The sequence below is a fragment of the Sceloporus occidentalis genome, unplaced genomic scaffold, assembly GCF_023333645.1.
Source record: "Sceloporus occidentalis isolate IW3139 unplaced genomic scaffold, rSceOcc1.0.p SCAF_2, whole genome shotgun sequence".
Taxonomy (NCBI): Eukaryota; Metazoa; Chordata; class Lepidosauria; order Squamata; family Phrynosomatidae; genus Sceloporus; species Sceloporus occidentalis.
This window is the reverse complement of record NW_028316982.1, coordinates 112,030,098-112,173,792: the sequence shown is the minus strand read 5'-3', so window position 1 is coordinate 112,173,792 and position 143,695 is coordinate 112,030,098. Positions and strand designations below refer to the sequence as shown.

Sequence of the window (143,695 nt, the reverse complement as noted above, 5' to 3'; positions counted from 1 at the left end):
AGCCTTTTTATAGAAGTCACACAGCCTCCTACCAGACTGAGGAGACTGCAGGAGACCCTTTTCCGTTAATATGCTTAGGAAAAGGGGCACTGATGAAACAGTATTTAGAAGTATTATTCCTTTAAGAGAAGGAATATTAAAATTCAGGCAGGGCTTCCTCGGTAGTTAACTGAGATTTCATTCTGTACAATGTCTGAATTGTGATTTTTTTTTTTAATTTGGGAAGAGTATGAATGAATTTGAGAAAGGATGATATCATAAAAATGCCATTTCTGGTATAAATATGGGTGAAAGGAGTAGAGAAGAGTGAGGATGGAAACAACATTTGAAAATATTTGGAAAATGGTCAAAAACCATGTTTCTCAAGAGTCAACAGAACACTGGGAATGAGAATAATCCTGGACAGACAAGAAACTTCACATTTCAAGACTTTAGGGCTATTCAGATGGCGAAAATAATCCAGGATGAATCCAGGTTGAATCTTTGTTGTTCACATGCATCTCTAATGCATCCAATTCAGTTTGGGAGGGGCTGCAAACAAAACTACAGTTAACATGGGATAATTGTTACCTTTTTCTGAGTTTTTTCAAAAGATTTGCCTCGTCGGCAGTATTAATAACAATGTGAATAGACTCAGGACTGAACCTTCCACGCCCAGCTGCATCCTTCCCCTTCGATGTGGGGAGAGGAGTAATCTCCCTTTCTTGCCCCCTTCCCCAAGTTTTCGCTGTGTGACTGAAGAGAGCAGCAGGAGATTTTGCCTCCACTGCCACTGCCTCAAGACATCCATCTGGGGATAGTTTCTCCCAGCGGTTGCCAGCACCCTTGGAAGGGAGGTGCAGGCCTGGTGAGCATGTCTGAGCAACAGAACATGGGGAGACGTGAAGAGATACAGTTCTGATGAAATACCAGTGTGAATGACAAACCCAGAATCGGCTTATTCAAATCTTCACACTTAAAAAAAAAATAAAAAGACATCTGGATGACTCCTTATTCCAAGCATAAAATTGCAAATGTTTGTTTTGTACAGAAACTATGCGGAAAACAATATTTTCTACACAGAATGCACAAAACATGTGTGGAATTCACATGGAATAAGTCTCAAAACTACAAATGGTCTACAAATTGCATAGGTTTTTTTTAAAAGATATTCTCACAGGAAGAAGAATGTTAAAACTGCTAGTTTCTTCCTTTGAGAAGAAAAATAGTGAAGAATTACATGCCTAGATAAGATCCATGGAACGTTTAAAACTGGAAAGATAAATTGGGGGGGGGGGGAGGAGTGTTCATAGTTTGGCACTTAGTTTACTTTTATTTGTTACTATTTTGAATATGTCTATCCCACATTCTGAATGAAGGTCTCAAAGTGGATTACATCACAATCTAATATGAACATAGAAGAAAGTTCTTAGAGAAGGGCAAAGCTGCCTTATTCCCTACTCATCATAATTTCCAATAGCCACTGTTTGTGGATCATATGCCATGGCAGCTCTCAGAGGTTAAATGTATATTGTATTAAACGTGTGGCAAAAAGCATTGTCAGAATCTGGGGGAGGAGTTAAGCTACTATATAATATCCATGTGGCTTTTCTTAGCACTGCTGCACACACAGGAGGAAAAATTCCCATGAAGATCCAGAAACATCCCTACATGCCAATTACTTTAGTCAAGGGAAGTTGTCCCTGATCGGAAGTGCTATGTTCAAAGGGGGGACATTTATGTGGCAACAGTATATCACACCCTTTCAGCAATTGTTACAAACAGTCAGGCAAATATATTCTAACTGGTTGGATTACCCACTTTACTTCGACAGGAAGCATTGTCTTTCTTTTAATAGGTTTAACTTACCTTAAGAGACATCCATATCACTTAGTTTGATTGGTTAGACAACGCTACAATATCATCACCTCTAGGATGTAATCCCTGATGGCCTGGAACCACTTGAAGGACAGTAAAAAATGGAAACCAAACAGAAACAGAACAGACAGAGGTGAAGCCATACAGGCCGCCTATTATAGTAAGCTAACATTAAATTGAATCAGAAGCATTTGCTATATTTTAATGGCACTTTGCTTTAAGAACACTCTAATTGTTCCTGGAGAAATGCTGTGACTAGCCCCCACTCCTCCCATAATAATTTTCACTTGCAAGAAACATTTGTGTTTTGTTGTTTATGAGGATGATGATGCACAACAGAGAATTTAGAAGATGTCATATTGGGGACTGAAAACCAGCTTTTGTTGTATAAGCAAGACATTTGCAAATTAAAAACTCTGAAATCCCATTGGATCCATATGAGTGAAGGAGCTGCAACAGGCACCATGCTTCTGGCTGGTGCAACAGAGGTTACTCACAGGAGGGGGTAGGATCATCAGTCAGCTGCTTCCCAAATAACAGTGGAACAGAAACCTGTTGATCACAGCAGCTACTGCCAACTAAGCAGGCATTGGATGGATCAGGCAGGGAGATGCTCCATAGCTATGTAACTATGGTGATTGCACCTTCATAACTACCTTAGTGAATTCAAGCTGATGTATATATAACCTTAAATGGCATACTCTCCCAACAGCAAATCATGGGCATACTCTAACCTAGACTTTCTCGGTCTTTTTACCCTGGAAGAACCCTTGAAACAATTTCCAGATCTAGTCTTAGGGAACTCCTGCATAAACTTATTCTACACTACCTACTGCTCAAAATAAAAAAAATCATCAAATAGAATCATAGAGATGGAAGAGACCACAAGGGCCATCCAGTCAAACCCCCTGCCATGCAGGAAATCACAATCAAAGCATCCCCGACAGATGGCCATCCAGCTTCTGCTTAAAGACCTCTAAGGAAGGAGACTCCACTACACTCCGTGCAAGTTTGTTCCACTGTCAAACAGCCCTTACTGCCAGGAAGTTCCTCCTAATGTTGAGGTGGAATCTCTTTTCCTGTAGCTTGCATCTATTCTTCCGGGTCCTGTTCTGTGGAGCAGCAGAAAACAAGCTTCCTCCCTCCTCAGTATGACATCCCTTCAAATATTTAAACAGGGCTATCATATCACCTCTTAATCTTTTCTTCTCCAGGCTAAACATCCCAGCTCCCTAAGGTGTTCCTCATAGGACATTGTTTCCAGGCCCTTCACCATTTTAGTCACCCTCCTTTGGACATGCTCCAGTTTCTCAATATCCTTTTTGCATTGTAGTGCCGAGAACTGGACACAATATTCCAGCTTGGGTCTGATTATTACTTTTCAGTCAAGATTTCTCATAGAACCCTTGATGACCTCCCACAGAACCCTAGGGTTCCAGGAAACTTGGCTGAGAAACCCTGCTCTGACCCATTGGCATAATGCCAACACTTAAACCTATGCCAATATTTAACCCCAGCGTATCACATCAAACACATGGCACTAGAGAAACTCCACAACCTGGCCCTGAAAATATAATCATGTCAGGATGAGGTGAGACTTGCTGAGAAGAACAGTCCATAACCAAAGAGCCACAATTGAAAAGGCTCTCTTTCTTGATACCACCTTCCATGCCTCTCTTAGAGGAAGTCAGCAGACTTCTCTGTTAATTATCTATGGGCCTGGACAGACTGGCATTTTGTGCCAGCCTGGGCCCAAACTAGGGCTGTGGTAGGACATAGTGTTCACACACTCCCAAGCCCTACCGTGTGCCATGGATGATGCCCACCATGCGCAGTACCCAAACAGCATGGCGCATGAGGGGCATCATAACGCCGTGCCACGACAGTTATGGAGCCCATTCTGTGGTGCAAAAAGCAGCCCCTTTTGGGGGCTTCTTTCTGAGTGTGCGCAGGCTGCAGTGTGTGGTTGCTGCAGCCTGCTTCCAGGGCAAAAAGGGATGGCGTGTCACTGCCACTTTCTGCCAATCTGTCCAGCCCCTATATCTCTCAAGTGTGAAATCTATGAATGGCCCAGACTAGGTTGCTCTTGAGATACCATCATATACAGTTTGAAACTCTGTGAACGGACACCTATCTCTCCTAGATGACAATCTTGAAAATTAGAAATATCTGAGAACTAATGTCTATCATGACCATTTGTGATTTTTAATCCATTACAACTTTGTAACTGATGTTTTTAAAAGATAAGCCAGTTAGGTGGTTATCGGTGTTCTGATTTCCTCAGGAAACACAAGTTAACTTAATCCTCTTATACTCTTCACAGACACAACAAGCTACTATGGCTGCTGTTTGAAAATACCAACTAGTACTTTGGGATAGGTAGTGAAGAAGAGAAGTTTCTAATCTAAGTTTTCAAAGATGAGGGGTTGGGAGTGCACTTTCATTTGAGTTCCTGAACATTCATCATGGATACTGAGTGACATTTTAGTCAAGACCTTTAAAAGGAAATAAGGTGACTAATTTAAGGAGACAGCTTAATTTTATTATATTCTTACGGGCATTCCCAATAAGGCTGACTGAGTGACTCACCTGCAACATGGCCTTTCTAACCCTGCAAATCTCATCCTGTATGCATGACACAATTGTAGGCTGGGCTTCCCGTTTCCTTCCATCTTTCCAGAAATAAAACAAGAGGTAAGAGCCTTTGTTGAGAGGAGACAGGAGACAACAGAAAAAGGAGTTCTGAGCTGAAACTAGGGAGGGGACTGTTTTTTCCAACAAAGTCAACAATAAACAAAAATGCCCTTTTTCTGAGCCTCCCTCCACCCCCAAAAAATTGTTGCATAATGTGGTAAAGTAATTCTTATATTCATCCCTGATTGTTTTGAGTACCAACACCAAATATTTCACATCTCAGAATTCTACCAGCACATTCTGTTGCATGCCTAGGGACTATAATTTAATCCTCTCCTCAAAACAGCGTTTTTGGTAAGCTCTCAATCAGAACCAGGAAATGTGTGGTCCTTAGATGTTTTTGGACTGCATCTCCCAGCAGTACCTAGTCCAGGGTGAGGAATGCTGGGTGCTGCAGTTCAACACCACTTGAAGATCTGTATGATTCCCACTTCATTGCTCTAAAAAAAATTAGGTGTCTCAGGCCTGCAAAAGGCAACATGGAGATGCTCAAGATACACTTGCTATGAGCTCATTTCAAAGAACAGTTGAGAAGATATTACGACTCCACCAGATAGATGAATAGTGGAAATGTGTTACAGCAGACCACCCAACAACCCTGGAAAGCAGCTCAAATCCTGCACAAGAGCAGTTCACATGTCAACATTTTGTTGCAGGTCTCACTTTCTTTTGTGTCCCATTTTGTTGTAAAAGAACCAAGCTTCTTCAGTAACCATGCTTTTATAAACAAGCTTTCAAAAGAGGGTCATTTCTTCACTTCACCTTAAACCCGAAGTCAAATTGTGCCACCATTTTGGGAATGAGGCAACTTTCCTGGTCGGCAGAGCAGAGTACAGCTGCGCTGAAAACCCTGGTGAGCCTCAGTGACTTGGAGAAGCTCAATTTTCCTGACAATTGAATTGTCATGCATTTTACATAGACTGCTGCCTGGTTCTCTTTATTGAAATTGATTTGGGATGGGAGTCATGCCTCTTGAACATGAAATTAAATTTAATGCTCAGGAAAGCAGCTTATGTGTGCACTTTTAATCCAGCATACAGAGATGTTTTTCAAAAGTCTTCTCCTTTGAATAAAATTTTCCAATTAACTTAAAAAAAATAAAAGCTCTATTGGAAAATGTTCACAATTTATGACATGAACTTGGATCTAATTCTCAAGAGCAAGAATGCTTATGCTGGTTAGAAGATTCTGGTAGTCCAAAACAGTTACTTTTCTTCACACACCAGCAACCATTTTCTAGTGGGCTGAATTCTATCTCCACTCTAAGCCTACACAGGTTTGGACCTAGCCTTCAGAAGCAGTAAATAAGGATGTGCCATTGTCTGTTGACTGTCACATCATGTTGCAAGGAACGGTGTAGCAAATTTGCAGTTTCATAGAGTCTTGAGGTTAAAGAGTTGAGGCAATATCTCCGGACTGCACCAAAGGCCACCATTTTACAAAAGCTACAGGAAAGAATCCTCCTTACCAAGGAGCTCTGATCACTTTGGGAAGTATCTTTCTTTGAAATCTCCCACAGAGACTTTCTGTCTACCTCAGATTCACAACTGGACATGCTCCGCTCTGACTGCAAGGCTAGGAGAATTTACCTAAATTTTCCTCATTCTTTGCTGCCACACTTCCTGAAATATTCTGAATTTGTCCAAGTCACCACCCTCTTGGGTTGTGAGTATATATCTGTGTGTGTTCAACATGGCTCAAAAAGGCTCCAGCCCTTCCCTCTTAGAACTTGCTGGCCCAGCAATGTTATTTGCGGAAACGTCCTTCATGCCTTATGAGATGAATCAGTCTTCCCCATTTTGGAATCCTCTCCTCTCTCATTGTTGCTACCATCAGTGAACAAGAACAGTCAGCCCTCCACATTCGCTGGGATTAAGGGCACAGAATCCCAATGAAAATGGGAAAATAGGAATACCTCTATTCCCCCTGCCTAGGCGTCGTATTTAATACACACAAAAAAAGTGCAGTCAGATTCAAACCACTGTGGATTCCTTCAAGGTGGCAAAGTTCCTCTGCAAAACAGAAGTCAGTGGCTGGCAGGGCTTGTCGCCACCTCTCCTGCTTCCCTGCACCATTTTTAATAGGGACTTACAAGCCTCTCCACACATTTTCTTTCTCTCGGTCTTGCGGGGCCTGCAGTCCTATTAAAAATGGCTTCAGCAACAGCAGAAATTGCAGAAAATAATCCATGAATAATCAAATCCACAAAAGTCAAACCCACAAATATGGGGGGTCAAATTGTACTTCATTTGCTCTCCATTATTTGCTCTGCTATCCAATATCATTTTCTAGATCTCACTAAGAAAAGAAGGTGGAAGAAATAAACCTATACTTCTGCCAATGCAATAAAAAGTTAAGGGGGCAAAGATCCTACTCCATCCTGAAGCAACTGGCTAATCCAGCACTGAAGAGCAGGAGGTGGGGTGAGTAGTGCTGAGTTGGAAGATTGCAGCTGAGAAGACATGTTTCTACCCTTTATAACATGGGGACCATGTTGTTGGGCTGCACTGCCACTCACCAGGATGGCTAATAGTAAAGAATGCAGGGTGTTGTTCCCTATCAGGGTCAGATGGCATCTCTCAGAATTTGGAATCCGAAGCATGTCTGCTAGACAGAATGTCTTATTGATGTCACTGGAAACTACAGATGAGCAAATGGGTTTAGTGCTTCAGTGTGTGAGAGTGGCTGATATTATCCTAGGTCACCAGAACCAGGGAGGGATGACCCTAAGATTTGTTGTTGGTATCCACCCTCGTGTCGATCCCGACCCATGGCAACCCTGTAGATGAGACATCTTCAGGATTCCCTATCCTCCACTGCTCTGCTCAGTTCCCACAAATTCATACCCATGACCTCTTTTATAGAGTCCATCCATCTAGCATGCAGCCTTCCACTCTTTCATAGCTTTTCATGATCTATGCAGTCAAAGGCTTTGCTATAGTCTATAAAGCACATGCTGATTTTCTTTTGGAATTCCTTGGTGCGCTCCATTATGTTTGCAGTGTGGTCCCTAGTGCGGCTTCCTTTCCTGAACCCCACTTGAACCTCTAGGATTTCTCTCTATATATGGGTGGCATCCATGTTGCAGACCTTTGGGCATGATTTTGATTGCATGGGAGATTAGCGCTATGTTCCTATAGTTGCTGCAGTCTTTGGTGTCTCCTTTTTTGTGGATCACAATGTATATTGACTGTTATTGTCATGGCAGCTTGAACTGTCTAGTGGCTGTAAAGAGATGAAGCAGGTGGATTTCAGATCTAGTTCTGTATGGAAACTGGGCTTTCCCATCCTTTGCAGGGACAGCCAATTCATAATGGCTCCATTCTCCATCAGCTCAGCTACAGTCTCAGCCACCAGCCCAGACATGTTTGCATCTTTCAAAATTAGAAAGGAAAATTGCATGATCTACTTAAACAATTAGGCAGGAGAGGCCATGGATTTCTGGATGATTATCACCCCTCGCTCTCACCAAGGAGCTCTAATCACTCAGGGAGTGAGGTAATCTCTCTTAAATGCATAGCCTATTGTAACTTTATCAGGGTTATGAAACCCATGGATATGTTGTGGTTGAAGTGAGTTCAGTGAATAAGGCACACAACCTAATTATATGAACATGGAATTTCATACACTACTTGGTCAACATGCACATTCTGCAAGCAATACTGGAAAATGTTCATCTGTATTCTAATGCCAATTATATTGACTCGGGAAGTGTGTAAAATCATATGTGTTAGGTAAATAGATAGGTAGGTATAGAATAAAAATGAAGTGGATCATCCTAGCAACCTGCAAAATGTCTTTGATGGATTCAGATTCTCCATATAGAACTAGAAACCCATTTCCCACTTTAACCAAGTTTATATTCACCTCAGCAAAGATGTTTCTAGGTCAAACATCAATAGAGTTTTTCCCAGTGCAAAATGAGCAAGTAAGTTAATGTGATTATTTATCAGATTGTTATGGCTGCAATATTGTGCTCAGTTATCTAGAAGTAAGTTCCTTTGAACTCAGTGCGGTTTACTATTGAGCAGACATATGTAGGATTGTTATATAAAATGAATTCATAAAACATTCAGAATTTAAACAGTGTTTTGGATTAACCAGAGCAGTGCCCAGCTATTATTTAAATAATCCCAACAACAACCCTGCATGCTAGATTGGTTTTGTTTTCACCCACATGCAGTCATGAGTTTGGGCTGAGTTTATGTTTTATGAAGTAGGGGTTGAGAGTAAGATTTGAACCAGGAACTTTGGTGGAAATTGCCTGCGTTCTTAAATTGCAATCCAACACATGTGTGCTCAGAAGTAAACCCTGCTCAGTTCAATAGACTATGCTTCCAGGAGCATAGGGATTGCAACTTTATATGCCATAGCACACTAGATTTCAGCTTGTCCTGAAATTTGAAGTGAAGGGGTGGGAAAGCTGATTCTTCTGGCCTAGATAATCTGAATTAACAAACATCTGTGTTGTCTTGAGCATGGTTTTATCTGATCATCTTTCTCCAACTGGACTTTTTTAGCCCTTTATAATTCAGTTTGCACCAGCCGAAAAGATTTGTCTAAGGAAGAATAAAAGTAGGCAAAAATCAAGCATACTGCACTGCTCAAACTGCTGGCCATCAAATGAAAAATACATGTGCACCCCCTAATGGAGAAAAATCATACTGAAATAGCATCCATCTCACTCGATATATTAATATGCTTTATTGGCCAGGAGCTGTAATTCAGTTGTAGTGTCAAGTTTTGTCTCCACACGATTCATGTGTCTGCAGATATATGAGGAGTTTTACTAGGAATAACCAGTCTCTATTCAAGACCTGGTCTCATGTCATAGGCTCATCAATTAAGAGGCTGCCTAAATCAAATTAACATTTTGATGTATGGATGCATGACAAATTCTCCAAATGCTACTCGGTCTGGATATTTTGTTGCACCGAAATCAGCCCTCTGTACCAAACATTGTGGAATACAGTAAAGGGCTGCACAATTTTTAAAAAGCAATATTTCTGATAGGAGTGGCACTTTCTATAATTTCCCAATAGATTTATTGACCAATAATAGGTGCAACAAATTAATAATATGTAGAGGAGGAAAGAGAATATAAAGAGAAGTGTGTGTGTGTGTGTGTGTGTGTGTGTGTGTGTGTGTGTAGAGATAGATAGATATAGATATAGATAGATATATGCATGCAGGTATATGTACTTTTATGTATATGCTTGTGTGTATAGGTGTGTACACACATATATAATGCTGGAAAAGAAACATTTACAGAAGGATTTGAACTGCAAAAATGATAATAAGGAAAGAAAAAAGTGGTTACCGAAATTTGCAAATTTTATTGACGCTATTCTGTGAATTAATTAATGAGAGGAGGGGTCTTAATTTTAAAAGTAAAAAGAAATAGCCAAATTCTGTTGAAGTTGGGCAGAAAAGAAACGTCCACCTTAGGTAAAATAAGAAAACTGTAATGAACGTTTGAGAAGGGTACGGAAGAGTAAGTTTAGGGTAAGCATGTATTGTGTGTGTATTGTTGTGGATGTATAATGTAAGGACACTGTAGATGGAGGAATGTATGAATGTAGGTAAGGCTTTATTGATTGTGATGATGTTTTATTTGTGTTATAATAAATGTTTTATATATATATACACACACACACACACACACACACACACACACACATACACAGACACACACACAGTATTTAATAAAATGTAGGAGGATATAATAATAATATCATAATAATGATTTATTTATAGCCCACCTTTTCACAGGGAATCAAGACAGGTTACAACATCTAAAAACAGTGTATTACATATCAGATCTAGTTAAAATTATCTGAATGCCTTCATTGCTACAAGGCTCAGGAAGACTGTGAAAATCAGCTGGTATCTTTTAGGGATTACACTCTCCTTGTGCTGCATGATTCATATGAAAAGCAAATTGCAATTCAGCAAAATGGTCAGGAGCCAATCCAAGTCAAGCATCTTTAAAACCATTTCAGCAAGAAAAGCAATCCAAGTACATGTATAGAATTCAGGTTTTAATTGCAATGTAAGCCTCCAAGCATATGAACATACAAGTTTATATATTATTAAATAGTTTACTGAGCACAAGAGCCTGAAATGCACTTTTATATTTCCAGCACCAGGTGGTAGTATATTGCCACAGATAAGTCTGAGGTTTTTGTACAGTGCTGTCCACCATCCCTTGGTGCTGAATTGGTAAAGCATTGTGTTTAAGGAAAATTAAAAGTCCTCCTGAGTGTCTTTCACACACAATGGGGCAACAAGTACACATTTGCCATTTCATGTACATACGACAGATGTCTATAGCCATGGCTCTCTGGTGCATATAGTTATAGGAAAGATATCATTTCTCAAGTTCACCATATAATTATTAATGTATGCATAAAATGTTCTACACATCATAACAGTTAATGCATAATCTTGAAATAGATCTTAAAGATTGTTTGGTCACCTACCAGAGGATCTTCCCATGTAGATAATGGCATTGTCATTTATATGTCAAGTTAAGGGACAGTCCATTTTATGGGCTAAAGGAGGACTATATTTCCTCCATTCAGAAAGGAGAATGTTTCAAGAGGAATTAGTCTGAGGTCCAAAAACAGACTGCAAAAATAATGCAGTTTGAGACTGCTTTAACTACCCTGGCTTATTGCTAGGGGATCCTGGGAATTGTAGTTTATTGTGGCACCAGAGATTTCTGATAGAGAAGAATGAATGTCTTAAAAGTACGGATCCCAAAATTCTCTAGCATTGAACCAGGGCAGTTAAAGTGGTCTCAAACTGGATTATTTCTGTAGTCTGTTTTTGGACCTAAGACTGAGTCCTCTTTTCTGCAGTATGTTTTGGACCTTAGAAAATTATTCAGGCTGTGACATACAGTGAAAATAAAAGAGCTGCTTATTAAAGTTACTCATTATATTTTTTATTCTTTTTAAGAAAGAAAAATGCTTGCCTTCAGGAAGATGCCCTCTACCAGTTTATACAACTGGTCCATCTAGTAGTGCTAAATTTATGTAGGGCTAAATTTCTTTTCTTTGCAGAGGTAAAGTTCGGGGAGGCATTTTGATGGAACCCTAGTGTTGAAACAAAAGAGTAAGGCCAAAATGACTGGGGAGCTGGTGACATACAATACCAGAGTGGTGTCCGGACCGAATTGACCCATGTCAATGTGCTTCCAGGGTTCTCCACCATATCCCACTGAAAGTGCTGTTTACTTCCAGTGTTATCAGTTCATAGTCTGAAAAGGCTACATTTGCGGATACAGCTCCTAGAATCCTCCAGTCAGCAAGGATTAATAATATATTTTTAAAAATATCTTTTCCCACTGAAAGACAACTTTCTTTCTTTCTTTCTTTCTTTCTTTGAAGTTTGCAGCATTCTGGTCCTAAGAGAGAGGCCATGCTCTCCTTTTAGAAATTTGATAGGCAGAGAGGGCCATGTCAAGTCATCTTTAAATAATCATCTGGAGGCCTTGAAGGCTTATCATGGCAGGTGGGAACAGCAAGATCTCCACACCTCTGACAACCATCGTGGAGAAATCCCTGGGGGATAAGCAAACCTTCAGCAGGTGCTGGATGAGACAAGTGCTGCCTTCGTTCTTGACACACCACTTGTGTACTAAACATAACTCTGTCTCTTAAGGGGGAACGGTGGAGGTGAAGAGGTCCTTCAGCAAAACTTTCCCAAAGGGACCTCAGGAGGAAGGAAACAGCTGTGCTCAGTGGACACAATACAAAACTGTCATAAAGGATGACGGGAAAGAGTACATTTTGGACTTTGAAATTAAGAAGAGCTCTGCTTTGTCCAGTAGCTTGTTTCTAATGAGGAGACAGTCAGATGCATCCTTGAAGCCCATAAACAGGATTAGAAGGCAATAGTCCTCCTCCATTATTTATACAATGAATCTTATTTGCAGAAGTATATCATTTTGTATATGGAAATTGATAGCTAGCTGGCACCCATAAATTGCATTTATCAAATCTTTTTTAAAAACAGGGTGAGGGGGATTGGCCAGGGTGAGGTAGCTATGACCATCCAAATTCACATTAGCCTCATTGGGCTGGCTAATGATGAGGAATGGTAGTAGCTGGAAGTCCAGCAACCCCTGAAGCAAGTATGTGCTCCATCTTTGAGTTAGGCTGATGGTTAATACTATCCCCATATCTTGAGGATGATTGTTTGTCTATGTCTGAACTCTATCTATCTATCTATCTATCTATCTATCTATCTATCTATCTATCTATACCTATCTCTCTATCTCTCTCTCTCTCTCTCTCTCTCTCTCTCTCTCTCACTCACTCTCCTGATTCTTCTCCATCTCCAGTTCTGACTTTTCCAGCAATTCTTGTTGCCATTTAGATTATCCATATCACTGGAAATCTCCCATTGTCCTCTAAGTTAAAACCAAAGTAGTTAGACTTTGTCAAAAGAAAAAGAGAGAGAGTGAAGCATGCTTGGCCCATTAACTTCTATACACATTCGAAAGAATGGTACACCAGTCTAATGACAGGGGAAATGGGTACAAATAAATAAGGAGCCTTGGTCCACCAGAAATAAGGGGCCCTAGTCCACCCAGACATCTAGGACAGTGACATCGATCCTACTTAGTCTCACAGAGAAACTTTCAAATCAAATCATCTAGCAAATTTTGATTCAAATATCACTGACAGTCAAATGTTGACATGAAAATAATCAGCGGATCAAGGACGAACATTCAAGTATTCAGCAGACAGCTAAACTATGGAGAAAATAACAAAATCTAGAGGGTGCAAATTAATTTCACCCTTTATCTATAGTGTTGCTGGCATCCTGTCAAGATCATAGTTCATTGCTTGTACTTAGAGACATACTTCATTTTAGAGCAAAATACATTAATTCACATGCCAAAAATTATTCAATTTTTGCAGCCAAATAGCCTTTGAAAGCTAAGAGACCACTGTCAGATATCTCTGGAACGATTTTCCCCCAAACTGTTTTGTATAGTTTCCTGCCATCTCCTCTTAGCACACTAATCAGAACATTAAGTGATACATCATATGGCCGCATTGACCTGCACTCCTCTGAGTTAATTCTTTTAATTGTCCCTACACATCATTTCCCATTACAGATACTGCTTAAGTACACACAATCTGATCACCCTGAAGATAAGTAGCAGGTTCTGGTCCATGAGCTATCCATAAATGACACAGAAAGAGATCCAATCATAGACATAAGCAAGGTGTGTCAGTTTTGGTTCTGAATCATGGGGGAAACTATCTGGAGAGAGAAAGAGAAAGAGAGACTTATTTTAATTATTTTAATTATTTATTCAATTGACGTTTTGCTTTTCTCTCAGCATGGGCTCCAAAGTGGCTTACAAAATTTAAAAGAAAAGTTCAGCCAAAAACATATTTTACAAAAGTTAAACAACAATTCAATCACAATTCTATTTTTAAAAGGCAGATTGTTAAAACAGTTTAAAATATCTCCTTTGCATACCTTAAAGTTCTTATACTCCATCTTTGTCCTGCATACTTACACATAGAAATAAGCTGTTCTTTGCATACCTGAAAACTCTTGTACTAGGATTTAGTCCTGCATACATATTTGTTGTTGTTGTCCTTGTTCTTATTCAAGTCATTTCTGACTTATGGTGACCCTAAGGTACATGAGGCTTTCTTGGCAACATTGTTCAGAGGAGGTTTGCCTTGGCCTTCTCCTGAGGCTGAGAGCATGTGACTTGCCCAAGATCACCCAGTGGGTTTCATGGCCAAGATGGGAATTGAACCCTTGTCTCCAGAGTCATGGTCCAACACTCCAACCACTAGAAACAAATGTGCTAGGCATGCCTGTATGCTATTGCATTCTAAGACTCACTCCTACCATGTCTGAGCTTCAGGTATGCATGGAGCATTCAATCATTCTCCTTTGAGCAACACTATTTCCACAAGATTTCAGCATCACAAATATTCTTTTCCCTGTCATGGTCTTCATTACCTTGGTTAAAACATGCTAGAGCCCACATGGATGGGACCAGAACCAAAATGAATGGGGCAGAAAGTGGGGAAAGGTAGAGTTACAAATGTGACTCTTACCTTTATTCAGAAGACAGTGCCCCACCCCTCCAAACAAAGGCATATTCATCCATCCGTTTCCTTCCCCAGTTGGATCAAGATTGTCTCCATCAGTTTGTCACTGGGGGACAAAGCAAGACAGAGGAGATAATGCCTATCAGCCAGAGCAAGATCAGTGATGGATTGTTTTCTGGGGAGAGCCTGGAAGTATGGATTAAGAGACCTGGAAGAGATCCATGTTTGAGCATAGGATGGAGCTTCCTAGCTCCTGGTGCGCATATTTATTTTGAAGTATCTACTGTAATCAAGGCAGGGCTTGGAAAACTTCCTTTGGGAGACTACAGCTCTCACAGTCTCCCAGCCATTATGGCCATTTTCCCCCAAGCTCTGTTTGAAGAAATAAATTCTCCAAGCTGTGGTTCAATGAGGCTGTCTCCCAGCAGAATTTCGTTTGGACTGCATTTACGTTTGGATGAGCATTTACTACAACCAATTACATTTATTCTCCAGCAAGTATGCATCAGACTATCAGTGTCCTGAGATATTTTTTTTAACCTACATATGATCAAGCTTTAGTTTGCGTATCTGAATACATCTCCCTTCCCATCTCCTGCCCCCACGGTTAGAAGAGCAATCTGTAAATTCACAATGACCTGTGCAATTTTAGATGGCAAATGTGATACAAGATGGGATCACTCAGAGATCAATTCATAAGCAGAAGCATCTAAATTTGTTGAGTGAGGTATTAATTATGAATTATGCACTCAGCTGTGTGCCCCCTCCAAATGTAAGATTGCTTTGATCCTTCTGAAGAAATCAGTATGCATGCCTGACCTTTCTGCACCTGCCAAGAGAACCTACAGACTCATCAAATTTAACTGCGAAATCAAACATGCCTTGAGAATAGTTTCTCTAGACAAATAAACACAGTTCAAGCTAGCAAGTTATTCTTGTAAAATCCCTTGCAATTGTTTACAAGAAAACTAAAAGGTGATCACATAAGAATAAACAAAACAATTTCTGAGTCTCCGTACTGTAAAGCTGTATGTAATTTTTTTTCAGCCACAAGGTGTCATGAAGCCTCAAGAGTGACTAACAGATCAGATAGACTGGAAGACCTGTATCACCTCCCCCAGCCATTTGGAAATGTAGGGCAAGGCGCATGGTTTGCATCTTTCTGGATTCTATTATAGTCTGTCCCACTCCCACAACTGTATAAATATGATTTATACCTGAGGCCTAAATACCACTTGTTACTCTATCTGAAGTGGGTTTATATCCATGAAAGCTCATACTAAAATAAAATAAAAACAATTAGTTTTAAAGGTGTTGCCACTTTTCATTTTTTCCTCCCCCTCCCTTCCTCCTTTTTTATACTGATAGATCAGAGTAACCTTTCACTTTCTTCCTTCTCCTGGAGGATATTACTGACCAACTTCCAAGGATGTTACTTCCTTCTCCTGAAGGAAGATCCTCAGAAACTACTGAAGTCAAATTGCTCTTGTTGTTAATTGCCTTTAAGTTTCTCTTGGGGACCCATGAAAGAGAAACCTCCAAGACCCCCTGTCCTCAGCTTTACGTCTCAGATCCAGAGGCTTATGAAGTCAAATTACACGTGGCATTATTTTCACAATTAGCACCTGTGTAATTTAGTATTTAAAATGAAAAGAAGTGGGGGGGGGAGGTTGAAATCTGAAAGAAACTGAGTCCATAACATGGAAATCTGGTGGCTACCAAATTAGGAATGGAATCTTTGGCTTGAAGCAATTTTGGTTAAATATTTAGGTCAGAAATAAAATAAAAATAAGTTAGCATCAATAAGAAATCATATATATTTGAATGTTTGGGAAGTGATAAGTCAATTATAGTCTATGCTAGTTATGTTAGCTGTATTAACCGGGTTAACAGCTAAAGGTTTGTTATGTAGTAGAGAGATAAGAGGGACTGGTCAGTAATATCATTTAATTTAGATTAGGGTTACATTTGCAGATTAGTAAAGGGTTATGATTTTGGAAATGATATGTGTAACTGAGTGTTTGTTTTACTTGCATGTTTCATATTTTAATACCTAATTTTAAAAGATTTTTTTAAAGAAAATCAGGTGGTCACCATGGCCTCAATCACGAATTTGCATGGAGATGAAAGCTCCCATTGGTACCTTTCTCACTGGGAAACATCATCCCAATGGAACAAGGGTTTCTCCAAGAGTATATTCATGCACTCATTGATTCTCTTGGTACACAATGAATAGTACCTGAATAGTATGAACTGACACCATTGAAAAACAATCTATTGGAGGGATTACAAAAGGTTTTGTCTATGGCATTGCTTCCTGCTGATGCACTCATCTCTACAAATCAACCTGTATGGGCACTAAAAATTTACCAAGAACATAGTTTCATGATGTGCTTCTTATGCTATTCATTTGGTTCTCTGGACTATGTGCAAAGGTTGTGGAGAATTAAACCATAAAAAGTAGAAATACAAAACATGCACACATTACCAAAAATAAAATTCAGCACTGGGTGAAATAACTTATTTGCGTCTGTGCCTCTCTCTGTGAGGAAACTGAGTGTTTTCTCTTTTTCTTATCTCGTGTCCTAAATCACTGCTTTTTTGTAGAAATGGACTGGATGAGGCCAATAAACTACACCAATCCAGTCGAGGCAGATACATTTTCAGAGGGTGGTTTGCCCACATAAATGATTCTGGAAAGAGTTGAATTCCCCCTGGCAGCAAGGTTGGGGGATCTGCAAGTAGGTATTGGGTGACAACTCCCATAATCCCTGACTATTGCCCATGCTGTCTGGAGCTAATGGGAATTGGGCCCCAACCATACCTGGAAACCCACAGGTATTCCACCCCTGCCCAAAAGTATCAGGTTCGTAAATTGCGACTGCCCTTGCACTACCAGGGGCTATGGTGACATGATTAGCTTATCCTAAAGTTGTCAGGTGAAATAAGGGATAGGGCTCCTCCACTTTAAATGGCTGTGTTGAAGAGATACATTCAAGAAGTGTTGCTTGTTACCTGACTGCATGACAAGGAAAGGGTCATCCTTATGAAGGGTAATCCCTAGATTTCAAGGTTTGGCCCCTAAATTTCAGAGCCTGGAGTAGTCCTGACAATATGACTCAGTCCAGCCTCACTCGCCTTCTCTGAGGCTGGCTGGGCCAGAAGTTGTAATAACCCCCTCCTATTTTCTGGCAGCAAAGGTCATCCCATATGTGACTAAAGTACCAGGCCTGAGATGCAATTTAAATTGATCTCAAAAACCAATTGTATCTAAGCAAGAGTGTCTAGAGTGGACCAGGAATCATCTGCTTGAGCATCTAGCACAGGGACGAGATCTTAGCAAACTGGCCTGCTCCTGTTTACATCTCCTGGGCCTAAATCAGACTTCCCTAGGAGTGAACTTATTACCAGCTTAAGAAGGAATTTACAACTTCCTGGACACAGCCAGAATTCTTATCCCTGACAGATGTAGGTAGGAAGCCACGAAGGGCAAGAGTCAAACACACAATGAGTTGGCTGGCCTTGGCCATGCTCTGAATCTGCACCCTGAGGTCTTGTGATTTTATCAGTTTTAGTCTCATTTTATTGGTTTATTAATCTTGAGCCTTATTGCTTAAAGCTGGAATGATGTAACATAGAATATTGTTGTTCAGTATTCCTCCAGCTGCTCTGTTCTATTTCCTTCCCTGTCACCAGCTGGACAAGTATGGAAAAGTAGCAAACTACTGCAGCCTCTCCTAGTTTGTGTGTTCTTCCACATTATTACTTTTTGCTATATTGAACACACTCTGCTGTTCGCAACTTGGGGGTGCTCCTGTACTCGTCACTCCATCTTACATCTCAGGGGGACACGACAGTCAGGAGTACCTGTTATCAGCTTCGGTTGATACGCCAGCTGCGACCCTACCTGGGACGGGGGGACCTTGAAACAGTGGTACATGCTCTGGTAACCTCTCGGTTGGATTTCTGTAACACGCTTTACATAGGGCAACCCTTGTACCAAACCCGGAAGCTTCAATTAGTGCAGAACATGGCAGCCAGGCTGGTCACTGGATGTTCCAGGACCAGCCATATAACACCTGTTCTGCAAGATCTACATTGGCTGCCTATTTGCTTCCGGGCAAAATACAAGGTGTTGGTTATAACCTATAAAGCCCTAAATGGCTTGGGCCCAGGGTACTTGTAGGACCGCCTCTCTCCATATAATCCGCCCCTCACCCTCAGGTCAGCCGGGAAGCAACTTTTGAGGGTTCCAGTTACGAAATACTCTACGACTGCACAGAGGGCATTTTCTATCTCAGCCCCGCAGCTTTGGAACTCTCTTCCCAAAGAGCTCCGCTCGACCTGCTCCCTCGACCTTTTTAGGAAGAGATTAGAAACCTTTCTTTTTGAACAAGCTTTCCCCCAGTCGTTGTAATGCTTCCTCTCCCCCCCTCCTTTGCACTTGCACTTTTGCTAGTTTTTGTATGGCTTTTAATCTGTGTTTTTAATTTTTGCTTTTATTGTTTTTAAAATTGTTGTATATTCTATCGTTTGTAACCCGCCTTGATCTCCAGGAAAGGCGGGATATAAATAAACAATTTATTATTATTATTTATACATGGGCACACAATATGTGGCTTTCAGTTCATGACTATAGAGGCAATGGCACACGTGCCAGTGGTGCATGCACTACACTACACCACATGCACAAGCCCCATTGTTTGCAATGGGGCTCGAGCATACATGGTATTTGCCTTACACGGGGGGGTCCAGAACGGATCCCCCACATAAGGAAAGGGTGCGCTGTATGTAAGAGAAACAATCATGATAAAAGGAGGAGAAAACAGAGAAAATAACAGCCATTTCCCCCTCAGATATACAGCACAGGAAAGTTCATTTCATAAGGACTAGGCAAACTATTAAGAATGGTATGGCCATTATCCAGCAACAGTTTTGGGGTATCATGGAAAAGTAGCAAATTATTAGTATTTTAGTTAGTTTTGATTGTACTGCTGTTCTCAGAGCTGGGAAGTGGTACTTGAGGGATTTTCGAATTCATGCATCAAAATAACTTGGCTGGCTCTCAGTGGTATGCACCTTGACTGGGATGGAATAGAGGTGCCCTTTGCTGCTCCACCTTAGGCAGCAAAATATCTTGGGTCATCCCTGCCAATTCACATAACCTTCCCCACTCCTGGGAAGAAATCATAAAAATAAGTATCTACAAAATGCATGACTATGGATGAATAAAGGGTATTGAAGCCACAGTCCCCTTGGCTATTGTAACTACATGGGTGTAGGTGGTAGTGACAGGCTAAGCAACAGGGACAGGATTAGAATGGCCACAGGAACCATTATGTCATGAGTAGGAAGCAGCAAAACCCATCTCTATCAGGAGAGAAAGCTACCCTTCCAGCCCCTAATCTGTGCAGGAGCTGTCAAAGCACACTGGGCTTATTTTCTCTGACATCCCCTCCCTACCACAATACACCGCTCCAAAAAGTATCTTATTCTGGTGTTATGGATCATTATGCCAGCCTAATGCACCAAAATAATTCTGGGCTGGATGCTCAAAATCCTTATAGAAAGGTGACTCTGTTGACACTATTATATCAGAGAATGCATGAGATGTCTCAGGTGTGTGTCTGTTCAGTCTCTTGCACATCACTTTGCTAGACCATGGCCCTCAGATGCCAGCCTGGGTCAGCAGCACACACCACTGGCACCTGTGCCTATGCTGCTATCATCAGACCACAGTCACAGCAGAGCATTCTGCAAGCAGTAAAAGGTCTGCATTCCTCCCCTTGACAGTTTAAATTCTTCTTTCCAAATATCAAAGCTGGTCATTTTGCTAACTGCTTAACACAAATTTCCAGATTATGTATTTACCCACACTCTTCCTGTGTACAAAGCATGATTGGAATCCCCACTTGGGTGGCTAGTTGGGAAACCTGATTGTCAGCATAAGGAGTTCAAGTCACTTGGGGGAAAAAACTGTTGGCATTTTTAGTGATGTTGTTAGGTAGAGAGATAACAGGTATGTGCCTATAAATACAGGTATATAGGCACAGATAATATGATTGGATACAGAATACTTATCTTCATTTCCTCTGTTTAAGAAAGCAGTTTGAGACAAACACAAGGAAGAACAGACAACATCTTAGCAAGAAAGGCTGTGATCCCATGGATAAGAAGAAACAGGGCCAAGACAGGTGAGTCTCAAATGGGAATGGGGTATGAATATAACTATGGTCCTTTTTAGAGCTTAGAAATGTTTGGAATGCAACTCCCCCAGCCAACACAGTCACTTGCCATGATGGTTGTGAACTGCTGTGTGTTGTAGTCCAAAAAGTAGTTTTCCTCAGCTCCATACAGAGCTTTTTGTTGGTTAGTTTGGCTCTGGAATTGCTAGTTACCATGACTAGCATCCTGTTGGTTAGTCCCAATTAGAGTAGACTCATTCAATCAGTTGTTGATGGTGAGTCAACACATAGATAAATCTAAGGGACCTACTCTAATCAGGATTAAAAGAGAATTTAGGCCTGTTTGTGTGACCAAACATAAGGCTAAACAATTAAGCAATGCTTGGCAAATGCGCCAATGCCTTTGGTGTCCCAAAGGAGGAAGTGATGTAACAATCCTCCCTCCACAGTGTACTGGATATCCTAGAGCATGGTCAGAGAGACCCAAACACTCTAGGCATCTTGGGGCATGTCAGAACTGCTCCAGATACCACAATCAGCTTTGGTGTTTCAACGGCCCAAAACACAATATAGCTAATTCCAATCTACTCCCCTTTGCCCAGCTATGTTGGAGTAAAGCTCCCATCATCCACAGGCAGCAGTGTGAGGGTGGTGGAAATTCTAATGGAATTCCCCCTCTGGGCCCCAGAATGGGGTAGGCTAATGGAGTGCATTCATCTCTCAAGCTACCAAAGCTTTCGAATGGACCATGTGTATTCATCATTGGCTTTTTACTGCAAGTAAGTCAAACAGAACTGACTCCTGTTCTGCCATTGCTGTCATGAATTATTTTAACCTTTTGTGTGATTGCACAAAAATTAGGAGTGATTAGGTACATACTGTGGAACAAGCTATAACATTAATTGTGATCCAGTGATTATTTTCTTGTGCTTCTACTGGCAGGCAAAAATATTTCCATTCAGGCAGGCTTTTGACTAGTTGTTAAAAATGGCCTTTTTACCAAGTTTGTGTTTTCCTTTGTGTGTTTTTCATTAGTACTTCTCTTTGGGTTGTGCTTTAATATATATATTCATTTAATGCTTCAATTGTAATTTTTTCAGTATTAATCTGAATTACCTTGAGACCCATTTTTGGATATAAATCCAATACACAAAGAAATAAACAATCAAATCGTGAATTGATTTGAACCGGTCTTTCTCCTGGTAACTTCCCAGTGCCTTCCTATCACTCTCCCTTCCTTTCTTCTCTCTCTCCTTCTCTCTTTCTCTTTCTCAACTGCCTAGTGGGATTCATTATGAATCTTTTAATAGCTGCTAAAATCACATGCCACCCAAGGTATGAGCATAGCTGCCACTGATCTAGCAGCTGTGGAAAGAGCAAGAGGTTTGTGTGGAAGCCTATTGGTTTATGGGAGAGTCAGCCTTTGCATGAATGACCCCAGCTGGACTGGGAATGGAGCAACATGCTGGCCCACTAGGGATTTCCCAGCCTGACCCAGCAGAAACTGGGGCTTTCCAGGTGAAGAAAAGGAGGGGGATGCTTTCTGACTCATCAGATGTTCAGCAGGCCGAGTAAAGGACTGGATTTAGTATTTAGTAGGATGGGTGATGGGATTCCAACTTCTTCCCTTAGGCTACAAATGTCTAGTCCCAAATAGTGACTATATGCACAGTTTGTTGCCTTGGGGTTTCATTCCCATTGTATATATTAAAATGATCCTTTTTGATATTGGAACAAATCACCAATTCAGTAACTTCTTTTTGGACTACAGTATTTTGAAAGCTACACTTTGTCAGAATGTAATAGTGGGACTAGTAACCTCAATACTGATTTTTCTGCTGATATTCTGAAAGACGTGTAAGGAATTGTTTGGGGCTTGGGGGACTAACATTGCTAGTAGTATTAAGACTGTAGTCCTAAACATACATGCTGATGAGTAAGGCCAGTGGTTTTAATGGGCTTATTGAGTACATATTCTGCACTGCAAAATGCCAATAGACCAGACCACAACCTTTTACGCCTTTGCTGTTGCTATTGTTCTTTGTAGATACACATACATCTTCAAATATATACACACATCTACTTGTGTGCAATACAGGTTGACTCTCCCTTGCTCAGAATTCCACAAACCAAAACATTCCAATAAACAAAATAATTTTCATGAGTGGCTGAGATGGTGACACAAGCTTTCTGATAGTTCAGTGAACACAAACTATGTTTCGTGCACAATGTTATTTAAAAATCTTGTATAACATTACCTTTATGCTATGTGTAAAAGGCATATATGAAACATAAATAAATGTTGTGTTTAGACTTGGGCCGCATCCCCAAGATTCACTACGGATGTATATACAAATATTCATTATGTATGTATATGCAAAATACAGGTATTCCAAAACCCCAAAAATCCAAAATCCAAAACACCTCTGGTTCCAAGCATTTCAGACAAGGAAGACTCAACCTGTGCTTGTCACTTGATGCCTTCATCTGAAATATTCTCCAAGTCTACATAGAATAAATATGTAAGTTTATTGCGAGAATCAAAGGGGAAAGCAAGTATTAAATTCAGGACTATACTGTATTTCAGGTGGCTCATGCATGCCAGCCACTCTCTTTTTCATATCTTAATGCATCTGTGTCTAAGCGGCTGAACGTCTGAAGCAATCACTTGAAAAGGATGGCATTTTGAGGTCACTTCAAGTGATGTGAGAACTTGATCCGTGCTGTTAGATTATGATCTCTCTCATAGTGATGGTGGATGGAGTCATCAAGGGAGGAATATGCATGTGTGAAGTTGGCCGTCAGGATGATTTTGCCTCAATATGGCACAGATGAGGTGAGATAGGTTGAAGGGACTGAGGTCGGTGATGCCAGCACTTGAGGAAAGTGAGAACCTGGTCTAGTATATTGGCTAGACTACTAGACTGGAATATGGGAGCTCTCTGTTTATGCCTAAATCTTCTCCTGGTTTGCAGATTTATATTGCTCCTCTGTGGTTGTATTTTATGAAATTGTGTTTCATCAGTGTGATAGGGTTTGGGTTTTTTTGTGTTTTCTAAACTACCATGAGATTATTTAATTTTTTAAAAAAATAGTGGGAGTTGGAGTTGACAGACAGACAGACAGAGGTATAGAGAGATAGACATATAGATTAAATCCTTTCCTTAGGCATGAAACTCACTGGGTAACCTTAGATATGTCACTCTGCTTATATATGGATATATTTTACATATGTATATAGTAATGATTACATCAAAAACATGAGACTAGATGACTAAGCAGCTGTACAGACTGAAAATTATATTCCTCCTGGCAGTTTCAATTTAACCCAATCAATACATGTTTAATATATTTATTAAAAAGGAAATTTGACTGGGTTAAATTAAAACTATCCTTATAAATTCCTTATCCTTTATAAATGTTATATTTTTAAAAATTCTAATACATTAAATCACAGGTTTCTAGCTTTATGTTATCCATGTATTTTTTTATCATGGATGAGGAATGTGTGGCCCTCCGTACATTGCTGGACCACAACTTCCATCATGCTTCATCACTGTCTTTGTTGGGCAAGACATATGGGAATTACAGTCCAACAACATCTAAATGACAATACTTTCCACCACTCCAATTCTAGATGAATTCTGAAAAGCTGTCAGTTGAGATGTCACTATCTTTCTCACCCTGGCTGACCTCCCATGGGGGTTTTGAGAATAAAATAGAAGTGCTGATGTATGGCAACTTTAAAATTTCAAGAAAGAGAAAGATGCACATGTCATGATAAAAGAGCTTCACAGAAACAACTTGCATTTCATACTGCATTTTATAAATAACTGGAGATTTTTGGGAATGCTGCTGGCTGGGGGATTCTGGGAGTTGTAACCCAAATCACTAGGAGCACACCAGGTTGGAGAGCGTCTGTGAACCCAGTGCTTAATGGGATGCAGCTATCTGGAAGCCATTATTTTTTCCCTCTCTACTCTTGATCCTTAATCATAGATATGTGGGCAAAACTGTTGCTGCTGGATAATAAAGAGGTATTCTGCCCATGCTTCTCGATATTCTTTTTTTATTATTCAAGTGCTGAAAGCAGAAAATGAAATAAAAACATGTTCAGGGGAATAAAATCTTGAATGACTCCTAGTTCACATTAAGACCTTCTTATAACTGAGAGGTCAAGGGAAAATGACAGCCAAACCAATCATGCTGCCCACAGGGGGCAGAGAGGCAAAATCCACAGAGCAGGACACCTGAAAGGTGCCAGGTTGGGGATGGCCACAATGCACATTTTCTTGGGGACCAACAATGAATCCAAACTACACAATTAAAGTAGTTTGTTAACACTTTAATTGTTATGGTGCCACCCTATTGAGTTATGAAATGTGTAGTTTGCTGTGAAGGTGCTTGGAATTGTCTGCTTGAGAGTTCCTAGTTCAAGTGAGTATGAACTACCACCCTTTAAACAGAAAATCCCAAGGACCTCACAAAACCACAAATCCCAGGATTATGTAGAGCAAAGCTATGATATCTAAATGATATTAAATTGCTATAACTTAGCAGTGTGAATATATGGAAAATATGACCACAATGAGATTTACTTCTAAATAAGCATGCATTGTCACTCTGTGGAGTTATTCAGATGTTGCTTTTGTTAGTACAATTATGCAAATAATCTCACTCACACATCCCAGTTCACACTATTTTTGTTATCGGAACTGCATCTATGAGCATCTCTGCAAGTTCTGTTGTTCACATGTGTCAGCAATGCAAATAAAGATGGAGTCAATGATGCAGATGTACTTGAAACATGTTCAAAGCATGCAGAGTTTAATCCCGGTTTATCCCAGGTGTATTTGCATCAGTTATTCACATAGCTGACAATGCAAATCTTTTAGGAAAACTGGGTGGGGGGGGGGGGGATAAGATTGATTATCCTGGGCTAAGTGGGGGGTTTAGTAGCCCCCCCAAAAAAACCCTTAACTTAGGTGCATTTTAAATGCATGTGAACAACAAAGATTCAACCCACATTCTACCAGGATTATTTTCATTGCCTGAATTACCTCTCAGTCACTCAGATACATTTCATTTAAATCTTTGCTTCTGTTTTCTCACTCCTCTTTGTCCTAAGTCCCTTCTACTGCAACTGTTTTAAATAACGAAATGGGGATACAGACAGGCGGCTCCATGGTACCTATTTTTGCCCCTCGTTGGCACTGCGCCAACAGCACCGTGCTCCCTAAAAATAAGCCGCCTAGAGTGGCTTCCTTTTAGGAGTGCCTTGACAACGATGCTTCCGGTGAGCACTGTTTGGGCACACAAATGCCCACGTGTCATCATCGTGCAACCCGTGTGGGTGGGGCCATGGCAAGATGGCGCATGGGTGCTGCTAGTAGGGCTGGGCACATATGGACCCAGCCCTACCAAACCCTAAAATTGGTCCCCGCATGGCACTTTGCACCAGTCTGTATCGGGCCTGAGTTTCTTCTTCCTTGCCTTGCCTATCTTTTTTTCTTATGTGGAAGAAAAAGTTATTCAGTTCCAAGCAAGAAAGAACAAGCAAGTGCTGAGATGAATGCCAAAAAGCACTGCCAAGGGTGAAATCTTTATTAAAGATGTTAAGTGCATGAGCTATTAAGGAAATCAGCATTCTGAAGATAGCTACGACCTTATCCTGATGAATCACTAAATGTCCCCAACATCCAGATTTTTTTTACCTTACAGTGCAAGAAAGATCCTTAGCAAACTTCCTGGAAAAGCCAAACCCGCTCCTCCATTACCCATGGTAGGCCTCTCCAAGTCACAGAAGCCTGCTTAAATATACAGTGGGACCTCAGTATCCACTAGGGTTTGGTTCCAGGACCTCCTGTGGCTACCAAAATCTGTGGATGTCCAAATCCAATTATATACAACAATACAGTAAAATGGTGCCCCTTATATCAAGTGGCAAGATCAAGGTTGGCTTTTTGGACTACACACACACACGTGCGCGGCTGAGTGGGAATTTGAACCCTGCTTTCCCAGAGTCCTAGTCCAGCACTCAAACCACTACACTTCATCTGGCTAGTATTGATGTGGTGAACCACACTCCTGGGCATAAAGGGTGTGGAGAGGGGAATGGATAACAAGCTGCACAAACATGAACCGTCAAGCAAATGAAGGTGTGGGCCTTATGGATGGCTGGAATGCAGGGGGCTGGAAAAATCAGTAGACAGCCTGAGTCACTGAAGAGCCAAGGCAGCCTTCTTCAGTCAGGTGCCCTGTAGGTGTTTAGGTCCCAAATGCCTACAGTTCTTTACCACTGACCATGTTGTCTGAGGCTGACAAAAGCGGTACTCCAAAACACTGGAAGGGCAAGAGGTATGGGAAGCTTGATAAGTCATTTGGTGTAGTGTAACCATTACAGCATCACATGGACTGGAGAGACCAAGGTTCAAATCCACATTCTGCAAATGAAGTTCACTTGGTAACTTTGGGTCATTTGTTATAGCTCAGTCTCATGGGGTACTTGTGAATAAAGTGAGGAGAATAACTGTGTATGCTACCTGGAAGTCTTAGAAAGAAAAGTGAAATATAAATGTAATGCTGCCACCATCTCCTCCTCATCATCGCATCTCCCTATTTTTAGCTCCAGCACTGCCCTATTAGAATTGGGCCTATGTGTATGAATCTCATTCCAACCCTTTCTACCTCTACCCAAAGCTCAACCTTATAGCTTCATTGAACCATGGTTCAAGGATCCATCTGCACTTTCTATTATAGTTTTCCTTCCCTGTAGTAGCCATTTCAATATTTCTCTATTGCAGGATTTCAATTGCCTGTTTTGCACAGCTGCCTTCCTAGTTATCAAATACACTTGGCCCTCAGTATCCACAGATTCTTTACCCACAGATTCAATCATCCATGGCTTGAACATAGTCAGAAAAATATATAAATTCCAAAAAGATAACCTTGATTTTTTCCATTTTATATAAATACACCTTTGTATTTAATGGGACCTGAGCATCCATGGATGTTGGTATCCACAGGGGTCCTGAAACCAATCCCCAGTGGATACCAGGGGTGCACTGTATCTGTGGTGGAGGTACCACATGCTTCTTGTGATTCTTCTCTGTTCTACATGCCTTGGAGCAAAAAACCAAAAATCACCTTGTTCCCATTTCACACATGGGGAAACTTTTTCCTGTTAAGGTCTACCTTATCTCAATTAGGATCCACATTTCAACAGCAGGTGAAGCCAGTGCTCAAAGTAGGTGGAAATAAAAACATGTCTTACCATTGTTCACTATTTTATGAGATGTGAGAAGACAGAGTCTCATATCCAGATCTTAGCCTTCCACAACATGCACAAAGATCCTTACAGTGTAAAGGACAGAACAAAGTAAATATTATATACAGGCCCAAAATGGGCATGAGAGACATGGCCTGCTGCAAAGACTGAGAAGCCTGTAGGTCTATATTTGGCCTTCCCTGTCTCAAATCATTCTCCTTGGGAGGCAACCTATTCTTAGGGTGACCATATGTCCTTTTATTTTACAGGAATATCCTACATTTCAACCTTTTGTCCAGGGATCCAGGAGGAATTCCAAAATGTCCTCCATTTTGAGAAAAGCTAAAAAAAAAAAAAAACCATCAATTAACACTACTTGCTGCTTCCCTTCAAGAAATGTGTCTACTTGGCAAGCTGTCTTTGCTGCAAATAGGAGAATAGGATAGATCCTCCTAGAATTATTTTTTCCTAGAACCAACAGAAGATAAGATTTGCCCCTAGAGCTCGGTCATGTTTGTTTCTTGGAGGGGGGAAAGACTGCTTGGGCTGCTTGAGGCAGATAGATAATCCTTCTAAAACTAATTTTCCAGAAGCCTCCCATATGCAGTAGAGACCGACTGCAGAGTAAGCCTCAAAAGGTCTGTTGAGGAACACTATGTTTGCTGTTCCCCTTCAAGAAATGTCTCTGCAGTTGACCCTCCATTTTTGCCTGTACCTCTCTCACCCACCCAACACCATTTCCCTCCACTTCCCTCTGTTCTCAATCTGGTGTTAAAACCTTCTCTACCGCACCCCCTTTCTCCCCTCCAGACCTCTCCTGGCCAAGTTGTTGGTTGCAAGAGGTATATGTTTGCAATATGAGCAGATCCAGAGCTTTGAAACTATACTTTGTAGACTACAGCTCCCCAAATCGCTCAGTCTCTGAGCAGACTGAGCTCACTGGAGGTGTCTGTGTCAGTAAAGCAGTGAGCTATCCAAAGTGCTGAACTTTCCAACATGTTTTTAAGACTCAGAGGAGACTGATGCCACACTGATAAGAAAGTCACCAGCTGCCACACTGTTCATGCTCACTTTCCAACAGTCTCATGCACCACCAAGCAAGTGAGGGTTTCCTGGTGACTGCTAGGCATTGTGGGTCTTGTTCCTGTCTGGTTGTGTCTTGTTTGTGTGAGGTCATAGTGAAACCATACGTGGATTATGTCTTTGCACATTCATTTAATGTGGGGATGGCAATGCTGTCACATTCGGTGACTGGTGAAGATCAGCAGTTCTGTGATGGATGCAGTGGGAATGTTTGGTCACATGGCTACACTATTTGTTTCAGTGGGAGTACATATTTACTAAGGGGAGTACAGTGGATCTTGGCTATATTATTCCAATTATCACTACTAGGGGCTGGCATAGAGGAGTCACTTCTGATGCTTTTCTCTCTGTCCCACCACCCTCACAGATCCATCTGGTAGGAACACAGGTGAGGACCTTCTCAGTGACTGCCCCCAGGATTAGGAACGCTCTTCCCAGAGCAGTTTCTTCCTTTCTTCTTGACTTCTTACAGTTCCTGTTTACTTCTTTATTACACCACTCTGGGTCCATCTAATTTCAAATGATATTCAAATCCTCCTGTTTAAAAGCCTTATTTTTAATCCAAAATTAAGCAATTTTCTATTATCTATAGAAAATCAAGCACAGTATTCAATCCTATAGAAATTGAAATTTTCCTCTCAGAAAATAAAGCCTTGTACTAAATACAAAGGTTGCCTTCTTTCTCTCCTTTTTTCCCCTTTTAAGCAAGTCATTTTTAATGGCCCAAATTACCTCCAGAATAAATGGTTTACAGTAACAAGTAAACACTTTTTCAGTACACAAAAATTACAGTGGTAACACTGCTGTCAATATACTGTAATGCTTAAAAGTAATGGCATTTATTACTAAAAAGAAAAATGTAACAAGTAGCACATAATGGTCCTTTTCACTTATTACTCCACAAAGCTCCTGAGCCTTGAAAGCAAGTGGGCAACTAGAATAAGCAAGAGTTTAGGAGAGTCTTCCCCAACATGGAACTTTCCATATGTGTTAGACTACAACCTCTATCATCTCCAAGCAGCTTGGATGTGGTTGTGGTTTTATATGTCTGCAAAACACCATATGTGGCTTAAGCAGCAGATATTTATTATTTTGCATCCAATAGTTACATTTATATCATGCATTTCCTTCACTAGAAAAAAGTATATGTGGCTTGCTTCCTCCCATGTTATCCTCATAACAGCCCTGCAAGATAGGGTAGATGACGATGAGTTTCATGGCTCGAAGGTAATTAGAACCTGGGTCGGCCAAGTCCAAGTCAAATATTTTAACCACTGTCCCACTACACCATTCTACCATCCTTTTAGAAACACTTTTTGATTCCTCCATATACCTGGAATGATATCTGGTTCAGCTCCAGCCCAGGAAAAACTACAATCTACTGAGAGAACTGGATCAGCAACTACATACTTCCCTAGCCTCTTTTAAAAAGCAACAGGCAGAGGGTGTTTTTACACATTTCAGCTTCAGGCATAATTCTTCTCAAGGATATGCAAAATATTTATTTTATTAACTTTGGCCCGATACAGATGTGCAAAAAGTGCCGTGCTGAGGCTGATTTAAAGGCTCCATAGGGCTGGGCATCCATATGCACCCAGCCCTAATAGCAGTGCCCATGCGCCATCTTGCTGCAGCCCCACCCACACAGGGTGGGCGACGATGATGTGCAGGTGTCCACATGCCCAAACAGCGCTTGCCAGAAGTGGCGGTGCCAAGGGGCATGAGCACCATTTTGGCGCTCCTAAAAAGAAGCCACTCTAAGTGGCTTCTTTTTAGGGAGTGCATCGGTTCTGTGTGGTGCAGTTGGCATGGTGCTGACAAGGGGCAAAAACAGGCACCATGGAGCCACCCATCTGTATCCCCCCTTTATTTATTAAATTTGTATCCCACCTTTCTCCCAAAATGGTATTCAAGGTGGCTTACCAAACTTTTTAAAAGATGTGGCTGAAACAATAATTTATGAAAGTTTAAAAGGAATTAAATATCAGTATTATTTTTAAAAAACATGGTTAAAAACAGCTTAAAACACTTAAAACAAATTTAAACTATAATTACAATAACAGATTTTAAAATACAACATGCCACTTACATGCACCATAATTAAAATTTAAAATCCTGCCTAAATAAAAATGTTTTCACTTGCTGGTGGAATACACATTTCAAGCCAAAAAAGTAAAACATACAAATTTGTCTTAGCTCAAAATAAAACCACAGCTTACAAATAGCCATGGAGGGGAGGGGAGCTGTGTTTATTAGAGTAAGAAGTCAACTCCTGGTGGCCATGAAAAGAAATTTCACCAAAAAATAAAGGAGGGTGGCTGTCAGGTGTTGAAGTTTCTTTAGATCACAGACAATACATATGTGAACACCAGTTGTGAAAAATTCTGTTGGCCTGTAAGTGTATTTGCAAGGATGATGAAACATGAACAACCCAAGCATAGTCTCTGTCATCAAACCATGCAAGTTTACACTGGAAATACGTTTCATTTTTATGAAAATGAGAATTTTCATTTGCAAACCAACTTAATTAAGTTCACACCTAAATACTGGCAAGGGTACCTTCCAGGGTAGTCATATCCAGAACTCTGAACCATTGTTTTTGGGATCACAAATCCCCCAGCTCCCCAGCCAACACAGTGAGAAAATTTCCCAAGCTCTGCTCACAGAAAGACAACCCAGAGGTAGGAGTAGCAATTCATCCTTGGAGCTCCCAAAAGTAAGACCATCCTGGACATACCATGGGTTCCTGTCACAGTGCCCAACAGAGGACACAGATACAAAAGCATGCATACCCCTTATAAGGGGCAGCAAAAGGGACTCCTATATACTATCCATCATACAGGCTCCATAAACCCGCTGGGTCACATTGTAAAAGTTGTGCCCACTTGATGGAGCCCACATACCAATGACTCATCCCTCATCTCTAACCAAATCAGCAGATTTGATTTTGCAAGAAGGCTAAGTTTATTATGCACCTCTTAGCAAATATAACCCCAGCTTCTCTTTGCTAATAATAATAATAATAAATGGCACGTCGATCCCCTTGAGACGTGAGAAGCAGCCTCTGTGTTTTCCAGACACGACCCGTCCTCCTCCACTCCACCTCCCAGCTTCCATTTTCATGATGGAAAATGGCTTTATCTTTGATTAAAAGGGAAACTTTAATCAAATAGAGTGCATCGTCAAGCAGGGGCCAAGATTCCAACAGTCTTGGCTGCAACTCAGTAAGAAGACAACGTCAGTGTTTCTCCTCCCCCCATCCCACCCACCCTGTGCTCTATTGCAGCCACAGATCCATTACCACTTATTGCAAACATGACTTGCATCTCAAACAAAGATAGTGTCCTTTGTTAATGTTGGTTTTTAAAAGTCTAGCCTGCGATCCAGCACTGGAGAATGTACGTCTGGCATGTAGCTGTTTCTCCCCAGTACTGTATGTCCTCCCAATAAGTCTTTTAAGTGGCACGTCTTTTATGTGTGCTGGGGGGTTCAATGGAGATGTGTTCAGTGCTTTAGCTGGATGCACTACAACAGGCATCTGCAGAGACCTCTCAGGAGTCCTTCAAAGATCCCTGCAGATGATGTCCTTGCAGCATGTCCAACTACATTTGAGCCCCTGCCCTCCGTAGACATGGAATCAACTGTGTTGGAGGGACTACATCACTTTAAGGGTGGGTTTGGGAGGAGATTGTGGTTGTTACATAGTCATAAAGAATTCCAACATTTACAGCAACTATAAAAGTGGGTTACACTGGTAAAAGTTAGATATATCAACAGGGTGCTTCTTCCTCCATGGAACATTCAAAGCAAAACTGGGTCCCATTCAGACCCATTCTTTGGTTCTTTTTTTTTTAAAACTAACCAAGTTTGAAAAGTCTTTATAAATTTTATGAAAAGAACTTGAGTTTCTTTTTGTTTTGTTTTTAAGTACTGACTACAGAAAAAAAGTGAACCTGAAATTTGTCCATCTAGGTGGAGGGCCTGGAGTGTTCAAATCTTAACAGTCTGAGTTTGACTGTATATTTTACTATGTTTGCTGTCATTTCTTTTTTTTCTGAAAGGCTCCTCATTAACAGCTATATTGCAGGAAGGTACAACATTGTCCTTTCCCTAGTGGGAATAGCTTTATCTATTGAATTTGGCCAGTATAGATAATTAAGAATTTGTTTTGGTTCAAGAACATTCCAAAATTCTTAAATATTTTTTCATAAATGGGATGGAAACATGCGAATTTGAAAAAAATGAATACTGGAGCAAATGAAAACGATAGATTAACTTATTCCTATTATTCCTTTTTCTGTTTTTAAGTCCCAGTGTGATTTATTTAACTCTTTAGAACAGGGCTGGGAATTGTGTGCTCATCCAGATGTTCTTGGACTACAATTCCAAACCAGCATAACCAAGGTGAAAAATAGTGGTAGCTGAAGCACAACGAAATTTGGAAAGCCACATGATTCCCAATCCTGCTCTAGAACTGACAACTGTTGGGTTAAGTCATGGGTGAACAACTTGGGGGAGGGTGTGTAGAGGTCCCCACAGAGAAACTTGGAGGGTCATAAACCGCCATGCCACCCATATAATTTTTTAATTGGACCCCAACATCCTCCAGCAATGATTTGAAGTCAGGGGGCTATTTTTTAAAAAATATTTTGGGAGCTCTTGTGACCATTTTAAGGCCAAGAGTGGTCCTTTTCCAACTTCCAGATCCCTCCCTGTTGGTTCAGACTTCTAGACCTAAAATGGCTTGGGGGGCATAAATGTGGAAAAACTGGCCTCAAAATCTCCTATGGGAAGTTGAAGGGCATTATGGAGCAAAATATTCAAAAATTAATGGGCTGGGGGGGGGCACAAATCACACCTGAAGTCACATATTCTTCACCCCTGCTTTAAAGGAACAAGACGAATGGATGGTCAAAGCCCAACTCATAGAGAATAAACATGATGTGTCCATCCAACCTCTGTTTAAAGACCTCTGAAGACAGGGAGTCCGCTGCCCACTGAGACATCTATTCCACTATCAAATAGTTCTTACTATCATGAAGTCTTTCCTAATATTTAGTCAGAATCTCTTGCAATTTGAATCCACTGGTTCATGTTCTGGAGTAGAAAATAAGCTTGCCCCCATCTTTCAAATGACATCCCTTCAGTTATTTAAAGGAGGCTATCATGTCACCTCTCAGTCTTCTCTTCTCCATGCTAAACATCCTGAGCTCCATAGGGATTGGTTTCCAGACCTTTGACCATTCTTATCACCTTCTTCTGGCCCAGCTTGTCAGTATCTTTCTTGAACAATGGCACTCAGAATTGCAAACAGCATATAGTAGCCAAGGTCTACACTCCCCATGCCACCTTTACTCCCCCATCCAAAACAACAACAAAACACCCCAATATTGCCTTTTCTGAAAGCCTCTATAGCTGTCAGTTCATCTGTTACATCTGTTGCATGGCCACTCTGCAATATTTAATTTTTTAAAAAACTCAAAATGAAAAGTGGACTTCCAGCTACCTTTTGCTTTTGTTTCTCGGCTGTTTGAACAATCCCTGTAGACCATGGAAGATACCAGGGTCAGAAAATTGGCTTCTAGGCCTCCCACAATTCTGGACCAATGGCATGCAATTCAAATCAGGCTGGCCCAGCAATTTTATGCAGCCACAACAAGCTTTTCAAAATGCCAAAAGCTCACTCAAGGGTCTTTCTTTGGAAAAGCTTGGAAAAGTTACGTTTTTTGGACTACAAGTGCCCCTTCTCCCTTGAGTATTCTACGAACTGTAATCCAAATCAGCAATTTCCCCAAACACTGTCAAGTACAGGTGCTGAGACAAAGGAAGCTGAATTGCACAAAAGGAGGATCAGGATTCCTAGCAAAATGAACACCAAGCCCTTAAATTCCTACAATAGCCCACCCTAATGCCTATGACCATCCCTCTCTGAGAGAGATTTGTTCTATTACAGCAGAAGACAATACAAAGCTGCCAGATCCAATTACTTTCCTTTTGGCCTGCGCAGACTGCCAGAGCAAGCAAATGAAGATGGTCTGGTCTACATACTAATGAAAAGGAAAAGGCATCATTCAGTCGTTGAGCTAATTAGTTCCAACAAAATTTGTCAGTGTTTCCCCCTTGAATTAGCCTAATCACAACACTGTAATATCAATGCATCATCATTTATTGTTGCTATTATGTAGGCAGCACCTTCTATTACATTAACAGAGCCAGACCTACCATTAGGCAGAGCAAGATAACTGTCTAAGGTGTCAGTTGTGGGAAAGGAATATCAGTGGACCTAAGCCCCCCTGGTCATTTACTTCTGATGAAGTAGGATGGACCCCATAAACCAGTCTGCTCTTTCCCAATTGTGGATGAGGTTTCCTTTCCATTCCTAATAAAGTTCAGCTACCAATTCCAGTCAGCTGTTTTTACAGTGGACAAGTGCACCATCTCCTCCTTTGTGTCAGGCAGCAAAAAATCTTGGGCTGACACTATATTGACTACAGCTGAATGCATCTTTTCAACACAGAATCCACAGTCCTGTGCATTCATACCTAGGAATAACCCCCATTGCACACCATGGAACATACTGCTGACCGAGTATGTACAGGTTTGTGCTGTTAGCTTCTGTTCATGTCAGAGACACAAACTGTATTTTATAGTACAGTACTTCAAAACCCCACACAACTGCTTTGTCCAAAGACCGCTGTGGACACAAAAAATAAATGCTCTGGCAATAATGATAGTATCTTACTTCCTTCAGTTTTTTGGAAAACTGCAGAGCCCTGTTGTCAGCCCATGTTTGCTTTATTCTGGCTGATAATTAGTCAATGCCCATTCTTTGCTGTAAGCCACCTCAATCCTATGGAGAGGCAGGACAGAAATAAATTATTATTATTATTATTATTATTGTTGTTGTTGTTGTTGTTGCTGAAGGGTTTGTGTAAATTGAAAGCTTGTGCATTGTTGCACCAGCTGAAGCTGATGGAGCAAATGGTAGCAATAGTAGTATGGATTTCACATTCTCAGAGGTCAATATTGAAAAGTATTCACACTAAAAGCATTAATGTCAAAGACCAAACTTTCAGATTCTGTAGATTAAGGAATCTGTACTTTAAATATCTTGGTTATAATGAGTGGGGCCTGCTCTCTCATTTTAAAAAGCTAATGAGATTTTGCATTTGAAATCTGCCCAAGATCAAAGCATTCAGAAGATGCTATTTAAGTGTAAAGTGCTAAAATATCATGGCGAATACGTTATCTTGGAAGTCTGGACTCAAGTTTCTAGCCTCAACTTTCAAATGCAGTCTTTGAAAAGGTAAAACTTGGGACGCTGACAAACATTTACAGACATCATTTCAGCTCGTATGCCACTTTCTTAGTGAACTTAAATCAAAGAATTTCCATCTTATTGGCAGTTTGTTGGGATTGAGATGCCAGTCAAATGCCACTCATAGATAGGCAACTATCTGCTACTGTATTATGGTCATGTTTTCCATGAACAGACAAACAAAAAACAGGAAAGCCTGTTTCCTCCAAGGAAGAAAAGTAGTAGATTGGTGTCAAGAGGCGGAAAAAGGTAGATGGCTCAGGCAGCAGATTTAGGCTATCATGAAAGGACAGCAGACAGGTACTTATTTCACCATTGTGTTTTCACAGCCAGGAGTGGCGAGTGGAGCTTGAAAGATTTTCTGCTTCATGTACCAAAAACACCTTGGTTGATTTGGGGTACTGTGCTCTTTAACTTGCTGTTCCATCTCAGACAGGAAAATCATTTCCAGATGCACAAAAAATATCTTCAGACTATAAATCCAGGGAGCTCTTGGTTGCATCTGATTTGAGTCGTTGGTCTCTAATTTGGTTGCCAAAAGAATCACTTGTGCCTAAGGGTGTCCCTGAAGAAGGACTTATGAAACAAATGTGTTGGGCTTTCCTGCACTGCAAATATACTTGGTCTAAATCTCTCCTCTTGATGCCTGCTTGGAGTCAGTAATGGGCTGGATGAGGGAAAACAGACTCAGCTTGAATCCAGAGAAAACAGAAGTACTGGTGATAGGTTCTCCTGGTCCAGGTAAGAAAGTTTTTCCACCTGTCCTGAATGGGGTCACGCTCCCTGTGAAGGACTTGGTTCGCAGTTTGGGGGTGCTCCTTGACTCGTCGCTCCACCTTACATCTCAGGTGGATGCGACGGTTAGGAGCACCTGTTATCAGCTTCGGCTGATACGCCAACTGCAACCCTTCTTGGACCGGGGGCACCTTGAAACCGTTGTACATGCTCTGGTAACCTCTCGACTAGATTTCTGTAATGCGCTTTACATGGGGCAACCCTTGTACCAATCTCGGAAGCTTCAATTAGTGCAGAATATGGCAGCAAGGCTGGTCACTGGTTGCTCCAGGGCCAGCCATATAACACCTGTTCTGAAAGCTCTCCATTGGCTGCCTATTCGCTTCCAGGCCGAATACAAGGTGTTGATTATCACCTATAAAGCCCTATATGGCTTGGGCCTAGGGTACTTGGAGGACCGCCTCTCCCCATATAGTCTGCCCCGCACTCTTAGATCAGGAGAAAGACATCTGTTGACGGTTCCAGATGTCTGCTACGCTGTTACGAGGAGCGCTTATTCTGTCTCAGCCCCTAGACTCTGGAACGCACTCCCTAATGAGCTCCGCATGTCCACTTCCCTTGACGTTTTCAAGAAAAACTTGAAGACTTACCTTTTTCGTCAGGCATTCCCCCCATGAACGTTGGTGTTATTTTTCTCCCCCTGAATGTGACGTTTTTCCATTCTGTCAGCCTTGTAATTGTATTGTTGTTTTTATCTTGTTATTTTATTGTATATTGTGTTTTTAAATTGTTTTTACTATGCTGTAAACCGCTATGATCCATGGAATAGTGGTATATAAATAAATTTTATTATTTATTATTATTAAATGGAAGGCCATCTTCCTTTTTAAATGCATCAGGGGCTCCTCTAATAGCAATGGTGAGAGAGAGGGTCTCCCTGCTTCCTTGCCAACTGAGCCAGAGAAAAGGGTTGTGTTTATTTACCGGCTTTCTGATATAACTGCCAAAGTCTCAGCAGCCCAAACACAAGTCAGGAGGAAGCAAGAACCAAGGGAAAACAATTAAACACCAGGCACATGATTCATGTACCCTGAACTCCAGATTATGATCAAACAGGGAGTTATAGACCTCCAGATGTTACTGGATTGCCAGTACTATTACTGTTGCAGCTTCACCTCTTCCTCCTCCACATCTTTCTTCTTCTTTTTTCTGCAGGGTCTCCTACTACAGTTGGAAGTCCAGTTTGTTCCACATGGTTTTGATAGGTTATCCATCTCCTCTTAGGGCCCTGCCCAGCTCCAGAAGGGAAATAGGGCAGAAGACCAATTCAGGGCCCGAACAGACAGGCCAAAATAATACTGCTTTGTGACACTTTGGATGTAGGCTGTTTAAATTATGCATGAGTCCTAAGAGGACAGAAGCTATGTCAAAGCCACGCTCCAGTCCTAAAGACTGGAGCATAGCTTTGCTGCAGCTTCTGGCCTCTTAAGATGTATGTGTCATTTAAACAGCGTACCTCCAAAGTGACCTGAAGCAGCTTTATTTTGGCCTGTCTGTTCGGGCCCTCAGTCTGTATTCCCTATATTTAGGAACCCCAAGAAGGGGTCTGAAGCATGCTACTTGAGACATCAACAGCCAACTGAATCTCTCCATGGAACTTAGCTGGGTCCGGAAGCACTGGCTGAGCACTCTTTGGTCCCCACTCCCTTTCCTCTTATGGGGAAGGCAAGGGAGGACCCAAGCATACTGAGCCAGCACTGGATCAAAGCAAGCGGTCTGCCTTGCCTAGTATCCAGTCCCTAGCGATAACCAGGTAAAGTCTGAAGACAACTGCCTTCTCCCCTTCTGATTCTCCCAATTCTGAGCAATATGCTGTTCCTGAACATGGAGGTTCCATTTTCAGGGGCAGCAGTTGCCCCTTGTGGCCTAGACACCACAGACAGACAGAACCCTATTCTTTAGTCCTGACTAAAGTGTATCTAGTGAACCTATGAGATTTACCTACCTATTGGCTCTCCTTTCCATAAGTGATTCAAGGGGTCTGCTATAGTTGGGACTTTGCTGCTGCTGCTGTTGTTGTTATTATACCTTCAAGTCATTTCCAACTTATTGTGACTCTAAGCTGGCCCTGTCACAGGGTTCTGGTGACCCTATCATGGCAAGCTTCTTCAGAGGGGGTTTACCATTGCCTTCCTCTGAGGCTGAGAGAGTGTGACTCTCACCCAAAGTGGAGTGTCATGGCCCAGCAGGGACTGAAACCATGGTCACCAGAGTCATGGCCCAATGCTCAAACCACTCCACCACCCTGGCCTTTCAACAGGAACCAGGCCTTTGTAGGGAGAAGAGCAGAATGGGTTGCACTTGGTGAGGGTTCTCTCCTTCCTGACTCTCCCCCTCCATGGGGCAGAACAACAATCCTTGATCATAGGATCCTAGAGACTCAAGGGCCATCCAGTCCAACCCCATTCTGCCATGCAGGAACTCTCCATCAAAGCATCCCTGACAGATGGCCATCCAGCCTCTGCTTAAAGACCTCCAAGGAGGGAGCCTCCACTACACTCCGAGGGAGTTTGTTCCACTGTCGAACAGCCCTTACTGTCAGGAAGTACCTCCTAATGTTGAGGTGGAGAATCTCTTTTCCTGGAGCTTGCATCCATGGCTCCCAGTTTCTGGAGCAGCAAAAAAAAAAAGCTTGCTCCATCCTCAGTATGACATGGTTACAGGGCTATCATATCACCTCTTAACCATCTCTTCTCCAGGCTAAACATCCCCAGCTCCCTAAATCTCTCCTCATAAGGCACGGTTTCCAGACCCTTCACCATTTTGGTGGCCCTCCTCTGGACCATGCTCCAATTTCTCAGCATCCTTTTTGAATTGTGGTGCTCAGAACTGGACAGAATAGTATTCCAGATGAAGAATACTGACCAAGGCAGAATGGAGTGGCCCTATTCCTTCCCTTGATCTAGACACTATACATCTACTGAATGCAACCAAGTATCGCATTGGCTTTGTTAGCTGCCGCATCACACTACTATTGTGTGTGTGAGAGAGAGAGAAGGGGAGGCTGAGGGCGCCTGGCTGTGGCTCTGCTCCTCGGCGCTTGGCGACGCTTCCTCCCGGGGCGAGATGAGCAAAAAGAGACGCAGCTGGCCCAGGAGCCACTTGGGGAGCCGAGCTTGGCTGTGCGTCACAATTGGGAGGGAAGGAGGGAAGGGAGAGAAGAGGGAGGGAAAGAGAGAGAGAATGAGGGTGAGGATGAGGAGGGGAAGAGAAAAGTAAGAGCCCGCTGCCAACTCCTCTCCGCGCCCAGGGCTCCCAAAGCGCCAGGCAGCCCACGGGGAAGAGGAGGAAGGGGCTGGTTGCAGAGGCCTCGGAGGTCGACGGGGAGGAGAGGAAGGAAGGAAGGAAGGAAGGAAGGAAGGAAGAGGGAGGGAGGGAGGGAACGAGGGAGGGAGGGGGAGAAGAGAGAAAGGAGAAGTGAGGAAAGAAAGAAAGAAAAAAGAAAGAAAGAAAGAAAGAGGGAGGGAGGGAGGGAGGGAGGGAGGGAAACTTGTCCCTACCTCCTCCTCCTCCTCCTCCTTGGAGTAATGGCTGGGCAGGACCTCTGCTGCTGCTGCTGCTGCTGCTGAGGGGGCAGACGGGGAGGGTGGCAGCGGAGGACTGGCCCTGGGTGCCCTTCCTCCTTCCCAAGACCAGGACAAGGCAGCAGGAGGAGGAGGAGGAGGCGAGGAGGGCCGGCTGCCCAGCCCCAGCCCAGCCAAGGAGCAGCCACATCCCGAGCGCCTCCCAACCGGGGATGTGAATCGCCCACGAGCAAAGCGGAGCAGGAGGACACGACGGTGGGCAGCCCAGCTCCGAGGGCGCTGAGAAGGCAGGCAGGCAGGCAGGCAGGCAGGCAGGCGGCGATGATGGAGAGGCGCCGGGGCGGCCGAGGCGCCGGAGGAGCGGGAGACCTGCTGGAAGGAGCCCCGAGGAGAGCCTGAGGAGGAAGGAAGGCAGGGAGCCCCCGACGCCGAGACCCACGGTCTGCCTGCCTCCCTGCCTGGCTGCCTTCCTTCTTCTTAGACAACGGGAGGAAGAGGAGGAGAAGGAAGAAGAGAAAGAGAAGAAGCGATGGCCGGGCGAGTGGAGGAGGGCGGAGGCTGGTGAGGAAGGAAGGAAGCAAGGAAGGAAAGAAAGAGGGAAGGAAGGAAGGAAGGAAGGAAGGAAGGAAGGAAGGAAGGAAGGAAGCAAGGAAGGAAAGAAAGAAAGAGGGAAGGAAGGAAGGAAGCAAGGAAGGAAAGAAAGAGGGAAGGAAGGAAGGAAGGAAGGAAGGAAGGAAGGAAGGAAGGAAGGAAGGGTGAAAGGAAAGAAGGAAGCAAGCAAGGAAGGAAAGGAGAAAGGAAAGAAGGAGGGAAGGGAGGAAGGGTGAAAGGAAGGAAGCAAGCAAGCAACGAAAGGAGCAAGGAAGGAGGGAAGGAAGGGTGAAAGGGAGGAAGGAAAAGAGCAAGGAAGGAAAAGAGCAAGGAATAAGCAAGCAAGCAAGGAAAAGAGGAAGGAAGGAAGGAAAGAAGGAGGGAAGGGAGGAAGGGTGAAAGGAAGGAAGCAAGCAACGAAAGGAGCAAGGAAGGAAGGAAGGAAGGAAGGAAGGAAGGGTGAAGGGGAGGAAGGAAAGGAGCAAGGAAGGAATAAGCAAGCAAGCCAGAAAAAGAGAGAGGAAGGAAGGAAGGAAGGAAGGAAGGAAGGAAGGAGAGCAAGAGGAGCGCCAAGGAGGAGAAGCAGGGCTGGACGGGGCCGGTTGCATGGCCGCCCTGGGGAGAGAAGCTCCAGAGAGCCTCCAGTGAAAGGAAAGGAAAGGGGAGGGAGGAGGAGAAGGGACCAGCCCCCGCCTTAGACACTGCGTTCCCCTGATGCCCAGCTAGCACCGAGGGGGTCTGTGGGCGTGAGGGATGGAGACGGAGGGGTCCTTGTCCGGGGGCCCTGGCTCTCCTCCTCCTCCTCCTCCTCCTCCTCCTCCTCCTCCTTCGGGGGGCCCTCGGGGGGCTGTGGCCAAGCTCTCTGCCGCCGTCGGGGAGCGCAGGGAGGCTCTGCGGGAGGCTCTGCGGGAGTCTCACCGCCAGCGTCGCCTCCTGCTGGTCATCGTCTGCGTGGCCCTGCTGCTGGACAACATGCTCTACATGGTGATCGTGCCCATCATCCCGGACTACATCGCCGCCCTCGACGCCCGGGAGGTGGAGGCGGAGGCGGAGGAAGCGCGCCCCTCTCCGGGGTCTTTGGAGTCCTTGTCCTGGGTGGTCAATGGGAGTGGGTCCCTAACCCCTAACGCCACGTCCAGGCCCCCACCGGGGATGCTGCGCCCTCCGTACCCGGCGTCAGGCAACGAGGACCTGAAGATCGGGGTGCTCTTTGCCTCGAAGGCGCTGCTGCAGCTGGCGGTGAACCCTCTGAGCGGTCCCTTCATCGACCGGGTGGGCTATGTGCTGCCCCTCCTGATCGGGCTGGCCGTCATGTTCCTCTCGACGTTGACCTTCGCCTTGGCTGAGAACTACGGCACCCTCTTCGCCGCCCGGAGCCTCCAGGTAGTGTTGTGACAAACCAATTTTTTGTGAAGTCGAAGGCTTTCATGGCCGGCATCCATAGTTTTTTGTGGGTTTTTTCGGGCTACGTAGCCATGGTCTAGAAGAGTTTAGTCCTGATGTTTCACCACTGGCATCTTCAGAGAATGCTGGCCTAGAAGATATATGTATATATAATGTGTGACCCTGCATAGGGAGGAGGAAATTCCATGTTAATCTGTGTATTGTCCTGTTGCTGATGGCAGGGCCCCAGGGTGGGAGGATAGGTAAAGAGGATTAGTGTCTGGTAATTGGTGATCAATATCTAAGATTTTCTTGTCTTTGTCGAATTTAGACGAATGTTCGTTACATCACTCCAGGTTCCAGGGCTTGGAATTTCTTCTCTTTAAAAAAGAAAGCTTTCAAAATCTCCGAATAACAGAGATTTTTATCGTGTTTATCTAATTTTGACGAATATTCTTTACATCGCTCCCTCCAGGGTTTGGGCTCAGCCTTCGCGGACACGTCGGGCATCGCCCTGATCGCGGACAAGTTCCCCGAGGAATCGGAGCGGAACCGGGCACTGGGTCTGGCCCTGGCTTTCATCTCCTTTGGCAGCCTAGTGGCGCCCCCTTTCGGCGGGGTACTCTACCAGCTGGCCGGCAAGCGGACCCCGTTCCTAGTGCTGGCTGCCGTCTGCCTCCTGGATGGCCTCCTCCTCCTCTTGGCCGTCAAGCCATTCGGGGACCGGGCCCGAGAGAACCTCCCTGTCGGGACCCCCATCTATCGACTGATGGTGGACCCTTACATCGCTGTCGTGGCCGGGGCCCTCACCACCTGCAACATCCCGCTGGCCTTCCTGGAGCCCACCATCGCCACCTGGATGATGAAGACCATGCACGCCAGTGAGTGGCAGATGGGACTCACGTGGCTTCCCGCCTTCTTTCCTCACATCCTGGGTGTCTACCTCACCATCAAACTGGCCGACAGGTACCCTCACCTACAGTGGTTCTACGGGGCCCTGGGTATGGTCTTCATCGGGGCCAGCTCCTGCTTGGTCCCAGCTTGTCACACCTTTGGGCAGCTCATGGTCCCTCTCTGTGGCATCTGCTTCGGCATCGCCTTGGTCGACACTGCCCTCCTGCCCACCTTGGCTTTCCTGGTCGATATCCGCTACGTCTCAGTGTATGGCAGCGTCTATGCCATCGCTGACATCTCCTACTCTGTGGCTTATGCCCTGGGCCCCATCGTGGCAGGGGAGATTGTCCACTCTTTCGGCTTCGTCCAGCTCAACCTGGGCATGGGCCTGGCCAACGTCCTCTACGCCCCGCTCCTCTTGACCCTCAAGAACATCTGCCAGGTCAAGCCCTCCAGGTCAGAGAGGGATGTCCTCCTCCTGGATGAAGGGCCCAAGGGACTCTATGACACCATCAAGATGGAAGAACGTCGAGGCGGCAAGAGCAAGAAAGCCCTCCAGGCAGCTGAAGGGAACAACACTCTAGACTCTAGAGACTTCCGAGGAGCTTCGGAGGAGGACTCTTCCGACTATGACTATACTTAGAGGGCATAGCCAGAGAAGCATCTCACCTGGCCTCTTCTTTCATGTCCCGAAATGTGCCAATATGCTACTACACTTTACACTTTTTGTCTTGATGTGATGATGGCTTCCTCCTCCTTCCTCACTCTTCTCTCTCTCTCTCTCTCTCTCTTTGTGTCAAGGTATCACCTCAAAAGGAAAGGTGCACACACTATAGGTCAGTGGTTCCCCCAAACTGTGCTCTTTTAAGGGATTTACGACTTCAGCTCCCAGAATCCCAGACTCTTGGACCAAAATCTCTTAAAGGTCACCGATTGGGGTACTGTAATACTATATATATATATATATATATATATATATATATATATATATATAGTGATTCCCCAAACTATGTCCTTTTAAGGGATTGGGAATAGTTTGGGGTACTATAATACTATAGTACCCCAAACTATGCCCTTTAAGAGATGTTGGACTTCAGCTCCCAGAATCCCAAACTCTTGACCCAACATGACTGAGGCTTCTGGGAGCTGAAGTCCAACAGCTCTGAAAGGGCACAGTTTGGAGTACTATAATACTATGTATATTAGTGGTCCGCAAACTGTGTCCTTTTAAGGGGATTTGGGACTTGATCTCCCAGAATCCCATACTCTTGGCCAACCATGCTCAGGCTTCTAGGAGCAGAAGTCCAACAGCTCTTAAAGGGCACAGTTTGGGGTACTGTAATACTATTTATCAGTGCCCTTTTAGGGGATTTGGTACTCCAGCTCCCAGAATCCCAGACTCTTGGCCAACATGGCTGAGGCTTCTGGGAGATGAAGTCCAACAGATCTCAAAAGGCACAGTTTGGGGACCACTGATCTAGATGGTGCCCTTCTATAGATGGTTTTAAAGGGGGGGAAGGGGGGAATACCCAGACACTTTCCAGTTTCTCAACCCAGTCTGTTGTGCCAAGAGGTTTCCTGGCAGTGTTGTTATTATGTGTCCTTTTGGGTTGGTCCAAAACAGAAACAGGGGACATGTTTCCAAGCCAGCATTCCTGGGCTGGAAGGACATGAGGGGGATGCTTGGTTTTGTGATACCAGCCAGCCATGCTGCTTTTGGGAAGAAAGGCATTGCTAGCTAGCTTCTGTGCTTTGGAATGGGATCCTTGAGGGCTAGAGCTGTGAATGGACTCAATTGCAATATATATATATATATATATATATATATGGCTTCAGGCTTTGTCCTACTTCCATTGGCATCAATGGGACTTAGTGACTAACTGAAACTGTAAGTTTCAGTGTGTTTACTTGAAGCAAAGCCTAAGCCTGGATCCCATCCATCGTGTGTCTGAAATGATGGAAGAAAGTTCTGTGATATTAGGGCTGTGATTTGCATTTCCTCAGAAATATAAATCCTCAGCAGGTCTTACAGCTTTCAAGTGAAACACGTGTGAATCAGACTGTTGTGTATAAATCAATCTCTCTCTGTGTTTGTTTGTTTTTTAAAAAGCCAAAGCCAAAACACTATTATGTTTTAAAGAGCAAAAGAAGAAGAAGGAGGAGGGGGTGGGGGTAAGTTACAACAAATGCCAAAATCCAGGGACTTAACAAATATTGTGAGATAATATAGATAGGAACCTCTGTGGAAGTTTTCCATCCGTTCATATTTTTAACGCCGGGAAGTGAAGACACATCATAGGATTTCTCCTCCAATGGAAAGAAAAGAAATGAATGAATGAATGAAAGGAAAGGAAAAGTCTGTAACCCATTTCTTCTTCTTCTGTCGTGCTGCTATTCAGGTAATTGCAATATAGCCTACTATGTTTTAGTCTGACCTTGCTACACCGATGTGAGACTGAATAAATGGCATTTGGGGGACTGTGTTGCTTTGTTGTTTCGTTGTTTGCATGTCAGAAAGGAGGGCTGGGTCCTAAGCTGGGTTTTATACATCTCCTCAGAGGTACTTATGTCTGTGTGGAGCCTTACTTATGGGGTGAACCTTCTCATTCCCCAGAATCCAGGGCTACTAGATCCCTCACCCATTTCTCCTCCCCTCTCTCTCTGTAAGTATAGAGTAAGCCCTATAGGAAATCAGCACCTTCCTCCCATAGAAGTGAATGTAAACATATCATTCTGCAAAATGCCTCACTGATTGTGGGGCACCTGGAAGTAACAATCCTTATTGCTGGGTCAGTCAGATGAGAGCTTTTTCTCTCCCTCAATGGACAAGACTCACTCAGTGAATGTCTTAGAATTAAGAAAGGGATGGCTTGGAAAATATAGTTTACACACACACAGTTCAACTGGAATAACTGGCCCCCGTTTTTAAAAGGGACTCGATGGGATCAAAGCTATGCAACTTTAAAATAGTAGTGTTGCCTTCAACGTTTCAGTTTCTCCTGCTGAATTCCGGATTGAATTGTTTTCAGTGTAAGGTTGCTCCTTAGTCCTTCCATTTTGGCTGGAGAGGGAGGAGTGTGCTTTGGGGAAAGACTTGAAATCTATAGGGGCTGCCCAGCCAATGTGTCACTGTCTTAATGCATAGAGCAACATGGAAAGTGTCTCCCATCGCTGTCACAGTGCCCAACACAACGGGGAAAATGGACAACTGGTCTTGTGACTGTCAATAGGGATGGGAAAAGGGGGTGGTGACCGGTTCAAAGCCTTGGGAAATGCGTAAGATCTAAATAGTTTGAGCAAGGTGGACTCATCTGCCCAAAGGATCCCTTTCCTCCCAGGTTCAGGCTGCGATCCTAAACGATACAAAGAAGAAATAGCTCCCCACTGAACAGAGCTTTGCCTATTTCAGAGGAATGATTTGCTGGAAAAAATAAAATCCCACCCAAGTATTTCTGGATGAAACCTCCCTAGTCTGGCCCTGCAAAGTCCCCTGGGCCGCCAGCAGCGATCCTCAGGGATGGTTGAAGCTGGAGGTCTATTCTTACCTCCCGAGACCAAAACTTAAGGAACATCCCTGAGAGTAACTTAGGAGCAAAGGCTGTTTCGGGATCGCATGACGTTGCTCCGCATTTTTGCGGCAAGGAGCGCACCGTTAGCAATAGCTCCCTCCTTTTGCAGGGTGACTTCCGAAGTAGACCTGGTTGTTTTCAGTGGGATTTACTTTTAAGGGAGTGTGTAGGATCCGCGCCCAGACAGCCTCCCTTGGGTCTGGAAGCCTCCCTGAGCCCTTGCAGAAAACATTCAGGGACAGTTGTGTTGGCCATTTGACAAATCCCAAACAAACTTCTATCAGGGATGCCTTTATTGGCCGACCGAAATGCACAATCTACTTGTTGCAAGCTTCCGAAGCTTCATGGGCTTCTTCGTCAGGCAAGATGTTGCAAAGCATTGCATTTGCCTTTCAGCCTCGCCCTTTCTCCTCCTTTCTTTTCCATGCCACGCATGCATCTCCCTTTCGCATCCTCCAGAATCTAGGGCTACTAGATCCCCAGCCCCTTCTCACTCCGATTTCCTAACTGGAGATAGATAGATAGATAGATAGATAGATAGATAGAGAGAAAGAAAGAAAGAAAGAAAGAAAGAAAGAAAGAAAGAAGCCTTCCCAAAGGAAGAATATGAGGAATGGATGATTCCTTCCTTTCCGTTTTTCAGAGCAATTTATTGCAGGCTTCTTTTAGAAAAGGGGGTGGTCTTCTTGAGAATCTTTGCAAGACCCCTTTTGCTGTTTAAATCACTCCCAGACAACCTACAAACACGAAAAGAAAAGAAAAAGAGGTTAGTTAGAGGGAGTTCGGGATTTGGGAAAGAGCCACTATAAGACCGATCAAACTATGAAAACGTTCGCGTGAGGATTTCCTCGTTCCCGTTAACTTTAGACACTGTTGTTGTATGCCTTCAAGTCATTTCCGACGTATGCAAACCCTAAACATATCACTGGGTTCTCTTGGCCAGATTGGTACAGATGAGGTTTGCCATTGCCTCCCCCTGAGACTGAGCGAGTGTGACTTGCCCAAGGTCAGCCAGTGCGTTGACATTACAAACCCTGCTCTCCAGAGTCCAACACTCAACCCGCTGTGCCACGCCAGAGAGAAGCCATCCGAGGCATCCCTCTGCCGCCTCCAGAGGTAGTAGGACTACAACTCCCATCATCCCGACACGATCTATAGGGGATGATGGGTGTTGTGCAGCTCCCTCTGACACACCTGGAGGGTACCAAAGTGGACAAGGCTGCTCTGTGTGTACCCGGAAATAACCAAAAAAGGAAGAGCGGGCATCCAACAGTCCGCGCCGGCAAGTGTGATCCGGTGTGAAACCGATACAGGGCTTGCAGGGGTGTGTGTGTGTGTGTGTGTGTGTATCTCCCAATGTTGTCTGTTTGGAAGTAAAGCACTCCAGCTCCTCTCCAGCACCTAAACATGGGACAGAGGAAGGAGTGAGTTGAGTGGTTTTCCCAAAGAAAGTGGAGGAAAAGGGACCAACGAAATCTCCTCTCCGGTTGACTCATTTGATCCCCAAGAAAAAGTTTCATCCAACTGGGTTGATCCTTCAGTCCAAGGCTAGCTGACAGAAAGAAATTGGCAACACGAGCTTTCGTAGACTTCAGTCTACTTCCTCAGATGCATCTGAAGAAGTCGCTTGCAGTCTAGGAAAGCTCCTGCTGCCAACTTTCTTTCTTTCAGTCAGTCTCAAAGGTGCTACAAAATCTCTCTACATAGACTGATTCTACAGACTAACAGGGCTATGTCTTTGAATCCCTCCAAGTCTGTACTTACTCCGGAGTAAAAGTCCCAGGCAACTGAGAACATTTGACACACACTCCTAAATATACCCGACATCAATGGTTTTCGGAAACTAGGCAGAGTCGAGCCGGGATGGAAGAGCTCCAAGGCTGCATCCGCACCGCAGCGCTGATCCAGCTTGAGACCACTTCAGCTGCCATGGCTCAATGCTATGGAATCCTGGGAATGGTCGTTTGCTGTGTCTCTCTGACAGGGAAGTGTCTACAGTTCGGAAAATTCCTCAGCGCATTGAGCCAGGGCAATGAAAGTGGTGTCGACTTGTGTTATTCCTGGAGTGCAGGCGCAACCCAAGAAAGCACAATTTTGTTTGAAATCCCAGGAGCCGCTGCCAAGACTAGTCTAGAGAGAGTAAGGGTCCAACTCAATGCAAGACAGCTTCCTAATGCGAGTAAACAGGGAACAAGGGAGTGGGCTACAAAGGAGGAGGACCCTGGTATTGAGTGTCAGGGCTGGAGAAAGAGGATCTGGGCTTCTGGATGGGTTTGGAAAGGGCTGCCCTTCCTTGGTCTCCATAGATATGGTGCCCAGTTGGATGTTGGCACTGGGGGCCTTAGATGCACCATAGAAAAAGAAAAGTAGGAACAGTCGCAAATGGGCTCTTTCTCTCTGGAAGGGTTGAAAATAGACATCTTCCCTGCCAGTGTAAAGAGCCTTCCCTCCCCAGATCTTTTGGTTCACAGACAGCTCCCATCATCCCCATCATCCCACATGGGCCTGGAGGGTAGAGATGCTGGGAACTGTAGTCCTGCCCACTTTGTAGGTGCCACGTTGGGGAAAGTGTGGTTGCCCACCTTTCCAACCTCAGCTCCTTCATCTTCTCCGGGGAACACATCTTCATCCTTCCCCACTACGGAAATAATCCGGTTTGACACCGCTTGAACTGGAGCGGCACGATGCTATGGAAATGTCTGGGGGGGGGGGGATAGCAACTCTACTCTGGGGCCACGACTAACTACCATTCCTAGAATTAGCCACACAAGATGATCAAAGAGGTGTAGCTCTGCTCCTTGACTTATTGTCGGGTGTCTTCAGGTTCTTTCCGACTTCTGGCGTCCCTAAGGCCGATCCTGGGTTTTTCCTTGCCAGGGTTTGTCCAGAGGGGTTTTGTCATTGCCTTTTCCCCGGAGGCTGAGAGAGTGTGACTTGTCAACCAAGGTGCTGAAAATCCAAGGGTCCTAGTCCTGCACTGAAACCACTGCGATTTCCCCCTTGGTGGGATCAGTGTGAGTAGATGATGCCCTGGCTCAAAAGGAGGAGGGGGTGAATGGAGGACAGATCCGGGAAAAGGAGGACGCCTGGGTCAGCCCCGTCCCACAAAGAGGGAGGGAAGGAGAAGAGGAGGAGTTTGGAGGAGCCAAGCCTGAGAGGCGGGTCTGGGAGCGCTTGCCTTGGCCAGAAAGGAGGCGAAGGAGCATCAGGACCCCTTCCCTCCTTCCAACAAGCTCTTCTCTCTCCGACCCACTCCGCTTCGGACTCCAGAACCCCATCTCTGACAGGTAAGGGGGGGGCTGAGCTGGGAGACCCCAAAGGGAATCCCCCTTTCCCCCGAAGGAGAGATCTAGAGCAGGGAAGCCCTCCCTTCCCCCTTGGAGACCCAAGTCGGGGACTGCAAAGAGTTTCTGCTCAAAGAGACTGTTTGAGATGGCGCCCAGAGAGACCCTTCCCAGTCTCTCATAGCCTCAGGTAGACCTTGGATGGTGGTGGTGGGACTCTGAGAAAGCCTTCCCCTGAAGATCTGAGATCTCTAGCAGGTTCCTACGGGGAGATAAGTCTTTCATATACGCTACATGTATCTAAGAAAGTAGACTCCTTTCTTCCAGTTGGTCTCAAAGATGCTAAAAGATCTCTCCACATACAGAGTTACGATGGTGGTGGGACCCAGAGAAAGCCTTCCTCTGAAGATATGCGGGCTCTAGCAGGTTCCTATGGGGAGATACGATCTCTCAAATAGTCTATACATCAAATGTATCTGAGAAAGTAGTCGTGAATTTACCAAAGCCCATGCTGCCAGATCCTTTCTTTCAGTTAGTCTCAAAGGTGTTACAAGAGCTCAGTATATACGGAGTTACGATGATGGTGGGACCCAGGGAAATCCTTCCTCTGAAGATCTTAGGGTTATGGCAGGTTCCCATAGGGAGACAGGGTTTTCTCAAATCGGTGGTTTGAGATTATTTCCAGATAGACACTTCCCAATCTTCAATAGTCTCTGATGATGGTGGGACTCGGAGAAAGCCTTCCTCCGAAGATCTGAGGGCTCTAGCAGGTTATTATGGGGAGGTAAGTCTCTCAAATAGTCTATAGAGCTGGGATGGTGTGTGTGTGGTGGGACCCAGAGAAAGCCTTCTCCTGAAGATCTCAAGGCACTGGAAGGTTCCTATGATCTCCCAAACAGTCTACACACCAAATGCATCTGAGGAAGTAGACAGGTTTACCAAAGAAGCATTCAAGAGTAGTTGTGTTGGCCATAGCTCAGGCTAGCAACTTCTTGATTTCAGTTAGGTCCAAAACACACTGCAGAAATAATCCCGTTTGAGACTGCTTTAACTGCCCTGGCTCAGTGCTAAGGATATCCTGGGAATTGTAGTTTATTGTGGCACCAGAGCTCTCTGACAGGGAAGGCTCGATGTCTCACAAAACTACAGTTCCCAGAATTCCATAGCATTGAGCCAGGGCAAATAAAGTGGTCTCAAACTGTATTATTTCTGCAGTGTGTTTTGGACCGTAGTCTCCAAGGTGCTACAAGATCTCTCTCTACATACATACAGTCTATAGAGCTATGATGGTGGTGGGAGCCAGAGAAAGCCTTCCTCTCTGAAGATCTTAGGGTTCTGGCTGGAGAAGTGGTCTTCTCAAATCGACTGTCTGAGATTGTTCCCAGATAGACTCTCTTCCCAGTCTTCAGTAGTCTCAAATAGACCTGTGAAGATGGTGGGACTCAGAGAAAGCCTTGCTCCGAAGATCTCAGGGCTCTGGCAGGTTCCTATGGGGACTAGCAAAACAAAAAAGTATTTCCCCTAAAGACCTTTTTGTTTTGCTGGTCTGATCTTTTAGGGCAACACCTTTGCCAGGTTCCTATGGGGAGACAGGGGGTCTCAAATAGACCACTTGAGTGACCATCTCTCCCCATACCAACCTACCAGAGCCCTCAGATCTTTCGGGGAAGGCTTTTTCTGGGTCCCACCACCATCACAAGCTGGTTTGGAGAGGACAGGAGCCTTCTAGGTGGCTTCTCCCACCCTCTGAAACTCCCTTCCATGAGAGGCTAGATTGGCCCCTTCTCTGTCTTCTTCCCCTTCCTCAGAAGCAAAAATATTTTTATTCAGGCCAGCTTTAAATTCATAATCCTGGGAGTGGCTTTTATATATGGGGTGTGTGTTGTAGGGATGGTTTTAATTTCTTAAGGTATGTCGCTTCACACACACACACTTTGCTCCTTTCTTTCCTTTGAAAACCCATTCTGAACAAAAAGGAGCCCCTCCAGTCCCTTAAACAATGACGTGCATCTATTCAGAAGAGGTTTGTCGTTGCCTTCCCCTGAGGCTGAGAGAGTGTGACTTGCCTAAGGTCACCCAGTGGGTTTCCATGCGAGGATTCGATCCCTGGTCTCCAGAGTCCAAAGCTCAGGCACCACCACTCTTCCCTCCCTTGCTCCACTCCACTCCAGACACGAATGAGCAACCAGTGGGGGAGTGTAACGGGTAGATAACACCTTTAACTAGTTCTCTGAGTAACGTCCAAGTAACTAGATCTGAACCGCCCGGTGGAAGGGGGGGAAAAACTCGCTTGAGACCCGCTTTTGCCTTTCATTGGAGCCTTACAACTGGACTTACTCCAGAGTAAACACAGGTAATGTGACTCCTTTGCTGGGGACTTAGAAGGAGCCCCAAATCCTCAAGGTGGTGGAAACTATAGTCCCCTCTATCTCCCAAATTGTTTACCCCGGGGCAATAACTCCGGTAGCAATGGGATTAAAGGAATTTCGTGGCTGAACTCCCCACTCACCAACCCAGACATACAGCCATGTTCCCTAAAGGTAGACTTCCCTGGCAGCTCTTTCTTGGCTCTGCCCCCATCTTTCTCCTTTCGAGTATGGAAGGAGATCTTGTAGCCCCTTTGAGACTAACTGGAAGAAAGAAGATGGCAGCATGAGCTTTGGTAGGCTTCAGGCTACTTCCTCAGATGCTGATCCGCTCCACCAAATACATCTGAGGAAGCAGACTGAAGTCTATCAAGGCTCATGCTGCCAATTTTTTTTCTTTCAGTTAGTCTCAAAGGTGCTACAAGATCTTTCTTCATACTGAATCTACAGACTAACAAAGCTACATCTTTGAATTCTCCTTTCATCCCAGTCACCCAACAGGTTCCTCTTTCCAGAACTGGTTGCTATCAAGTCTTTCCAGGTTTCATGAAATGTTAGTTGCTTCAGCAAGGGACCAGGAGCTCTCCCTGTTGTTGTTGTTGTTGTTGTTGTTGTTGTCATTGTGTGCCTTCAAGTCGATTTTGATTTCTGGTGATCCTAAGGCAAAGCTATCATGGGGTTTTCTTGTCAAGTTTCTTCAGAGATGGTTTGCCATTGCCATCCTCTGAGGCTGAGAGAGTGTGATGTGCCCAAGGCCACCCAGTAGGTTTACATATAGGTTTAGGCGGCCCAACTGGGATTTGAACCTGGTCTCCAAAGCTGTAGTCAACCACTGCCCCACACTGGCTCTAGAATATTCTTCTATTCTTAGACATGTTCTTTGTCTTCTTTTACACCCATTCCTTCCTTCCTTCTGCCATCCTTAGTGGTAAGAAGTCTTCTCTTTCAGCATGTTCCACACTCTCCTCTAAGATTTTGAAAGGGGAAAGGGGCAGCTGGTTTCCCTGCCTGCAAAGAGATGACTAAAGTTTCAGGGAGCTGTCCCGGGTGCTGAAGCTATTTGGGGGTCCATTGACTTGGAAGCTGCAGCTGGCAGGGATACCTCCTCCTCCCACTGCCCTTCTTTCTTGCTGATGCTCCTTCCCAAAAGATACATGCTCACCCAGTGCCCCCCCCCAAACTGGGCAGGGGAAGATGGATAAGAAAAACTGTTACTGTTCATCAAAGGGATACTGGGTGGGCGTGTGGGTGATACAATAATCTCTTTCCTTCAGGATGGGCAGCCCTCTCACACCTGCAGAGAGAACTGAGCACCCTTGAACCTGTTTCCATGGACTGGGTCCCTTTGCTCTCAAAGAGACTTCCTTAGAAGAAAGAGCTCCCAGGAAATGGGAAAACTGGGACCATTGCAAGCAGCGATTTTCTCACTGCAAGCCTCACAGTGAACTTTGCATTTTATCTTTGTTACTGCCCCCATGCATTTTCAGGTTGGCTCCAACCTATGGCAACCCTACCCTAGTGTTTTCTTGGTGGGGTTTTCCTTCTTCAGAGGCTTCCATGACCAAACAGGAATTCGAACCCTGGTCTCCTGGAATCCAAGTCCAACCTTCAAACCACTGCACTATCTGGCTCTCAATTCCCACTTACAGATAGGAAAATATCTATTGTGTATTATTTATTTGTGTGCCTCTTTATTGATGTGGCACAGACAACTGTGCACATTGTTGGGTTCCTTTTTTCCAGAATATGAGAAAGGAAAGGAGGGAGGAAGTTAGATGGTGACAAAGAGATGGATAGGTAGATCCTGACAATAGCAGCATGTAGTTGTGGTCTGCAGAGGCCTCTACCAGGCAAAGGTCACACAGGAATTGTATAAAAGACAAAGGATTTCAGCACACGAGTCTAAGTAGTAGACACTCTCATTTAGGCTTATGTTGTATAATGGTTATTGCACACACCCTATGCCAGAGGCAGGCCCCTCTTGCCACTTTTGATGCACTTCTTGCAAATGACCCATTATCCTCACATGGAAGCTTTCCATCTACTTACAGGTAGCGCACAGTTCAAACCCTGCAGTTTATGTGGGATTGGAAGCCTCTCCAAACTCTGGTGGGTGGAAAGGGATGATTATCCATTGATGGAAATATACCCCCACATGGCCAAAGAACTTTGTTGTCGATTCCAACTTATATTTAGGACTTTCTTGGCAAGATTTATTCAAAGGAAGTTTGCTATTGCCTTCCTCTGAAGCTGAGAGGGTATGGCTTGCCCAAGGTCACTTATTGGGTCTTTGTGGCAGCAGGGACGTAGCCAAGGGGGGGGGGGGAATCTTGGGGTCCGGACCCCCCCTTCCATTAGAAAAATGAATGGTGTGTGCTGCTGCGCCGCGGCACCCAAGCCCCATTATAATGGTGGCACTTGATCTGGACCCCCCCCCCTTCCTAAAATCCTAGCTACGTCCCTGGTGGCAGGGATTGGGATCCTGGCTTCCCAGAGTCTTAGTCCAACACTCAAACTACTATGCCCTGCTTGAGCCATCTGAAGGATTATGATCCTCTTTATTGGTGCTGCTATCCAAAAAATAAGGATTGAGCTTGTTTTGGTGAGCTCTGCCTCAAATCAGGTATTTTGTAACCACATTATGTGTCCACTATCAGATAACTGCTTGTACAGCACATCCTGCCTCCACATTGCAATAGAAATTCTCTTTTCTTTTTCATTATGTTTCAATTTCTACTTCCTGGTGAAGGAGAGGAACGAGGATGCTCAACTACTCATGGATCTGGCCAGTGTCCACAGGAACACCAAATGCAGTCTGGGAACAAATCTTCCTTATTAACAAGGAACAGATATTATTTGGAAATGCCATGACAGGCATCCATCTTGCCATTGATGTGCAGTACGGAGAGCTGTCTTAGTCCAGCTGACACCTGTGGCCAAACAGGTTTCAAGGCATTTGAAGCAAATCATGTCAAAACCTATTTATGTCCAGACTTCCATTCATATATTGATTCAAAGTAAAGTTGTTCTCTGGCTGGTGTCAACTAAAGAAAACTGGTCCAGCCTTCAAAGGACTCAGCTTTGGGTAGCAAACTAGATGCGGAGAGGTAAAAGTCAGCTGCATTGGCTTTAGATATCATTTAAAACAGGTGTGGGCAGCTGTGTACCTCCAAATCTTGTTGGTCTGCAATTCCCATCATCCCTAACTAGTATTGGCATAGCCAGTGGTGTGGGACTATGGGAGTCAGAGATCACAGTAGCTCACCTCAAACCTAAAGACCTGTGCTGCGTTTATTGAAAATCATACAGTGCACTGTAACCACCCTTGCTGAGACTGTAGCTACATTTTGGTTGATCTGTCTCTCGCCTGTTGTAACAGTCTCTACCATCTGGATCCTGTTATTTGGTGTGCTTTTTAAAGTAGATATTCTAACTGCACATACACCCACCCATAGACTTTTAAAAAACAAACAAACAAATGCAAAGCCTGTTTTGTTCTTTGTTTACACCCTGTTTCAGTGTATGTTGCTCCACACAAATTAATAGCTTGTATCTACTGTGCAGCAGCCATTCATTTATTAATCTGCTTTAGTTAATCAATTAACATGACAACCTGGTGGCTCTTGCAGCAATGTCAATCCCAATTCAGGGATGCACCAATGCAAGACCCATTCCAGCAGCCTCACCAAATTCATACTGCCAAGACCTACCTCTCCAAAACTGAGCTTCTCCTGTTTTTGCCAAGATTACCTGTCATTTAAGTGCTTAAACACTTACTAGCTTCTCCTCCCATTTTTTCCAGTTGCATTTTATAGTCTGAATTCTATTGGTAATTTGCAATTAGAGTTGGCCCATTAAATCAATGGGACTTACGTAAGTGTTGATTTAGAATTCAAAAATGAATTCAATGGGTCTATTGTAGTTGGGGCTATCAATACAATTCAAACCTCTGTGTATAGAAACACGCTTTTTAAAAAAGCCCCCACAACCTGCTGTTATTTGTTTTGGATGGTATATGTTTGCATTTCTGTCATAGTCTATGACCAATATGAAAATAAAACTGAACTACTTATCTGTGATGACAGTGGGATTAGTGCTGTACACACCCCAGACAACAATTTCTCTTCTATACCATGCTTGACATACTGAAAAACAAATGCTCTCCTTCACCAGACACTGATTCCTGCTAAGGATATTTGACTCTCAAAAGTTTGTAAAGTTTGTCATCATAAACTACATTCCCCCAGAGCAGAAAGCTAAGGCAAGGGTGTGAAACATGAACCTTTGGGGTTACATGCAAACCTTGGCCACACCATATTCTCCCCAACTCAGATAAACAGTAGGAGGGAATAAAATGTGTCCTGAGATACAGAGGGAGAGTGTTCAGCTTGAAAAAGCTGCTTTTGGGACTACAACTCCCAGAATTCCACCAACCAGCATGGCCATATTAGCTGGGGGATTCCAAGAGTTATAGCAAAAGAAGTTACTCTTCCAAACTCTAGAGAAGAGTATGTGTGCTATGCAGAGTGTGTGCTTTGTAGGGCCAAACCCATTGTGCATCCAATGCTAGGGCTGTATTGCAAGACTCGGTTAAGTCTTGACAGTTGTGCTCCATAAAAAATCTCTCAAGGAAGGAGCCCTGAAAGTGAGATGCTTGGTTCATATATTAAGTTGACATGTTGCTGATCAAGAGACCATCTTATCGCTTGGTAAAATGGTCTTCTCTAATTAAGGTTTCGTCAATGAAAACTGATCTGTGGGGAGCCATTTTGCACATGGAGCCAAGTGGCCAAGAGACCACAGCTGCAGTTATCCTTAAATGAATGTGCAGTCAGTGCAAATGGGCCATTCTGTTTCATTGGCCAAAATCCTCTAGCATCATTCTGCCTTCTGATTCATGATTTCTACAGGGAGGCAGATAATAAGAAGAGGGGGAAGGGGGGTTTCCATGATAATATTCCCACATCATGTTGATGAGGTACAAAAAGTGCCTGCCATATGGATTACCCAGTGAATCACAAGGATATTTACTATGGCTTCTGTGGACATTTAATGCTGGTGTGGAAGAAGCCATGGGATCTGTAAAAGCTGTATGATTATTATTTATAAGTTTATGACCAGTCATGACATGTGAAAGAATCCTTTGTCCTATGGCTCCCATAGAACTAACCAATAAACTGCTCTCCCAAATACTGGGCAACAATATTGTAGTTAAGTCAAAGGCTTTCATGGCCGGCATCCATAGTTTTTGTGGTTTTTTCGGGCTTTTTAGATGATGGAGGGGTAAATACGTAGACAGACAAACATCTTAACACAACCCTTTAAAATTCCATCTATAGAAGCCTATTTTCCCCTTTCTCTTTAGTTTAAATTGATGTTATGCTTAGTTGTTTTATTTTTAATATTAATATGTTACTGATTTTTAAACATTAGTACTATCTTCTGTATGAGCTCCATTACCAACTTGTGTTTTTACTTAATATATTAAGTAACAAACAAAATGCCACCTAGAAAGTCTTGCAAGACAGTGTGGCTGATTTTTGAAGTGGCCTCACACAGTCTCTTCCACAAATAAGCATTATTCTCACCAACTAACCTTCCTAGCCCTTGTTGTTGTTGTTGCTACTATTCCTGCTGCTAGTGGTAGTGTTATGTGCCTTCATGTCAGTACCATTTTATAGCAACCCTATGAAAGGGTTTTCTTGGGAAGATTTATTCAGAGGAGATTTGTTGCCTTCTTCTTAATCTAACAGAATATAACTTGCCCATGGTCACCTGGTGGGTTTCCATGGCTGAGACTTTAAACCCCGGTCTCCCAGAGCTGTAGTCCAACACTTAAACCACTACACTGGCTCAACCAATCTTTAAGTTTAATTCAATATCTTCTTTTCCATCCACACCTTCAGTTACAGAATCGAGTCCCATAGAATGCCTGGTGTATTTCGGATGATACTGTAGATCCACAGTGCATACATACCTTGTGTCTACCTTTAGCATAATATACAGACAGATGGCAAGTACCCGAGGGTCAGTTTTGCTGGAAGAAAAGGAAATCATGTGCAAGCAACTGTGATATCAAGGGAATAACTCTACTGAGCTGTTCGTATTTACACACATACACACGTCATTTGGGGCAAATGAATGATGACTGACTAGAGATGCCAAGTTAAGAGAAATCCAACAATAGAGTTACAAAACAGAGATGTTACTAATGATATGCTCTCTCTCTCTCTCTCTCAGCAATACAGAAATATTCCCCATAAGATATTCTGAGCCATCTTCCAGGGTTGGCCAAATTTATTTTGCTATCTAAAATTGAGAAGCAAATGGTGTCTCTATCTGCACCCCTGAATCAGAGTACAGAATAATCCAAACTGGTCAGAATATATATATATACTTAATCCAAACTGGTCAGAATATATATATATATATATATACATATATAATATATATATGTAAGGATATGTAAGGATATACAGGTATCCTTCATGGGAATTTTTCAAGGGAAAAAATCAAACAGGAGAAAGAAAGAAAGAAAGAAAGAAAGAAAGAAAGAAAGAAAGAAAGATGATAGTAGTGGAGTCATTGGTCTACATTTTCTCAGGATGTTGTTATAGTTGTTTTCCGCTAAGATGGTATGAAGGGATATCCATAGAGGCAGAGAACATTCTGGGAGACAAAGGGTCCAAACAGACAGGCCCAAATAAAGCTGCTTCGAGTCACTTTGGAAGTATGCTGTTTAAATGATGCATGCGTCCTAAGAGGCCAGAAGCTGTGCCAAGGTCATTCTCTAGTCCTAAGGAATAGAGCGCAGCTTTGGTGCAACTTCTAGCCTCTTAAGATACATGTGTCATTTAAACAGCATGCCTCCAAAGTGACCCAAAGCATCTTTATTTGGCCCTATCTGTTCAGGCCGAAAGAGTTGTACATTCCAGAAAATAAAATTTTACTCCACAAGCAACACAAAAAGAAACCTCCTTTGAGATCAATGTCGTGTCTGTCCTGTGCAAGGGGATATTTGGGAGACATTGTGCTGCTCTGATGAGTGGCTCACCATCAGTGTCACATAAAAAGAGGGAGAGGCACTGAGTGCCCATAGATAGCTTCAGATGCACCACAAGTACTTCCCTCCCATGTCACTTTTCCCCAAAACTGCTTCACTGAAGTTGTAGGGTCCTCTCATGGGGGGTTTAAACCAGGAGGCATTTCCTCTGGGAGAAAAGTAGATGTGGAGGGGAGAGCAATAGGGAAGGAGTCTTTCCAGCTAATCCAGATCACTGTTCTTTAAAGCTGTCCCTCAATGTACACATACCCATGTGTGCATATATACACACACCACTTTATACAAACACAGCACATCCCCAGTTTAACATATTTTTTTTTCAGATGAGCTGGTCTACATCTTAACTTTAGAGAAGGGCTAATAATAAAAAAAAGTATGAATAAATTATTTATTTGATTTATTAATTTGAATTATATCCTGCCTTTCTCCCATTTGGAACTCAAAGCAACATCAACCAATTTTAATGAGATATTGTATTTTAGAGAGGCTCTACTATCCAAACCAGTCATTTTAACCCAGCTCTATATTTTAAGCCATAATTGAACCTGTAGGGATAGGGAATAATTGGGTCTAAAATCCTAATAGAGTCCAATTTATACTTCATATATTCACTTAATAATAAAAGGATTTCAATCCACCCATGTGCGTATCTGTGTATGTGGTTTTTTTTAGTTGCGTGGTTCATCAAAAAGGCAATGTGATCATTTAGATCATTAAGATCCTACTAGAAGCAAAAGGGGAGAAACACTGTACATTAGAGAAAACTGGGAGTCTAAACAGCTCCAACCTGATGGCCATTGTCTCCAATGCCATAAGAGCTACTTTAATCAATGCAACAGTTAAGACAAGGAGCTGTTAACCATCCAGTATTCTCCTTGTTGTTTTTGTTAATGCTACTTTTCAAACTAAATGGAAATGTGCCTATGTCTGACCTGATTTTGAAGTTAAGGGAAAGGTTATTAGGGACCTCTGAGAGTCTGTATGAATTAATATTGGGGGGGGGGGATTTCCCCACACTGTGCATACTACAAATAATCTCTAATGTTGTTCTGCACCTTCAAGTCAACTCCTACTTAAGGTGAGTCTATCCTATGATTTTCTTGGCAAGATTTCTTCTCAGGAGGTTTGCCAATCCCTCCTTGTAAAGCTGAAAGAGTATGATTTGTCCAAAAGTGCCCAGTTAGTTTCCATAGCTGAGTTGGGCTTCACACCCTGGTCAACCAGAGTCCTAGTGGCTCAGTCCCTCTGTCCGGGAAAGCAGCCAAAGAGCTGATAAGGCAGCTAGTTCCCAAACAAACAAACCCCCTCCCAGCACAGCAAAGTCAGTGTAAGCTACACAGTCCTGGAGATTCACAGTAGCTGTACCAAAAGGGATTACCAAGAGAATTGTCAGACGGTCCGAGGTTCAGGGCAACAGATAGGCAGGTCGATAAAGCAGTCCAAGGTCAAGGTTTCCGGGTAGTCAAGACAAGAAGCCAAAGGAGCCAGAGACAGAGTCTTTCCTCTAAAAGAGTCAGATATCCACTGGCAAAGAACCACACATGCTCTAGGTGCTTAAGAAGGCAAGGAACCGGCCTTCAGCTGTGTCTGATCACGAAGACGCTTCTGATAAAGCCTCCGAGATCTTCGAAGGCCCTCTCTTTCTGCTCAACGCTCATTGAAGGTAGGCACACTGCCCAGATCCTCCTTCGTGTCCACAGCCTCGGCACCAGGCAAACTTGACTGCTGAATCTCTGGAGGGGCCATAGACTCTGCTCCAGCAGAACTAGGGCCAGCCTCTGGCTCCTCCGTTACAGGTTCAAGCCCCAGGGGCTCTGGCTCCTCCATTACAGGTTCAGGTCCCAGGGGCTCTAGCTCATCCTCTGAGTCCTCCAAGCCATCCTCCAGGCTGGGCATGACACCCTAATACAGTTTCCCCTCACTTTCTTTCTGTACCTTAAATAGGAATCACTGTCAAATACAACTCTACACTCTTGCTCACTTACTTTCTTTCCAGCTCTCACTGTTTACGAACTATCAGCAACATCACACTACACTGTTATAGCACTATTATTCCACTTTAACTGCTATGGATCCTGGGATTTGCAATTTAGGGAAGGCATTTAGAATCTGCAGACAGAGAGCTCTTAGGCGTCACTAAACTATAAAACCCAGAATTCCACAGGAAGCACGCATAGCAGTTAAAGTGGAATAACAGTGCTATTTGTAGTGTAATTTTGTCCTATGACTAACAGTATCATCCTGCACAGTGGTGGCTGATGCCCACTGAGTCTAATGGAATGGAGAGTGGAACATAATAGCAAAATGAAGATTCCCAGAGATGGAGCCAATTCACCCCAATATCCTTCCTTGCAAAATCTCTTAAGTACACCTTGGATATCTTTGCTGGTTAGAAGGATGTGTTGGGAGCTAGGTGGGTAGTACTCCAGATGGTAGGACCACCACTGATTCTATGCATATTTACTCAGAAATACTTCCTGCTTACTTCTAGGTGAGTGTTCACAGGCCTGTGGCCCAAATCTGTTCAGCTCCAGTCTCAGGCTACTGAAGTGCTTTCTAAAACAGGCACTGGAGTATTACAGCATCTTCTCCGTAATGAAGGCAGTTAATTTGACTAAAACTATCATGTAAAATTTAGATCCATCTCTCCTGTCTATATTAGGAAGGGTCCTTCAATCCTCATCTCCTCAGCTGCAAATTGTGGCTCTTGCTTTGAAGCACACTGCAAGCCACAGGATTCCTCTCATGTCTTTTCCTCATCCGGAGGCAGACGGCAACAATGGTGTCCTGCACACATAGAGCCAGGCTCATCAAAGCAGCTGCTGTTCATTTGACTCTTAATGTCTTCCTACTCTACTAAATTATTTGGGGTCACTGACTATAAAACTATCTATTGAGTTGTGCTGATAGTCACCAGAATGACATCTCCCCTTTTCCAACATGAAGTATTTGAGAAAGATGGTGTTTGACATTTCGAATGAAGGCATCAGATGGAACAATTATTATTTGCTGTTGTTTGTTGTTGTCTGCCTTCAAGTTGTTTCTGATTTATGGCAGCCCTAAGAGAAATCTATCACAGGACTTTTAGGGCTGAGAGAGTGTGACTTGTTCAAAGTCACCCAGTGGGTTTCCATGGCTAAGTGGGGATTTGAACCCTGGTCTTCAAGGTCTTAGTCTAATGCTTAAATCATTATGCCACACTGGCTCCTGGAACATTTATACCAGGACTTATACATGCTGTCTTTTGCAGAAGGTTTGGAGGGACTCACCCATTTGTCTGCCTCTCATCCAACATGATGGTCCCTGCTTTCAGAGGATTACTCCTTCTCCTTGCTGTCCAATGTCCTATCCCACTTAGCCCAAGATAATCCTAAGCATCCCCAAATAATGTAAGGGGTCTGAGTGTTGTAATAATATTTTTCAAACAAAACAAAACCAAGCTATAATTCTTGCAATTCTCATTGCCCTACTCTTATTAAATAGGTCAGAAACAAGGAATGGACTGAACTGCAACAAATATTTATGTGATGTCTCCCAGCAGGTTCCAGATACTTACAGGCCTTAGAAAGGAGCCTGGTAGTGACTGGTGACTTCCACATCAACAGGGCAGTAAATCCACATTGGGTTGTAGTCCAAATTTTTAAAGAAACTAACCCATACATCCAAAACAGGTTAAACATCTTGGATCATGCCTTTAAAGTCTGAAATAAAATCTAGAGCAGATTCACTGCCCCCTCTGCCTCCTCCCCAAATGTGGAAGCTACTAAACACTGTTGAATGGTCCATTTCATGTCTGGAGACCCTTCAGACAGTCTAAGATGGATATGATAAAGTGTTGCAAATAAGAGAGGAATTGCAGTGAACGATGGGGAAAGGATGGTTAAGTCGAGTGTCAAACAAAAGAATCAGTAAAGTGACGCAAGAGGCGTTTTATTAATAGAATTGCAGTCGCATGCTGCCTAGCTTCCAGGGAGTGGAACATAAAATTCAAGCTCACTTTGTGCATTTTATGAATTTATGTTGGTCTAAAGGATAATGGATGTTTGGCAAAAACTATAAAGGGAGTGGATGGGAGCTGTTACTTGATGCATTAACCTTTCACCTTGTTATATCCATTTCCACATCCTGAGCAAATTGCTGATTAAAATGAGCTTGCCAGGGGTGCATTTGTCTGCTGTTGAATAACAAGCTCTATGACAAAAGTAACCACACATTATTCATTTGATAGCAATTAGGAAATTCTGAGCCCACCTTCCAGCACACTCATTACACAAGTGTACATTCTGTGGAATGCTGCTGTCTCACAGAAATCATGATGGATGCCTATTGAATGGTGCCTGTGAGATCACCAGTTACAATGTGCGGCACATGTTCTTCTCATTCCATTCATTCATTCATCCACTTATTCATTCAGCTTCTTTCTTCAGGTTCTGAAAACTCTGTTGTCACAATACCTAAAATACAGGAGCCTTATCGTCACCCTCAAAGCAATCAAAGAGAGATAACATCCATGTTTTCCCATTCCCCAAAGCAATGCGTGTCTCCCCTTAAATTGTGTGATCTTGGAACACACTTGGAGAAGTTATTTTTTTCACTACAGTCTGCAGAACACCCCAGTCAATATGGCCACTGGATATGCTGGTTGGAAGACTCTGGGAACCAGAGCCTTAAAAAAGAAATGTTTCGCAGCTTCAGGACTGGTTTCTTCCGTATCAGTTTTGTTCCCCATTATTTCTTGTGCACTCTTTTCTGTCAAAAGAGTGTACAACTGCCACCTTGCAGTAAGAGAGAGAGAGAGAGAGAAACAGGGAGGGATGTAGGAGGAAAAGGAGAGAGGATTGGGGAAAATACATACAAAAACAATCATTGACTGTCATTCATAATGATCCAGTTGCAAACCACCCCTTTTTCTATGTCATGGTGCAGACAGGGAAGCACAGGATGGCTCTATACTTTTATTGTATACACTGTCGCTATAGGCATACCAGTGTCCCTTTGGTGTTCCTACAGCAAACATATAAATTGCTATTGCAACTGCGTTATTGTTGCATGTCATCAGGCAACTTATTTTGAGCCTAAGGTGAGCCTATCACAGGATTTTCTTGGCAAGAGTTGTTTCAAGGAGAAGTTGCCATTGCCTTCCTCCAAGGATGAGAGAGTATGTTTTGTCTGAATCCATCTAGCAGGTTTCCAAGGCTCAGTGGGGATTTCAACCCTGGTCTCCTAAAGTCCTAGTCCAGCCTTCAGACCACTACACCATGTTGACCCTCTGTTGTTGCACATGTAATCACTTGTGTATGTGTTAGGAGAACTTCAGCTCAAGCAAGGTTTGCATTAAGACTTGCCTGCAATACTACTGCCAGAATGGAGGCTGCTGCCAAAATGGATCTTTGCTTCCACATGAAGACATCTTCCAGATCTGCTGTAGCAGGTCCTGAATTCCTAACAGACCACATGGGGAAACTCAGGAATGAATGGCGGGGGTGCAGGAGCGCACAGTCCATTGTGCAAATGGAGGCTCACTCAACTGACATTTGGTTGCAGCTCAGACCAGGGGTGGGAATTGTAGTTCCCATCAGCCCTAGCCAGCATAGCTAATGACAAAAAATGCAGTTTAGCAGCAGGTGGTAGAATGTACAATTCCTGTGCCTGCCCTAAAGATTTAGGTATGTTGTGCATGCTCATAAGTGTAGGAGACTGGTCTAACACCAGCATACTCACAGTAATAATGGCTGCTGCATTAAGTGTAAAGCAGCACCCAGGGACCATGAGGTATAGCATTGGTTGGTGGGATTATCAGAGAGGAGTCAGCTAAAAAACCTTAAAGCTCCAGGGTAGACATGTGAAATGCTATTTGTGCACCTGTGGATTCAATGATGTCCTTCAGCAGATGGAAACAGTTTCATGAATAGAACCAGGACAAGGATAATTTCCTCTCCCATATCTTGCACCCTTACAGTTTGCCCTGGAAAGGTTGGGAAACCCACAGAAAAAGATGAAGACCTGTAGGAGGGATGTAGGAAAGAAAAGTCCGGTTACACTATAAAAAGTACACTCATGCATTGACACATCATGCCCTATGTGTTAAAACTAAAAATCATGTCATTTTCTTCTTTTCCTTCCTCCTCCTCATCAGTAATAGTAGCAGTAGTAAAATAATACTCTTACACCTTAAAGAGCTGATCCCATAAACATATGTGGAAGAGAAAACACATAGAAAAATAGGAGGGGAAAATGTAGCCAAATGCAATATTCTTCAAACATACATTAATTCTGATCTTATTTTCCACCAAGATGAAGGTTCTTATACTAGAAAGCTACAAATAACAACTATTTTACTCATCAGTCCCATTCTTTCTATTGCTCCAAGTTCACATGTGAACATAATGTGGCAGATTTTCCAAGGCTACATTTCAACATGGTTTATTTCTGTGTCTGTCCCAACTATTCTTTTCTCTAGATCCGAAGTGTATGACTCTGCAATCAAAAGTGTTGCCCATTTTTACTCTCCATCAGACAGAACAAAAGTGACACAAAGATGCCAATTCTAGAGGAAGTCAAGGAGAAGAAAGAGAAAGATGTCCACAGCCAAGATGAGATAGTGAGTGACTGTTTCTCAAAAAAAGGGGGGAGGGAATCAGAGTCAGTGAGGAATACTTTTTATGGAGAGTATCACATGGCAGAAAGGACTTCACCCCTCTTTGTGGTGATTCCATTATTGTAAAGCTGTATGAGTTTGCACTCAAAAACATGCCACATGGGAAGGGATAAAACCACAATTGTGTCAAGTATCTATATTTCACAAGCAATCCTGAGCATGTTTACTCTAAGGCACATTCTAAGGAATGAAATTAGCTTTACTCTCCAGAAAGTATCTTCAAGATTGCTATCTCCATCAACAAACCAACATTACCTTTTAATTACAATCAACATTACCTTTGAAATGAAATTTAAAATACAGCTGTGCCCTTTCATGTGAAATAATTTGATATTTATTAAGCAAATGCCATCACTCATCATGGGGAGGGGGGCATCTCTAATATTTTCTGGCCCAAATCTGAAAGTAGATTTAGCAATAAATTGTGAAAATCAGCTGCAATAATTGAAAGTGAACCCACACATTAATCAACTAAAGCTTTTGTTTGATAACCTCCTATGGAATGGGTAACTATGCTGGGTGTGGTGGGGATGCTTGTCATCTCTATGCTTCCCTTAGGATGTGAGCAATATGCAGCAATCTGGAACCATTTGCAGAAATAAATCACAACCAGGAGTGACTTTTGGTTGCATTTCCAGGAATCTACACCTGCTATATGTAGGATGGGCAGTCAATCCATCACCCCTGGAGGCCTCCAGGGTTGGTGATTCAGCATTTGGGGATATAAATGCCTCCAGAATTCTCATTGTGGGAGTCTCTGAGTCTAGGGAAAACATCAGATCACTAGAAATCTTTGGTGGAGAATATACATCTTGAAGGCCTTCTGATACTCACTCCTACCACATGATCTACCACATGTACTACCTGTAGCTTGCAATCCAGTTCAGAATCTTCTGAATCCACTCTGTGGAGATTATCACATCGGCCTTGTCCATCCTTTCCTCCTGAGCTATGTGTGGGATATAAACTTTAATATGCAGATTTTATTGCACACCTCCATGCCCAGGTAGAAGGCATCCTGTACCCAATCATGGCATCCTGTATCTGATCCGGACTTCTCCCACAGTTTTAGAAAGAACGGGAAATTCCTGTTCTTCACAAGGTACAGGAGAAGTCCGGATCAGGTATAGGATGCCATGATCGGGTATGGGATGCCTCCTGCCTGAGCATGGAGTTGTGCCATAAAATCTGCATATTAAAGTTTACATCTCATGCCTAGCTTGTGAGGAAAGAATGTGAAAGGGCAGTGCAACCATCTCCTTAGTTTTTCAGTCCCTTTCAGCATGTCTTTGGGTACCTGTAATGATATCTGGCCAATGGCTGAATGGTCCTCAGTGAATGGTATGGCTTCACCTTCCACCTGTGAATCCATACTGAATGGTATGGATTCACCTTCCACCTGTGTGCCTCCGAAGTCTGTTCTGAATACTTGAGGGTCACAGGAAAGGAAAGGACAGGAAGAAGAGAGGATGGTCCATTTGCTGAGCGTAATCCTGATCATGTGAAGTTGATTGCATCGCTTTCAGTGCACAGATCAAACAATGCTTCCTCACTCTTTTGGAATGCATATTATTAACTGAGCACTGAGCCATTTTGCAATGGTGGGGATTATGCCACAGTTATTAAATGTGAAGATTTGAGTTAGAATATCCAACATAATTTTTTTTAAATGTTAGTGACAGATGCAATTAATGATTGCCTGATTACTTTTTCATCCTAATTAGGTACTTCCCAAACTTCCAGTCCCACCATTGCAACAGACCTTACACATGTACCTTCAATGCATGAAACATTTGGTGCCAGAAGAACAATACAAGAAGACAAAGGTCATAGTAGAACGGTTTGGAGCAGCAGGAGGCCCAGGAGAAGTCCTTCAGCAAAAGCTTCTAGAAAGACGGGAGAAAATGAACAACTGGGTAAGCCCAATGCTACCTAGTTACAAACAGTTTCATCATATACTATAGGAAACAGGCTACATTACTTTTCCCTGCTTGTGCATGAATATTGAGAAAAAATTTAATTACAAATAAAATAAGGATAAAAAGCATTGAATGGTGTTGGTAGAAAAAGGCAAAGCAACTCTTGGTGAGGAAAAAAAGAGGGAAATTACGAATTAGGAAGGAGAGTGGGCAGACAGTCCAATTGCATGGTGGCTGGATGAAGGAGAACATGATAGACAGTAGGCTGAGAAAAAACAGTGCAGTGCGGAAAGGGCAACTGGAGGAGGAGAAGAGACAGGAGAACTTAAAAGCCATGAATTTTGAGAAAGGGAGAGCCTGGGAGAAAGTGGAGTATGGGACTAGCTCAGATGGGGTGAAGAGAGATTGTGTGCTTTTGCTGAGAAGGAAGCAATAGGAAAAGCAATTTTGAAAGGGAAATTGTGGACAGGATAGGTGGATGGGCAGAAAGTGATGAAATAAGGTTATAGTGAATTTCATTTACTGGTTTAAATGAAGCTGTCAAATCTTTGACATTGGGGCCTCTAGCTATACTGAATTGTGGTTATTTTCTTGGTGAATGTCAACAAATAAGTGAGTTCTGTGATAGGATTCCACCAAATCCAGACTGAGAAATAAAATGTTTTAGGTTTCAGCCCCAGTCCTCAAAATGTTGATAGTTTTAAAAGGGATTTCCAGCTAAACAATTAACAGCATCCTTTAGCTGAATCTATAGGTATACTTCCCATATGCTGTTTTCATATGTGTGGTACATTTCCCATCACATGTATTAAGTGATGCATCACTTCCAGAACTCAACTATTGCTGGAAAACAACCACAGGCACTGACCACCCATCATTTAAGTTGGGAAGATCTCACCCCACAAATTCTGGATAAAGCTTTCCCAGCCATTCATTCATACTGAGAGTCCACCTTGCAATAGTCTTCTTTGCATTACAGGGAAATTCTGTAGCTTCCTTGCTTCTTTGTGCATCTGTATGAATAGTGAGAATCATCTGTGTGAGTAAACTTTATGATACTACTTTGTGAATGTACTCACACATGAACATCTGGTAGGTACATATTACTTTAACATCCTGGGTTAAAGTAACATTACAAGATTGCATATAATGAAGCAAGATGAGTTAGAGCAGTATGCCATCTTATTCATTGCCAGTGTTTTAGGGCTGAAGATTGGTAAAGATATTTAAATGGAAATGATTTTGAAAGTCAAGTACTTACGACAGTGCACACATCCATGTTCATGACTGCAGCACCTTTATACCATGTGTGGGAATCACAAGCCAAAGGCTAAAGGCAGAATTTTGGGTTCACCTCACATCAGTTCTTATTACCTCTCACACATTCAGTTAGTCATTACACTTAGATATTTTAAATAGATACTCGAATCTTAAAGTCTGGTTTATAGTTTACAACAAAAATAGAACAAACACAGCTTTCTGCACCAACACATTACTCGCCTCAGCAGCCACAGCTCTCAGGAAATAAATCCACCTCTCCAAGAGCTTGCATGACCAACACCAACCAACCTTATACAATAAAGGGACAATATTCACCTGCTCTTTCAACCATTCTAAATTGTAACTGGAAGCCATGCATTTGGAGCATGGTCGAAAGAGCAGACCACACGTCAAATATAGGGGTTCTGTGTGTGTGTGTGTGTGTGTGTGTGTGTGTGTGTACCCAACTTTGTGTATGATTTTCTAATTATTGAAACTCAACCCCACACACACCCCACCATCACCACCATCACTGACACCACCACCTTTTTTCTGTTAACATTGGCTTGAAACAGACAGGCAAAAAAGGGCATCTTCCATGTGATTTGGGGATATGGCAATTATATGCATGCCATCTAACTGCTCTGAGGCTGCACTGGGGCTGCACCGGGGCTGCCTAAGGAGGCCCAAACCCAGCCACAACAAAAGCTGATTTTATCCACCCTTTGCCATGGCCCATTCAGGACTGTAGCAGCAGCCAGTCTTGGGACCATGGTGTCTGGTCACCGGAGTCTCACAGCAAGCAGGGCAGGAGCAGCCTCTGGACGCTCTTTTTGTCCCATCTGCTTGAGGCCACTGGCTCACAATCATGAAACTTGACTTGGGACTTGACTTGAAAGTGACTTGCAAGGACTTGCATTTCAACCTGAGACTTGAAGGTGAGACTTGACTTGAGACTTTGGGTAAAAGACTTGAATACATCACTGAGCATCAGCCTAGCAAAGTAGCCTAAAACATATTGCTACCTAAGGTGAAGAGCAAAATGACATTTCCCAGGCAACATACAAAAGCAAACAAACTAGTGGTTGAATCTTAATTAGTTGTGGTGAGACTGCATTATTAATTTATTTATACCCCACCTTTTTTCAATACTTGGACTCAAAACTACTTAAAGATCCATCATATTACCAGCTTGGCTAGCTTTAAAAAGGCTGTCAAGATGAATCTCTTCTAGCAGGCCTTACCTGAATAGCAAACCCAGCCACCAATTCAATCCACCATTTCACTGGGTACTCTGTAGCCCCATTCACCCATCTCTGATTATTTTAATGTATTGTTTTAATGGTTAATGTGTTTAATTGATGTTTTATGGGAGGGAGGGAATAATTGGGATATTGGGTATTGTATGCTTTCTTTTAATTGTAAGCCACCAAGATTGTCTTCTGACAGAGAGGTGGGGTAAAAAATAAAGCTATTATGATTATTATTATTATTATTATTATTATTAAAAATATCAAAAATACAGATTAAACTATTTACAGAGACATAAGTAAAAATATATAAAATATTTTTAAAAAAAAATACAGTTAAACAATCTATACAATTAAAATCCATTAAAAGAAGACAAAAATCAACGAGACATCATTAAAAGCCCATTGCATCCAGTTTCTAAAAGACTGTCAGAATAGAAAAGTTTTCACTTCCCAGTGGAAGGACAGCAAGGTGGAAGCCATCCTAGCCTCTATAGGGAGGACGTTCTAAAACCTGGGAGCAGCAACCAGGAAGGCCCTCTCATCTGTCGCTACTAAACAGCATCCACTATTGCACTTGAGAGCAGCAGGCTAGTTTAAGGTGAGCAGAGCAGGTAGTGCTACATATGCAGCTTTCACTCTGGAGGCCTACCTAGGAGTTTAAGAGCAAAGAGATCCATCATCCCCATCTTCCATCGGCCGACTCCGCCTAATGATAAGGCTAGTGCTGAATCATGGTATGCCAACTGGAATGTTAATAAACTCCTTGACAGCTTTAGAAATTCTTCTCATTACAAAATGAATGAAATGTCACTATATTTTGACCTGTGAGGAATTTAAATGAACCCAATTAGGGGTGGATGGATCAGTCTGCTTCCAGCCCATGTCCACTTTGTACGTGCTCATTCATATGTCTGGTCCATCCCATTTCTACTGTATCCGTGAATAAATAAACCTGCCTCCAAATTTGTGCAGTATAGAAATATGTATTTTGGAATGTATTTGCTCACAAAAATGCATGTATAAAGCTCCCCTCCCAGTGTCTGCATTTCCAAACGTATTTTATTCTAAAATAAACATTTGCATATGGAATGTGGTACTTTTTTGAGAAGAGAATTCAGAAAAGTGCTTGAAGGCTGAAGAATAACTAAATTCGGAACTACACATTAGGCTAAGAAGGGTTTGTCAGCTTGATTTGCTTTGAAATGCAGACCAATGAAAACCCTGAGAATCCCCACAATCAAAATCTTAGGTAGACATGTTGTTGTTGTTGTTGTTTGCTATGAAATCAAATTCAGCTTATGATGACTCTATGAATGAGAGATCCCCAAGAACCCAGTCATCAACTGCCTGGCTCAGGTCATGCAAACTCAGGGCAAATGTGGCTTCCTTGACTGAATCGATCCACCTGTAATGCAGTATCCCTCATTTCCTGCTGTGCTCCACTTTACTAAGCATTATTACCTTTTCCAATGAGTCATCTCATCATATGTATAAAATACGACAGCCTCAGTTTAGTTACTTCTAATGGGAGGTTAGGCTTGATTTGCTCCTGGACTGATTCATCTGTATTTTTAGCAGTCCATGATATCAATTGAACTCTGCTCCAGCACCACACTTCAAATTAGTGTATTTTCATCCTATCAGCCTTCTTCAATGTCAAGTTTTCACAACCATACACAGAGACTACAAATACTACTAGCCACCCAGTAAATCAGGACACCTATGTTGGCTGGCATTAGGACTTGGATTTGGTGTTTGTTGTTGTTGTCATTGTTGTCGTCATCCAGCCAAATTCTGGATGTAAAGTAGTAAAATAACTAATGTAGAACTGGATACAAGTAAAGCAATTCCTGATCATTCTGGTTGGTGTTTCCCATGAATCAGAAAATCCAGGACCTTCTCTCTGAAGAAAATTGAAGATGTGCCCGAAAAAATAGATTCAATTTTAAAAGATTAAGAATGACCACTCCTTTCTAGGAGTGATGTATATCAAAACAGGAGTAACTGCTAAGCAATGCCATTACAAGAGCAAACCATATCCTCTCTGCCAAAAGTCTAGGCATGAGGAGATTGTCAAGTTCAGTTTTGTTAAGGGTCACCATTTTCCACTTCTAATCTTCTTCATTATGAGATTGCAAGACTTTCTTTTTCCCCTACATGGCAATTAATGAGTGTTTCCATGTGAACATTCCAAAAAGGTATGGATTTCTGTGTACATTTTTCAGATGTATGCCTTTTGGGCATTCTCCTAAACCTGTGTCTGTGTATACATAATCTCCCCAGGCTCATTTTTCAAATCTATGGAATATTTCTTCATTTATTTTGGTGAATTGCATTGCCAGCTTGAAAATGTAAAGATTTCTGACTATCATTTGTGATCACTTCTGAGTGGTAACTAAGCTCACCTTAAAATGCAAACCCAACCAATTTCTTATGCATCTCTAATTATGGCAGGAGTCTTGCTGGCTTGTCCCAACTATGGAATACCTATTCAATCAATTACTGAATGGTGAGGTGCACATAAGTAGATCCAGTCTGGTTTAATTCCTCTACTCCAGTGAATACTAACATGATTTAGATGTATGAGATGGGATGTACAGTATATCTTGAACTATTTCATCCAGCATTCTCTCTTTATTCAAACATCCATGCATGTCCCAGAAGAATTATTCTTCATAGCAAAACATGTGTTTTGTTTGGGTTTTGGCACAAAAACCTGTTTTCAGCATAGAAAGAAATAGGGAGAAAACTACTGTAATTATTCATCCATGTATGTGATGACGAAAGAGTTGAGGATTTTCTAGGCAGAACAATTCCTCTGCCACACATTGGGACTGTTTTTCAGTCTTGGAAGAAATACCTGTAACAACATATGTCATTTCCATCCCTGCCTACAAGAAAATTATTTGTCAACCATTTCAAATGAATATCATTCTATCAATCTGGCAAAATCCTAGGTAGATAGGGAAGGAAGGAAGGTTTATAGTAACTGGCAGTCGTTGTAGGACAGTGTTTCTTCTCCACCTTTAAAGAAGCTCTGGCTGCTTAAAGGAAGCTACCAAAAGGATAATATGTGCCTGCAGGATTCTAATTCAGGACTGAGTGCAGGTTTTGCCTGTAAGACTCTGGGGAATGCGTGGGTAAGTGTTATTATTGTAAGCGCCTGCTCCTACATTAATGAAAAATATCTCAAAGGAGATGCATTTCAGCAGATGCCTAATTTCAGAAAGGACCACACAAATAGAGAAGATATGTCTTATATTCTTTGTCTATGTGGTCATTTAAAAACCCCTTTTTTGTAGGTTTTAGACTACTGGCTAGAAGACATGTACCTCAACAACCGATCGGCTCTTCCAGTCAATTCCAGCCCAGCAATTATCTTTGCTCGCCAACAATTCCAAGATGCCAATGATCAACTAAGGTAAAGTATCTGCAGGTTGCACTAAAGAGGAAATTCTGTTGTGATCAAGAAGTAACCTTAGACAAGTGAATTTTCATAACCATTACACAGGGAAGTAAAATAAATATTGGGTGTAACCACACTGTACAACTGTAGCAATCAAAGCCCTCTTTAAACATCATGACTCCAGCCTATGGAAACCTGGGATTTGTAGTTTGGTGAGGAAGTTAGAATTTTTTTAGTGACTCTGCTGAGCTACAGTTTTGGAGATCTCTGGCAGAGAACTGTAAGTACCTCACAAAAATACAAATCCCAGGACTCCATGGGAATAAGCTATAGCAATTAAACTGTTATAATTATGTAGTGGTGATTTTCACATTGAGAGTAAAAAGGACATTCCAAACGTTTGAACATACATTTTTTCAAATCTGTATCTAGCTTTAGAATGTGTGCATTTTTAGTTCTGTCACCTGCATCTCTGAAATCCATGAGAATTCAAGGAACATTCATTATATTCAAATTATAATACTTGTTAAAATGTATTTAAAACATAGCCATGTTAGTCTAGATCAGTATGCAAAGGGATATTGCAGCATCTTTGAAACTAACTGTGAGACAGAAAGAAGTTGATAGCATAAGCTTTCATTGACCTCAGTCTACTTCATCTGAGGTATGGACTGAAGTGCCCAGGAACAGACCTTTATAAACAGGGTGTGTGAATAGCAATGTGTGTGTTGTATGCCTTGAAGTCATTTCTGACTTCGGTGAGCTTACCATAGGTTTTTCTTGGCAAGATTTGTTCAAAGGATTTTTGCTATTGCCTTCCTCTGAGGCTGAGAGAGTGTGACTTGCCCAAGGTCAACCAATAAGTTTCATGGCAGAGCTTGGAACTGAACCCTGGTCTCCAGAGTCGTAGTCCAACACTCAAACCACTATGAGATGCTGGCCCACATGAATAGCAATAGATATACAAAATTCGTGGGTATACTGATCGGGTGACAAGTTCAGCTCTAATGATAAATGCAGGATGTTGCCTAAAGCCAAGGTAAGTACATAACCATATAAATGTTGGTGAGTATTCCTGGAATGTATTGTGGTGGGGGCTGGGAATCAGAAATGAGATGTGATGAACTGACGAAAAGAGCTCTCATGAGACTTGAGGAGCTGAATCACCTCATTATGTGTGGTATGCCAGGAAACAATTGTCTGTGTTCAGCCCACTGTTGAAGAAATGGAGTTTATAGATATATTCCAGTTTTGCCTTTTCCCTTTCCAAACTTCCTTTGTAGTTTTGTTGTTGTTGTTGTTGTTGTTGTTGTTGTTGTTCAAGGACTGCTGCTCTGAGGTCTGAGATGAAATGCTCAGGGAGTCTGAAGTCTTCTCCAACTGGTTTTAGTGTATTCATATCCCTAATATCTGAAATATGTCCATTTATCCTCTGGCATACAACCTGTCCTGTTTGTCCAATGCAGTGTTGAAGGCATTGTTGACAGTGAATGGTATATATCACATTAGGGGATGAAGAAGTGAAAATACCTCTAATGGTGTCGGTGATGCAGTTAGGTCCTGTGATGGTATTTTATGAGTAGATGTGAGGGCAGAGTTGGCATCTGGATTTGTGGCAAGGTCTTGTACCCATCTTGCCATCCGTGTCCTTATGAAGGTAAGTAAGGCGGGTTACAGACCGCCCATTTGGGGCGGTCTGCACCCGCCCCTTTTCCCGGAGTATCGGGGCTTCAGCGGCTACACCAGCAGCCACTGAGGCCCCGATCCGCCGCTTTTCAGGCTGCGGGGAAGCGGCAAAAGGCCCCTTCCCCACAGCCTGAAAAGGGGTGTCCCTGGGGCTTCAAGCCCCAAGGACACCCCGCGGCGGCAGGAAGGAGGAGAAAGGGGCCATTTGGCCCCTTTCTCCTTTGGTCCGCTGGGCGCAGTCGTCTGAAGGCTGCGCCCAGTGGACCAAAGCAGGAAGGAGCTCTGTTTTGGAGCTCCTTCCTACTCCGTGCTCAGGGTGCACTATGCCCCCTGGCGCGGAGCGAGGACGTCACGTCCACGCTGCCCCGTATAGAGGCGGCGCGGCCGTGATGTCCTCATGGCGGCCCCCATGTAGATGGGGCGCCGCCATTTTGTACGGACTCAGTCCGTACTAGGGTTAGGAGGGTGCAGAAGCACCGCACCTTCCTAACCCTAGTACGGACTGACTCCGTACTTTAGTGCCCGTCTGTAACAGGCCTAAGTGTTTGAGGTTTGGAGGCTGTAGCCAAGTTTAGGCCTGCCACCAAGAGCCCTTGAGACTGGCAGCATTAATGTCCAGAACAGGTTGTACTTCATTGATGGTACATCTGAGCAGTCTCAGCTGGGAACAGTATAAGACCACTAGTGTTTTGTCATTTTCTGTCTCCAGCCTGTTCTGTAATAGATTAAGCCTGGGTACAAATCTTGCCTAATTTATCTGTATATGTGTTTTTACTTCATATGCTAAAGTTGATCAATTGCTTCTTTAAAAAATTAAAACATGAAAAGAAAATGGTTATAAGAACAGAGTTAAGCATAGGTTTAAACTTTACAATTTTGAATTGTTTTGGTGTGGTTAATAATTTACTTCTGTTTTAATGTTGATTTTTTAAAATTATATTGTAATCATCTTAATTTGCAACTACAGCAAATTAAATTACAGTCTATAATCTAGCAGCTTCCAATATTCAGATATTTTTAAGGTAACCAGAAAGTGAATCTTTAGTTACTTTTGAGGGAAAGGAAAGGGTTGATTTAAAAAACTGAAGCTATAAAAGTAGCAAATTAATTTTGAGACTAAATTTTCCAAATTGTAGGATTATCGTGGAATACTTGAAATATCATTGAAATCATTAAATAAATGTGCCTTTCTGGTACAAACATGCAAAACCAGAATATCTGTTAATGGTTTACTTACCCAATAGACTATATTCATTAATGGTGATGATTTGCGGGGCTTCAGGGTATTTCTCTGACTGTTTGTGGTTTTTAAGTATTATAATGTTGTAACAAACTTTTATCAATAAAACAAATGCTTAAAATCTGCTTGAGAGGAAGCACTTCGGTCCAAATGGGTTGTTGTGGATTAAAACTTGTGGGTAAGTGGTGTAAGGAAGAGTCTGTATTTTATCACAGGAAAGCCAGGGATCACGCATTTGCCATTCTACAGAGGCAAAAATTGACAATGTTCCTAGAAGAGGAGTATACGTGAAACTGCTCTTGCTCCTTCTGATATGATTTCCCTCCCCAAACAATCTTCAGGGAGATGGTGCTCAATGAGAGAACAGTTTCAGCTTTGCTGTAGTTGCAACTCATTGAACTGAAGCAAAGCCTGACATCATGTCACCAGATCTAGTAGGAGATGTTTGTGTTGCATAGGGAAATGCCCCTGCGCTTACTGTACAGCCTCAAGGGAACAGAGCAGAGAGCAAAAAGGGAAAGAAAGAGATATTCAGGAAAGCTGCCCAGTTTTCAAATCCCCTTTTAGCACACTGCCTATTCTGGTGCTGATTAGTGGAATAGGCCCAAAGAGCTCATGAAAACAATAATTCATTTTCTCACAAATGAGTTTTATGAATTTGTCACAGGCCCAGTATAGTATAGATTGGAATTCCCACTGATTTAGGGGTACTGGGTTGGATCCAGACTTTTCATGGTTAGAATGAACTTTCTGAAATCAGCAGCCATTATTAACTGAATTCTAATTTCAACTGATGTATAAATGTCTCAAGGGTCTGCATGAAAGAAACCAAAGACAGAGAAAAAATCTCTCTCTTTAAAGATGATGTTGCATAAATAGGGGGGGGCATGACTGACAAGCCCCTGGTTCATATCCTTGCCAAGTTAATCTTTCCTACTAGTGGCATTTGAACAGGGCTTGCATGTCTGATCTGAAGACCCAGTCAGGCTTATATGAGTAAAAGTGATCCATCAAACTACCTATCTCAATCTGAGGCGCGTTAATATGTTGGGCTATACAGTATCCCCCAGCCAGCTATGATCTGGAAGCTTTGGTCTGGAAGGAATCAGGCTGTGCAAGGCTAGGTTATAGTTTTGGTCAGTCAAAGGAGTTCTGGGTTTGAATCCCTACACAGCTAGAGCATCCACCAACTGGATACAAACAGCCAATTTTTATTAGCCATCAAGTTCATTGGTTGATTTTGGGCCAGTCTATAACTTTTCAGCCTGATTTACCTTGCAGGGTAACATACATTACACCAAGCCCTTTGAAAGAAGAGTAAGATAAAACAATGGTTGGAATTCATTTGGAGACTTATACGTATATAAGTGGATTTTTGGGGGGGAAATAGAACTGAGCAATTCTGCAAGGTCCATAGTTAGCAAGGGACTGCGGTTAGGCTACTATGTAAGGAAGCAAGGAAAGTGATTGTTGTTCATTGAGACCAATACACGACAGGATCAATGCATGATGGAACCCAATGCACAATGGGACCTGATACATATTGAGTCAGTAGAAAAGGGTTTTCTCGGTAGTGCCCATTTTTGCAATTCACTAACAAGGTTTTTAGCACCTTTGCTACATAGCTAAGTATGTAGACTGCAAGAGAGACTAATGTGATAAATAGAGATGGGCTACTTATCATGTAGTAAAGAGTCCACAGCAACACTTCTGCCTGCTTATGATGTGTACATGATGTAATCTATGTAAAAAGTCAAAAACAAAAAAGTAGAGCAGAACTTTGGAATCACAAGCAATTTGTGTTGCCTTTGTCTTTGGTTTTGCAGGTTTACGGCAAATCTCATTTCCGGAGTTCTTGACTATAAAGCTCTGCTGGACACGTAAGCAATTTGTTTCTTATGACCAGAACCAATGTTTTGTTAGGGGCACAGCAAGATGAAAATATGAAAATGTAATCTAGGGGTAGTTTATATCAATTAGTAATTTTAAAGTGATATTGAAGGTCACCAGAACAAGCCTGTTTTTAAGAGTAGTTTGCCCTCATGGAGGAAGTGTGTGGAATATCCTTCCTTGGAATCAGGGCTCTATATGGCTCAGTCCCATTTGCTGTGGGATACCCTCAGCTCAGAAACCTGTTTTTGATGCTGGAGTATGTGGAGCAAAGCAAGAGTGGCTCTGAAGATCTGTGTTCTGAGTTTCTTATCGAAGACACCTTGGCACCATTCTTTTTAGAAACTAACTACCAGACCAAGCTATCTCACCTGCAAATCTAGTTGTCTCAGAACTACAATCCCCACCATTTCTTGGAGGGAAAACCAAAACATGTAAACTGGTTGAAGTCACAGAGAAGACACGGGGTTGGATGTTGTGTGACTCATACTATGTATATACTCAATGGGATGTTTTGTGGTCATTGGACTCCCTGGGTACCCTGGACCTTCGCTTAAGCCCTGAATATTCTCCCCCCCCCCAAAAAAAAATGGCTAAAGAAAGCTTTTCTTTTTCAGTTGAAAATAGGCTTCAAGGAGTTCAGTTTGCTCCTTAAACACAGTTTCACTCCCAGTCCCTAACAGCCCACAAAACATCTACAAGCCACCCTAAATGTCACTTCTGGTCACCAACAGGCCTTCAGTTGAGGCCAACCAGGAGACTGGAGAAGCCGGAATTGGCCCTTACTGAACTGAAAATCAGTCAGGTTAGCCACGTAAATGGGTGAGGAAGCGATGTAACCATAAGTTTAAAAGACAAGATATGAACTAGATAGGCAGGCCAACAGATAGGTGACTTGGTGATTTTTTTTTATTGCTTTACCAAGTCCAGAATGTGTTACAAAAATGTCATGCCATCTGTTGTGCATGGCAGCATTTGTTATAGCCAGACTGCCAGCCCAACAAAAATGTATCAGCTCAGTCCTTTTGCATGCGATCTGCTTTTTATAATTCCTCCAGGTTATGTACCGAGTGACACTGTTGCATCCCCTCACACAACAATAGATGGTTTGTACATGGCTGCTTTAAATCCATCCAATTCATCTTCATCATTCCAGATCACTGGCCCAGCATCTTTTGCACTCCAGAAGTTCTTTTTCAAAAACAGATCTTTTGTGCAACCTAGTCATTCGATTGCTTCCCTTAAGAAACAGCTGTACGCATTAATTCTAAAGAGAGATCATTTTTCTTGCCAGCTGACTAGACAGGCAGCCATCATCTTTTTTTTCTCACCAAGAGACTAAACCTCTTTAAATAAATAAAGCTTTATATATAGCCCAGGTTAAATCCAAATGAATACCCAGTATTATTCAGGTAGAATGTTGTCCCACTATTTATATCTGGCATCCCACAGACCCACGTATTTTTGAAGATGAAGGGTGTTAAAATATGATTTGGCTAAAACATGTAGTGAAAAACCAAAGCTATGGGAAGTATAGTATTTTACACATTTCAGTTGTGTGGAAGTCTCTTTCAAGAAAAAACAAACATGGTGGTAAAAGTTAGATGTGGGTTATTCTGAAGATTGTTTTTCTTCTTTTTATGTAAGATTAATAGGAGGATGTTGTTTTTAATATCTCAAGCATTTTCCAGGCATTAAGAATCTGGACAGCACATTAGATCTATGAGTTTGCCGGCCAAAGTAGTTACATAATTACTTCAACACAAAACTTGGAATTCTATTTATATTTTAATTAGCATTATTGTTACATTTTTCTTTTAAAAAGTGACATATTGGCCATTACACATTAGTATTATTGTAAAAGTAATGTAAAGTACATTAACATCCAAAATCCACAAAACAGTGATACCTTTATTCAACCAACCAAAATGCACAAAATACATGTTGCAAGCTTTCAAACTCCACTTGCTTCTTCATCAAGCAAAGGTGTTAAAAATCATACAAAAGTAAGGGAAGTATGACAATGTTAGAGATAAGCTAAATGTTTCACAAAATTACAATTCCCAGAATCCCATAGTATTGAGCCATGCAGACCTGGAATTTACAATTCTTTGGCTTGTTACAGACAGCCAAAATAAAGCTGTTTCAAGTCACAGTGGAAGTATGGTGTTTCAATGATGCATGCGTCCTAAGAGTCCAGAAGTCGCACCAAAGCCACGCTTTAGCCCTAAAGACTGGAGCATGGCTTTGGTGTGGCTTCTGGACTCTTAGGACGCATGCATCATTGAAACACCATACCTCCACTGTGACTCGAAGCAGCTTTATTTTGGCTGTCTGTAACAGGCCCTTGTCTCCCAGAACTCATGTGAACAAAAGGAGGAGCTGCATGAATATCCATCCCTCTGTATCATTTTAACTGAGAACAACAACAACAAAATTCATTACAAAAAATGGCATTAATAGTATGTTTTTCACACACACCCAAAAGAATAACACCATGCCCTTGTCATACCAAAAGTTACCTTATAGGTAATGTTGTTACTTATAACTTGCTTGTTCTAAGATGTGCTTCCTCCTAACATCTTACTGCCCCCTCCAGCAAGAGGCCATGACCCTGCCTGGGAGTAGGACCTCTTCATTGTATGACAGTACACCTATTTTTTATTGCCGTGGAGTGGTAGTCAAAGGAGCAAGGGGGAAGAATAAATCATTCTTTAGTCCTTGTTTTGCATGCATTACTGTTTACTTTCCCATTGTCCATCCACTGAATGCAAATACTGTTGTGTAATAGGTTTATACAAAGCATGTCAAGAATAATGAATTTCAGCTTTGGAGTGGGAATCTTATACTGGAACCTTATTTTTGTATGATGCTCATATCTAATCTAATTGCAAACAGAACAAAGGATAGATTAGATTTCTTTTCCGTTCTGTCTACTTTCTCTCTTGCTTTGTCTCTCTTGTTCTGTCCCTCCAGCCATGCTATACCTGTTGATTTTGCTCGTGGACAGCTGTCCGGTCATCCTCTCTGTATGAAGCAATACTATGGACTCTTTTCTTCCTATCGTCTTCCAGGACATACCAAAGATACCCTCGTGGCCCAGAAAAGCAATATCATGCCTGAACCAGAACATATTATTGTTGCGTGTAATAATCAGGTGTGTGAAGCCTTTCAAGATTTGAATCTGAGAATGAATGAAAGTGCTGGTGTTTATTCTTAATGTCCTAAATCGAATGGATCTGTTTGTTTCCATGCATATTCATTTGTTGTTTGTTGCTGTGTGCCTTTAAGTCATTTCCAACTTATGGTGACCCTAAGGCAAGCCTATCATGTGGTTTTCTTGGCAAGTTTTTTCAGAGGGAGGTTGTCATTGCCATTCTCTAAGGCTGAGAGAGTGTGACCTGCTCAAGGTCACCCAGTGGGTTTACATGGCCAGACCAGAATTCAAACCCTAGTCATATGCAAGCATGGTGCAATGATTTGAGTGTTGGACTATGAGTCTGTATCATAGTCCAACACTGAAACCATTGCGCCATGCTTGCACATCCCCAAAATAAGTTCAAACATTTAGATAGCTGCTATAAAGTTCAGATTAACACCCAAAGAACATTGACCTGTCCACTGACATGGGACCCACCAGCTATCATTGCCGAAATGGTTTAGGTACCTCCAATAGTGTCTTCTCCAACATATTACCCAAAGCTGAAGCCTTCTGGGCTCTCCTCTTTTCTGAAATTTGTCAAGCTGTGAATGGAAAGAAGGCCTTTTCAACTCAAAAGTGCATTTTACATATGAAATGTCCCCTATGGAGGAAGCCTATTTGGTAGAAACCATTTTTTTAAAAAGTACATTTTTTTTAAAAAAAGTACCATAAATGGCCTAAATACACTCAAGCCACCAGATCCTATCTGATCGTGGAACTAATTAGGATCAGCTTCAGTTAGACCACCAATGAATACCAGGTAATATAGGCTATATTTCAGAGGATAAAAGTGACAAAAGCACCTCTGATATTCCTTGCCTAAGAAAACACTATGAAATTCCTGGGTTCACAATTCAACAGGTGACTCGAAGGCACACACACACATACATACATTCTAGAAACAGCTTTACGTCTTCTTTGGGTAGATAACAGGCCAGTAGCCTGTTAGTGATGTGTGTATGTGCTTTCAAGTTGCCTGTCAGTTTATGATTACTTGATACATTTCATAGAGTTTTCTTAGGAAAGTAATACTCAGAGATGGTTTTGCCAGTCCCTTCTTCTGAAATATAGCTTACAGCACCTGGTATTTATAGGAGGTCTCCCATTCAGCTACTGCCCAGGACTGATCCTGCTTAGTTTCCAAGATCAGCCACGATCTGGTACCTCAGCATAATTATCCCTTACACTTTCATTTTTTGGTTGGTTGGTTGGTTGGTTGGTTGGTTGGTTGGTTGGTTGGTTGACTGGTTGGCTGGTTTTTGCAGAAACTGATTTTCCCTTTTCCCTTTCACAAGGACTCAAGACCACTCCAGCATGGTGAATGTTGCTGTGATAACCTCATGCAATGATCATTCCATTGCTGGTGAAGAGTATTGGAGAGGCATCTGACTATGTTCCTATAGCCAGACCCAGGCTGATGGAATCATCTGCTGAGGATGCAGTGGATTTTTACAGAAATGTCCTCAGTCTGTGTCTAGCTAGGGGAACACAGCCAGATTCCTTTCCAGTCCCTTCTGCCTTCTACCAGCAATAGAATGGCCATGGAGAGGGAGCCTATTGGACATAGTAGCCTCCTAGAGCAACCCTCCCATGGACTGGGAGCTTGCTGTGATGGGTGGAACAATGGGCTTTCTTTGCTGTGAAACACCTGCCGCATCTATTGAACACAATGAATCTTCTTTCACACCAGTGGCTTCCTTTCATCTTGATCACCTTCAGTTCTCTTTTGTTCTGGTGGCCCTGAGCAAGACATATATAAATACACTCACAAGATAAGAAGTCAATTGACCTTTCTTTTTTCTTCTTCTTTTTTTCCTTTTCATTTTATACAGTGTATAGATTTTAAACTTTTGATCTGTCTTTTTTATTTCTCCACTTTCTCTGCAGTTTTTTGTTTTGGATGTTGTCATTAATTTCCGCCGTCTCAGCGAGGGGGATCTGTTTACCCAGTTGCGGAAAATAGTCAAAATGTCAGAGAATGAAGAGGAGCGACTGCCTCCAATTGGTCTCTTGACATCTGATGGAAGGACAGAGTGGGCGGAAGCCAGGGCAATCCTTGTGGAAGGTCAGAAAGAGCAAACCAAACCATCTCTATACTCTGCCTTTACCATGCTTCATGCCTCAAAACAATGCTTTCATTCTCAGTTTTAAAGTCCAGTTTAATTTATGAAGCCAATGGTTAACAAAGGCCATAAAATCTGGATCACAACATAAAAATTCAAGGCATTCCATTGTGAGCATACAAATGTAAGGTTTCATAACATCTTCATTTTGTATGAACAACACTCTTCACTCAGATGAAAAGATCCTCTAGATGAGAAATAACAGAACCATTTCTTATAAGCAGCAAATCATCTGGAAAGCCGTTTCTAGGCTGTACTACTTTCGTTTGCAGGAGGGAGGCTGGGGAGGGAACTCACCTAACTGAATCCTTCTTTGTTATAAAAAATGTCTTGCTCAAACAAAATAAAAGCTTAGGATGAAAGATTCAAGTCTAGTCTTAATTGTCATGGGTTTTATGTTTTTGTTTTGTTTTAAGCAAAGCAGTCATATTCATGATAAAGAACATATAACCATGTGGGCCTCCACTTGTTTTCCAAAGTGGAACACACCAATTGGAGCCTAAATACCCTAAAGGCACCTGATCCTATCTGACCTTGGGAAATAAGCAGGTTTGGATGGGAGACCAGCAATGGATACCAAGTGCTGTAGGAAGAAGATGGCAAAGCTACCTCTGAGTATTCCTTGCCTAAGAAAACCCTATGACATTCCTGGGGTCACCATGAGTCAACAAGTGACTTGAAGGCCCATACACACATATACTCTAGAACCAGCTTTACTTCTTTTGGGTAGATAAATGAGTCTAACTCTGTTCCATGGCCATTTTACTTTTGGTCTGTCCATCCTTTCTCATTTCTGTATCAATCTACAACTTAAAACAGAAAGAAATTCACATTCATTTTAAAATACAATTTACCCTGATCTATATATTTTGTGCAACTCTTCCGAGTGTACACATTTAAGATAAGCAACACTGATCTGAGAACTGCCAGATTTGAAGTATGCAATCCAAGCTCAATTCCATTGTGATCTACACCTTAGCTTCAAGCAAATTAGGCTTATTAGTTTTTAAAAATATGAATGAAATTAAATTCTCCCTCCCTCCCTCCCTCCCTCCCTTCTCATCAGCTGTTTGAGAAGTAGACCTTAGTGTGTTTGCTTGTTTGTTTTATCCAGAAGACTGAACATTTCTGTGCCATATATCTTACTAGTGAGTAGTAGTGAGAACCAGCATGGTGTAGTGGTTTATGTGTTGGACTATGATTCTAGAAAGCAGGGTTCATTCCCCACTCAGCCATGAAAACCCACTGGGTGAACTTGGGCAAGTCACACTCTTTCAGCGTCAGACAATGGCAATGGCAATCCCCCTCTGAAGAAGCTTGCCAAGAAAACCCTGCGATAGGGTCACCTTAGGGTCACCATAAGTCAGAAATAACTTGAGGGCACACAACACACAGAGATATTCTTCTTGCTATTCACTATGGCTCAAGTCAAAGTCATACAAAGTCAAAGTCATATAAATAAAGTAAAAAAGCACCATTTACTGCACCACTGTAAGGGCACCATCTATCACTGTAAGGGCACAACTGTAAGGGCGTCATTTACTACACCATTGTATATAATGGGATTCATGGACTTTGGTATCCACGGGGGTGGCGGTGGGGATCCTGGAACCAAACTCCAACAGATACCAAGGGCCCACTGTATATCTATATCACCTATTGCTCTCCTGCATGGGTTCAGAAAGATGATCAAGCTAAGTAAACACACTCCGTAGTGGAAATAACAAATAGATGCCATAGGTACTAGAGGCAGCTACATCATCAAAGAGGTGCCTGAGTTCCAAATATTGAAAGTCCAGGGCAAAGAAGACAAGGCACTGACAAACTGCTTAGACAGAAGCATGAAGCAGTTTATATAAGGCTGACTAGGCCCCTGTTCACCAGTTTGGCTAGTGCTGTTTGGATCCTGAGCAAATGCAGTAGTTCCCAAACTTTGGTCCATCAGAGGTTTTGGACTTCAGCTCCCAGAATTCCAGACTGATGGCCAAGCTGTGGGGCTTCTGGGATCTGAAATTCAAAACATCTGGAGGACTAAAGTTTGGGAACTAATGAGCCAGAGTATCCCTTTCTGATATAATCTCTATGGCTCACATTTGGAATGGTCCTGACTCTGATTCCAGAGCAAATCTCTGATTTAGCATGCCACATTAATGATGTTGGAATCACTTGACATTTAAGTGATTGTCTTGGATGGGATGAGGCCCTAGTTGTCCTGGCTGGGGCTTCTGGAAACTAGAGTCCAAAATGCCTGGGAGGATCAAAGATAGCCCATATCTCAGCTAGGGATTACGGTTCTCCTCATATTGTGTGCTCTCAGATACCTAGAAGGAATTACTTCTTTTAGTGAACAAGCAGCTGAAAATTGATAGTATTGTCTCCTGTGGCATGGAAATCTCCAATAGCCATCTTGCAATCATCATTGTTAGCTATGACTCAAAGCCCATTACAAGAACAAGGAATCTCTGCTTACTCCAGAGATCATAGGACCTATCATTTTTCTCCATAAAAGTGGCTCTTTGATACATCTGCTTTGTTTTTAGGGACATTATTGTTTATATTCAGAGATACCAAGGCCAAAGTCTACCATTGCTGAAAAAGTGCGAGAGTGCTTTTAATGTCAATGTAACAACATACTACAGTTTACCATGTATGGTAGGAAAGAAGGTGCATAAATGAATTTTGTGTTTAGACTTATTTATTTATTTTATTTATTTAGGTATTTATATCCCGCCCTTCGGCCCTAATGGCTCTCAGGGCAGCTTACAATAATATCTTTAATCAGACAGTTCCCTGCCCTCAGGCTTACAATCTAAAAGACATGAAACAAAAAGGAGAAGGGAATGATGGAGGGAAAGGGGATGAGTTCCAATGGTTCTCCTCTCCCTCTGAGGCCTGGACTAAGACAGATGGATTGGAGGGAGTTGGGTTTCATCGCCAAGATCTTTCATTATGCATATATATGCAAATACAAGTATTCCCAAATCCAAAAAGAAAAAAAATCTGGAATCCAAAAACACTTCTGGCCCCAAGCATTTTAAATAAGGGAGAGTCAACCTATAACACACAATGAGAGAAGATTCCCGTGAACTCATTCCACAGGAACAAAAGTTTGCAAAACGTTTGCATTGCTGAGTTGTTTTCTCTCAGAGAACTGGATTTAAGCCATAAATCTTATCTTGGAGGAGGAACTGACATAGAAATAATGAATTGCACCAAATCCATCTTTTTTCCTCCCCTCAGAGTCTACAAACCGAGATTCACTTGACATGATTGAACGAAGCTTATGCTTAGTTTGTCTTGATGGCCCAAGTGGTGAGGAACTCAATGATACCAACATGGCTTTGCAACTTCTACATGGAGGAGGTTACAATAAAAATGGTGCCAATCGTTGGTATGATAAGCCCATGCAGGTAAGATGAGGCCACTATTGTCCAATAGATTCATGTAATGCAAAGCTGGGTAATGTCAAAGCATTGTTACTAATACACATTTAGAAGCATACCATGCTTTCAGAGCAATAAAAGGGAAAGCAGCCAACAACTATACCAGTTGTCTGTGAAGAATTGGTGGTAGGTGCATGAGTAGATGGTTTGGGTGATGGAGGGAAGGATGGAGAGAGGGAGAAACAGAAACACACACACACACACACATAGGAGTTTATCCCACGGGAGGAATTTCTCTTAATTTCGAATTTACATGAATTCGAATTGCGTTCGAACTGACTTCCCATTGCCCGAAAATAGCTTGCCATTGCCTGAAATTGCATGCGGTAGTCTATCACGCAATAACGTGAAACCCCATGACTGCATTCAGACGGACTTCCCATTGCCCAAAATTGTGTGTGGTACTCTATCACGCAATAACATTAAACCCCATGATTGCGTTCGGATTGCCATTGGATTATACTTCCAATTTCCTTTGTCTGATAAACTCCATAGATACACAGACAGTATAAGTGGGAATTGTATCCTTCCAGATGTAATTAGAGGTGGCTGAACTAGGAATCTAAAGAATATGCAAAAATTCTCAATCAACAGTTAAAAGTGGGTTGCTTCCTGAACACCAAGAAAACCTGAATAGCACAATTCCCTCATGCTGAATATGAGCATGATTTTTCTGCACAGAAAACAAGATTCCTCGGCAAAAAAACAGATGCCACTTTCTGAACGGGAAAAAAAATCATGTGGGTTTTTGCATAGAAAAGTCCCAAACTGTGAATAATCTTTGAACGCTGCCGTTTTTAAGGCAGTGGGAAGAAAATAACTTGTTGCTTCCTTCAAGATCAAAATTAAAGAAGTTACACCCCCCCAAACTGAACTGCAACTCCCAGCACCCTTCACAAATTAAAGTCACAAACTCCATCCCCTTATGCTCCTAGTATCAGCCAAACCATAGCCCTCCTTGGCTTTCCCAAAATTGTCACTGAGGAGTAGTTACTAATGGTAAAGCGGACTCATTGTCATTCAAGCTGCTACCACATCACAGAAATAAAGCAGTTTGACACCATGGCAGTTTGACTGCCATGACTCAATGCTATGGAATTCTGAAATGTGTTGTTTTTTAGCCTTCTTTGTTGGAGAGCTCTGGTGGCCCACCAAACTACAAATCCAAAAATTCCATAGCATTGAACCACGACAGTTAAAGTAGTGTCAAACTGGATTATTTCTGCAGTGTGGAAGTACAGCTGGAAATGGAATGAAGACTGGATGAAATTCATTAATCCAGTCAACATAGACCTCACTGAAGAATACACAGTGTTAAAATGCAACAGTAGAGGAGTGTGCTGTAAGAGGCATGTGACCACTCTATTCCTAGCTAAGGTTAATATTTGATTCATGAACTGACATTGGGCAGATCTTCTCAGCAGACACACACACAGCCTAAAGTGGTCCATTCCTGACAACTTGGCTGTCAGGAAGAACTGCTTGCTCCAAGATTTGGTTAGAGAGCTCTCTCTCTCTCTTTGTGCATGTTTTTGAATCATCATACTCTGCACAGAGTGACCAAATGTCACCCATCTTCATATATAATTCCCTCGCCTGGGTATAATTTCTCCATACTCTGTGAGAGTGAGGCCTGTTACAGACTGCCAAAATAAAGCTGCTTCGGGTCTCTTTGGAGGTATGCTATTTAAATGATGCATGGGTCCTAAGAGTCCGGAGGTCACACCAAAGCCACACTCCATTCCTAAGGACTGGAGTGCAGCTTTGGTGCAGCTTCCGGATTCTTAGGATGCATGCATCATTTAAACAGCATACCTCCAAAGAGACCCAAAGCAGCTTTATTTTGGCAGTCTGTAACAGGCCTGAGCCTAATTTGCCTACTATGCACAATAGGCAGAAATACCTATACTCATAGCCAATTAAATCAAATGGAATGTGTTAAGAAATCCATTATAAGAAGGAGGCGATGGTGGGGAGGATCTATTTTTCCATATTATTTTTTGGTATTATATTAATGCTCGGTGGAGCATTTCTGCTATTTTAATTTCTATAGATTAACATAGACAATAACATTGACTTTCTGAGTGTGTCTCCCCAACTGCATGATTCTAGCACTTCCATACTACTATAACTGGCTATGTCTTCTAGAGTTTTGGAGTTGTGTTGTTTAGATACAGGAGGATACAGGAGTCTCTGCCAGAGGGACTCCTGTATCTACTCTTCCAAATTACAGTTCCCAAATTATTGTGAGTTCCTATCTACACTATGAAGAATTAAAGTGATATAGTTCTAAGCCCTTTTCCTTTCAGACCTGTTTGGTGCCTTCTAAATAGCTCACCAAACTACAAATCTCAGAATTCCATAGCATGGAACCATGGTAATTAAAGTGGTATGAAACTGGCATAATTGTACAGTGTGGATATACTCTGTGCATGGCTAGTTTTCTCAGATACAGGCTTTCAGTATCATTTTTGTTGTTATTACTTATTGCAGCTGATTTAGTAATCCATTTTGCTAGTATTTTACAGTTGAATGACATTTGATTCTCACCTCACTTCTGTGAATATATATTTCCATAGTTTGTTGTGGGAAGAGATGGAGTCTGTGGGACAGTGTGCGAACATTCCCCTTTTGAAGGGATCGTCCTGGTGCAGTGCATTGAACACCTGCTCAAACACATGTAAGTAACCCACCCCCCCACCCCAACTGCCTATAAGTAAAAGCAATATCACTTCCCTCTCTCTTCTAAGATGACCATATTGAACCTGCCTATTCCCTCAGCTGATTGAATTGGTTGGTACTTCAAGTGACATTTTGATTCTGAGTGATGCCTTGTGGTCAAAGGCCTAAAACTGGTTGATAAACCCAACTTGTGTAGACCCACTGATTAAAGTATGGATATGCTTTTCTGTTCTTCCTCATTAACAACTCTTGTCACCTTCCACATTCATGTTGCTATTTTAATTTAAAGAATGCTAGAGGGTATGTCATTTGCTCTAGCCTTCTGTTTTTTTGGTAGAACTTGACTCCTTGATCCACTTTCACTTTAGACAATATTTGCTCGAGCTACAAATAATAAACTCTATCACAAGGCTTGGAACAGTTACTTTTTGGAGTACAATTCTTAGAAGTATATAGCCAGAATGGTCAATGTACATAATTGACAGGGAGAGTCTGGCAGTTGTATTCTCAAAAAGTAACTCCAAGCTCTATGCTAACAGAGTTCTACAGAGATGTGACAAACTACAGTACAAAGGAAATGTGGAAGAGGCAGCTTTGAGAGTGCTTTTACTCATTTCTCTCATGTCGGCATTAAATAATTTCTTGAGATCTGCAGTGATTAATAACAAATAAATTGAAATTTTATAACCATGCTTTTTTTAAAAAAATAGGAAAGAAGGGGCAAAGAAACTGGTGAGAGCTGATTCAGTGAGTGAACTTCCTGCTCCAAGGAGACTAAGGTGGAAATGCTCTCCAGAAATTCAGGGACTCTTGGCATCATCAGCAGAAAAACTTCAAAGGTATATTAGATTTTCAACGTGACTTTTAATACAAAGATATTAGGGCTTCAAGCTTTTCTTAATTTAAATGATGGATTAATCATTTTAAACTTTAACTGATTAATGAGTAGTGATTGGTTTTAATCAGTGAGAGGAGAGATTAATTGTGAAGGCTTATTTTGTATTTTTTTAGGCTGCTTGGTTTCTGGAGTGTGACTGTGAAAAATAAGGTAGAAAATATGAATGATGATCTTTTCTTCTAACAATGTTAATTTTTGTTTATTCAAGTGTACCATACATCTGCTGTTATCTCAGAAAAATATCTGTGCTGAGATTTGATATTTTGTTGTTGTTAACCACCCTCTCAACTCATGATGGCCCTGTGGATAAGACATCTCCAAGACTCACTATCCCCCAGTACTCTTCCTAGTTTTTGCAGATTCATACCTGTGATCTCCTTGAGTCCACCATCTAACATGTGGTCTTCTTCTCTTCCTTTCACTTTTCCCAACATTATTTTCTTCTCTAATGAGTCATGTCTTCTCATGATGTGGCTAAAGTACAATAGCCTCAGTTTAGTCATTTTTGCCTCCAGGGAAATTTCAGGCTTGATCTGCTCTAGGACCCGCCTATTTGTTCTTTTTGCTCAGCACTCTTCTGCAGCATCACGTCTTATCTCTGAATACATTTTCTTTTTGTCCATTTTCCTAATTGTCCCTCTCTCGTATCCATACCTGGTAATGGAGAATACAATTGCTTGTACAATTCTGGCTTTCATCCTTAGTTGTATATCTTTACTCTTTAGGACCTTTTCTTGTTCTTTTCTAGCTCTCCTTCCAATTCTTAGTCTTCTGATTTCTTGACTGCAGTCCCCATTCTGATCTATGTTTGATCCCAGGTATAGGAACTCTTTTACTATTTCAATTTCCTCATTGTCTAGAATGACTTTGTGAAGATCCTCTGTAGTCATTATTTTTGTTTTCTTTATGTTCAGCAGTAAGCCTGCCTTTGCGCTTTCTTCTTTGAACTTTCTCAGTAGTTGCTCTAGGTCTCCAATGTTTCTGCTAATAGTATGATGTCGTCTGCATATCTTAGATTGGTGATGTTCCTTCTTCCCAATTACATTCCTCCTTCTTCTGTGACCAAGCCTGCTTTTCATATAATATGTTCTACATACAAGTTGAAAAGGTAGGGTGACAGAATGCATCCTTGTCTGACCCCTTTGCCAATTGGGAACCATTCTGTTTCTCTGTATTCTATTCGAACCATTGCCTCTTGTCCTGCGTACAGATTTCTCATCAGGATTATTAAATGTGTTGGCACTCTCATGTCTTTAAGGGCATTCCATAGCCTTTCATGATCTATGCAATCAAACGCTTTGCTATAGTCTACAAAACACATGCTGATTTTCTTTTGGAATTACTTGGTGCACTCCATTAGCCATTGTATGTTTGCAATGTGGTCCCTAGTGCCTCTTCCTTTCCTGAACCCTGCTTGGACCTCTGGGATTTCTCTCTCCATGTGTGCTTCGAGTCTGTGTTGCAGAATTTTGAGCATGATTTTGCTTGCATGGGAGATTAGCACTGCTGTCCTATAGTTGCTCCAGTCATTTGTGTCTCCTTTCTTGTGGATGGGGATGTAAATTAGTCATTTCCAATCCATTGGCCACTGCTTTGTTTTCCATATCTGTTGACATATATTGGTTAAGATTGGAGTTGACGCTGTCAGTGTGAATTGTAGTAGTTTGATTGAAATGTCATCTGTTCCTGGTGATTGGTTTTTCCCCATTTCTCTTACTGCAGCTTCTACCGTCTACCATCTTCATATAGCTGTTCATTCCATGTGTCCTTCATTTTTTTCCATTTCTTGTATAGTTTTTCTGTGTATCGCCTCCAATTTTTTTTTTTAATTCCATCCTGGTCTTGAATTATGTTGTTTGTGTCGTCATAGATCATCCCCATCCTTGGTTTGAATGTTTCTTTAATTTCCTGGATCTTGTGGGGAAAGTCTTTCATTCTTCCTTTATTATTATTCTCTTCTATTTCCTTGCTTTGATCATTGTAGTAATTGTCTTTGTCTTTTCTCACTAGTCTTTGTATTGTTGCATTCATGGTTCTGACTTTGTTCCTGTCTCCCTTTTGTTTTGCTTCTCTTCTTTCCTTTACTGCTTGAAGCATTTTATCTGTCACCCACTGTTTCTTCTCTTTCTTTTTGACTACTGTAAGTGTCTGCATTCATCCTTTATTGTATCCCTAGCTTCTGCCCGTAGTGTCTCTGGTTCTCGGTCAATTATGCTTAATAGTGCTAATCTGTTTCTTATATTTTCTATGAATTCTGTCAACAGGACAGGAAGTAATATTACATGATATTTGATATTGCATAAATTTATTTAAATATAATCAGTTAATTCAGAAGTTAATCTCTTACAGCCAAGGTTTTTTTGCAGCTAGAAGACACCCATTGCTAGTAGTTGAGGAAAAATAATTGGATATAAATGTTAAAAGACAGAGGGTGGATTTATTAATACATCTTTACATTTAAATCAAGCCTGATCAATCCAGTGGTTAGAGAGCTGAACTGGGATTTTAGGGCCATGGAATAAATTGCATCTTTTTCAGTCAGTCACTGTCACTCAGTCGCACACACATCACTGATTATTTGTGATGATTAAATGGACCGAAAGACAGCCATACACACTACCATGGGATAGTTCAAGGAAAGTCAGTATATAAATGTAGCAAAAATCCCAAATAAAATTGTTTGATAACCCTCCATGAAACAGAAACTGCTGGACATATTTTTTTCCAGCAGGGCCTTCAATTTACAAGAGACACATTGGTCTAAAACCTGTTATTAATCTTGACTAGAGTAGACCCATTGAATCATTGCAATTTATCTAGGTGTACATATTGTTATTATTAATAATAACTTTATTACGGCCATTTGGCCAGCACATATTGTTATTATTATGTTCGTCTCACCTACATAATGACTGTCAATAAGACAGGAAGTAAATTGTTAGATGAAAGTTAGTATATAAATGTAGCAAACAGAAACAGAAATAAAATTGTTTGATAACCCACAATGCAACAGAAACTTCTGGACATATATTTTTCCAACCAGGCCTTCAATTTACACGTTGGTCAAAATCCTGACTAGAGTAGACCCACTGAAACATTGCAATTTATCTGTGTGCTAACTCATTGTGCAACAAAGGAGTAAATAAGGCCCAAAACAGACAGGCCAAATAGATTGGTTTTCGGCTGCTTTGGGGGCATGGCATTTAGATGACGCATGCCTTCGACGTAGCCAGAAACCACTCTGAAGCTGTCTAACATGGTCCAAAGCCACCTGCAAAAGAAGTGAATTTAATCCTCATCTGTTGGCGATCCATTCAGGAGTGGGCCAGCCAGTCACCACAGTCCCAGGCCAACTGGGGCTGCAGTGGCCTTGGGCTGTTCATTTTGGCCCATCTGTTTTGACCTTAAGTCTACTCTAGTTGGAATTAACCAACTGAATTCCAGCCAATAGCCCAATATTAACTGATTTAATTACTCAATCTATTGTGTTTGAAGCTTGTGAACACTGGAAGTCTATATAGCTGTTTGTTTTTTATTGCCTGGGTGGTAACTGCTTTATTCTTAGGTAAGTAATGGCAGGTATGGATCTTACCATACCGCTACATAATAGGATTCATCAGTTTATAACACCAGCATAATTCCACCAGAATGATAACCAAACTAGAATCTAGAGCAAATCTTCCATGGATCTTGAAAGGTTTGGTGGCATTTTAGATTCATACTTCCTATTTTTGTCCCTATAACACACATACACATGCGCCACCCAACTGACAAGTGCCCTAAGGATGATTTATAACAACATAAATCCAAAATAACAACAGTAGCATGTGCAGTTGTGGTTCAGGAGATGTGCTGGATAAAGTCCTTGGCCTGAAACCACTCAACTGAAGTAACTTCAAAGACAGAACCAACAGGACTGAAATCCATTGCTTGAGAATCCGGAACCTACACACACACATATGCATAGACATCCTTTTAGATCACAGGCAGATATCCTGTTTCCAACATCTATAAATGTCTAATTAACAATTTGAAAGCTGCTCTGATAGCCTTTTGGCTGAAGAGCAGGGTATAAATAAATTATCATCATCATCATCATCATCATCATCACCATCATCATCTACTTTTCTAATTTCTTGTCAAAACCAAACCGAATGGTTCTCCCAATCTCTAACTGCAGTCACTTGTCCACATTACTTAATGAAAGAGCCCAGCTGGGGCTTGGTGATTAGCTTTAACCTTCTCCCCTTGCCATTTCCCCAGTTTCCTCCACAGCTGCCATTTGCAAGAAAAACACTGGGTACAATTCTAGAGGCTAACTGCACCTAATCTTTAACATAAATCTGTGGACAGAACAACTATGGCTATTCCAATGTATAAATATGTGGTGGGCAAAGTGTGGCCCATAAGCTGTATGTATCTCACAAGGTCCCCCCAAAAAGGGATGCTCCCCCTCCCTCACACACAAATCACTCAAAATGGATAACTCTCACAACTCTCACAACCCCCCATTAAAAAAACATGTCCCAATACCTTTTCTAAAATCAAAAATAAAATTAGCTGATCATGAAAGTGCCATTATTTGTGGTCACATTGGGTGTTACCATGTGGTCAACCAGGGCAGCCGATGGCAAAATGCATTTGCCCATCCCTGAACTGTCCTGTGAATGGAACAAAAACAAAACGAGGGGGAGATTGGAGTTCTCATAAGACTGGACCTCTACATTTGCCACGGCAATATAATGCATATTGTTATCAATATGTTCTTGTAACCTACATATTGACTGTCAACAGGGCAAGAAGTAAATTGGATCTAGCACTAAGCCTTTGCATTTTATGCAAAGAGAGGCTTATGTTGGTACACAGGGCATTTGGATTTTGAAGAGAACGTATAGAGGAGAGTGACAGTAAACAACTCATTTGAATAGGCCATTTGAGATGCAGGATCAAAGGTTTTTGCATATTCCCATACAGCTGTTACAAAGGTTGTTCCTCCTGCCTTGCATTTTTCCAACTCACAGAGGATTGTATTGGGGGGGGGGGGGGGGGATAGAGCTGAGATCAAAGTTTTGAAGTTGCAGCTAGAATCCAAGCAGCCAAAAACAACAACGTTTTGAAGTACACACCAAGAAGCTTAAAATAAATACATTAAAATTGTGCAAGAGCTTTGTGTTTTTACCTCTAGTGTTTCTGCTCATTTTCTAGGATGGTTAAGAATCTAGACTTCATGGTTTATAAATTTGAAAACTATGGGAAAGAATTCATCAAGAAACAGAAGATGAGCCCAGATGCATACATCCAAGTGGCACTCCAGCTGGCATTTTATAGGTATGCAAACCCAAAGCAAATTAGCTCTTGTCAGCCAGGGACTTCTGGGCAAAACTTAGGGGAGCCCAAGGCAAGAAAGTCACAGTGGAGACTTTTCTTCATTGCAAAAGGATTCCACTTTCATGTTCACCTTTAGAGGGACAGAGGACCAAATGAGATGTGATGTGATTTCGTAATTTAGCAATATGTGTAAATAGCAGCCAATTGGAGGTGGTCCAGGACATCCAATTCAGGACCCAGAAAAGGCTTTATGCTTGTCCTACTCCACTTCAGTCCTGCTCCAGATTCAGTCCTGCAAGAAAAAAATGAGATCCTGTTGAAAAATTAGCCACAGGTTGAAACCCTTAGTAAATTTTTCAGTACAAGATTTTAAGTCTTTATGTCATTAGTTTATGGATTTCCCAACCTCTAACCCACATTTCTGGTTTTTGTTTGGAGAAGTGAGTGAATAATCCAGTTACATCAGAATACCATGCAAATTGGACTAAATGTGACAGAGGAAAGATGTCAAATGGACCAGGAGCCTAATTCCTTCTATCCCTGCCCCCACTTGTTCCACCTTTATCATATTCTAGCCATGAAATCTCTCATTTAACTGCCTACTTTGGGGAGGCAGCCATTGTGGGTAGTGCTATGGGAGTGTGTGGTTTTTACTGTATTAAAGTCTATGAAGATTTCCATTTTGTCTTCACTGAAATTCTGTGAGATCAGCTTGGCTGATCCTAATGTCATTCAGTGATTTCATGTCTGAGTAGGGATTTGAACCCAGTCTTCTTCATGGGGTGTAACTAGATATATCATATATATGTTGTATCACAACATAATCAGTGTGCTGCTAATTTCTTTTAAGTGGTCATGTGAACTGCTCTCAGACATGTTATTGTTACTGTTGTTGTCATCTTTATTTATACTCCACGTTTTTCACAAAAGTGGAACTGAAGGCAGTTTACAAATTGAAATCAGAGCAATGCAGTGAAAAAACATACAAAAGATCAACATAAATTAAACTATTTGAATTATTGGGGAAAAAGTTATGACATAGAATTTACAGGTGTCCCCTGCTTATTTGACAGTTTAGGAACTAAAGCACTGCCAAAAACCAGAAATCATTGAAATGAAGAACCCAGTCTCTTTTTTTTTAGCTTGCAAATGCATTGTGACCATTGACAAACATAACTCCCTCCCTCTCTCTCTCCCTCTCTCTCTCCATATATATATATATATATATATATATATATATATATATTGTGAATGCATGCAAAAATGTGTGGAAAGTCATTGAAACATGATGAAATAGGTTGTGTAAAGGAGTGGGCCACATGTTAAATGTATGGGATCTGATTATAATTGAAAAGGGTTGAAAGAGTGGATCATTGAAAAGCGGACTGTTGAAAAGCAAGGGATGCTTGTAATATAATTTTAAAACTGTACAATTCAAACAATACAACACCCTCTTAAAAGCCTTTTCTTTAAAAAAAAGCTATCAGAATTGTTTTTAAAAATACATTTTGCCTCCTGATGAAAGGACAGCAAGGAGGGAGGCATTCTGCTTCTCTGGCAAGGGTGATCAAGGGCCTAAGGTCAGTCACCATAAAGGCCATATCTTTAGTCCCCATCAGCCATGCTTGGGAAGGTGGTGGGACTGAGAGAAAGACCTTTCCTGTTGATCTCTGGGCCCAGGCAGACTCATACTGTCACATAGCCTGGACCTAAGCTGTACATGGCTTTTTAAATAACTGGCATTTTGAATTGACCCCCCCCCCCCCCAAAAAAAAAAAAAAAACAGACTGGCAGCCAACAAAACTCTTGTAGGAGAGGAGTTATATAGTGTTGGCATGTATGTACAGAAAGAAAAATGGGTAGAATTCAGCAACATAGCCTTGTCAGTCTGAAATATCAGTATGCAAAAGGATCTTGTAACACTTTAGCGGAGTGAAAGAAGTTGTAGTATAAGCTTTCATTGACTTGGTCGACTTCCTCAGTTGCAACATCTCAGATGCATCTTAGGAAGTAGACCAAGTCTACAAAAGCTTATGCTACAACTTCTTTCACACAGTTAATCTCAAAGGTGCTACAAGATCCCTCTGCATTAAGAGAAAAGTATTTATGAGGAAATTACATATCTGATAGTATGGAGCCAGTTGACTACATTGACATGGCTATTGTCTCACACTATATAGTGACACTATAAAGTGGATCTCACTTTAATAAAATGCTTAAAGTAGAAGACTGCATATTTTTCACCTTCTCTCTACCCCCATTTCTATCGTCCTCCAATTGTGACTTTTTGAAAAGGGCAGCCTCCTCTGTCCATGGAGGTTCTTATACATGTTTGAGAATCCTCAGTGTTCCCATTGGTCTGGAAAGCCTTCGTGGGAAGAGAAGCCTTTCTGCTTGAGAAAGTGATCCTCTACATGTGAAGGGCAATAGAGATGAAAACATGGAGATAAGGCCAGTACGTCTCCACTCATGTTTAATGTTTCATCAGTACACAACTGTTAACATTTGAATAGGCCTAGAGAGAAGCCCTATGCACACTGCAGTTATAGCAGTTTGAGACCACTTTAAATTCCATGGCTCCATCCTAGGTAATCCTGGGATTTGTAATTATGTGAAATGTTCAGAATTCTCTTCTAAAGAGGTCCAGTGCCTTCCCCAGCTACAAATCCCAGGATTCCATAGGATGCAGCCATGGCAATTAAGGACCTCAAAAGGAGACAAGTAGCTTAGGAGAAAGGGGAAAGCAGACGTGAAGTCAGACCAGGCAGAAAGTATCAGTAGATTGATGGGAATGTAACAGAGGACACAGTTCAAAGGGGAAACACACAAGGGAATCCCAGCTATCTCTTTTTATCTCTGTCACCCCCTGTAGGTACATAGGTGGTGGTGCAAGTGTGGGGCTGACTTTTCCACCTCCAAGAGGTAGGATCATTCTCACCACTTCTGGCCTATTTGCAATTAACATCTGCAGGCCAGCAATGATTTAGATCAGGCAACGGAAAAAAACAGTACACCCACTATCAGTCATATAAACCCACTCGGCATTAACAAGCTGAAGAATAATAGGGCCTAATTAGCAGATGAATCCTGAGTACAGATGGAAGCAGCTTATCCTCGTTGCCATTAGATTCTGAATAGTAGCAAACTTTCATGCTTAAAGGATCATGAATATAATGGGCAAATTAAATGAGAGACCCTGGAGCCAAGTAAAAAATTAGCTTTATTAGATGGAAATCATTTGTCAGTGTAGTATTAAAAAGGTGCAGTGGGAGGGGGAATAGAATGGAAGATGGAGGTGAACAAAGGACATTCTTCAGAATGAAGGTGCTCCCCCACAACTTTGCTACATAATCCCGGTTCAGTAGCAGTTCTCACAAATGGCTTCAAAATCCTCTTTAATTGGCCTGAGGAAAACATCAGTGTTTAAAAGAAAAATGGCAAACATTTCCAAATGTTGTTCTACATGGAGGTTTTTCACCATGAGATGCATATGTGAAACTGCAACCTGTTCCACATGATGAAAGTATGATAACCTGGCCACATTTTAGCCTTTGTAGAAAATATTCCAGTAAGGCCAAACACCACCATAGTAATGTGATATCCAGAACAAGGGAGAGGGAACCTACACTTTTGAGACTATAACTCCCAGAATCCTCCAGGGAACCACACTGGGTGGATGATATGAGTGTTGTTGTCCAAAACAGTAACTTTTCCAAGCTCTGGTAGTGTTTAGATGCAATGGACAAACTGGGAAGTAGGATAACGATGCAATAGGTTATTTATATATGTTTCCTAGGGCTCATCTATACTGGGTAGAATACTTTGGGCTGTTGCTGGAAGATTCTGGGCCCATAGCTGTCCAGATTCCACCCATTACCTCCCTACTCCTTAGTGGCACCAGATGGCTATTTGCACATGCATCCCGTTGTGCCTGCTGGTGCTGGTACCATTGGCACAAGTTGCGCCCTCTGAGTTTGGAAACAATGCACCCAGCATCAATCGCATGGCTGGGTACCTCAGCGGGTGTGACAGTGGCACCAGGCGGCACAGTAGGATACATGTGTAAATGGCTGTCCACCACATCTATTAAGTGCTCCAGGTTTTACTGCAAAATCCTGAAGAAAAGGTGAGTTTTTAAAATGTGATTTAGAAAGGGACAAGGTGGATTCATTGTGGAACTGGCCTTCCCTCATGAAGACAGTCTACACTTGAATCAGGGATTTGGCCCTGTGCTGTGTAGACACTGCCAAGGCAGGAAAAGTGGGGCATCTAGGCAGTACTTCTTTTAGGATCTTTCTGACCTGTATTGACCCGTATGTAAGTTGATCCAAGATTTTAGGATCAATTTTGGTGTATAAATTTCTCGATTTATAGCTGCGTATATACAATACATTTATAGCCCCTGGGGATTTTTGCTGCTCTTTTTAAATAAAACCAGTTGTGATCCTGTTAGGAAATGTTCAATGGCACAATGATGTCATTACATGGCGCAAAACAAAACTTTCCTTGAGCGTATAGCAAACAACTGTTCTACTAATAGTAATGTCAGACTTAATGGATTAATTTGTTAGTTTTCTACAAATAAATTAAACTGTATGTGCACCAATCCCAAATGGTTTTAAGGGCCTGTCATTCCTACACTTCATATAGAAGTCTATTTGGTAAAAAGAAGAGGAATATTTATTACATTATATTAATATATTATATTAAATTATATTATATTAATTATACCAGAGCAGTGAAGCAAAAGAGAAACCGAGATGGGATATTTGTTTTATTTTCCAGAGAGGAAAAAATAATCACTACTCATTTTCCCCTGTAGATTGCATGGGAGACTTGTTCCTACCTATGAAAGTGCATCCATACGCCGGTTTGAAGAGGGAAGAGTAGACAACATTCGGTCTGCAACTCCAGAAGCATTAGCTTTTGCCAAAGGGATGATAGATAAAAAACCATCCCTACAGGTTTGTGGATGCCATTGTTGTCCCTATCATCATCAGCCATCCAAGTACCTGTCAGACTACTACCTGCCCTAGGTTTGGGGACAGTTGGAAAAGGAGGATCCTTCTCACCCCTGTCCATTCTCTATCTATCTGTTGTCTTTGTTTGGGCCCAGCCTAAATAGCTTTCTGGAGAGGGAAAGGATGGAATGAAGGCTGCTTCTTCTCTAGTTATTGCTTGATTATTCAGAAAGGAGAGGAAAACAGGAAGAAAAGGCAAGAACGGAAAGTAGCAGGTCCAGAGGCTACTGGAGTCCTCTAAAGAAATATGGGCCTCAGCAACAGTGCCAACCCCAATGACAGATCAGGGGCATAATGAATCCTTTTTCTACCTGCAGTTTTTTAGCGCCAAATTGCATTGCCCACGCATGCATGTGCTTCCTTGCCATCTCATTCTCTCTCTCATTCATACACATGCATGTGCGTTCATGCACGTATATAGATGCAAATGCAAGGATGCATCCAGGATCTGGCAGGAAAGAAACAGCTTAGTGCAGAAAAATGGAAGACAAACCAGCAAAAAGTTCAGTATGTGCACAGGTGCCCACCCATCATACTGTACAAAATTGCAGTCTTCCAAAGCTGCTTTGCTTCCCCAAAACATCCTCCCAGTGCATAGTTATGCACATTTATAATAAAGCATGCACTTTGTCCCTATGTAAAGCAATTCAGCACTACTCAATTTACAAATGAACTCAGCAGGGTGTTCTAATTGAGCTGGTTCTGTACCCACTCTCACTATTAATTTTTCTTTGGTAATTATCCCATGTCTCCTCCTAGCATTTGAAGTCATAAAACTATTCTAGCTTTTAAAAAAATCCTATAAGGTTCTCTTTAAACATTTCCACGTCTTTTACATGGAAGATAATTGTTTCTAAGAGACACAGTGGCATGAGAGAGGCACTGTTGTTCACACTTCTTTCAGCCAGGTGTTGTATGATTTAAAGCAGGAGCGAGGAAAGTGTGGCTTTTCTCCACTTTTACATCCTCACATCTCCTGGGAGTCTCACCAAAGCCCTCTAAATACCCTCCTAAAACCCCTGGTTATAATTGAGCTGATCTGGGGCAATTTTTCACCTGAAAAGAGTCTAAAATTAAAGAAAACCACCCATAAGTACAGTGTGCTGTTTTTTTCACCCACCCATAACCTCCCAAGTTAAACCCTGTCAGATTCCTATTTTTCAAAATGGCAAAATCCAAGATTTCCCATTCTGTTTTAGAAATATCACACTATCGTGCAAAACCTGAGAAGATAATGGAATGAACAGTGTACCATGACGATTTCTTTGTTATCCTGTCTGCCTCTAGCTTCATGCTGGATATTTGATACTCTATGATCAGTGGTTTTTTGTGAGTTTTTCGGGCTATGTGGCCATGTTCCAGAAAAGTTTCTTCCTGACGTTTCACCAGTATCTATGGCTGAAATTTGAAATTTTAGTTTTTATATTTTTGGGGCCTCTCCTTTCTCCTCCCACTAAGCTTCACCCCACTCTCACTATCTCTTAAAGCATTTTAAAGGGAAGCAGATGATTGCCACAGCCTGTTTCTGCCAAAAGGTAGATGTTTGAAGAGCAATGGTGTCACCTACCTCTTAGAGTGTCACCTGGTGTGGTCCACTTCCCTGCAGTCCCCTAGTGCACCACTGAGTAATGTTGAACTGGTTGTATTGCTACTGGTAACATGTTACCCTCACACCCTGCACATACTCTCTAATGTTCACAGATGAAAGCCAGGAGCCATGTAGTCAAACAACATCAGAAGGTGGCTTTGTCACCAGAATTGCAAACGTTAATGAGGAAGAACACACAAAGAGAGGCTGCAGCAGGTTTCTTTTGCTTGAGCCTACTCAGAAGGACAAGAGTCTTCCCTTCCTCTCCTCTCCTTCCCACTGAGTAAATTGAGTGCAAACTACTTTTGTACCTTATAGCAATAGCAGCAGTAGCAGCTTCATTTATATACCACTTCATACTGGACTAAGAAGTCTCTAAGCAGTTTACAACTGTAAGTTAATTGCCCCAACAAGCTGGGTACTCATTTTAGCAACCTCAGAAAGATGCAAGCCTGAGTCGAGCTAGTATTGCACTCGCAACCTTATGGTTTTGAGTGAGGGGCTGCAGTACAGTACTCAGTTTGCAGCAACTGAGGTAAGCTGAGGACAAAGGGGGAAAGTGGGAAGAGAACTAGGGACATTATAGAAGCACCTGAAATAGTGGGAAGTCAGAGGATTAATGAGGACTGTCCCTACCAAATTAGGACAGTTGGATTGTGGGTCCATACAGTCCACAAATTATTTTGGGAGGAGCAAATCAGATGAGTTAACAAAAATTAAAGCTTTCAAGAATTCCTATTGGGGAGCAAGCCCACTAAATATATTGGTTCCTTTTGAAGCATTAATCAGCTTGTGCTCATAAGTAGTCTAACCATACACAGTGTTGTGTTGCCGAAGTTTATCCCCATTAAATGGTGGAAGTATTTCTTTCAAAAGGTTCTATTTCTTTTCTGTTCACCTACAGGACTCTGAGAAAATGCAGAGATTTAAGGATGCTATAACAGCTCAGACCAATTACACTATTTTGGTAAGCAAAATATGAATCCCTCTTGATTTTTAGGAAAATATTCATTATAAATAAACAGTATAGTACAGTCATAAAATTAAATACCTTCCTTTTTACAGAGTCAGATGCTGGACTACCACATTCCTATATTTGCACAGCTACCGGCTTCATTCTATATATATATTTACACAAAACAAGAAATAAATACACACAAAAATCCTTGCCCAGTGTGGATTTTGTTAATGGCTTTATACATCCCAGAACTGCTATATAAGTATCACCTAGTATCCAGATTGTGATGTTTGTGTAAAATGGGCCCCAAAATCGTTGCATTTAAAGGTGTTCATTAGCAAGCATATAATTTGTGTTACGAAGGACACTGTAGACAACTCTAAGTATGAAATATGAAGATGCGTGAACAAAAAATAGTAACCATTTATTTTCATTTGACATCCCTAGGTCATCTGTAATAACCTTCTGAGGTTTCATCTCTGTTTTAAGATAAAATGACCATTTGCAGTACTAATAATTTAGAACCAAGCTACACACAAGCACCAGGATGGTGTGGTGCTGCTTAAATGTAATATGGCAATGAATGCTTTGTACTGAATTCTTTGTGGATGCTCACAAAATCATACTGATAGTGGAAGGTAGTGCATTTTGTGGAGCTAAATGTCAATTGTTGGGGTATTTAGAGATTTTTGTATGTTCAGTTTTAACTGATGACATTCCACAGGTATTTTATTCTTGAAATATAACATTTAAAAATAATTATGAACTGCATTGAATGTTTGTAGACTGAAGCCCCCAGCATTTCTTACCTGCATCTGTGCTGGCTAAGGCTGTTCAGACTTGCAGTCCAATAACATCTGGTAGCTGCATGACCCTTAATATGTACATTTTATGACCTAAAGAAGCTTCTAATTCCTCAGTCTGGAGGCATAAACAAACAATAATTTGGCAAAAGAATATAAGGGAATTACAGTAGGTGTTAAGTTAAGAACCAGCCAGGAATTATAACATTGGCTGGTTGTATAGCACCATCTTTAATTAATTAATTAATAATTGAATTCTGGAATTAAGTTAGCAGTGATTTTTTTTCACTTTGCTTAAAAAATAAATTTGTCCCCTTTTCAAACTGAATTGGTGGCTTCACTGATTTTAAGTCATTCGAGGTTACCTCTGAGTGCAACTATTTGGATGCAACCCGTATCCAGTGTGTCCCGAAGATCCTCTGTCTTGGAGCCTTTGGGAATTAAATCCAATGTAACTCAAATGGAGTGAAAATCCCAACTAGTGCAGCTGCACTGATTTGTGCTATTATGCAAACAATTGTGCAATTTGGTGGTAGCAAGCACTTGGTACAACCACTTGTCAGTCACTTCCCCAATCTCTGGTGCAATTACTTTTACCATCATTTTGCACAACTGATTTTGCAAACTATACTGTGCCACCCTTGCGCTAATACCACAAATTTACAACCACTAGTGCAAAATGTCTTGCATTAGCCCAATAACATCATTGGATACAGGCCTCTGAATCTATATACACTTAGCATCAATACTGTTGCTATCAGATCATTTACTTGGTCCTAAATTTAGTATGAAAATTAACAATGACAAATCCCTGTGCTTTGGAGTTAAGGGTCATTGCTAAAAGCAAATAATTAATGGTACTTTATTCAATAGACAGAGAAATGTAATTCTTTTAGACACCATAAATTCCATGTCAACTTTGATCATTTATATATATATATATATTTATAAATTTTATTAAGTAATTTAAAAAGTAGTTCCAAGAAATAAGAAAACATCATGTTACAGACTGCATTTAAAAATGTACACACTTTCAAACTTTGTTATACATTTTTTCTGGTTGTCTCTATTATACTTCCTTAACCACTGAGTTCCTCCGATCTATCTCTATATAATTATATTACTGAACTCTTAAAAATCCCACTTATTTTTACCATTAATTTCCTAATGTTAATTTCTAATTTCTAATTTTCCCTTAAATGTTTTACAGTTATTAGCTTAACTACAATATTCATTTACTTCTTTTCTATAAAACTCTTTATGTTGCTATACGGTACTAACAATTCTAATATTATTTAAACATACTTAGTTATTCATCCTATGTTATTATAGTTACATCTTAAGCACACACTATGTCACTTGTTTTCCAGGGCTAGATGAATTTCTCCAACTCTTTCATTTTTCATATAATCTTTCCACATTTCCCAGTTTCTATAAAAGTCTCTTAACAAGCCATTTTTTACTAAGCATGAAAGTTTCTCCATTTCGTAGAAATCCATCATTTTCAGTTGCCATTCCTCCAAAGAAAGACCTTCTTTTTTCCAATACCTGGCGAACACTGTCCTTGCTGCTACTATTGCATATGTTAAAGTTTTCCCTTCTTTTCTTCCCAATTTTAAGCTGTCCATCATGTTCAAGAGATAGATTTTTGGATTTGGCCTTTCTCCAATTTTATATATTTTCTTTAATTCTACATGTATACTTTTCCAAAATTTCTTGGCTTTACCACAATTCCACCACATATGCAAATAACTTCCTACTTCCTTTTGGCATTTCCAGCATGTGTTTTTATTTTTCATTTATATTTTTAATTAGTTTCAAAAGCTCACTTTTTAAAATGTTTATAGCTTGTCTGTTGGACGTGAATAATGACAAATTAAAGACAGAAAACAAATTAAAAACTCCTCCAAACAGGACAAACATCTTGGGAGGTAGTGGTTTTTGTTGTGGTGATTTTTGAGGTTTTTTTAAAAAATTAATTTAATTTAATTTTAAAAAAAACCAATTTGTACTGACCTGGTCAATTTTCTGGCAATTTGAGGTTCCTTTTTAATTCTAAAGTATATTGGAACAAAAAAAAGTATCCTTCTCTTCTCCCCTTTTCTTCCTTCTTGCTGAGAATCCATGAAATTGCAAGACCTTATATTGCAAGAGCTCATGCTTCTTTAAACCTGTGTTACACAGATCAGCGGTCCATGGACTGTTGCCAATCTATGAACCATTAGATGTCAGTTCCTGGAGGGTTTCCAGGAAATAAAAAAAGCAATTGTAGTCAATGGGCACAAGTATGGTACCAGTCCCAGGCCTTTTGGGCAAAGATTTATTGGTCTTCTATATCAGATAGTTTAAAAGGAAGTATTTGCACCAATCTAGACCAGCCTTTGAACTGGTCACTACAGCCAGGCCTTTGACAGCTATGGGACCTACAACAATTAGTAGGTCCTGATTATCTCCAGTTTCTAATTCTGAGGGATTCAACATCTGTTCAAAGCACAAGAACAGGCAAACTGACTTGGATTTTCTTTGGGGTCATTCAGAAATTCCTAAATCAAATAACCTTCAGCTGAAGAATAAAAAATAAAATAGCCATCTCTCTTTAAAAAACAAAAACAATGTTAAAACCACAGTTTAAGGTTATTTAATTATCCCTTTGTTAGTGAAACAGCACTGTTAGATTAAACTTGTAGCCTTAAAAACATTAATTTATTTTTCCCCTCCCCTACATTGACTCATCTCTTATTTCGTTAGCCATCTCAGTCTCTTTCTCTTCAGACATGACATTAATCTAGGTTGGAAAAATGTCATTGCTAAGAGCCTTATAAATCATGTTGGATAGCGAAATATTTCCATTGATCCTCCAGTCCGTTCTTCTTGATGGGGAAGGAAACCATGGTGACCACGTCTAGGTTTTATGATCCTTCCTCACAACTCATGGAATATATGCACCACTGGACATGCCAGCATTAGTCCCCAGGGTGCTGTGTTTTCCTAATGAGCCATGAAAGGTTATTTACTCCTTGCCCTCAACATCATTCCTCTGCTTAGAGATCAGCAGAGAAGAGTCATTTCCCTTGGGCCACCTTCAGTTCATCTCCCTTTCTAAACACTGTGAATCTGGAAGTTCAGATTTTGCCCCTATTATAGCTCAAACTTCATTGGACAACCTCTGCCTCTGCAATATGGAAGTAATCATTCTGAGGCCTACCTTGCAGGGATGTTGCAAAGATTACAGAGAGAACATGCCCCCCCATATACACACACCTCACACAATGAAGTGAAGAGTGAGGCCAAGCTCGGTGGTCATACCCCTTCTATCACATTTCTATTGCCAGCTTCATCACCACCAGAGAATGAGTTGCAAGACTTGCAATTCATCTATTTGGGGAATAACAAGCCCATAGAGGTGGATCTTTATACCAGACTGGAAGAGACATAATTGCAAATCGTTGTAATGCTTGGTTACACTCTTGTGGCCGGAGAACCCTCAGACCGCATTTTCCCAGCTGTCTGCTTCACACCTTAGTCAAAATTGGCCACTATTACCATGATCATAACTTCCCCTCTCAACCTACTTTACCAGCCTTCAGTCAGATTCATGGGAAGAGGGAGATCCACTCTGATAGTGATAGTAGCTTGAGTAAATGATGTTACTGTCAGGTGGAGGGGTGGGGAGGTCAGGCCAGGAGAGGTTACTTAGGCCCTATACCAGTGGTTTTCAATCTCTGGTCCTCCAGATGTTTTTGACTTCATTTCCCAGATTCCCTCATCATTGGCCATGCTGGCAAAGGCTTCTGGGTGCTGAAGTCCAAAACAGCTGAAGGATCAAAGGTTGAGAACCTCTGCCCTATACAGACCGGAACTTTGGGTCAGCATAGAGGCAGAGTCGGGGCATAGGGTTCTCACAATGCATGCCTCGACTCTGCCCCCAGAATGCCATGAGGCTGCACACTGCTCCACATGGTGCATGGCATGACTGTGTTCCTCCCACACTGCACCCATATGACACAGCACCAAAAGAGTGCTGCATAGCTATGCCGCCATGGCTATTACACCCTTTCCATGGCACAAAAATGAGCCGCTTTTTGCTGCTCCTTTTCACACCCTGGAAAGACCCGATCGGGACCATGGTGTGAGGTTGCCGTGCCCTGATCCGGCCATGAAAGGGGTAGCTGGAGGCCGCCCCTTTGGGGCTGTATGTACAGCCCCTTAGTTAAGTATGCTTTATTAAGTAGCTGATACAGAATACTAGTGTTTGTAAACTACAGATTCCAGTTTCTGGGAACTTATTTCAAATCCACACAATCAAAAGCAACAATTCTCTGTTACCAGAGCTGGAATCTTCTGAATTTTGGTGTGTGTACATTCTCCTTATGGCCCCAAATGGATTCTACACTGGGCAGCCATGATCTCTGAGGCAAGTGGTCACGTCCACACTATCCCATAAGCTCATCAAACAAAAGAGTTTGGGAGTTGCAAATGAGAAACTTTGGCCTGGTACAGACGGGCCTCGTCTTGATGACGTGCTAGAGTTGCCTTGGGGCATTGCTTACAGATGCACCACAACCCTAGCACATCTTCCGTATGTCAAAATGGCAGTGCCCTGTACAGCTGGGCGCTGCCATTTTGACGTGACGGACACCTAGTGTCCACATGTCGCAGCACCATAATGACGTCGCGAGTGTGCCATGAGTGCACTGCAGTGTCATTATGGTGCTGCAGAAAGAACCCACTTTTTGCAGGTTCTTTTTGCTCCGCAAGGAAGCCACACAGTTTGTCCGCTGCGGTTTCCTCTTGGAGCAAACCAGGGCACTGGCAGACTGCCCTTTTGGGGCGGTCTGTACCAGGCCAGTAACACCTTCAAAGGCAGGAAGATAGGTGATTTAGGCAAAATGTTCTGCCGGAGAAACCCAATAAGACTGATTTACAACTTCATTCTCACCCCAGACATTGCCAGACCAAGCAATCTTTTACAATGTAGATTTGATTTCCCTTAATGTATGACGATCACTTTTGCCTTCAGACTAGTTTTGGCCTATAAAAGATCTCCAAAATCCTTTGTTAGTGGGCTAGTTGGAAGGCACAGGGACACTCTATCACTGTGAATTCTGACTGGTCCTGATACATCCATTCCCCCTCCACTCACCAGAATGGTCATGTCCCACTCCGTCCCCATCAAAATTGGACCCAGAATCAAGCCTTGTCTTGTGTAAGTATCGCTGTTAGTTCAGCCTCCAACTATTCCAAAGCTAATCCTTGATTTTCTTAGTCCTTCTATGTATGTGGATTGTGGCGTAGTTTTATCCGTTAATAAAAGAAAAACTTCATTTAGAGAATTCTGCCTCTGCGAAATTCCTATTATCTCTTTTATCTCGGTATACAGGTGGGAAACGATTCTACAAAGGTTTGCTTGTAGCATGACCCAGTAATTAACTGAGCTAATTAAAAATCCCCCTAGAGAGATTCATTGCTACATCTCAAAGTGTTTCATCCTTAGCCATAATACAATCTTGCTTCTGAAAGGATCAGTCTTGGTAGCTATGCAGGCCACATGATGTGCAAATTTGCTGTGCTTCAATGGACAAGTCATGACAGAAGTCAAAATCAATGGAAAAGGACCAGCATGGTATAATAATCTGAGTGGTAAACTAGGACTCTGGGAGATCAGGCTTGAATCCCCACTCAACCATGGAAATCCAGTATCAATGCACACTCTCTCAGCAAAAGGGGATGCCATTGTCAAAATTCCTATTAATAAATCTTGCCACAAAAACCCTAGGATAGGGCCAGTACTGTATAAGTTAAAGTTGGCCTGAACACACATAGCAGCAGCAGCAACAACAAAATCAATGGAAGAAGGGTTTCCCTCCCTACATCTTGGCTTTGAGAATCGTATAAGTGGCCACATTCTGCTGTGAAAACTTTAAAAGACATTTCAAGTGGTAGGGGGGCTGTTCGTGTGCTATCCTCGGCATGAGTCCTGCTGAGTTCACAGAGGTTTGATCATTGATACAGGATTGACACCTGAAACTGGGAGAAACTGGCATGACTGTCCATTTCACTGTGCCTTCTCCATCTAGCAAAGCCTAGCAGCACCAACAAGAGTGGGACATATCTGCCAGTCTGTAAATGTTGATTGACACTCCATTCTATTCTATGGTTTCTAGGCTATTACAGGAATGGCGATAGACAATCACTTGCTGGGGCTGCGAGAGAAGGCCCGTGAACACTTTCAGGAACTGCCAGACATATTTACTGATGAAACGTATTTGACAAGCAATCGATTTATTCTCTCCACCAGCCAGGTGAGTAAAATTCATATTGGGATTAGTCATAAAAAAAAAAAAGAATCTCCATTATTCTCACCATGACAGACATTATGTATCAGTGACAACCTTTGGCGTAGCTTGTGAAGGCTTAGCCACTACAACAGTTGGCCAAATGCTTTGGGCTCTCATTCCTTATATTTTTGACAACATAAATTAATAGCCAGTGGCTGTTAAGTTTGGCTGGGGAGGGGGAGAATAAAGTCTGAAGGGTGGGCAAACACTGATCCACAGAGCAGACACAATCTTGAAATATAAAGAACTGTGTTCCCTAACTGAGAACATGTAAGCTCTTACAGATTGGTCTAAAGAAGCATGAATTCTTCCAACAAATTCTTTACCAATTGTTATTATCTCCACATCAACTGGTTCTATTCTTTTAGAGTACTAGCCAGAATCCTATTGGTACTCCCAACTAAAGCAGATTCAGAGAATCAATTGAATTCTATTATTATTATTATTATTATTATTATTATTATTATTATTTCCAGGTATGTCCCAGTAATGGATTCAAGGTGGTTAACAAACATATTTAAAAACAATGCAGAATAAAAACTATACAAAACTTTGAAAAAAGTATAAATATAAAAGTTATTTTAAAAGCTATTAAACAGTTTTTGAAATTAACCAATTCAGTTATGAATCAGAGGTCTAATATAAAATCAAACAAGGGCAAAACCAGCAGAGCTGTGGTATATGGTCAACAATATTTACAAATTTACAGTTGCATATTTTCTTTAAAATTTTACATAAATCATGCTGAGAAAGGCATACATTCATCATTATCAAATATGAAAGTCATAAGCGTTGGGCTTTTCATCTGATTACACTTAAAGCCAGTTTTGGGACTATATAGAGGGCATCAGTTACAAGCTGAATGTTGGGATCAAGGCCAACCTGTTCATCTTTCCTAGCTTTTTTACCTGAAGCAAGTCTGCCTTACCCTTGCAGAAAAAAGGAAATGATTAGTTCTTTGGTTACTTGCCCATGAAGACAGAGGCTTCATCCACACTGCAGAAATAATTCAGTTTGACATCACTTTAACTGCCATGGCTGAATGCTATGGAATTCTTGGAATTGTAGTTTTGTGAGACATTTAGCTTTCTCTGTCAGAAACCTCTAGAGCCACAACAAACTACAAATCCCAAGATTCCATAGGATGGAGCCATGACAGTTAAAGTAGGGTCAAAGGTTTTATTGATTTATTTAGACAAGAGCGGTTGGAGTCCCCCCGCCACCATGGCAGGATCTGTTAAATCAATGGGAAATGCTTTCTTAGCATATATCACTACAAGTAATTATTCAAAGGCATTTGAATAATAATAATTTGAATAATTTCTTGCCATTTCTTAACTTTGGACCACTGCTCCTCAACAGTAGGGATGGGAATATGTAGCCCTCCAGATGTTGCTGGGCTTCATCCTTGCATATCCCACTATTGGCTATGCTGGCTAGGAATGATGGGAATTGCAGCCCAACATGATTCCGTATCTTCCAGCAATAGTGTAGGATTTAGGAGGCTACAAGTAGAGTAGAATATACCTTGATCATATGCCAGAATTGAATTTGCCTTTATCTGATCAAAATGCAGCTCATAATGTTGTTGGATTGCAACTCCAGGTATTCCTCACATTTTGATCACCCTGTTTGACCGACTGACTGAGTGACTGACTAACTGCCTGACTTATTAAACATCCCATTAGTTAAGTGATGTACAGACAAATAGTTTAAAACAATTTCAAAACAAGCCTGGTAACACAGTTGAAAATACATATCAATCTGCTAAGTGCCTAGCTATATAAAAAGTGATTTTGCCTGAAACCTGAGTGATGGCAGAGTTGGTGCCAGGCAAACCTCCTTAAGTGAAGAGGATATATTTTAATGTACTAGGGACAACTGGGCTATAAATTTAGTTAATTCAATACCAGCTTGGCTTCTGTATTTTTAAAGCTCATTGCCCATTAGTCTGATTCCTATACACAATCCCCCTCCATTGATGCAATGGAGCTTATTTCACAATAATCATATAGGACTGCACTATCAATATACAAGAAAGATCAGATTTTGAAAATATCAGATTTTGAATGTCAGATTTTGAAACCTCTTATTTAGTGACCATGAACATTAAAACCAGTTGGCCCACATATTGTAAGTACCTATTCTTCTTTTGCCCTGTTTCTGTTGTCAAAATCTACAGCACTATATAAATAAAGCATAATAATAATAATAATAATAATAATAATAATAATGTCTCTTGCATTGGTATTTATTTTTGTTGCTGCTATTGTTGGCTAACAAAGCAATTTTAACTTTCAAGGTAGCTGACAGTCTCTTATCTTATTCATCTTCAAAACAACCTTATCACTTAAATAGGTCAGAATTCCTTATCTTTACAGATAAAGATTAAACAGAAAACCAAAGGCTGGCTACTTGAAGGCCACCCGCTAGCTGTATGACAAGTAGGGATTTAATCTTCGGCAAATGCTTTGACAGATATGTTGGGGACCAGAGAAACCAGTTTTCTTGGGCTCACAGTTCTGTCAAGTGAACTGCTGCTGTAACCCGTATATCCACTTCATCCTGTACTCCTACCTTCACCTTCTTCTACTGCTTGAAGCTCTGTATGAAAGAAGTCCCATATCTATTTTTGCTGAATTGTGTTCCTGCAGTCCTCAGGAACACAATTCGCCAAGTTTATTATTATTGTGGGCTGAACTGTGTGGCACACTGGAGGAAAGGAAGAACATGTCAGTCAAACCAGTGGCATCACTAAGGTTGACGTCACCCAGTGCGGTAACGCATGGTGTCACACACACACCCATTGACCTCCTCCTATACAGTATCATTAGTAATGTTGTTTGTATTAAGGTCACTCTTAAATGGTAATTCCCATATATGACTGGATGTAATGGCAATAAATTGGGACATAAACACCTAGAAAAATTAAAATTATAAATTTAAATTACAACACCTGATACAATTACCCTTTATTTCTCTTTATTTTTCAACATAACTTTTATTGAGTTGATGCAACTTACAAATAACTTCAAACAACACCATTTAGTAATCATATGTATGTGTATATATCAAGCAGCAATGGTTTAAAGAACTACGTTGTGTACTGAATGTTCAGTTAATTTTAGCAGTACAGGAGAAAGTCAGGAAGATTTCTTTCTTTAAAAAGTGGGCGAGGGAAAGCTTCCAATACAACACACAAACATAAAAAATCTAATAAGTAATTTGATCTTGTCATGATGTCTGTGGGTTTTCAGACATGACTGAGCGTAACCAGAATACCACTACATAAATTCTCCAAGAAACTATCCGTGGGCATAAAGTGCATCTGAATAGCTTTATGGCCTTCGGCTGTTGCACAGCAAATTTATCTGACAATTCTGTAACTCTATTAGTAGGACTAATGGCCTGTCCTATGCCATTGAAAAAGCCAAATGCCATTTTTGAAAGCTTGTGTACAACAAAAGAAGAAGGGGATATATGGATTTCTTAACAAGCAGTGTCTTTGCTTTATGGGAGGCAGCATTCTCTCCCTTTACAGTGTTATAAACATTGGAGCTTTGATTGAGGAATAAAGTGGGGGAGGCTCCATTAAAATAGATTGTATCAGAATATATTGATTCCTAGATCCTCTCCAAAAAAATTTCTGTGAGACTTGTGTAAGCCTTTCTTACAAAAAACTCAGTTAATTATTCAATATTAATACTGCAGAAAAAACTCAGTTAATTATTCAATATTAATACTGCAGAAATAAAGCAATAATTTTCAACTACCATGCAGTTCTCATAAACAAATTGTACACTTTAGAAGACTCTGATTCTTGTTCAAAATCTAAAATCTAAAAAAAAAATTCTTAGACTTCTGTACCTGTTCTTCGGTATTTGATAAGGATAAATAAATCCTGATTTGGGGTTGGAACTAGGCTTGGTTATACTTAGTATGCAACATTGATTTTGATGAATCTGTTGCAAGTTTGATTAAATCTGCATCAGTTTTTATTATCAACAGTATTAATTTTATTTATAATCCCCCTTTCCTTCAAAACTATACATTAAAATATGTAGAATAGATTTTAAAATATCAACATTAAAATGAAATGCAACCATTAACGATCTTAAACTCATTTAAAATACAATCAAATATAATAAAAAGCAGCTAAAACAGTAGAATTAAATTCAAACTCTTAAACCTTAAAACAGTTACATTTATGTAAAATAACTAAAATTAATAAAAACCATGCTGGAAACAAAAGGGCAAACATTAAAATAGTTCCAAATATTTAGGAAAAAAGAGAAAATTTGAAAATTAGGAATTGGGCAAGTGTTGGCTTGGTGGGTATGAGACTCTTACGTATCTTATTTTCCTGGATCAAGAAGGCACATTCTGAGAAACATCATACAGTAATGATTCTTTATGGTAAGTCATTTCAACAGCACTGCTGACCTTTCTCATGGCTCTGCTTCATTGCTTCCTGAATCAGGTTCCAACCACCATGGAAATGTTCTGCTGCTATGGCCCAGTGATCCCTAATGGTTATGGGGCTTGCTACAACCCACAGCCAGAGCATATCTTGTTCTGCATTTCAAGCTTTAAAGACTGTCAAGAGACCTCCTCCAGCAAATTTGCAAAAGCCATGGGAGAAAGCCTCATGGATATGAAGGAGCTGTGCAACAAATGCAACACAACTCCAGCCAGCAGCCCAGCTAAACAAGAAGCATCCTCAACATCTCAGCCGGGCCGTAAGCACTAATTTCTGTGCCCACTCAACCCTTTCCTTTTTGCCACTCTGCAGATACTTCTTTGGGTAGAATAATGCTGCTCTCCAAGAGCAAGCTATTAAACAGAACCACCTTCAGCCTTCTCTATTCTGCACATGTGCTAGGCTTCTGTCCGCATAATCCTCAACCAGGGGATGATGGAAGTGACATTCCAGCACATTTGGAGGATGCCAATTTAGGGAAAGCTGACCTGCTTATTACAAGGTGGAGACTCCCATTTCTCTTTGGCTCAGATTCCTGCCAGTACAGTACTTACCAAGATGATGGCTTAAATTACTTAAAGAGGCAATGTTTCAGTTCAGCACAAAATTAATGTGTTAATTATCGATCTCAGAAATGGAGCCATGTACAATTCATTTTAATGTGTGTTTAGAAATATCCAGTTAGCAAGAAGTCATATTTTATGAATGGTTGTGGCTAAAGTGCACTATACTTGCCAAAGCACGCTCCCATTGCCTGGAAGCCAAATGTGCCTTGGCGGCAATTCCAGGCAGACCTCTAGCATGAGCCTTCTCTTCTTTCCTGCCCCCCAACATAGGGACACACGTCTACCCTTCATGTATAAAGCAAGATTGGGAGCAGGCAGGCTTCTGCATCCCCTTTCCAAAATCAGTAGCATAGAAATGAAATCTGTGGCTGCTTCCAACATGGTTGATAAGGCAGATCAGTGAGATGCTGTGGGGTGGGGGGCAAAGCATTTTCTGCCCAAATCAATGGCATTTGCAGAGTCTCTCAGGGAGTGGCCATAGCTCAGATGTAAAGCATGTGTTTTACAAAGAAACCCTGTTCCACTTTCAGTCTTCAGTGCTCCTTCCACCATACCCTCCAACTGAACTATTTGGGTGGGACAGTCCCAATTAATCCTCTATCATCCTACTTTTTCACAACTTTTAAATTGTCCCAGTTTGAGGCAAACAGCAGCAGCCTCTCCTAGCATGTGTGTTCTTCCTCATTTATAACTTTTTTCCAGCTTGAATGCACCTTGATATTGTTTGGCCACATCTGTGAAATATTGAAAAGTATGAACCACTGGAGAGTGAACCAATGATTTCAGGCAACTCCCTGAGGGACCCCAGAGAACTGCTCCCTTCTGCTACCAGTTAATATTGATGATAGAATTAGGCTAGATATACCAGTGATTGGGTCCTATTTTCCTTCTGTGTTTTTTTGTTGAACCCATCAATATAAACGACACATTATGATATTTTGTTGTCTTCCCTCTCTGCATGAATTACTACCATATAACTTCAGATATCTAAGGATAGATCTGTGTAGGATTTTTTCCAGCCATGCTTCCCGAGAACCATGACACAGCCTGTGTTTATCAAACAGGTGATGCTGCCAACAAGGTAATCAACACAAGACAAAATATAATACTCTTTTTATATAGCATCCTACCCTACAGGCCTAATGTTGAACCACTGATCCCCTAGTACAGGAAACACTGGACATGCCTAGCACTCACTGATTTGGGCTCCAGAAATGAAACTGCTACTTAATATCAGAACTGTATAAATTTCAGAGTCAGGGATATACCTTTAAAACCAGATTTTCTGTGCCAAATACAATATATTAGTCTCTGGTTGAATTAATGCATGTACTGAATATATGTAACTTGGATAAAACTTATCTCTGTGTGCTGTCAAATGATGCAGCGTGGTTGATTCCTACATACCTACCTGTATACCCTTCTACAACGTGCCATGTTTTCTAATAACATTATGATGTTTTGTGTGTGCTCACATGCATTTCAGGGAGTGGCTAATCCTTGATCTTCTAATTAATCCTCTCATGTTAGCTGTTAGGGCAGCTAAATGCCAAGTTATTCTGCAGCTTTGAAATATATAACCACAGCATGTGTATCTATGCAAACTGGATAGGATAGCTACACGGGTGTTCAGCTACAGAATGGACCATAGGCAATAAGTGCTTTGAGGATTTAGATGGAGAGACTGAATCTGGACACTGAATCCAGAAATATTATATTCATTTAGGTTTATGAGGCTACTCTACTACTAAGGAAATAGTCTTCATGGATCTGCCTCCATCAGAAGTTCCTGCCAAAGGAAGCTTGGGCTGTGGCAGCATAAAATAACCCAACAGTGGCTGAGTAGTACATCCTATATGGGAGGTATCCTATGAAAAGGTGGATTGCATTTCCCCTGGATACCCTCACACACCAAAAAAGCCATATATCCATACTGCACCATTTGGTTTGGTCCCACCAGGTTGGCATGTAGTAAGCAGAATGCCTGGTTTGAAGTGGCTGCTTCTGTGTTCAAATCTTGTAAAGCTCAGTAAGGTGAGGGTACTCATTTACACTTAGCCAAACATATCCCATAAACAGTGGTGGCAACTGCCAGAATAAAACATATGTGGAGTGTACATACCTTCAAGTCACCTGTCAGCTTATGGTGACCTGATGAATTTCAAATGATTTACTCATTAAGGAAAGCTCAGAGATGATTTGCCATTGCCTTCCTCTGAGAGACCCATAAATGCTGTTCTGAAATCCTTGGAGAGAAGGAGAGAAAAACAAAATATAGCCAGCCATCCTATCAACTATATGGATCGTTGGGCACCCAGAGTGTGCTAAGAAAAGGAAACCAACAAGGGTTGATATGTTAGGACTGGAATCACCAGCACAGTCTGTAGAATCCAGTGTTCTCAACTGTAATAGCTGCAACATTTCACTTTTGAGTACTCGCATTCCATGCAATATATGTGTAGAGACACACATGCAATATAAAGCCAAGTTAAGCACTTTAGTGGCAATAGCAAGAGAGGTTTTTTCTGAGTTTTCCAATGGACACGTCAGTAGGGGTGGGGGAACATTTTCATTGTGGTTTGTGGGAAAGTGTTAAGCCCCTTCCTAAGGACTTTGGCCCTGATCCTACTCACCGTACAACTGCTCTTTACACTGGAAAAATTAGATATGCTAATGCATTCATCAGCTAGTGTCACATCTAATTTGATCCAGTAGATACTTTTTTGCTCCAGACTGCTGTCATGATGGAGCTGCCGGTACAAGACGAAGGGGCAATATATTCCAACTTTTTATATTGTGTGCTACATGATATCTAACAGTTAATATTTTCGTGATATTTTATTTTTATAATATAGTATAGATTTATGACAAATCTAAGATGTATTTATAACCTCTTTGTTTAGTCCGAGTTGTTTTATGCTTTAAATATATAAATCATTCTGATAGGCAATATCAAAAGTGAACTGTAGACTGATATTATAAATTCAAAATGCAATGAGTACAAATATGTAGCCAATAAAAGTGTAGCAGAAAAAAAGCTGTCTGCCTTTTATTTTGTACAAAATAGAAAACACTTTAGCGTAATCACTGACAATAATGGTTTAAAAGGTCTCAGCAAGGCTTAGCTTTTTGCTAGCCATTGTTTCTGCATGACTCATGTGATTAGGAGTCAGGGAGAGATTCTTGTACCAATATTTATATTATGACTTGGGGTGGGCTCTGTGTTTCTTAACTTTAATACCCCAGTGCATTGTGATCTATCTTTATATACCCTCCAACATTTCAGAGATGAAACTGGGATATATGTGGCCAAAGAAATCAGAACAACTAGCATTGTCTTTTCTAATTATTCATTCCTTCTCATGATATGGCCAAAGTACAACTGTCTCAATTTAGTCATCCTGGCTCCCAGAGAGAGTTCAAGTTTGAGATATTCTAGGATCCATTTGTTCATCTTTTGGGATTCAAACAACATGGTATCCTCCAGCACCACATCTCAAATGAGTTGATTTTCTTTCTATCAGCTTTTTTCACTTTCCACCTTTCACATCCATATGTGGTGATGGAAATACAATAGCTTGGGGCACATTCACACTCACTTTTTTGTCATGAGGAGATTTGGACTGCCGCGCTGATGCACTACTGGATTGTTGTTCCCATTATGTTTTGGGTTTGCGAATCTCTCTGAGGTATTTTAACCCTGTGTATTATTCACATGTTCCTGGGCAGCCTCCCTTACCATGGCAACTGCTAGTATCTTCCCAGCCCATCCTGGCCAGAGAGTGGTCAGCAGCTTCAGGAGCCCTTCCCACTACTACTACTACTCCTTTCTCCTCCCTGGAAAAGGAAGAAGGGCCAGAGGGGGGTTGATTGTGTGATCTGAATCAACTCAGTACCGTATTCACACTGCCAAAGATGCAGATTGATGTGGCTCTTTCAAGAAAACTCTAGGGGGGAACCCGGTATCGGATATCCCGGGTTAAATGGGGTTTTGGGTAGCCCCCCTCCCCAAAAGTGCACAGAATGCATTCAAGGCAAGTGTGAACGCCTAGGAAATAACCCAGGTTCACCCCAGGTTTTTTTCATAGTGTGAATGAGGTCTTGGATTATCCTCACTTTAGGGTTCAGAGTTATATCAACACACTTTAAAATCTTGTCCTTTCATAGCTGCTCTCCCCAATGTTAGTCTTCCTCTAGTTTCTTGACTGCAGTCCCTGTTCTGATGAACATTTGATCCAAAGTATGGAGACTTTGGCTATTTCAATTTTCTCATTATCTAGGATGAATTTTTATAGATATTCTGTAGTCATTAATTTTGTTTTTCCTAATATTCAGCATTAGTTCTTGGTATTTTTATCCTTGACCTTCTTCAGTAATTGCTCCAGTTCTTTTCTGGTTTCTGCTAGTAGTATTGTATTATCTGCATATCTTGAATTGTTAATCTTCCTTCCTCTGATTTTCACTCCACCTGCAGTCTAAGCCTGCTCTGCATACAATATTTTCTGCATATGGTTTGAATAAATGGGGTGATAGAATGCACATTATAGATCAGGTCAAATCCCAGCTTCATAATGTAACACTCCTATGGCCACTTGGAACTACATCTTCTCAGTCAAGCCCATTTGACTGGGCTGTTCTTAGACTAAAAATTTGAGAGGAGGGATAATACGCAATGTTTTCAGCTCCAGAAGATGAATGGAATGTAATTAGTTATTAAAGATATAAGGGGGGGTTGTCATAAAGAAAAAATGATTGTCATAATATATTTGATTGGCCTTTTAGAATGTCTTAGGCTATAGTCTACTACACATTTACCTAGAAATAAGTCCCATTTAAATGGAGACTTGGGGCTATACAAACAGTCACCCCTTCTTCAGCTGGATCGAGGCTGTGGCAACCTCACACCACAGCCCCAATCCAACTTTTCAAGGCCACAAAAAGGAGCCACAAAAAGCAGCTTCTTTTTGCACCCTCGAAAGGGTGCCATACCAGTGGTGGTGCGGCTATATGGCTCTCCTTCGGTTCTGCGTCATCTAGACACAGTGCCACAGCTGTGCTGTAATGCCACACACTGTCTGGAATGGTAGGCAGCATCAGGGCACCGTGGGGGGGGGGGGAAGTAGACAAGCATGCGTCTTCAGGATCCTATGCCCGACTCTGCCCCCAGGCCGGCCTTTCAGGCCAGTCTATACAGGGCCTCTATTTCTGAGTGGGTATGTACTCTCCTCTCACTCCTGCTGAGTTAATTTAGTGCAAACTACTTTTTTCACTACACATTCAGTTTGCATTGACTGACAAAAGCCCTCACAGTATGGATGAAAAAGTGGGAGGGGAAGAAAAAGGAACTTATATGTTTTTAAAAGTATATGAGAAAATGAGATGTAGAAAATTAACCAAGACATTCCTGCCACACTGAAACAGTTGAAGTCTTTATTGCAGGGGCTGGGAACCTGTGAATCTCCACATGTTGCTGAACTACAATTCTTACCAGTAACAGCCAACACAGAGGGATAACAGGAACTCCCACATCTGGAGGGAATGCATTCCTCAGCTTTGTTTTATAGAATACTGCACTATTCATTTTGGGTCTTGTCATTGGTTCTGACATTTCAGCAAAGTCCTACTAGACATGTATTTGTTTGGATCATTATTTACAGTGTTTTATTTGTAGGCCTGGAATTCTGGCCCCTGTTCCATCTCTGTGTAAGGCTCCAGACTACCTTTTCCAACTACCTCAGATGCCCTGTAGAAAACCTGAGTGGGATATCTATATTTTATCCTGGTTATTCTGATGAACCCAGTCTGATCAAAGAATTGATCTGCAAGAAATATTATATACAGTGTATGCTCAACCTTAAATATGAAGAATGCTACATCCATAGTTGTGCTGTGCTGATAACCAAGGATAGATAGATAGGTTCCCCAAATGATCCAGATGAGACTTTTACTACAGCCAGCAATATTTCTTCATGAAGTCCAAAGCGTACTGCTAGTATTGGTCTAATAAATAATGCTTCTAGTCTAATTAAAATGTGACCAGAGACAGGCACACTGCCAAGAGATCACCTCTTAGTGAATTGAACTAACACACAGTTGCCAATAATTTATAAAAAGATGCCAAGAGTTAGAGTTGCCTTGAAGTCTCATGCAGAGGTCTTTGTAGAGAGGAGAGAGTCCCCCCTTGCCTTTATACAGAAGGTATAAGCACCTTTTCCTTTGTAATATTTGATGCTTATAGGGTTCCAGAACCTCAGCTTATAAAGACATCCCACATTTCATAGATGGAAAAAGTGACACATGTGGCCAAGCAACATCAGAAAGTGGTCAAGATGACAGACATTATTAATGAGGAAAAACACACAAGTTAGGACAGGCTGCAGAAAGTTGCCTTTGCCTGAGCCTACTGAGAAGGGAATGATTCTGTCCTTCCTCTCCTCACCCTCCTACTGAGTGAATTGTGTGCAAACTATTTTTTGCAATTTCAACTCATTTTGCAACAATGAATGCTGAGAACAAAGAGGAAAAGTGGGAGCAGAGAGAAACTGGGACATTTTAAAAGCAGCTGAAAAAGTGAAACAGCAGAAAATCAACTGGGACTACCAGTGCCAAGGTGGGACAACTGAAAGGTATGAAACAAGAATTTGAATTCTGGCACTTATCAGGCTCAAAATGTTGATGGCTATATAACCAGAATTCAAGATACCATTATTCTCATGCCCTAGGGCCTTTAATACTACACAGTAAAAATGCTATGATTCTACTATGGAATCCTGGGATTCACAGTTTGAGAATGGGCATTTAGAAATCTCACTCAGAGCGCTCTAGTTCATTACCAAGCTCAAAACCTAAGACTTTATAGGTTGCATCCATGGCAGTTATAATGAAATCATGGTGATTTAATTGGGTAGTGTGAAAGACCCCCTGAAGAATAAGTGGGAAGCCATGTTTCTTGAAAAGCTGCAGAACTCCAAGAACCCTTTAGCCAGCATAGCCACTGAAGGCTTCTGGCAGTCCAAAAAGGAAGCTAGCCCAATCTTGTACAGTACGAAGCTGAGCTTTATGCATAAATGAAGCCCCATTATAAAGTGGAGGATTTTTACAGGTGTTAAGCATCTTACTCAGAATTTGCTTTCTGTACTTGAGAGACTTGGGAAAGCCCTTTAGTGTGGGCATTTGTAAAAATGTCTTATCTTCATCACTAACCATTGTCTGTAAGGCTGGTGAGGGGAGAGTGGTCCAGTGCTCAATTAAGTTTTTTGTATTTTTATTTTTCTGATCCTCAGAGCAAAAGAGAAACATCCTTTGCCATCCAGGCTGCTCCAGCTACCTTCCCCCACCTTTCTATCTGTTGTGCATCAGGCATACTCTCCAACTATCCAATTTGCCAGGAACAGTCCCTATTAATCCTCTGACACGCTACTTTTCAGCTGCTTTTAAAATGTCCCAGTTTGTCTCTCCTCCCTCTTTGTACTGAACTTACTCCAATTGCTGCAAACAGAGTTCAACGTGCAACATTTTTTGCACCCAATTAGCTTAGCAAGGGGGAGAGGAGGAGATAAACTATTAATAGGATATACCACATTGCAAGTATTGGGTACTAAAATATCTGTCATAGCCATTGGAAGGAGTTGAGGGAGAAGGGAGGGGGGCTGAAGTGTTTGTGACATAAAAATGGAAATATTTATTAATGATTTATTATATAGATTATATGGTACTATTGAGTATAAAATCAGAAAGGAAGGAAGGAACAGAAGGACAGAATCTTGCCCTTCCCACTAAGCTCCGACAAAAGCAAGTTTCTGCAGTTTCTCCTAGCTTATGTGTTCTTCCTCATTAATAACTTCTGATATCTTGTCCACAACTTGATATTACATGGCTACATGTTTTCATCTATGAAATGTTGGAGGGTATGGTATCAACAGCTCTCAGTTATGATATTACCCCATGAGAGGGGACTAACCGGCCTCACTATGGTACTGTGGGTAATGCAACTGACGCAATAATGGTCTCCTAGGCAGATGAAGCAGTAATAGGCTCCCAGGCAGACTTCAGCAAAAACTGCTCAAGTGCCTTTAGTATTGCTATTGCTATTGGTAGCCTATGTAAGGCAGAGACTAGCTGACCTTTTTCTTTTCCCTTTCCTTTTTTTTTTTTTTTGGGGGGGGGGGTCTATGAAGCCCTCCAAAGTCTGCTGAGACCATTCTCCTCCTTAACAAGGCTTAACTGTGAACTGGTCCAGCAATGCCAAAATGTGCCCTGGTGACACTCAGATATGGGCCCTACAGGAGCTGCGGTGTGGTTGAACATAGGACCTTCCGGCTGGAGGGTTTGCAAAGTGAGTAACATGCCAAATCTGTCAGAGCTGATGGTGGGCTGGAGGAAGGTACCTAGAGGGATCCTACCAATGGCACTCCCTTTCCACAGTAGTGGGATTGTGTGCTTCTGTGAGGCAAGAGGGTATGCAGATAGCAACAGTGTTGCTGGTAAGGTCTCCCATGTCAGAGAGACTTCTTCTGAGAAGTCAGACATTGTGCCAAACTGCAGCAGTAGAAGGGTTGACACTAGTGGAGGGTCTCTCAGAGGCAATGGCAGTGACACCATAGCTAATGCGTGTTAGTACTGTGCAGAAGGAGGCACGGTAAACCCCATTTGAATGCCTTTTACCATGAATTCTCCTATGATAAGATAATCCAAACTGAAACAAGAGATAGTGCCAGAAGATGAGACTACTAGGTCAGATAGCACTAAATGAGTTATTGGGATATAGCGGAGGACAACTGTTAGTAGTGCTGTGGCTAATGAGGCAACTGGACTCAAGCTAAAAGGAGGTCCAGCTATCAATGTTCTCAGAGGTGAAAAGAAAGTCAGAAGCTGCACAACACATAAGAACATGGAATGTGAGAAGCATTAATCAGGAGGAAGCTACACATAGTAAAACAAGAAATGGAAGGTTTTAACTCTGTAAAAATAGGGGTGAGCAAACTAAAGTGGACAGGAATGAGACATTTTGAATCAGATAATTACACAGTGTTTTACTCAGGAACTGAAAATCTAAGGACAAATGAGGTGGCATTAATAATGAGGAGAGGTTTAGTTAAAGCAGCCAAACTTTAACTAAATCTCTCTGCAGTAGACATAATGCAAAGTCTGACTGAATAATATCAATACGGCTTCAGGGAAAACCAATCAATATAAACATAATCCAAGTTTATACTTCAGCTACAGAGGCAGAAGAAGAAGAAATTGAAAGATTCTGTACAGAGGAAATTGATCACACATGATAATAGGATGTCTTGTTAATCTTAGGTGCTAGGAATGCAAAAGTAGGAAACACAGCAGAATCAAAGATTATAGGAAAAAATTCACTTAGGATTAAGAAATGGAGCAGGAAAGTGGCTGAATTTTGTGAGGCCAGCAATTTGTTCATTACAGACATGTTCTTCAAGCAAAACAAGAGTCAGCTTGTATACACAGGCATCAGCTGGCCAATATATTACATGGTGTAATGACCATGCAAGGCCTCTGGGTCTATGTTCTAGAAAGGGTAAATTCAAGGGAGATGGTTCATGTTTGCCAATGGGAGGTGTGGAGACCCACTTAGCCCTGACTCCCCCTTTGGTGAGCCAGAACATTTGGTTAGCCTGTACTTGTCAGGACAGAATACAGAAGAACAGAATGGTTTCCAATTGGCAAAGGGGTCAGGCAAGGCTGCATTTTGGTACCCTATGTGTTTAATTTGTGTGCTGAACATACCATACATAATCAGAATTAGACTTGGAAGGAGGCATGAAAATTGGGGGAAGAAACATCAAGAATTTAAGCTATGTAGATGACATCATTCTACTAACAGAAAACAGCAAAGGCTTGGAACAATGACTGAAGAAAGTCAAGGAAGAAAGTGCAAAGGCAGGTTTACAGTTGATCATTAAGAAAACATTAATTACCACAAGTGATTTGCATAATTTTAAAGTAGACAATTATGACACTGAAACAGTTAAGGATTGCCCATACCATGGTTTAGTCATTAATCAGAATGAAGATTCAGTCAAGAAATCGGAAGAAGACTAGGGCTTGGAAGGACAGGTATGAAGGAACTTGACAAGATCCTGAAGTACAAAGATATATAATTAAATACTAAAGTTAGGGTTGTCAGTGTCATCATATTCCTCATTTCTATGTATATGACTGTGAAAGCTTGGTCCACAAAGAAAGTTGATAGGAAGAAATGTGGTGCTGGATACCATGGACTGCTAAAGAGACAATTAAATAGGTCCTGGAGCAAATCAAGCCTGAATTCACCATAGAAGCTGACATGACTACACTGTGACTATTGCACTTTGGTCATATCATGAGACGACACAACTCCTTAGAAAAGACAATAATGCTTAGTAAGGTGGAAGGCAATGAGAAAAGAGGAAGGCCACATTAGAGATGGATAGATTCAATCAAGGAAGCCTCAGCCCTGAATCTGCAAGACCTCAGCAAAGCTGTTGAGAGTAAGAGGATTTGGAGGTCTCTCATTCATAGTGCCACATAGGTTGAAGTCAACTTTCATCAGAGGTGACAAGCAGATAAGCTGTGATCTCTTGAGAGACCTCCAGATTTACAGGATATATCAGGAAGCAATTCATATTCTGATTCACAATAATGACAAGTTCTCCTCCCCTCCTCCCCCACCCCCCCCCCCCCCACCCCAAAAAAAGGCTGTTGAAATCAAGAGATTGAGGGAAGGCAGTGGTGGTTATCCATGCAAAAGGATTTTTGTGCAAGATCCAGATCTGGTACTGAAAAATAAGCTCCTTGTCTGAGCATGGGTTCAGAAGCCCCTTGTTCAGCAATTCTGTGTCTAGCCTTCCAGAGCCACAATTTTGTTGCTAGCTGTGCAACTTGTGCTTTGTTTGGCTGTATTAATTTCCAGTGGGCAGCTTTCTTGACAGTGTCCCATTTATAACAAGTGGATGAAAATCAATGTAACCTGATGGTTGCCAAAAACCTTGATCCACCCCAGCAGATTCTGGAATGTCTGTGAGCGTGTGCAGAGAGACTTCCCCCTCAAGTAGAACTGGGTTTTGATAGGACTATGGTGTCACTCTCATAAGAATTGGTTTGATGCATTTCCTTTCTGTTGAGAACTGGGCTACAGGGTTCACCCCATTGCTAATTTGAAGTCTAGGGTGGCACTATGTGCCAGAGGCCTCATCATGGCTGTTTCCTTGCACCTTTTTCCCAGGAGGTTATGTGGTGCCTCTATGAGGATGGAGGCAGGAAAAATTAGCCAATGAGGTTCAAACTGCCATTTGAACCCAATGGGTGAAGGGAGCCTGACAGAAATGAGGATGCCCAGATGTGGGCAGAGGTATTTCCAGCACACGCAAAACAGCTTCATTTATATACTGCTTCATACTGAACTAACAGTGTCTAAGTGGTTTACAACTGTAAGCTAATTGCCCCCAACAATCTGGGTACTCATTTTAGCGACCTTGGAAGGATGCAAGCCTGAGTCAAGCTTGAGCCCTTTTGCTGGTATTGAACTCGCAATCTTATGGTTTTGAGTGAGTGGCTGCAGTACAGGCATTTAACCACTGCGCCACCAGGGCTCCTGTGATTAAATCTCCCACACTTCCACACTGGGGGATGTGCCCCATCTTAGGTGTATCCTTCCCATCTTACTTCCATTTCTGGATACAGAACAGGTGGGAAGTCAAAGGCTTTCATGGCCGGCATCCATATTTTTTGTGGGGTTTTTGGGCTATGTTTCTAGAACATGGCCACATAGCCTGAAAAAACCACAAAAAAGAACATTGGCCAATGCCCAGATCCAGTCCCATGTATTTGCCAATCCATCTCTGGCTGTGACCAATAAATAGTTCTGCCCTTTTCCTTCCAAATTTCCTAAGCGTGTGTCATTTTTTGTGGAGCAAGCCTTGCCCCTGGACATGCAAACATTTATTTATCTATTTTAAACATTAGGTGTGCTATCTTTTCTCCAACTGCACATTTTCTTTCTCTGATATTATTGTATACTCATCTTTGGACTGATCAGTAAAATTTGGGCTGTGTGGCAACCAAGTTGTACTTAGTTTACCACTTACCATCGTGGACCATTGTAAAGGAGATGGGGTGCTAAACACAGAGTAGAAAGTAAAAGGAGTCATTTAAAAATCAAGGTTAAGTACTGGCCTTAGGTTCAGATTGCTGACGTGGTAAATTTGAAAAGTCTATCCCCATTTTTTAAAAGGCACCCTAACAGTGCAATCTACTCAAAAGCAAGTCCCACAGCTCAGTGGCGCTTACTGCCAGGTATGTGGAAATAAGATTGCAGCCTTAAAAGGTCTTATTAGCAAGCAGGCAAACCACTGGCTCTTCTGGATGGTGGGAAGATAAACAAGTTTGTCTCAAGAGCCCTCATTGTCTCAGTGCAATCTACCTCCTGTTGTACTTGATAATAGCAACTGTTTCTTCAGTGCCCGCATTTTACCTTTTTTTGAATTAAAGCTACAAAAGGCCAATGCTGGAAAGCATACTCACAGTTGCAGCTTGTTTCTCTGGTCATAACTCATACTTTATCATTGAACTAGATATTCTACCCATCTTATATATGTACTACTACCTCCATATGCTATACAAATAGTTTCTCTCATGGAACCGATACCATCTGTGGGGAATTATTATTTGGAATGAGAAAATGGTGCATGAGAAACAGATTTGTTGTTGTTAATTGTCATCAAGTTGGCTTCAACGCTATGAATGAGATCCCTCTAAGATACCCTGTTATTAAGAGTGAGACATCTGCACTGTAGAAACAATGGAGTATGACACCACTATAAGTGCTGTAGCTCCATCCTATGGAATCCTATGATCTGAAGTTTTACAAGATCTTTAGCTTTTCTTTGCCAAAGAGTGCTGGTGCCTCAAAACTACAAATCCCAGGATTCTATAGGATGGTGCCATGGCCGTCAAACTGCATTATTTATGCAGTGTAGATGCATCCAACCCTGTTCAGCTCTTGCAAATCCAAGTCCACAGCTTCCTTGATTCAGTCTATCCACTTGTAACATGGTCTTCCCCTTTTCCTGCTGCCTTCCACTTTACTAAACATTCTTGCCTTTTCTGTTATCTCATGTCTATTGTTATGTTGTGTCATGATGTGTTCAAAGTATGGTAGCCTCAGTCTGGTCATTTTGACTTTTAGCAAATGTTAACACGTAAATTATTCTAGGATCCATTTTTTTTCTCTTTGGGGCCTTCCATAGTATTCAAAGAACTTTACTTTAGCTTCACATTCCAATTGAGTTGCACTTCCTGTCAGCATTCTTCACTGTCCAGCTTTCACAACCATACATAGAAATCACAAATACTATGGCATGAGTGAGTCTAAGTTTGGGATTCAATCATACATTTTTACACTTGGGGATCTTCTCTAGTTCCTTCAATAGCTGCCCTTCCAAATCTTACCCTTTTTCAGCTTGCTTGGTTACAATGCCCATTTTAATTAATAACTGAGCCAAAGTTTAGACAATCTTCAACTGTTTAGCTGTCTTCCTCATCCACTTAATACTTATGTAAATCATCTGTGGCCATTAATTTTGTTTTCTTAATGGATTCTTAAACCATTCTTTTCTCACCCTTTTCTCCAACACTTACTGCAGATCCAGCTTAAATTGGCCATGAAAAGAGTTATGCTTAGTCTTTTTAAAAAGCATAGTAGATTTGACCATGATGTTCCACCATCCAGCCCATGGATGGACAACTTCACTGGTTCCACTGGTTTCTGGTACCTGACATGAAATAGCTTAAGAAGCATCACTGTACAACATTCCAGAGGGATCTCCAGATACTATGCAGCCATCCTGAGCATTTTGCCTGTTATATGCTTAACAAAAGACCATATATCTAGCCTTCAAATTCATATTCTAATTGCTATATTCCAGTTCTTCAAATCCATTTAGTTAATATGTCATATTATTTCATATTATATTTGCATATAGCACAAGCTAGACACATTAATTATTTCATTCTTTTAATAGCAGAATGCTTTAGCCTTAGGGCCATTCATACAGAAAGCCCTGATGAGAGAGGATCCGTATAGTTTAATAGTTAGAAGGCTGGACCTGGAATAGAAAGATACAGGTTCATATCACAGGGTTTTCTTGCCAAGATTTGGTCAGAGGTGGTTTGCTTTCTCTGAGGTTGAGAAAGTCTGGTTTGCTCAAAGTTAATGCTGTTTGATACTGTTTTAACTGCCATGCTCTGTGTTGCCTTAGATCCCATGTTGGGAGAAATGCAGGGAAACAAACAAACAAACAACAAATAATAAAATTTCACAGCCCACTGATGGTTATGAATGTATTTCAGTTCTATCTCACTTGGTTAGACTTTGTCCAGACTCTCATTTCATGCAACCACTGGCCTAAGTCAGATGGGAGGGGTGAAAATCATGGGTACACAATAGAAAAGTACAAATAAAGAGATGATATGGTAGCCCAGAAGGAGGGGACCACCTCCTGTGTACTCTTGTATTTAGTAAATTGCATGTGCCCATTTAACTTCTCCAGAAAGCACTAAAAAGCAGTTGATGAGGCCTCTTCCAAACTGTCAAAATATTTGCCAGACAAATAAAGTAAGACTACTACATGTACCTCAAGAGAGCCCAGGCTCATTAAGTGGACATCTTGCTGGGGGATTTCCTGTAGTTCTTCAAGACGTTAAATTAAAATCCAACAATTAGATCTGAAAGGGGCGGGAGGAGGAGGGCCCCATTTGCTGTAGAGAAATGCCAAATGCATTAACAGGTAAAGTGGAGGCATGCTGGCTTTTCAAAGCCGTCAGACTGTAAGAGGCAAAATGCGTTTTGTCTGGCATAGGAACATAGATCAAAATGAGTAAACTGTTATCTAGAACTACCTGGCTAGTTACCTAAACACACGCACCTGCCTGGCTCTGTTCCAAGACTCTTAACAAAAACCTGACATTAGCAGTCGGTCATTTTCATACATCTTATTTATCTACACCAACTGCTTTCACCTGTTAAATATTTTTGTGTTGCACACCTGTTACAAGCAGCATCTGGAAATAATGAGTTATGAGTTACATGGTTTACCTGTAACTAGTTACTTTTCTTGGGAAGAAGGGTATAATGAAGCCACAACTCAAGAGTGAGGGCCGTGTTACTTTATTCCTGGATGAGTAATGGTTTCTAGTTATTTTTAAACATTATTTTTCAAATGTTTAGATGCATTTTGACAGCAATTTTTAAAAGGGCACTTTCACATTGCACACTTTAAGGTCTATGTTTCCACTGTAACTCCTATGGCTCCATTCTATGGGATCCTAGGATTTGTAGTTCATGTAAGGATGTTTCAGATTTTAAGCCAGAAAGCTCTATAGCTTCACTGAACCCAGGATTCCATAGGACATAGACAGTAGCTACCAAATTGAAATCAACAGACCTATGAATTAAGATGGAAACTTTCTAACAAATAAGGGAAATTTAATTAAAGTTATTTTTCTAACATAGATGATGGACTTAGTTTGTATTTTCCACTTTAACTTAATTCCAGACTGTGCAAAAGAGCCAAGAAATTTGACATTTCCCAGCCAATCATTTGATCAAAACCTGTTTCTCGTAGAATTTTTTGTCACTTTTTCTAGAATATTATCAACAGGATGAATTGTTATAAGAGTTTTTGAGGTTAACGTAGCTGATCTCCGTAAGTAATGCATCTTCAATAGCAATAGCAGCTTCATTTATATACCACTTCGTACTGAACTAAGCAGTCTCCAAGCAGTTTACAACTGTATGCTAATTTCCCCCAACAAGCTGGTTACTCATTTTAGCAACCCCAGAAGGATGCAAGCCTGAGTCAAGCTTGAGCCCTGGATAGTATTGAACTCGCAACTGTATGGTTTTGAGTGAGTGGCTGCAGTACAGGCATTTAACCACTGCGTCACCACTGATTCTAAAAATCAGAAAGGATTCCTATTACTGAAAGATGACATTTCTTTTTGCCCATAAAATCAGGATGACTTCAAAACATTCCACTTTAACTGGCATGATGCCCACCAGCAGATTGAATTCTGGGATTAGCCATTTGGGAGGCACTAGAACTCCCTGGCTGAGAATTCAAAATACTGAACTTCTAATTCCAGGATTCCTTAGGCTGGAACCATGACAGTCCAAGTGGAATCACAGAGCTTTAATTATTTAGTGCGAAAGTGCCCCTGATTAAGAATTTCCCTACTTGCATGGGAAACTAATCATAGCATCATAGAATCATAGAACTGGGAAGGGACCTCAAGGGCCATCCAGTCCAACCTCCTGCACTCCTAACAGATGGCCATCCAGCCTCTGTTTAAAGACCTCCAAAGAAGGAGACTCCACCACTCTCTGAGGGAGTGTGTTCCACTGTGGAACAGCTCTTACTGTCAGGAGGTTCCCCCTAATGTTGAGGTGGTATCTCTTTTCCTGTAGTTTGCATCCATTGCTCAGGGTCCTATTCTATGGAGCAGCAGAAGATAAGTTTGCTCCATCCCCCATCTGACATGTCTTCAAATATTTAAACAGGGCCATAATATCACCTCTTAACCTTCTCTTCTCCAGGCTAAACATCCCCAGCTCCCTAAGCCGCTCCTCTTAGGGCATGGTTTCCAGACAAAATGCTCTTGTTTGTGTTTATGTCAAGCAGCACAAAGATGAAATGCTGTTCCTGGATTTTTAAATTGTTCCTTAAAGGGGTGGTAGGAAGAACGTAAAAGGGTCAGTGGCCTGGAAAGCAGCCCTCCAGCCAAACTTCACTCACCTCTACCTTTGATACAGCTTTTGTGTGTTCATTAGCATATTGCATGCTTGAGGTAAGTGGCATTTATAAATGTACCCCGTCCTCATTGGCATCGTCTTCACCAAAACCATACAGAAAACTGTAATGTTCTAATTTGTAACATCTCACCTTTGAAAGAGCCCTACTGTGGACAATATTTGTTTCCAAAAATAATTTAGAACTTTATTTTCTTTCCCCCGGTATGTCCAAATGAATGTATGATAGTCTTCCTAACTGTCGTCATATACATTTCTGTATATTTAGGTAAGAAAGATAATTGTTTGCCCCCTTAAAAATAACATAAGAAATGCATTATGTCTCATAGTCTCCCCTGCATATTAGCTGGTCTTTCCCTGTCAACAGCTTCAGGTTTTACTTTTCTGCAGCTGTGTTGAAAGCAGACGGGCACAATATAATCCTTGAAGAAATACCAGATTGGAATGAAGTGCAGCTCATAGTAAATGGAGAGACTGTCTTTCAGTGCAACATCAACCACTTGGATTTTGGCAAGTACAAACTGGGCCAGGTTGAGTCTGTTTATGAAGCAAAGCGAGATAACCACTTCAGGCACTAGATTCAAGGGAAACCTAGCAGGACCTATCCCCATCTGTTCCTTCTGATTCCCCTGGTCATCTTGTCTCTTAGAAAACAAAGCTGTATGATGGAGGATGGAGACAGGTTTGGTTCCTTGGTATCAGCTTCCGGGCCCAGTACAAGGTGTTGGTTATCACCTTTAAAGCCCTAAATGGCTTGGGTCCAAGCTATCTCAGGGACCGCCTCCTCCCGTACAATCCTCCCTGCGCTCTCCGGTCCTCTGGGAAGAACTTACTGCAGCCTCTAAAATCTAGGCTTGCGGCGACCTCCCAGAGGGTGTTCTCTGCTGTCGCCCCCAAACTCTGGAACGACCTGCCGAATGAGATCTGTCAGATAACATCATTAGACAGCTTTAAAAAAGCGGTCAAGACGGATCTCTTCCGACAGGCCTTTCCAGATTAACCATCCCGGCCCAGGTTCCCTGATTCCCTCATTCCTCCCGTGGCCCCATCTTAGTGATAGCTGAGGATCAACAGAGGGATATCAGGGTTTTTAGTTTTTAATTGTTGTTTTTATGCTTTGATGTTGTGTTTTTAATATGTTATACTGTTTAATACTGTCTTAAGGGGGGGAGGGATAAAGTATTTTTAATTGTTATATTTTATATTTTACTGTTGTCAACCGCCCGGATTGGTTTGCCATAGGGCGGTATACAAATAATAATAATAATAATAATAATAATAATAATAATAACCTACATCGGGAATCAGATAGGGATAAATCGTACTTCTTGGTTCAGCTAGACATCCTATCAGTTTTTCATACCATCAGTCATGATATCCTTCTGGGCTACCTCTGTGGGATTGTGGTTGGAGGCACTGTTTTACAGTAGTTTCATTCTTTTCGGGAGTGGAGAGCTCAGAAAGTGGTGCTCGAGCAATTTCTCTAACTCCTTGACATTGGTCTGTTTCTTTCTGTGCTTTTCCCCATGCTACTTAACCTATACATGAAATTGCTGAGAGAAGGTGTCTGGAGTTGGGAGGGTCAGGTCTCACCAGTATGCCAATGACACCCAGGTCTATTTCTCCTAACCATCGAATTCCACGTACTGAACCCATGTCGGCTGTCAGTAATGGACTGGCTGAAGGCAGACAACTTGAAACTTAATCCAGACAGGGCAGAGGTATTTCTGGTCAGCCCAAAGGCAGATCAAAGAACAGAGTTTTAGCCTGTGCTGGATGGGGCTACACTCCTCCTGAAGTTGAAAATTTGCAGTTTGTGTGTACTCCTGGATCTGCCCCAAAGCCTGGAGCCTCAGGTTTCTCAGGTGGCCAGGAATGCATTTGTACAAATAAAGCTAGTGTGACAGCTGTGGCTGTTCCTGTCAATAGCTATGGTGGTACATGCCTCAGTTACATCCAATGTAGATTTAATGTAACACGCTATACATGAACTGCTTTTTAAAGGTGCTCAGAAATGTGAGTTGGCCCAAAGAGCTTCAGCTAGTTTCCAGTGGGGCAGGCTGGAGGGAGCCTTCACATTCCTTGTTGCAAAAGCTTCAGTGGTTGCTGGTTCATTTTCAGACACAATTAAGCCCCACGCAGCTGGAGCCAGACTGTCTGAGGGACCAAGTCTCCCTATATGAGCCTTCCTAAATTCTAGGATCTTCAAGGGAGCCCCTTCTCTCAGCCCTTTCACTTTCCATGTAGTGGAAACAAGGAAGAAACCTTCTTGGTGGCTGCTCCCAAGTTTTGGAACTTCCTCTCTGGGGAAGCTAGGGCTGCATCTGCACTGCAGAAATAATCCAGGTTAACACCACTTTGGCTCCATCCCTACTGTAAAAATAATCTACAGTACCACTTTAACTGCCATGGCTGAATGCTGTGGAATCCTAGGAACTGTATTTTATTGTGGCCTCACAAAACTATTCCATAGCACTGAGCCATGGCAGTTAAAGTGGTGTCAAACTGGATTATTTCTGCAATGTGGATGCATCATTTAATTGACACAACAAACTAAAAAGCCCAGGATTCATAGCATTCAGCCATGTCATCATTCAGTTAGCAGGTGAAACTTTTCTGCTTCAACAGGATTTTTTAGGAACAGACCATGGGGATTTTAATGGTGCTGTTTTATGGCGTAGTGTCATCCTGATTTTTACCCTTTGCCTTTAAAAGGTTTTAATTTTCTATTTTGCTTACTTGGTTTTCATAATAACTTCTTCTATGCTGTTCTCTCTCTCTTTATATCTTAATTGCATTTGTTTTAACTATTGTAAGCCATCTGGGTTTCCAATAGTGGGGAACTGGTGGCAAATAAAGGAATAAATATTAATGATACCTTAAAAGAAATGTTTTGGTAAGGTTCACTTGCCAGTCTAGCTGGCTGCTGTTCACAGAACAAGAGAGAATGCCATCACATGCTTTGCTTCAGTCAGCAAACTGTACTGAGGAAGCACTAAATAAGATATGCTAAAAACTTGTATCAAATATGGCTTGTGTTCAAGCATCCTCTCATTTCTAACAAATGGATAAGAAGAAATGTTTTGTTGGAGGTCTGGCTTGCATTTTAAATGTTGTCTATTTCTTCCTCCCTCTCTCCCAGGAGGTGAAGGTATATTGGACCCACTGTGTCAAGAAGCCAGAGTAGCAGTCTTAAATGCCTACTGAATAAGAGTCCTGGTCCCTTGTATCCTGGTCTACAAAATACCAAAAGAGTATGTCCTTCCAATCAGTCTCTGTATGGTTTGAGAGAATATCCTATCTCTAAAGAAAGAAAGAAATTCCTTTCTTGTCTTGTTCTTCACATCTTCAGTCTTATGCGTCAAAGTGTTTTCTACCTGGACATCTTGCATCACCACAAACATGGAAGTTTACAGATAGTATAAACCATTGACTTACCTTAGAATTTAAGGTTAAGGAGTATTGACTGCTCTTAGCTTTTCTGCCAGTGTACACTATAATATATTGGAGCTCCTCTGTGATGAATGCATGTGTTTATATGTCTCGGAAGAGTTTAGGGAAACCTTAACAGAATAGTTTAGGAATGCCATAAAATCAATGCTGGCTGGTGGCTTCCATGTGAGCGGGGCAGTGAACCTGTTGGGAGGTTTTAACTCAAATTTTGATGGTGTTACCTCAATTTGTTCTTGTTGTGTGCCTTCAAGTTGTTTCTGACTTACAGCAACCCTAAAACAAAGCTATCACTGAGTTTTCTTGGCAAGGTTTGTTTTGTTTTTTCTTGGGGGGGGGGGGTTGCCTGTGTCTTCCTCTGAAGCGGAGAGAGTGTGACTTGCACAAGGTCATCCAATGCGTTGTGTGTATGTCACCTTTCAAGTAATGACAATCACGTGAATTTTTCATGAGACTCACCAAAGTCAAGAGGTGATTTTTAGGCAAAGAATACTTAGAAGTGGTTTTGCTAGTTCTTCCCTCTGAAATATAGCCTACAGCACCTGGTGTTCACTGGTAGTTTTCCACTGAAGTATGACCTGGGGGCAAGCCTGCTTAGCTTCCAAGATCAGATGGGATCTGGAGCCTTTAGGGTATTTCAGCCCTAGATTTTCATGTACTGATTTTCCAGATAGATTCAGCACCTTGGACAGCTCAAATATTTTATATCCATATTGGATATAATCTGGTTGTTGTTTTTTGAAGTTGATGTTTGATATTATTTGATAGCAATGCTGTTTTATACTTGACAGGATTTGATAGTCACCATGTAATGTCATTTAGTGGTTGACAGCGTATATTTCATCTTCAGTGCTGGCCAAAACAAGAGATGCCAGCAAGTCAATTGCACATGGATTCTCAGAGAAAATGTCATATTCTAAAACTAAGCAATATAATTGGATAGTGCAGTGCATCATGAAAATATATTGCAGATCTAGCATGTACATACTAGGGCAGGGCTGGAGAGCAAATATGGTGTAGTGGACTGAACATTGGACTAGGACTCTGGAGACTAGGGCTCAAATCCCTGCTCAGACAAAGAAGCCATTGGGTGACACTGGGCAAGTCACACACGTAAGATCCATAGGTAAGACCCATCAAACTCAAGCTTTTTCCCCTCGGAGATTGTACAACATGAATCTTAAGGACACACCCAAATAATGAAGTCAGGTATATGTCAGATGTCTCAAAAAGGTTGTCAGTTCAGTGGGAAACAGCCAGTGGATGTCTCAAATGTCATCACTAATGACACAGTGTTATAGATCTGGCATTTTGGGAACTAAGCAAAGTTATCAGTCCAGAGGATTTCTTTTTTAAGTATGAAGTTCTTAGATTGTTATATCCCAAAGATTATTAAGGCCTGTCAACCGTCTTGCCTTAGTTATTTAAATGCCACCCAAGGAAATGAGGAGCATCCCCAGTGAAATTGTATATCAATGACTCAGCTATGTATACTATGTATACAAACTTTAATATGTGAGATAATTTGGAGAAGCAATTTGTTTAAAGTTTGCTAGCTCACAACAAGCGCATTTGAAATTTTCTCTCTTTCATCTCAGATCTGTGACTGTGAAGTTGGCCAAGAGACTGTGTTGTGTTTGAAAGGGAGGTCCAACATGCCCTATGGCCCCAGGCTATGGAAACTGGGAGGTTAGGTTAGTTCCTCCCCTTGCTGTTTTTGCAGCAAGCAGGTCTTTTTCTTTATCCAGGCTGTTGACTGTTACCTGGTCATTGCAGATGTTTTTTTAAATTAGAATATAAGGAAGGAACTGGCCAAAAATCTCTAAAAATTAATTGCCTAAGAAAAACCTAGGAAATTCATGGGTCGCTCTAAGTCAACTGGCGACTTGAAAACAATACATGGAAAGGGCTGTATTTTTACCATTATGCTTTAATTGCCTTTTAGACTGTTTTGAATTAGTTTTCTGTTGCTGTTGTTGTGTGCCTTCAAGTTGGTTCCAACTTACGGCGATGTTAAGGTGAACCTATCAAGGGGCTTTCATAACAAGATTCATTCAGAGGGGGTTTGCCATTACCTTCCTCTGAGGCTAATAAATATGCAATGCCTGTGTAACACTGATGGGAGCTGTTTAGCTAACATAGCCATGCTTCTTTTTTAAAAGCGATGTAATTGGGAAATATACAAACTTAACTAGGCCATATTCAGTTATGCATAGTCATTAATGAGAAGTCTTGCTTATTTAAATTATTCTTAACTGCCTCATGTGGCCATGTGATAGTTTCTCCCCTCTCCCACAATTTGCAAACTTCAGTATCCATAAAACTTCTGCCCAAATTACTCAGCTGATAGCATAATTGCTGAATCCTTCTCGTTCCAATCTGCCTTCAGATTGACTCCTGTTTATGGCAACCCTATCACAGGGTTTTCTCTACAAGTTTTCAGACGTTTGGTGTTGCCTTCCTCTTAAGCTGAAAGTGTTATGTGTCCAAAGCCAGCCGGTGGATTTCCACGGCTGAACAGGGATCCAACCCTTTCTACCTAGTGCTACATTCCTCCACTGTCAGTCCAAGTTCTGGTTACCCTTTGTTTGTTGCAATTTGGTAACAAGTATGCACTTTAATTTACTAACATCTATAGAAATGGTGCAGGTGGACCAAATGGATTGCTCATATACAGCAGCATTTTTTATTTTCCCCTTTCAAAATGTAGACCATGCCCATGCAGCATTAGGGAGGTTGCTATCTGACAAATCTTTCCTTGGGTGAACAGTAAATTGTGGTGTACTTTGGATCCCACTCACTGAGATGCTACAGGTTCTTTTGTCGGATATTTTGCTATACAGTATTATTGTAAATGCCTATGGGATCAACACAGTTGAGGGGCTATATTGAAATATTGTTGCTGGGAGGAAAATATACAAAAATACTCTGTTGTACAAATGTTCCCTGCTGATGCTTTGAACCTTATTTACTGTACATGCTATTTAGTGTAGTCTGCCAAGGTGCCTTCAAGAGACCCTCCAACATGGAAAAAAAATTAACTACAATGAGAATTATACTCCCAACAGGCACAAGTCTCTATTTTAAGGCTATTTGGGTAAGACTTTTTGGAACCCTTAAATATCTGTCATTTTGATTCTTTTTAATGACAGGGGAAGGTGCAAGCCATTAGGGTTGGAGAGGGGGGCTTGAAAAGGGCTAGGCATAGGCACAGTTCATGGGCCCCCCCATCTCTGACCAGTCCTGGTCATTCCATGATACTGTTTTGGAGCATTCTGAAATACAGTATTTCAGAAGGAAAAATCTGCTTCATTTACATTTATCCCCTTCTTGTACAGGACTCAGGGGATCATGTATGGTCTTCTTTCCATGAAGTATATTTGAGTGAGGATATCCGGTGATGAGAAAACCAGTGTGGTGTAATAGTTGGAGCACTGGATTACAACTCTGGAGACTACGTTACAAATCCCCACTCAGACATGGAAATTCACTGGGTGACACTGGGCAACCCACATGCTTTCAGCCTTATGGGAATGCAGTGGTAAACCCCATTAACCAAATCTTCTCAAGAAAACCCCATGATATGCTTGTTTTAGGGTCAAGTCAGAAATGACTTGAAGGCACACAGCAACAATCATCCAGCGAGGATTCAACTGTGATTTGAAACTGCTTCCTACAGTGGCTTCTCTGTGATGGATACCACAGTTCACAATACATTTGGGAATGCCTGATCAAAGAAATCATTCTTAACAAGGGTGTACAACATTGTTCACTCAAATGTGTACTTTAAAGCTTCAAAAGCTGCCCTAAAATGCTCCAGGAGTGGTGTTAATTAAATTGCTTTACAGCTTTTATGTCTTGACTAATTGCCTCATTAAGGCACATTCCTCATCACAAAAATGGATCTGAAGTATTCTTCATCACTGAAGAAAATGTATCATTAAGTAGCCTCCCACCCGATCCCTGAGTCCTCAAAACAATTTGCAGTGGGAGAAAAATCACTTAGGTATTTGCCGACTGTGTAGCAATGGTGCTGCAATCAACAATCAAACAGGACTAATGGCAAAATAACGTAATAACTGTAAGCTTATTTCCCTTTTTTGAATCAAAATTGAATCATTACGCAATATGGTTATATAATTTGCTATGCCTGCCTAATTTTATAAACTACCAGTCGCTCAAAGTGGAAGAAAGAGAATGGTTGGGCCAGCCAACCAAATGTTTGACTGCAGAGAGGTTTACGAGACTGAATTGTGAGGAAGAAATTACTTACCTCTTTGACAGCTAAACTGTTGCTTTAGTGCAGTATGTTCTCTGCTGAGGACAGACCGCACGTTTTAAGACATTTTACACAGGGTTGCTATCAAAAAAATAGCCGTGTGTTGTAAAACCTAATCTTTGATGCCTATACCATGTAGTCTCTAACAGGAGCATTTCCATTAGTAGCCACACATTTCCCACTGACATGATGACCACTTTGCTGTTGTACATGTTGCTGGAATATTGCTTAGGAGTGAACTATTGTACATCTTTCTTCATTCTGTGCAACTGGAAACATGTGAATGAGTCAAAACTTATTTTCCTTTCTTTTGGCCATGGTAACTATTTGGTAACCTTATCTGTGGAACATACCACCCATAGCTGCAGATATGGAATTGTAATCCCCTTTGAAAATGAAAGAGAGGGAGATATTTCCTGGAGTGGCATGACCATTTTGTTAATATTCCACTATTTACTTTGAGCTAGATGTCATCCATTACATGTAAAAATTATTATAGTACTATATTTTGAAGCCATCGCATTTCTATTAATATTTATATTATTCATAAACCTATTGATGAATGCTTATTTGTAGGCATCATTGTTGATAAAGTGAGAGGCCTTAGAAAATATTTGCCATATTTTTATATATATTTTTATATATATATATATTCTCTTTTTTCATTCATCTAGCACAAGGGAATTGCTTTAAAACAAATTGAGGGTAAAAAATCAAAATCACCATGGTGCTATGTAATGAAGTAAAAGGCAAATGGGGCCTGAAACAAGCCAAAAGGGGCACTGTCAGTCTGCATTTGGGGCGTAGTGTTTAGACAACACACACTCCGAACGCAGCCTGAAGCCACCCCGACTCAGAAAAGCAAGCTTGAAAAGGAGTGGGAAAAACCTGCTCCTTTTCAGAAGCCAGTTTAAAATAGTGGTGTTGGGGTGGATTGGGGCTGTGCACATGTGGTTGTCATGACGCCAGGACAGCCCCAATCTGCCCTCTTTGGGCAGTCTGAGTCAGTTTCTGAAACTGTCAGAAAAGGTTACATAATGAGATAGATGTAATGTAGTTTGTGCTTGTGGGTCAGGGATAGGCAAACTCATAATACTTTACATCACAGGTTTACCTCATAATAGCTGCAAGCAAAAATGAGCAAAGGGATGGAATGTGGGCCTTTGGGAGCCTCTAGGGCCTTGTTACAACTAGACTGGTTTGCATTTGGGCAAAGAGACAAGGTTATCAATAGCAATAGCAAGTACATTTCTATACCACTTACTGCTGTGCTAAGCCATTTACAAAGTGAAGTCGCTTTCATGGCCGGCATCCATGGGTATCCCAGGGTCACACAACACACACACACCCAACTCTCTTCCATGCCAGCATTCTCTGAAGATGCCAGCCACAGATGCAGGCAAAACATCAGGAATAAAATCTTCTAGAACATGGCCACATAGCCCGAAAAACCCACAAAAACTTAAGTTTACAAAGTATAAGGTAATTGCCCCCAACAAGCTGGGTACTTATTTTAGTGACTTCAGAAGGATGCCAGGCTGAGTCGACCATGAGCCCCTGGTTAGTCCTGAACTCAGAACCTTCTGTAGAGAGATCTTGTAGTACCTTTGAGACAAACTGAAAGAAATTGGCAGCATGAATTTTCATAGACTGCAGCCTACTTCCTCAGATGCAAGATCTCTCTATGTGATAATTCTACAGACCGACATGGCTATATCTTTGAATTCTATCACAATATTGTGGTTTATGAGTAATTGGCTGCAGTAGAGGCATTTAACCACTGTGCCGCCAGGGCTCCAACAGATCCAGGTACATTTATCTACGATTCTGATTCTACTAGCTGTGCAAAAATATACTTATCCATTCATTAAAAGAGTTTCCAGCATCTGTCCTTCTCTAAATATTTAAAGAGAGTGAGCCTTCTTACTATCAAATATTCCAATGTTAATTTAATAATCAAATATTCTTGATATGGCCATCAAAGAAGAATGATATAGAAAGCAGGCCAAGAGAATGGTGAAATGATAGCTGCAGCAAGACAATCAGTGTCAGGAAGAACACTATGTTATTTGCCCCAGGCCTGAACACACTCAGGGTCTGGAGTGTGGCCTGCTGTGTGTTCTCAACTCCACATGTGCAGAATCCTTTTCTTTATCCATAAACATCAACAAAGGAGCATGTACACCCTGGTCTTATATGGAGAAAAACATGCAGAGGATTCATGCACATTCTGTACCCTCAGAAAACAACCTGTTTCCACAACTAAATAGTTTTTAAGTTGAAATAAGAGATTTCATCTACTGAAAACTTTCCATTGAAATGTAAAAGGATTCTTTGGGTTATTATGCCACCAAATGACAGATAAGGACTAGATTAAATGAGCACCTGCTAAGTGAAATCCTGATCTATACAGAATCATAGAGTTGGAAGAGATCACAAAGGTC

At 41.6% G+C, this 143,695-nt stretch overlaps 3 protein-coding genes across 4 annotated transcripts; all 3 read left to right on the top strand.

The window, feature by feature from the left end:
- The first annotated feature begins 41,511 nt into the window (after window positions 1-41,511).
- LOC149318882 (putative vesicular acetylcholine transporter-B) lies at window positions 41,512-46,155 on the top strand. The gene is made up of 2 exons (XM_089510629.1): window positions 41,512-42,791; window positions 43,267-46,155. The coding sequence occupies exons 1-2, from the start codon at window positions 42,162-42,164 to the stop codon at window positions 44,326-44,328; spliced, it is 1,692 nt and encodes a 563-aa protein (XP_089366755.1). The 5' UTR covers window positions 41,512-42,161; the 3' UTR covers window positions 44,329-46,155.
- A 4,289-nt stretch (window positions 46,156-50,444) lies between these two features.
- On the top strand, window positions 50,445-119,730 carry LOC149318881 (choline O-acetyltransferase-like). 2 transcript variants are annotated; one of them, XM_089510626.1, is made up of 15 exons: window positions 50,445-50,541; window positions 66,428-66,568; window positions 68,350-68,541; window positions 74,360-74,478; window positions 79,216-79,269; window positions 82,256-82,436; window positions 84,369-84,546; window positions 87,845-88,014; window positions 90,627-90,727; window positions 91,440-91,568; window positions 96,833-96,955; window positions 101,778-101,919; window positions 104,469-104,531; window positions 111,490-111,627; window positions 116,144-119,730. In XM_089510626.1, the coding sequence occupies exons 2-15, from the start codon at window positions 66,506-66,508 to the stop codon at window positions 116,411-116,413; spliced, it is 1,923 nt and encodes a 640-aa protein (XP_089366752.1). In that variant the 5' UTR covers window positions 50,445-50,541; window positions 66,428-66,505; the 3' UTR covers window positions 116,414-119,730. The 2 variants fall into 2 exon arrangements, with proteins under 2 accessions (XP_089366752.1, XP_089366753.1); XM_089510627.1 differs by lacking the exon at window positions 96,833-96,955.
- Window positions 119,731-124,950: 5,220 nt separating this feature from the next.
- LOC149318880 (UPF0728 protein C10orf53 homolog) lies at window positions 124,951-136,729 on the top strand. The gene is made up of 3 exons (XM_089507906.1): window positions 124,951-125,044; window positions 133,913-134,032; window positions 136,665-136,729. Exons 1-3 carry the CDS (start codon window positions 124,951-124,953, stop codon window positions 136,727-136,729), a joined length of 279 nt encoding a protein of 92 aa, XP_089364032.1.
- Window positions 136,730-143,695: the final 6,966 nt, after the last annotated feature.

Bases quoted from the DNA above. Each gene is read 5' to 3' on its own strand.
- LOC149318882 (XM_089510629.1), top strand. From the start codon at position 42,162: ATGGAGACGGAGGGGTCCTTGTCCGGGGGCCCTGGCTCTCCTCCTCCT. The intron at 42,792-43,266 runs GTAGTGTTGTGA...CGCTCCCTCCAG, and splicing joins TCGCCGCCCGGAGCCTCCAG to GGTTTGGGCTCAGCCTTCGC.
- LOC149318881 (XM_089510626.1), top strand. From the start codon at position 66,506: ATGCCAATTCTAGAGGAAGTCAAGGAGAAGAAAGAGAAAGATGTCCAC. The intron at 68,542-74,359 runs GTAAGCCCAATG...CCTTTTTTGTAG, and splicing joins GGGAGAAAATGAACAACTGG to GTTTTAGACTACTGGCTAGA. The intron at 96,956-101,777 runs GTATGCAAACCC...TTTCCCCTGTAG, and splicing joins CTCCAGCTGGCATTTTATAG to ATTGCATGGGAGACTTGTTC.
- LOC149318880 (XM_089507906.1), top strand. From the start codon at position 124,951: ATGCCAAAATGTGCCCTGGTGACACTCAGATATGGGCCCTACAGGAGC. The intron at 125,045-133,912 runs GTGAGTAACATG...ACTTTTCTGCAG, and splicing joins CCGGCTGGAGGGTTTGCAAA to CTGTGTTGAAAGCAGACGGG. The intron at 134,033-136,664 runs GCAAGTACAAAC...CCTCTCTCCCAG, and splicing joins CATCAACCACTTGGATTTTG to GAGGTGAAGGTATATTGGAC.